This window comes from Narcine bancroftii, chromosome 3 (assembly GCF_036971445.1).
Source record: "Narcine bancroftii isolate sNarBan1 chromosome 3, sNarBan1.hap1, whole genome shotgun sequence".
Classification (NCBI taxonomy): domain Eukaryota; kingdom Metazoa; phylum Chordata; class Chondrichthyes; order Torpediniformes; family Narcinidae; genus Narcine; species Narcine bancroftii.
Genome location: NC_091471.1, coordinates 3,124,660 through 3,268,838, shown reverse-complemented (window position 1 = coordinate 3,268,838; position 144,179 = coordinate 3,124,660). Strand labels below are relative to the sequence as shown.

Genomic DNA, 144,179 nt, shown 5'->3' with positions numbered 1-144,179 from the left:
TCTCCCCTGACTCTGACTGTTCCCCACCCCATCCCTCCTTCTCTACCCCCTCTCCCCTGCCTCTCACTGTTCCCCACCCCATCCCTCCTTCTCCACCCCCCCTCTCCTTCCCCTCTCCCCTGCCTCTCACTGTTCCCCACCCCATCCCTCCTTCTCCACCACTCCTCCTTCCCCTCTCCCCTGACTCTCACTGTTCCCCACCCCCTCTCTCCTTCCCCTCTCCCCTGACTCTCACTGTTCCCCACCCCATCCCTCCTTCTCCAGCCCCTCTCTCCTGCCTCTCACTGTTCCCCACCCCATCCCTCCTTCTCCACCCCCCCTCTCCTTCCCCTCTCCCCTGCCTCTCACTGTTCCCCACCCCATCCCTCCTTCTCCACCCCCTCTCTCCTGCCTCTCACTGTTCCCCACCCCATCCCTCCTTCTCCACCCCCCCTCTCCTTCCCCTCTCCCCTGACTCTCACTGTTCCCCACCCCCTCTCTCCTTCCCCTCTCCCCTGACTCTCACTGTTCCCCACCCCCTCTCTCCTTCCCCTCTCCCCTGACTCTCACTGTTCCCCACCCCATCCCTCCTTCTCCACCCCCTCTCCCCTGCTTCTCACTGTTACCCACCCCATCCCTCCTTCTCCACCCCCCCTCCTTCCCCTCTCCCCTGCCTCTCACTGTTCCCCACCCCCTCTCCTTCCCCTCTCCCCTGCCTCTCACTGTTCCCCACCCCATCCCTCCTTCTCCACCCCCCCTCCTTCCCCTCTCCCCTGACTCTCACTGTTCCCCACCCCATCCCTCCTTCTCTACCCCCTCTCCCCTGAATCTCACTGTTCCCCACTCCATCTCTTCTTCTCCACCCCCTCTGTCCTTCCCCTCTCCCCTGCCTCTCACTGTTCCCCACCCCATCCCTCCTTCTCCACCCCCTCTCCTTCCCCCTCTCCCCTGATTCTCACTGTTCCCTACCCCCTCTCTCCTTCCCCTCTCCCCTGACTCTCACTGTTCCCCACCCCATCCCTCCTTCTCCACCCTCTCTCCCCTGCTTCTCACTGTTCCCCACCCCATCCTTCCTTCTCCACCCCCCCTCCTTCCCCTCTCCCCTGCCTCTCACTGTTCCCCACCCCCTCTCTCCTTCCCCTCTCCCCTGACTCTCATTGTTCCCCACCCCATCCCTCCTTCTCCACCCCCTCTCCCCTGCCTCTCACTGTTCCCCACCCCATCCCTCCTTCTCCACCCCCCCTCTCCTTCCCCTCTCCCCTGCCTCTCACTGTTCCCCACCCCATCCCTCCTTCTCCACCCCCCCTCCTTCCCCTCTCCCCTGACTGTCACTGTTCCCCACCCCCCCTCCTTCCCCTCTCCCCTGCCTCTCACTGTTCCCCACCCCATCTCTCCTTCCCCTCTCCCCTGACTCTCACTGTTCCCCACCCACTCTCTCCTTCCCCTCTCCCCTGACTCTCACTGTTCCCCACCCCCTCTCTCCTTCCCCTCTCCCCTGACTCTCACTGTTCCCCACCCCCTCTCTCCTTCCCCTCTCCCCTGCCTCTCACTGTTCCCCACCCCATCCCTCCTTCTCCACCCCCTCTCTCCTTCCCCTCTCCCCTGACTCCTACTGTTCCCCACCCCCTCTTCTCCTTCCCCTCTCCCCTGACTCTCACTGTTCCCCACCCCCTCTCTCCTTCCCCTCTCCCCTGACTCTCACTGTTCCCCACCCCCTCTCTCCTTCCCCTCTCCCCTGACTCTCACTGTTCCCCACCCCCTCTCTCCTTCCCCTCTCCCCTGACTCTCACTGTTCCCCACCCCCTCTCTCCTTACCCTCTCCCCTGAATCTCACTGTTCCCCACCCCCTCTCTCCTTCCCCTCTCCCCTGACTCTCACTGTTCCCCACCCCCGCTCTCCTTCCCCTCTCCCCTGACTCTCACTGTTCCCCACCCCCTCTCTCCTTCCCCTCTCCCCTGACTCTCACTGTTCCCCACCCCATCCCTCCTTCTCCACCCCCCCTCCTTCCCCTCTCCCCTGACTCACTGTTCCCCAGCCCCTCTCTCCCTCCCATCTCCCCTGACTCTCACTGTTCCCCACCCCAACCCTCCTTCTCCACCCCCTCTCCCCTGCCTCTCACTGTTCCCCACCCCATCCCTCCTTCTCCACCCCACCTCCTTCCCCTCTCCCCTGACTCTCACTGTTCCCCACCCCCTCTCTCCTTCCCCTCTCCCCTGACTCTCACTGTTCCCCACCCCATCCCTCCTTCTCCACCCCCTCTCCCCTGCTTCTCACTGTTCCCCACCCCATCCCTCCTTCTCCACCCCCCCTCCTTCCCCTCTCCCCTGCCTCTCACTGTTCCCCACCCCCCCTCTCCTTCCCCTCTACCCTGCCTCCGACTGTTCCCCACCCCATCCCTCCTTCTCCACCCCCCCTCCTTCCCCTCTCCCCTGACTCTGACTGTTCCCCACCCCATCCCTCCTTCTCTACCCCCTCTCCCCTGACTCTCACTGTTCCCCACTCCATCTCTCCTTCTCCACCCCCTCTGTCCTTCCCCTCTCCCCAGCCTCTCACTGTTCCCCACCCCATCCCTCCTTCTCCACCCCCCCTCTCCTTCCCCTCTCCCCTGCCTCTCACTGTTCCCCACCCCATCCCTCCTTCTCCACCACTCCTCCTTCCCCTCTCCCCTGACTCTCACTGTTCCCCACCCCCTCTCTCCTTCCCCTCTCCCCTGACTCTCACTGTTCCCCACCCCATCCCTCCTTCTCCACCCCCTCTCCCCTGCTTCTCACTGTTCCCCACCCCATCCCTCCTTCTCCACCCCCCCCTCCTCCCCCTCTCCCCTGCCTCTCACTGTTCCCCACCCCATCCCTCCTTCTCCACCCCCTCTCCCCTGCCTCTCACTGTTCCCCACCCCATCCCTCCTTCTCCACCCCCCCTCCTTCCCCTCTCCCCTGACTCTCACTGTTCCCCACCCCCTCTCTCCTTCCCCTCTCCCCTGACTCTCACTGTTCCCCACCCCATCCCTCCTTCTCCACCCCCTCTCCCCTGCTTCTCACTGTTCCCCACCCCATCCCTCCTTCTCCACCCCCCCTCCTTCCCCTCTCCCCTGCCTCTCACTGTTCCCCACCCCCCCTCTCCTTCCCCTCTACCCTGCCTCCGACTGTTCCCCACCCCATCCCTCCTTCTCCACCCCCCCTCCTTCCCCTCTCCCCTGACTCTGACTGTTCCCCACCCCATCCCTCCTTCTCTACCCCCTCTCCCCTGACTCTCACTGTTCCCCACTCCATCTCTCCTTCTCCACCCCCTCTGTCCTTCCCCTCTCCCCAGCCTCTCACTGTTCCCCACCCCATCCCTCCTTCTCCACCCCCCCTCTCCTTCCCCTCTCCCCTGCCTCTCACTGTTCCCCACCCCATCCCTCCTTCTCCACCACTCCTCCTTCCCCTCTCCCCTGACTCTCACTGTTCCCCACCCCCTCTCTCCTTCCCCTCTCCCCTGACTCTCACTGTTCCCCACCCCATCCCTCCTTCTCCACCCCCTCTCCCCTGCTTCTCACTGTTCCCCACCCCATCCCTCCTTCTCCACCCCCCCTCCTCCCCCTCTCCCCTGCCTCTCACTGTTCCCCACCCCATCCCTCCTTCTCCACCCCCGCTCCTTCCCCTCTCCCCTGACTCTCACTGTTCCCCACCCCATCCCTCCTTCTCTACCCCCTCTCCCCTGACACTCACTGTTCCCCACTCCATCTCTCCTTCTCCACCCCCTCTGTCCTTCCCCTCTCCCCTGACTCTCACTGTTCCCCACCCCCTCTCTCCTTCCCCTCTCCCCTGACTCTCACTGTTCCCCACCCCATCCCTCCTTCTCCACCCCCTCTCCCCTGCCTCTCACTGTTCCCCACCCCATCCCTCCTTCTCCACCCCCCCCTCCTTCCCCTCTCCCCTGACTCTCACTGTTCCCCACCCCCTCTCTCCTTCCCCTCTCCCCTGACTCTCACTGTTCCCCACCCCATCCCTCCTTCTCCACCCCCTCTCCCCTGCTTCTCTCTGTTCCCCACCCCATCCCTCCTTCTCCACCCCCCCCTCCTTCCCCTCTCCCCTGCCTCTCACTGTTCCCCACCCCCCCTCTCCTTCCCCTCTCCCCTGCCTCTCACTGTTCCCCACCCCATCCCTCCTTCTCCACCCCCCCTCCTTCCCCTCTCCCCTGACTCTGACTGTTCCCCACCCCATCCCTCCTTCTCTACCCCCTCTCCCCTGCCTCTCACTGTTCCCCACCCCATCCCTCCTTCTCCACCCCCCCTCTCCTTCCCCTCTCCCCTGCCTCTCACTGTTCCCCACCCCACCCCTCCTTCTCCACCACTCCTCCTTCCCCTCTTCCCTGACTCTCACTGTTCCCCACCCCCTCTCTCCTTCCCCTCTCCCCTGACTCTCACTGTTCCCCACCCCATCCCTCCTTCTCCAGCCCCTCTCTCCTGCCTCTCACTGTTCCCCACCCCATCCCTCCTTCTCCACCCCCCCTCTCCTTCCCCTCTCCCCTGCCTCTCACTGTTCCCCACCCCATCCCTCCTTCTCCACCCCCTCTCTCCTGCCTCTCACTGTTCCCCACCCCATCCCTCCTTCTCCACCCCCCCTCTCCTTCCCCTCTCCCCTGACTCTCACTGTTCCCCACCCCCTCTCTCCTTCCCCTCTCCCCTGACTCTCACTGTTCCCCACCCCCTCTCTCCTTCCCCTCTCCCCTGACTCTCACTGTTCCCCACCCCATCCCTCCTTCTCCACCCCCTCTCCCCTGCTTCTCACTGTTCCCCACCCCATCCCTCCTTCTCCACCCCCCCTCCTTCCCCTCTCCCCTGCCTCTCACTGTTCCCCAACCCCCTCTCCTTCCCCTCTCCCCTGCCTCTCACTGTTCCCCACCCCATCCCTCCTTCTCCACCCCCCTCCTTCCCCTCTCCCCTGACTCTCACTGTTCCCCACCCCATCCCTCCTTCTCTACCCCCTCTCCCCTGACTCTCACTGTTCCCCACTCCATCTCTTCTTCTCCACCCCCTCTGTCCTTCCCCTCTCCCCTGCCTCTCACTGTTCCCCACCCCATCCCTCCTTCTCCACCCCCTCTCCTTCCCCCTCTCCCCTGATTCTCACTGTTCCCTACCCCCTCTCTCCTTCCCCTCTCCCCTGACTCTCACTGTTCCCCACCCCATCCCTCGTTCTCCACCCTCTCTCCCCTGCTTCTCACTGTTACCCACCCCATCCTTCCTTCTCCACCCCCCCTCCTTCCCCTCTCCCCTGCCTCTCACTGTTCCCCACCCCCTCTCTCCTTCCCCTCTCCCCTGACTCACACTGTTCCCCACCCCATCCCTCCTTCTCCACCCCCTCTCCCCTGCCTCTCACTGTTCCCCACCCCATCCCTCCTTCTCCACCCCCCCTCTCCTTCCCCTCTCCCCTGCCTCTCACTGTTCCCCACCCCATCCCTCCTTCTCCACCCCCCCTCCTTCCCCTCTCCCCTGACTCTCACTGTTCCCCACCCCCCCCTCCTTCCCCTCTCCCCTGCCTCTCACTGTTCACCACCCCATCTCTCCTTCCCCTCTCCCCTGACTCTCACTGTTCCCCACCCCCTCTCTCCTTCCCCTCTCCCCTGACTCTCACTGTTCCCCACCCCCTCCCTCCTTCCCCTCTCCCCTGACTCTCACTGTTCCCCACCCCCTCTCTCCTTCCCCTCTCCCCTGCCTCTCACTGTTCCCCACCCCATCCCTCCTTCTCCACCCCCTCTCTCCTTCCCCTCTCCCCTGACTCTCACTGTTCCCCACCCCATCCCTCCTTCTCCACCCCCTCTCCCCTGCCTCTCACTGTTCCCCACCCCATCCCTCCTTCTCCACCCCCCCCTCCTTCCCCTCTCCCCTGACTCTCACTGTTCCCCACCCCCTCTCTCCTTCCCCTCTCCCCTGACTCTCACTGTTCCCCACCGCATCCCTCCTTCTCCACCCCCTCTCCCCTGCTTCTCTCTGTTCCCCACCCCATCCCTCCTTCTCCACCCCCCCCTCCTTCCCCTCTCCCCTGCCTCTCACTGTTCCCCACACCCCTCTCCTTCCCCTCTCCCCTGCCTCTCACTGTTCCCCACCCCATCCCTCCTTCTCCACCCCCCCTCCTTCCCCTCTCCCCTGACTCTGACTGTTCCCCACCCCATCCCTCCTTCTCTACCCCCTCTCCCCTGCCTCTCACTGTTCCCCACCCCATCCCTCCTTCTCCACCCCCCCTCTCCTTCCCCTCTCCCCTGCCTCTCACTGTTCCCCACCCCATCCCTCCTTCTCCACCACTCCTCCTTCCCCTCTCCCCTGACTCTCACTGTTCCCCACCCCCTCTCTCCTTCCCCTCTCCCCTGACTCTCACTGTTCCCCACCCCATCCCTCCTTCTCCAGCCCCTCTCTCCTGCCTCTCACTGTTCCCCACCCCATCCCTCCTTCTCCACCCCCCCTCTCCTTCCCCTCTCCCCTGCCTCTCACTGTTCCCCACCCCATCCCTCCTTCTCCACCCCCTCTCTCCTGCCTCTCACTGTTCCCCACCCCATCCCTCCTTCTCCACCCCCCTCTCCTTCCCCTCTCCCCTGACTCTCACTGTTCCCCACCCCCTCTCTCCTTCCCCTCTCCCCTGACTCTCACTGTTCCCCACCCCCTCTCTCCTTCCCCTCTCCCCTGACTCTCACTGTTCCCCACCCCATCCCTCCTTCTCCACCCCCTCTCCCCTGCTTCTCACTGTTCCCCACCCCATCCCTCCTTCTCCACCCCCCCTCCTTCGCCTCTCCCCTGCCTCTCACTGTTCCCCACCCCCCTCTCCTTCCCCTCTCCCCTGCCTCTCACTGTTCCCCACCCCATCCCTCCTTCTCCACCCCCCTCCTTCCCCTCTCCCCTGACTCTCACTGTTCCCCACCCCATCCCTCCTTCTCTACCCCCTCTCCCCTGACTCTCACTGTTCCCCACTCCATCTCTTCTTCTCCACCCCCTCTGTCCTTCCCCTCTCCCCTGCCTCTCACTGTTCCCCACCCCATCCCTCCTTCTCCACCCCCTCTCCTTCCCCCTCTCCCCTGATTCTCACTGTTCCCTACCCCCTCTCTCCTTCCCCTCTCCCCTGACTCTCACTGTTCCCCACCCCATCCCTCGTTCTCCACCCTCTCTCCCCTGCTTCTCACTGTTACCCACCCCATCCTTCCTTCTCCACCCCCCCTCCTTCCCCTCTCCCCTGCCTCTCACTGTTCCCCACCCCCTCTCTCCTTCCCCTCTCCCCTGACTCTCACTGTTCCCCACCCCATCCCTCCTTCTCCACCCCCTCTCCCCTGCCTCTCACTGTTCCCCACCCCATCCCTCCTTCTCCACCCCCCCTCTCCTTCCCCTCTCCCCTGCCTCTCACTGTTCCCCACCCCATCCCTCCTTCTCCACCCCCCCTCCTTCCCCTCTCCCCTGACTCTCACTGTTCCCCACCCCCCCCTCCTTCCCCTCTCCCCTGCCTCTCACTGTTCCCCACCCCATCTCTCCTTCCCCTCTCCCCTGACTCTCACTGTTCCCCACCCCCTCTCTCCTTCCCCTCTCCCCTGACTCTCACTGTTCCCCACCCCCTCCCTCCTTCCCCTCTCCCCTGACTCTCACTGTTCCCCACCCCCTCTCTCCTTCCCCTCTCCCCTGCCTCTCACTGTTCCCCACCCCATCCCTCCTTCTCCACCCCCTCTCTCCTTCCCCTCTCCCCTGACTCCTACTGTTCCCCACCCCCTCTCTCCTTCCCCTCTCCCCTGACTCTCACTGTTCCCCACCCCCTCTCTCCTGACTCTCACTGTTCCCCACCCCCTCTCTCCTTCCCCTCTCCCCTGACTCTCACTGTTCCCCACCCCCTCTCTCCTTCCCCTCTCCCCTGACTCTCACTGTTCCCCACCCCCTCTCTCCTTCCCCTCTCCCCTGACTCTCACTGTTCCCCACCACCTCTCTCCTTCCCCTCTCCCCTGACTCTCACTGTTCCCCACCCCCGCTCTCCTTCCCCTCTCCCCTGACTCTCACTGTTCCCCACCCCCTCTCTCCTTCCCCTCTCCCCTGACTCTCACTGTTCCCCACCCCATCCCTCCTTCTCCACCCCCCCTCCTTCCCCTCTCCCCTGACTCACTGTTCCCCAGCCCCTCTCTCCTTCCCCTCCCCCCTGACTCTCACTGTTCCCCACCCCATCCCTCCTTCTCCACCCCCTCTCCCCTGCCTCTCACTGTTCCCCACCCCATCCCTCCTTCTCCACCCCCCCTCCTTCCCCTCTCCCCTGACTCTCACTGTGCCCCACCCCCTCTCTCCTTCCCCTCTCCCCTGACTCTCACTGTTCCCCACCCCATCCCTCCTTCTCCACCCCCTGTCCCCTGCTTCTCACTGTTCCCCACCCCATCCCTCCTTCTCCACCCCCCCTCCTTCCCCTCTCCCCTGCCTCTCACTGTTCCCCACCCCCCCTCTCCTTCCCCTCTACCCTGCCTCCGACTGTTCCCCACCCCATCCCTCCTTCTCCACCCCCCCTCCTTCCCCTCTCCCCTGACTCTGACTGTTCCCCACCCCATCCCTCCTTCTCTACCCCCTCTCCCCTGACTCTCACTGTTCCCCACTCCATCTCTCCTTCTCCACCCCCTCTGTCCTTCCCCTCTCCCCAGCCTCTCACTGTTCCCCACCCCATCCCTCCTTCTCCACCCCCCCTCTCCTTCCCCTCTCCCCTGCCTCTCACTGTTCCCCACCCCATCCCTCCTTCTCCACCACTCCTCCTTCCCCTCTCCCCTGACTCTCACTGTTCCCCACCCCCTCTCTCCTTCCCCTCTCCCCTGACTCTCACTGTTCCCCACCCCATCCCTCCTTCTCCACCCCCTCTCCCCTGCTTCTCACTGTTCCCCACCCCATCCCTCCTTCTCCACCCCCCCCTCCTCCCCCTCTCCCCTGCCTCTCACTGTTCCCCACCCCATCCCTCCTTCTCAACCCCCTCTCCCCTGCCTCTCACTGTTCCCCACCCCATCCCTCCTTCTCCACCCCCCTCCTTCCCCTCTCCCCTGACTCTCACTGTTCCCCACCCCCTCTCTCCTTCCCCTCTCCCCTGACTCTCACTGTTCCCCACCCCATCCCTCCTTCTCCACCCCCTCTCCCCTGCTTCTCACTGTTCCCCACCCCATCCCTCCTTCTCCACCCCCCCTCCTTCCCCTCTCCCCTGCCTCTCACTGTTCCCCACCCCCCCTCTCCTTCCCCTCTACCCTGCCTCCGACTGTTCCCCACCCCATCCCTCCTTCTCCACCCCCCCTCCTTCCCCTCTCCCCTGACTCTGACTGTTCCCCACCCCATCCCTCCTTCTCTACCCCCCTCTCCCCTGACTCTCACTGTTCCCCACTCCATCTCTCCTTCTCCACCCCCTCTGTCCTTCCCCTCTCCCCAGCCTCTCACTGTTCCCCACCCCATCCCTCCTTCTCCACCCCCCCTCTCCTTCCCCTCTCCCCTGCCTCTCACTGTTCCCCACCCCATCCCTCCTTCTCCACCACTCCTCCTTCCCCTCTCCCCTGACTCTCACTGTTCCCCACCCCCTCTCTCCTTCCCTTCTCCCCTGACTCTCACTGTTCCCCACCCCATCCCTCCTTCTCCACCCCCTCTCCCCTGCTTCTCACTGTTCCCCACCCCATCCCTCCTTCTCCACCCCCCCCTCCTCCCCCTCTCCCCTGCCTCTCACTGTTCCCCACCCCATCCCTCCTTCTCCACCCCCGCTCCTTCCCCTCTCCCCTGACTCTCACTGTTCCCCACCCCATCCCTCCTTCTCTACCCCCTCTCCCCTGACTCTCACTGTTCCCCACTCCATCTCTCCTTCTCCACCCCCTCTGTCCTTCCCCTCTCCCCTGCTTCTCACTGTTCCCCACCCCCATCCCTCCTTCTCCACCCCCCCTCTCCTTCCCCTCTCCCCTGCCTCTCACTGTTCCCCACCCAATCCCTCCTTCTCCACCCCCTCTCCTTCCCCTCTCCCCTGACTCTCACTGTTCCCCACCCCCTCTCTCCTTCCCCTCTCCCCTGACTCTCACTGTTCCCCACCCCATCCCTCCTTCTCCTTCCCCTCTCCCCTGACTCTCACTGTTCCCCACCCCATCCCTCCTTCTCCACCACCTCTCCCCTGCCTCTCACTGTTCCCCACCCCATCCCTCCTTCTCCACCCCCCCTCTCCTTCCCCTCTCCCCTGACTCTCACTGTTCCCCACCCCCTCTCTCCTTCCCCTCTCCCCTGACTCTCACTGTTCCCCACCCCATCCCTCCTTCTCCAACCCCTCTCCCCTGCCGCTCACTGTTCCCCACCCCATCCCTCCTTCTCCACCCCCCTCCTTCCCCTCTCCCCTGACTCTCACTGTTCCCCACCCCCTCTCTCCTTCCCCTCTCCCCTGACTCTCACTGTTCCCCACCCCATCCCTCCTTCTCCACCCCCTCTCCCCTGCTTCTCACTGTTCCCCACCCCATCCCTCCTTCTCCACCCCCCCCTCGTTCCCCTCTCCCCTGCCTCTCACTGTTCCCCACCCCCCTCTCTCCTTCCCCTCTCCCCTGACTCTCACTGTTCCCCACCCTATCCCTCCTTCTCCACCCCCTCTCCCCTGCCTCTCACTGTTCCCCACCCCATCCCTCCTTCTCCACCCCCTCTCCCCTGCCTCTCACTGTTCCCCACCCCATCCCTCCTTCTCCACCCCCCCTCTCCTTCCCCTCTCCCCTGACTCTCACTGTTCCCCACCCCCTCTCTCCTTCCCCTCTCCCCTGACTCTCACTGTTCCCCACCCCATCCCTCCTTCTCCACCCCCTCTCCCCTGCCTCTCACTGTTCCCCACCCCATCCCTCCTTCTCCACCCCCCCTCTCCTTCCCCTCTCCCCTGACTCTCACTGTTCCCCACCCCCTCTCTTCTTCCCCTCTCCCCTGACTCTCACTGTTCCCCACCCCATCCCTCCTTCTCCACCCCCTCTCCCCTGCCTCTCACTGTTCCCCACCCCATCCCTCCTTCTCCACCCCCCCTCTCCTTCCCCTCTCCCCTGACTCTCACTGTTCCCCACCCCCTCTCTCCTTCCCCTCTCCCCTGACTCTCACTGTTCCCCACCCCATCCCTCCTTCTCCACCCCCCCCTCCTTCCCCTCTCCCCTGACTCTCACTGTTCCCCACCCCCTCTCTCCTTCCCCTCTCCCCTGACTCTCACTGTTCCCCACCCCCCCTCTCCTTCCCCTCTCCCCTGCCTCTCACTGTTCCCCACCCCATCCCTCCTTCTCCACCCCCCCTCCTTCCCCTCTCCCCTGACTCTGACTGTTCCCCACCCCATCCCTCCTTCTCTACCCCCTCTCCCCTGACTCTCACTGTTCCCCACTCCATCTCTCCTTCTCCACCCCCTCTGTCCTTCCCCTCTCCCCTGCCTCTCACTGTTCCCCACCCCATCCCTCCTTCTCCACCCCCCCTCTCCTTCCCCTCTCCCCTGCCTCTCACTGTTCCCCACCCCATCCCTCCTTCTCCACCCCCCCTCTCCTTCCCCTCTCCCCTGACTCTCACTGTTCCCCACCCCCTCTCTCCTTCCCCTCTCCCCTGACTCTCACTGTTCCCCACCCCATCCCTCCTTCTCCACCCCCTCTCCCCTGCCTCTCACTGTTCCCCACCCCATCCCTCCTTCTCCACCCCCCCTCTCCTTCCCCTCTCCCCTGACTCTCACTGTTCCCCACCCCCTCTCTTCTTCCCCTCTCCCCTGACTCTCACTGTTCCCCACCCCATCCCTCCTTCTCCACCCCCTCTCCCCTGCCTCTCACTGTTCCCCACCCCATCCCTCCTTCTCCACCCCCCCTCTCCTTCCCCTCTCCCCTGACTCTCACTGTTCCCCACCCCCTCTCTCCTTCCCCTCTCCCCTGACTCTCACTGTTCCCCACCCCATCCCTCCTTCTCCACCCCCCCTCCTTCCCCTCTCCCCTGACTCTCACTGTTCCCCACCCCCTCTCTCCTTCCCCTCTCCCCTGACTCTCACTGTTCCCCACCCCATCCCTCCTTCTCCACCCCCTCTCCCCTGCTTCTCTCTGTTCCCCACCCCATCCCTCCTTCTCCACCCCCCCTCCTTCCCCTCTCTCCTGCCTCTCACTGTTCCCCACCCCCCCTCTCCTTCCCCTCTCCCCTGCCTCTCACTGTTCCCCACCCCATCCCTCCTTCTCCACCCCCCATCCTTCCCCTCTCCCCTGACTCTGACTGTTCCCCACCCCATCCCTCCTTCTCTACCCCCTCTCCCCTGACTCTCACTGTTCCCCACTCCATCTCTCCTTCTCCACCCCCTCTGTCCTTCCCCTCTCCCCTGCCTCTCACTGTTCCCCACCCCATCCCTCCTTCTCCACCCCCCCTCTCCTTCCCCTCTCCCCTGCCTCTCACTGTTCCCCACCCCATCCCTCCTTCTCCACCACTCCTCCTTCCCCTCTCCCCTGACTCTCACTGTTCCCCACCCCCTCTCTCCTTCCCCTCTCCCCTGACTCTCACTGTTCCCCACCCCATCCCTCCTTCTCCAGCCCCTCTCTCCTGCCTCTCACTGTTCCCCACCCCATCCCTCCTTCTCCACCCCCCCTCTCCTTCCCCTCTCCCCTGCTTCTCACTGTTCCCCACCCCATCCCTCCTTCTCCACCCCCTCTCTCCTGCCTCTCACTGTTCCCCACCCCATCCCTCCTTCTCCACCCCCCCTCTCCTTCCCCTCTCCCCTGACTCTCACTGTTCCCCACCCCCTCTCTCCTTCCCCTCTCCCCTGACTCTCACTGTTCCCCACCCCCTCTCTCCTTCCCCTCTCCCCTGACTCTCACTGTTCCCCACCCCATCCCTCCTTCTCCACCCCCTCTCCCCTGCTTCTCACTGTTCCCCACCCCATCCCTCCTTCTCCACCCCCCTCCTTCCCCTCTCCCCTGCCTCTCACTGTTCCCCACCCCCCTCTCCTTCCCCTCTCCCCTGCCTCTCACTGTTCCCCACCCCATCCCTCCTTCTCCACCCCCCCTCCTTCCCCTCTCCCCTGACTCTCACTGTTCCCCACCCCATCCCTCCTTCTCTACCCCCTCTCCCCTGACTCTCACTGTTCCCCACTCCATCTCTTCTTCTCCACCCCCTCTGTCCTTCCCCTCTCCCCTGCCTCTCACTGTTCCCCACCCCATCCCTCCTTCTCCACCCCCTCTCCTTCCCCCTCTCCCCTGATTCTCACTGTTCCCTACCCCCTCTCTCCTTCCCCTCTCCCCTGACTCTCACTGTTCCCCACCCCATCCCTCCTTCTCCACCCTCTCTCCCCTGCTTCTCACTGTTCCCCACCCCATCCTTCCTTCTCCACCCCCCCTCCTTCCCCTCTCCCCTGCCTCTCACTGTTCCCCACCCCCTCTCTCCTTCCCCTCTCCCCTGACTCTCACTGTTCCCCACCCCATCCCTCCTTCTCCACCCCCTCTCCCCTGCCTCTCACTGTTCCCCACCCCATCCCTCCTTCTCCACCCCCCCTCTCCTTCCCCTCTCCCCTGCCTCTCACTGTTCCCCACCCCATCCCTCCTGCTCCACCCCCCCTCCTTCCCCTCTCCCCTGACTCTCACTGTTCCCCACCCCCCCCCTCCTTCCCCTCTCCCCTGCCTCTCACTGTTCCCCACCCCATCTCTCCTTCCCCTCTCCCCTGACTCTCACTGTTCCCCACCCCCTCTCTCCTTCCCCTCTCCCCTGACTCTCACTGTTCCCCACCCCCTCTCTCCTTCCCCTCTCCCCTGACTCTCACTGTTCCCCACCCCCTCTCTCCTTCCCCTCTCCCCTGCCTCTCACTGTTCCCCACCCCATCCCTCCTTCTCCACCCCCTCTCTCCTTCCCCTCTCCCCTGACTCCTACTGTTCCCCACTCCATCTCTCCTTCCCCTCTCCCCTGACTCTCACTGTTCCCCACCCCATCCCTCCTTCTCCACCCCCTCTCCCCTGCCTCTCACTGTTCCCCACCCCATCCCTCCTTCTCCAACCCCCCTCTCCTTCCCCTCTCCCCTGACTCTCACTGTTCCCCACCCCCTCTCTCCTTCCCCTCTCCCCTGACTCTAACTGTTCCCCACCCCCTCTCTCCTTCCCCCCTCCCCTGCCTCTCACTGTTCCCCACCCCATCCCTCCTTCTCCACCCCCTCTCTCCTTCCCCTCTCCCCTGACTCTCACTGTTCCCCACCATCTCTCTCCTTCCCCTCTCCCCTGACTCTCACTGTTCCCCACCCCCTCTCTCCTTCCCCTCTCCCCTGCCTCTCACTATTCCCCACCCCATCCCTCCTTCTCCACCCCCTCTCCCCTGCTTCTCACTGTTCCCCACCCCATCCCTCCTTCTCCACCCCCCCCTCCTTCCCCTCTCCCCTGCCTCTCACTGTTCCCCACCCCCCTCTCTCCTTCCCCTCTCCCCTGACTCTCACTGTTCCCCACCCCATCCCTCCTTCTCCACCCCCTCTCCCCTGCCTCTCACTGTTCCCCACCCCATCCCTCCTTCTCCACCCCCTCTCCCCTGCCTCTCACTGTTCCCCACCCCATCCCTCCTTCTCCACCCCCCCTCTCCTTCCCCTTTCCCCTGACTCTCACTGTTCCCCACCCCCTCTCTCCTTCCCCTCTCCCCTGACTCTCACTGTTCCCCACCCCATCCCTCCTTCTCCACCCCCTCTCCCCTGCCTCTCACTGTTCCCCACCCCATCCCTCCTTCTCCACCCCCCCTCTCCTTCCCCTCTCCCCTGACTCTCACTGTTCCCCACCCCCTCTCTCCTTCCCCTCTCCCCTGACTCTCACTGTTCCCCACCCCATCCCTCCTTCTCCACCCCCTCTCCCCTGCCTCTCACTGTTCCCCACCCCATCCCTCCTTCTCCACCCCCCCTCTCCTTCCCCTCTCCCCTGACTCTCACTGTTCCCCACCCCCTCTCTCCTTCCCCTCTCCCCTGACTCTCACTGTTCCCCACCCCATCCCTCCTTCTCCACCCCCTCTCCCCTGCCTCTCACTGTTCCCCACCCCATCCCTCCTTCTCCACCCCCCCCCTTCCCCTCTCCCCTGACTCTCACTGTTCCCCACCCCCTCTCTCCTTCCCCTCTCCCCTGAATCTCACTGTTCCGCACCCCATCCCTCCTTCTCCACCCCCTCGCCCCTGCTTCTCTCTGTTCCCCACCCCATCCCTCCTTCTCCACCCCCCCCTCCTTCCCCTCTCCCCTGCCTCTCACTGTTCCCAACCCCCCCTCTCCTTCCCCTCTCCCCTGCCTCTCACTGTTCCCCACCCCATCCCTCCTTCTCCACCCCCCCTACTTCCCCTCTCCCCTGACTCTGACTGTTCCCCACCCCATCCCTCCTTCTCTACCCCCTCTCCCCTGACTCTCACTGTTCCCCACTCCATCTCTCCTTCTCCACCCCCTCTGTCCTTCCCCTCTCCCCTGCCTCTCACTGTTCCCCACCCCATCCCTCCTTCTCCACCCCCCCTCTCCTTCCCCTCTCCCCTGCCTCTCACTGTTCCCCACCCCATCCCTCCTTCTCCACCACTCCTCCTTCCCCTCTCCCCTGACTCTCACTGTTCCCCACCCCCTCTCTCCTTCCCCTCTCCCCTGACTCTCACTGTTCCCCACCCCATCCCTCCTTCTCCATCCCCTCTCCCCTGCCTCCCACTGTTCCCCACCCCATCCCTCCTTCTCCACCCCCCCTCTCCTTCCCCTCTCCCCTGCCTCTCACTGTTCCCCACCCCATCCCTCCTTCTCCACCACCCCTCCTTCCCCTCTCCCCTGACTCTCACTGTTCCCCACCCCCTCTCTCCTTCCCCTCTCCCCTGACTCTCACTGTTCCCCACCCCATCCCTCCATCTCCACCCCCTCTCCCCTGCTTCTCACTGTTCCCCACCCCCTCTCTCCTTCCCCTCTCCCCTGACTCTCACTGTTCCCCACCCCCTCTCTCCTTCCCCTCTCCCCTGACTCTCACTGTTCCCCACCCCCTCTCTCCTTCCCCTCTCCCCTGCCTCTCACTGTTCCCCACCCCATCCCTCCTTCTCCACCCCCTCTCTCCTTCCCCTCTCCCCTGACTCCTACTGTTCCCCACTCCATCTCTCCTTCCCCTCTCCCCTGACTCCTACTGTTCCCCACTCTATCTCTCCTTTCCCTCTCCCCTGACTCTTACTGTTCCCCACCCCATCTCTCCTTCTCCATCCCCTCTTTCCTTCCCCTCTCCCCTGCCTCTCACTATTCCCCACCCCATCTCTCCTTCCCCACCCTCTCTCCCCTTCCCCTCTCCTCTGCACCCTCCGTGCGGTTCACGGTTATTTGAGTGGGGGGAGGCTGATGGTTGGGGTGGTGGGGGGTGAGAAGGTCAGGGACAGTGTGAGCTGGGAGCTTTCCCCCATGGGCTCCCGGAGAGGGAAGGGGAGAGGTGACCCCCCCCCCACTGCGGCCACTCCATCCTGGAGAGTGGAGGCAAGAAATGGGGCTGCGGGCAGGATTCACGGCCCAGCCACACGCTATGCTGCATTACTCCAGTGTTTCCTTGTCCCCCACTCCACCCCCCCCCCCTCCAAAGGGCCAGGGGCTTCAGCTGGAGGATCGGCCACAGACGCGGATGATTGTACTCAACAGTGGGAGAGTCTTGGACAAGAGGGAACAACTTCAGGATTGAAGGGTGTCCGTTTAGAACAGGGATACAGTAACCACGCACGAGGCTGCTCAGCCCATTGAGCCCATCCAGATCATGGCACAGCAAGATCCCACAGAGGCCCCCCCGCGGGGTCATTTTCCATTGTTTCTTCACAAATGCGGGTCCCAGACACACACAGAGTGGAAATGTCTGGCTCTCCCACCAAATTCCTGGGGTCTTCACGCCCGCATTGGAACATTGGGTAGACTCCACATGCACTCACCCTCTCACATCCACACACATGTACTATACCCACCACTCGACCCCACCGCCTGTACCCACCACTCCCCTCTATACACAAAACACAGTAGCAGAAACAGGACATTCAGGCCATTGAGTCTGCCCCACTATTCAGCCCCACTGCCCGGCCTTCTCCCCATAACCTCTGACGCTCTGGCTGATCAAGAACCTGTCAATCTCTGCCTTAAATAGGCCCAATGACCCGGCCTCCACAATCACCTGTAGCAACAAATTCCACAGATTCACCACCCTCTGGTTGAAGAAATTCCTCCGTATCTCTGTTCTAAGCGGACACCCTTCATTCCTGAAGTTGTGCCCTCTTGTCCAAGACTCTCCCACCCTGGGAAACAACTTTGCTACATCTACTCTGTCCACACCTTTCAACATTCTAAATGTTTCAATGAGATCCCCCTCATTCTCCTAAATCCCAACGAGTTCAGGCTAAGAGCTGTCAAAGGCTCCTCACATGATAACCCTTTCATTCCCACCCCTTCCCCACTATTATTTTGTTTGGGTACCTGTTGACATTTTGCTCACACCTCGATGAAGGCCTGAAGCCTGCAACGTTGGTTATTTGCTACATAAGGTACACAGTTTGACCTGCTGAGTTCCTCCAGTATTGTGTTTTATTTCACCAATACGTAGCTGGACCAGAGGACCTGAGTTATGGGGAGAGATTGCGCTGTGTTCATATCATGTGGCTAAGGGGGTCCAGATGGAAAATAAGGTGTTGTTTCTCCAGTCTCCAGGTGGCCGTGGGGGGATAGTATACAAGGCCATGGATAGACATGTCAGCTTGGTAGTGTGACCCGGAATTGAAGTGGGAGGTCACAGTAGTTGCGGACTGAGAGGATTCTGGGCGAAATGATCTCCTAATCTGCAACCAGTCTCTCCGATGTAGAAAAGGTCACAAAGGGAGCCCTGGATGCAGTAAATCAGTCCTACAGATGTACAGGTGAAGTGTTCATTCAAGTGAAAAGCCTTTTGGGGCCCAGACTGTGGTGAGGGAGGAGGCAGGGGAACAAGTGTTGCAGGTCCTGCGGGCACAGGGAAGGTTCTGGGGTGGATGGGGAGAGATGAGTGCATGAGGGAATCACAGAAGGAGTGGTCCCTGCGGAAGGCTGAGAGGGGAGGAGAGGGAAAGATGTGTCTGGTGGTAGGATCCTGTAGTGTCAGAAATTCCGGCAGATGATGTGTGGGATGCAGAGGCTGGCAGGGTGGTAGGAGAGGATGAGGGGGATTTTATGTTTATTGCATCTTGTGCAGAGGGGCCAGGGCAGATGAGCAGGGAATGGAAGAGATGTGGGAGAGGGCCAAGTTAATAGAGGTGGAGGGGAAGCCACCTTTGTGGAAGAAGGCAGACATCTCAGAGGCTCTGGGCTGGAAAACCTCATCTTGGGAGCAGATGCGGCAGAGATGGAGAAATTGAGAGAAGGAGATGGAGTTCTTGTATGGGGATGGGGTGTGAAGGACGAGTAGTCCAGGTAGGTGTGGGAATTGGAGGGTTTGTGGTATATGTCGGTGGAGAGCTCGTCTCCTGAGATGGAGACAGACATTTTACCCAAGTATTTTTTCCTAAGGTTATACGTAAATTTCTCCAGGGGAATACAAACATATATTTCTGCTTTCCAATGAGTCATATCGAGATGGGAATCAGATATCCAGGTAATACTTCCTGGCCACCGTCAATGCGAATTAGTGTTTTGACAGCCTCAAATCTGCTATATTTCTCAATAATAAATTGGTTGCAGGTGAATTGGGAGGAACGGGTTTAAATGACCAGAATCAGCTTCTAATGTTGTAAACTCTCATAGTCATGAAACAATATTTATTTGGATATATAAATACTTGTCCTGCATGTGTGTTCCATCTGGTTGTGTGTCTGCGTGTTTTGCACCAAGGACCGGAGAACAGGTTGAATCAGGTGGCAATAAACTTGGCTTTTAATAAAAAAGTTGCCTGCACCCAAGGGTGTGGGTTTCCCAAGGTCTCCCTCCCTCTGAGCGATGACGACCAGCAGACAATGGCCAGTGTTTTCCCAACAGGCCGAGGGTTCCCTGCCTTCTCCCACCATGCGGGACCCTCCGCCAGGAAAGGCGAGACCAGGAGCACGGCCCAAGATCGGGATTGCTGCGTTTCCACGACCATCACTCTCCCCCACGTCTCTCCCCTTTCCCATTTGCGTCAGCCCCCTCTGGATTTCTGGATGGGTTTGCCCCCCACACACACAGAATCTCCTGCCTTAACCCCCCCCCCCCCACCACCCACAAGATCTCCTGCCTTAACCACTTCTCTTGGTGCTCCTTTGCAGATTCTAAAACCCACACACAATCCCTGCTGATTCTGGCAGCAGTACCTGCTTCTCCCCGAGGATCTGACACTGCATTCACGTTCTCCTGCAATTCCTGGTTGGATCAGCTTTCCTGTTGTGTCTGCGTCTCAGGAATGTAGACTCAGTGCAAATCACGTACCATCTCTTGAAATGCCTGTTTTCATTCACTTCCCATGCCACATTCTTTCCACTTCCTTGGTTCGAACTGTAAGCCCTGCATTCAGGTGGAAGGATGTCATTTGATCCATCCAATGAAGACTAGCTCCCTGTGAAAGGCCATCCCTGCAAACCCTTTCCGTGTGATGCGCAGCCCAGGTCGCTCTGTTCCAGCGCCATGGATTAGCGTGTGAGGTGCGTTTGTTGACTCCTTGGAATTCGGATGAATGGGGGTGGGGGCATTTTGAATGCTGAAAGGCCCTGGTGGAGTAGATGTAGCAAAGTTTCTCATATTGGGAGAGTCTAGGACAAGAGGGCACAACTTCAGGATTAAAGGGTGCCCATTTAAACCAGAGATGTGGAGGAATTTCTTCAGCCAGAGAGTGGTGATCCTCTGTAATCTGCTGCCATGGGCAGCTGTGGAGGCCCGGTCGTTGGGTGTATTTAAGGCAGAGATTGGTAGGTTTCCGAATAGACAGGGTGTAACAGTTATGGGGAATGGGGATGAATAGGAGAATGGATATGAATAGGAGAATGGATCAGCTCATGATGGAATGGTGGAGTGGACTCGATGGGCCAAATGGCCACCTTCTACTGCTATATCTTATCATCTACTCCAGACCTGGATCAAGAGTTTCCCCCATCAATGAACGTTCTACACATCACATCCACTCTTTCCCCTTTGGGTTCAATCCCCAATGTTAGAGTGGAGAAAGGTCTTCAACTGCAGGACCAAGTCAGCTTCCTCACCATGAACGTCATCAGATCTGTACAGGAGAAACAGGTCCTTCTGTCCATCATATCTGCACCTATCCATTCCAATCCCAAGGGCCTGCATTTATTCCACATCCCTCCGTTGCTCATTTATCTACTTTCCCAGATGCCTCTGAAATGTTGTTCCTGGATCTGCCTCCATCGCCACCTCTTGCAGCTCATTCCAGCACAATACAGGCCCTTCAGCCCACAATGTTATGCCGGCCAAGATAAACCTACCCCACACCTCAGGCTGTGTGGGATTCCTGATCACATCAAAGGTTTGGATGTGGAGCTTGGGTTTGGACTGAAGTCTGCGTAGCCAGAGGCGAATCAACTCAGAAAGGATCCTCTTTTCCTTCTTTCTCTGAATATAAGAGGCGATGGGCAATTTCTGTTGATCATTCTTTAGCCCCTTTCACACACATCCCACTAAATTGGCCGTTCAGTGTTCCGAGATAAGAATAGGGGTTTGGCTGGGACACTTGCAAGGAGCCATTCCCAAGGTTAGGACTGTTCTACCTTCTACCGGTGCGATTACCTGTTTCACACTTGCCTGATCCCAACGCCGGCGTCTGCAGATGCCAGGGATTGTACTAGGGGTCGAGGCCGTCAATCCCCGGTGGGAGATGACATCATCTGATGGCGGCGTTGAGCAGATTTTGCTTTCACACCAAACACTTGAAAGGCATATTAGCTGTTCATTCCTGGGATCAGGGGTGAGTGTGAAAGGGACCTTTGTCTGCCTTATGATAGACGAAATGGAATTTTGTGTAATATTACGTGTTTTCATCACGTCAGTAAAATATAATTGTGAATACCTTTTAACATCAATCTTTCGAACACCCCGTGGGGTGCTCAGGAATTCTTCCACTCTCCAAATTGTAGCGGGGGGGGGGGGGGGGGGGTAGGTTGCTGCGTCACTCTCCATTGTGACCGACTGAGCATATGCCCCCCCACCCCCCCGGTGTGGCCTAACCAACGTGCTGCATCTCTGCGACAGGCTGCGATGCAGAAGTCTGTCAGGGATATTTCCACAGCACTCAACAAAAATAAACCCGGTACATAATCATCGCTCTACTGTGGAATAGATGACCTTTTTTTTGGCTTAAAAATCATGTTTCTTTTAAGAACCATGTGTCAAGCACCCCCCCCCCCCCCCCACCTAATTTTGGCTCCAACAGCCCGCCCATCCGAGCTGCTGATACCCAACAGTGGACCCTATCCCCAGCCATCCGCCTTCCAGAGCTCCCGACACCCCATCCATATTCCCAACGCCCCGGCCACCTGCCCATCTGGGCTCCCAACCGCAGATCCTTCCCCAACCTACTGCCCATCAGCTCCCAACCGCAGATCCTTCCCCAACCTACCGCCTATGCAATCCCCCGACGTCCCAACTGCCTGACTTACCGCCAGGTCCTAGCCATCTGAGCTCCCGACGCCGGAATGCCACAGAAATCTCACAAGGTCTAAAATTTGAGCCGTGGTAATAGTCAACTGCCCCTCCCCCTTTTTTGGCACAAAAATGTGGTCCAAAAATGCAACCATTGCACGAGTATACACGGTACCAGTAAGGGTGGGGAGAGCAGCCCTGGGTAACCAGGGGATCAAGGGAGGTGTCAAACTCAAAGCACGGGCACTCAAATCATTGAGCGTAGTCGGAAACTGGGAGATTAGGAACACTTTAACAAGCAATAAAGGGAAAGAGATTACACCAGTAAAGCTGCACAAAATATAAAGATGATAAAACTTTTTTGTAGAAAAGGGTAGCTGAAGTGAATGTGGGTCCACAGGAAGATAAGAAAGGGCAGTTAATTCCAGACAGTGTGGAAATGGCCACGGCCTTGAGTATTTTCTGCGAATCTCCACAATGTTGAACATGAGTAAGGTGTCATGGGTGCGATGGGAGGTGAGGACCTTGATACAATCGCCATCGCTAGAGGTAGAGCTGAGCAAACTAGTGGGTCTAGAGGTGGGTAAATCCCTTGGGCCCCATGGACTGAAAGAAATGGCAGAAGTTATAGAAGAGGCAAGTGATTATTTACCCGAATTATCTGAACAAGTCCTGGCAGATCAGAAGGCGACAAATGTCATGGCACTGTTTAAAAAAGGGATGTGGGCAAAAGGCAGGGAACGATAGGGTAGTTAGTTCAACATCTGAAACCAGGAAACTGCCTGAAGCCATATCCGGATAGAGAGGGGAGGGAGGGAAGGGGAGAAAAGACCAATGTGTAAATTTAATGAGATAATGTTTGTGCATATTTTGGTTGATATGGTTCAGTGTGGAAAAATAAAATTAAAAAAAAGCCATATCCGGAGAAATTGTTCCATCAGGCAGACCATAGCGTGGATTCAGGAAGGTCAGGTCATGCTGATAAAATTTACCAGAGTTCTTTGAGGTTAAAGGGCAGAGGATAAAGGAGAACAGATGGGTGCAGTACATTCAGATTTCCATAAGGCGTTGGATAAAAGTCTTATCTATGAGATAAATATGCACGGATAGAGGATTGGTTAACCAATAGAAGGCAGTTAGTTGGGATACAGGGATTTCTCTGGTTGGCAATTGGTGGTGAGCAGAGTGTCGCAAGGGTTGGTGCTGGGCCTGCAACTGTTCACAATAAAACCATTGATCACAGCACAGAAAACAGGCCATTCAGCCCCTCTAGTCTGTGCCGACCATCTTCTCCCTCGTTCCATTGACCTGCTCCCATTCCATAACCCTCCAGACCTCTCCCATCCATGTATCTAACCAATTTATCCTTAAAACACATGATCGAACATGGATTCACCGTATCAGATGGTAGCTTATTCCACGCTCCCTCCACTCTCTGAGTGAAGAACTTCCCCCTAAACCTTTCCCCTTTCAGCTTAGAACTATTACCTCTCGTATTAATCTCCCCCAATCTAAGTGGAAAAAGCCTACTCACATCCACTCTATACCTCTCAAAATCTTGTAAACCTCCAGCAAATCTCCCCTCATTCTTCTTCACTCCAGGGAATAAAGTCCTAAACTGTTTAATGTTTCACTGTAATTCAGTTCCTGAAGTCCGGGCAACATCCTAGTCAATCTTCTCTGCACTCTTTCAATCTTACTGATACCTTTCCTGCAGTTAGGTGACCAGAACTGCACAAAATACTCCAAATAAGGCCTCACCAATGTTTTGAACAACTTCAACATAACATCCCAACTCCAAAACTCAATACTTTGATTTATAAAGGCTAAGATACCAAAAGTTTTCTTTACCACCCTGTCCACATGTGAAGCCACCTTCAGAGAACAATGTATAGGAATTCGCAGCTCTGCTCTTCCACACCCCTCAGTGCCTGACCATTTACTGTCTATGTCCTTTCTTGGTTTGTCCTTCCATTATGCAACACCTCACCCTTGTCTGCATTAAACTCATCTGCCATTTTTTAGTCCATTTTTCCAGATCACTCTGCAAGCTTTGAAAACCTTCCTCACTGTCCACGTCTCCAATCTTAGTGTCATCTGCAAACTTCCTGATCCAATTGACCACATTATCATCCAGATCATAGATACAGACAACAAACAATGGTCCCAGCACCGATCCCTGAAGCACCACCGCTAGTCACAGGCCTCCAGTCTGAGAAGCAACCATCGACTACCACAATGAAGATGGATGATTTGGAAGTGTATAAATGTATCCAAGTCTGCTGATGACGATATATTGATTGGAAAAGTTACATTTTATGTGGAGAGTCTGCAGAGATAATAGATCGGTTAATTGAGTGGGCAAGGGTCTAGCAGGTTGAGCATAATGCTGGTAAATGTGGAAGAAAAAATAGATCACATTACAATTTAAGTGGTGAAAGATTGCGACATTCTGTTGAGCAGGGACTTGTACTTGAATCGTAAAAGGTCGGTTTGCAAGTGTAAAAGGTCAAGGCAAATGAGACATTGGCCTTCCATAGAACATTAAAGCACAGAAACAAGTCTAGCCTGTGCCAAACCATTTTCTTTGCCCGCACTCATTCCACTGCCCTCCAGATCCCTCCCATTCATGTACCTGTCTAAATTCTTCTTAAATGTTAGAATTGAGCCCCCATTCACCACCTCAGCTGGCAGCTCGTTCCACACTCCCATCACTCTATGTGTGAGGAAGTTCCCCCTTAAACGTTTCCCCTTTCACCCTTAACCCACGTCCTCTGGTTTGTATCTCACCCACCCTCAGTGGAAAAAGCCTGTCTACATTTACTCTGTCTGTCCCCTCATAATTTTAAATACCTCGATCAAATCTCCCCTCATTCTTCTACACTGCAGGGAATAAAATCTTAATCTGTTTAACCTGAGGGAGTCACGTGATGGAGTAGTGGCCGGTCGGGAAAACCAGCCCCCTCCAGGAAAATAGAAAAAAAGTCTGGAAAAAGCAAAGCACAAATAAAGTACAAGAAATAGAAGATAAAGATACAGAGAAGAGAAAGAAGATGGCTTCCAAGAAGGAGAAAGCAAGAACAGCTGGAAAAAAAGATGTTAAAAAGTCTCCATGAAAGGAAGAAGGCCTTCTCTGCAGGAAGGAACAGGACGCTGTGGTGACAAGGAGCGCCTCAAGGTCAGTAGCTGCCCTGCAGAGTCGAGACCCTCCAGCCGGCTGGCTCTCGGAGCCAGTGCGCAATCAGAGGAGAAAAAGGACACCGGCGGGAGGGGGGCTCAGCAGAGGAGCCGGCTGTCACAGACTGAGCAGCTGAGAGACGCCCGACACCAGGGCTCTCAGCTGGAGGATAAGGAAGACAGCAGAAGAGGGTGCGATGAAACAGGTGGAAGATCGACAAGAAGACCAACGGCAAAAAGCACAACAGACGAGCAACCCAAGAGGGGAGGTACAGCAAGAAGAGGCCCGACGAAGAGATACAAGCAGCTCATCAGGAAAAACAGAAGAGACACAGACACAAAGAAGAGAAGATGACACAAACACAGATACAGACACAGAAGAAGAGGAAGAAGACGACCAGGATCTTCACAGAGAAATAGAAGGTAAAACTGAGAAATAAAAGGTAAAACTGAAAACAGAATATAAAGTCTTTTCTAAAGAACAAATGAGATCAGTAAAAGAATGGTCGACATTCGAGTTTAACGCAATTAAAAGGAAAATGAAAAGAACAGAAGATAAAATGTAAAGGTTAGAACTGGTAATGACAGAAATAGGGAAAAGAGTAGAGAATGTGGAAGAACGAGAAACGGCTGTAGAAATGGAAGAGGAAAATTGGAAGAAAGTGACAAAAACATTAAAGAGACACAAGAGTTGTTATCTCAGAACATTGATATGTTGGAAAATTATAGTAGGCGAAACAACATCAAAATAGTGGGCCTGAAGGAGGGTGAAGAAGGCACAGATGAAGGAATTTATAAAAGGATGGATCCCGAAGGTCCTGGGAATGACAGAAATCCAGGAAGGAATGGAAATAGAAAGGGCACACTAGCCCCGAAACCACAGGCACATCAAAAACCAAGATCCATCTTAGTAAAATCTTGGAGATACAGGACAAGAGAAAATATACTGGAGCGGACAAGGAATAAAATTAGAGAAGATAAGAAACCATTGGAAAACAAGGGTCAAAAAATATTTTTTTACCCAGACATAAGCTTTGAACTCTTAAAGAGGAAGGAGTTTAATACAGCAAAATCGATCCTATGGAAAAAAGCTGTGCTTAAAATATTTATACCCAGGGAGCAAAACAGACTGTTCTCGGATCCGGAGAATGCGCAAGAATTTGCAGAACGTTTGCAGGACAGGAGAGATGAAGAGATGTAACAAGAATGAAGAACGGTGATAAAGTATATATAAAGTTGTAAAAACAATGTATATGTAAAGAACTAAAGAGGGAAAAGAGAAGGGAAGGAAGGGAGTAAGGGGAAAAAAAAGAGAGCTTTGTTATATGTGTTAAAAAAGTGTTTTCTGGAGAGGGCTGGGTGGAGGGGGAATAATCGTCACTGAAAAATCAGATGACACTGCGAACAAGATCGCAACCCAAATGAAAAGGGGAGTTGTGGTTGCCTGGCAAGGGTTATGGGGCAACTCAGGGGGGGGGGGGACTTTTGGGGTTAAGGAATTAGTGGATGTGGGAACTTTATGTCTTAAATGTGTTGTTGTACATTAAGTGTAATAAGAGAAACTAAGAGATGAAAATGGGAAAGGGGATGGAGGTGGCAAAGAAGTGAAAAAGAGATGAATGCAAGATACAAGATGGCCATGTTGAACTATATGACTATAAACATTAATGGAATACATAATCAAATTAAAAGGAAGAGGCTACCAAATTTATTGAAGAAGGAAAAAAATAGATATAGCATTTGTGCAGGAAAAGCATCTAACTGAAGCGGAACATAACAAACTAGAGAGAGACTGGATAGGACACGTAACGGCAGCATCCTATAATTCAAAAGCTAGAGCTGTAGCCATACTAGTTAATAAAAATGTACCAATCAAAATAGAGGAAATAATAGATCTAGCAGGGAGGTAATGATATACTCAGAATTTTGGAATTTGCTCAATATATACACACCTAACGAAGAGGATCAAAAGTTTATGCAAGGTATTTTTTTTGAAGATTGCGGACACACAAGGAAATATATTGATAGGAAGGGATTTTAACCTTAATTTGGATCCAATGTTAGATAAACTGGACAAAAGACAAGTAAAAAGAACAAAGTAGCCAAATTTATGGTTAAATCAATGCAGGAAATGAAACTTATTGCAAAAAAAAAATCATTGATAGCCTTAGCGATAGCAAAAAAATGTATAATGTCAACTTGGAAAATGGAAGAGAGCCTGAGTATACAGCAATGGAACATGGAAATGAATAAATGTATTGCATTGGAAAAAATAACAATTTAAAAAATAAAGTCACAATGTTTGAACAAATTTGGGAACCGTACATGGAGAGATCATGCCTATGACCTCCATCCCCTAAAATGAGAATGAAAATGATAAAAAGACAAAATGACTAGATTCAGTGGGTAATAAATAGATGATGCATTTTTCTTGTTTATTTTCCTTTATGTGAAAATATTGTTTTATGGTTTTATTGTATTGTATATGTTGACTATTTATGGATATTGGAAGGGGGGAAAAAAGGGGAGAAAAGACCACTGTGTAAATTTAATATGTTTATACATATTTTGGTTGATATGGTTCACAGTGTGAAAAATAAAAAATTATTTAAAAAAACCTGTTTAACCTTTCCCTGTAACTCAGTTACAGGGAAACATCCTAGTAAACCAACAGGGTTTTGTTTGAAATCCCGCGACCGTGAGTCTACACCAAAGATGGCGGCGCCATTGAGGGGCTGCGGACTCTGGGGAAGCGGAGGGACTGGAGCATGGCACTAGAGGACGGGAAGGTTACGCAGTGTCTGAGAGGGAAAAGCGGAGTAGATGACCCACATGGACAGTGACCACGGCGGCGGACCAGTGAGGTGCTCTGCGGCTGAGGGACCAGTGTACGAGGCGGGGCTGCTGGCGACTTGCGGCGAGGAACCTGTGGTCTGCTGGAGACTGCTGTTGGGAGACTCACGCCGGGCTGCAGGCTGCTGGAGACTGGTTCGAATTGGCTGGAGGGGTACCAGGTATCGGAACCGGGATGCAAAGAGCTGCCGAAGATGATGAAGGGTTCCTGACCGTGTTGGAGGTTTGGATCCGGAGTTCGAGTTGCCAGTGGCTTGGACTGGACTCTGTTGTTGCAGTGACTGTGGAAGCGCTGGAGGTGAATCTACAGACATTCGGTGACTCTGGGAGAGGGGGGGAGAGTTCTCTTTTGATCCTCTCTCTCTGACTGTAAGAGGTACTCAGGCAGTTCCTGGCAGTGGCGAATCTGTCTGCCTTGCAGCAGGGAGAAAGAACTGAATCTTGAAATCTTCTCTGCACTCTCTATTTTATTGAGATCTTTCCTGTAATTCAGTGACCAAAACTGCACACTGTCCTCCAAATTTGGCCTCACCAATGTCTGATACAACTTTACCATAACATCCCAACTCCTGTACTCAATACTTGCCCAAGATGCCACAAGCTCTCTTTACAACCCTGTCCCCCTGCGATGCTACTTTCAGGGGATTATGTATGTGTGTGTTCCCAGATCTCTCTGTTCCACCTTTGTTGCTGGAGGGATTGAGTTGAGGAGCAGGGAAATTCTGCTGCAACAGTACAAGGTCCTGGTGAGGCTGCATCTGGAGAACTGGGCGCAGTTCTGGTCTCCTTACACGAGGAAGGATGTCCTGGCTTTGGAGGTGGTGCAGATGAGATGAGGGAGTTAGCCTATGAGGAGAGATCAAGTTGTCTGGGACTGTACTCACTTAGATAAAATCATGTAAGGAAGAGATAAAATTGAGGTAGGGGTGTGTTTCCACTGGTAGGGGGAACTGGAACCAGAGGTTTGGGGTGTAATTTAAGGCCGAAATGAAGAACTATTTTTCCCCAGAGATTAGAGTATTCTTTGCCCAAAGCAGTAGAGGCTGCCTTGTTAAATATATTTAAGACAGAGTTTGCATAGTGGGGAAATTTAAGGGTTATGGGGAACAGGTGAGTAGGTGGGGCTGAGTCCACAGCCAGATCAACTGTGATCCTGTTGAATGGAATAGCAGGCTCAATGGGCCAAACTGCCTCCTCCTGCTCCTGATGTTCTTACAAGATCTCAATGCCCTGAATGATGAAGCCAAGCCTGTCAAATACTTTCACTGCCCTGCCTACCTGTGAATAAATGTACGTGTTTCCCAGGCACCTCTGTTCCACAACGTCCCCCAGAGCCCTGACATTGACTGTGCAAGCCCTGGGTTGGTTTGCAATATACACACCTTCTCGGCCCCTCTTAACTGATGGGGGTGACAAAGATTCCTCTGCAGGACAGACTGAAGGTCCCACACCGGCTCCCTGTGCCACACCAGTGTCTGCGGCTCCATCGGACACCTCAGTGACAGAACACACAGAGTCTGTGGATTTGCATGAATATATATTTGCAGTCTTTTGTTGTGCCTCATTTTGTTCAAATCATCTTTTATCTGGTTGTAAAAACGTGATCTTTTTTAATATATATAAAGACGTGCATTTTATAAAATGTAAAATCAGCTTGTTGGTCTCTGGGAACCAGGTTCTGTCCAATATGGCACCTCTGTGGGCAGAGAGTGAGTCTCTGCTCCCCACCCCACAAACCCCGACTGCTGGGAACCAGGAAAGCAGCAACGTCGGCTGTGGGAAGAGCAGGAGGCGATACGATGCGGTGGTAGGAGGTTCCAGGTGGGAACAGTCAGGGCTTGAAGACATCACCAAGAACAGATGTCCACATGCTTTCCGACCAAGACCGCAAGTGTTCATGTTGGAGGCACCCACTTCCTCTCTCTGTCCAGCTCCCCAACCACAAGGTTGGGGGGGGGTGGGGTGGGGGGGGCCGCGTAGTGTGGAGGCTGCAAATTAGACCCTGGGACTGTCGGCCCAGAGAGAGCTAGCTTTGCTCTAGCTTCTCAGAATCCCGGAAGGTATCCATATGGAGAGCCGAGGCAGGGATGGGGGAGAAGACTGCCAACTCCACACGCTCTCCAAAGGAAGATGCTATGAATCTTCACGCCAGCACAGACTGGATGGTCCGAATGGCCTTGAGGGAGATAGTTGGAGGCGTGCAGCCCGCAGGGATGTGTAAGTGGGTGTGTGGGTCAGGGAACTCTGCTCACCCCGCCACCTCCACCCCCTGACCAGCAGTCCGCCAATGTCTGTCCCAGCTTGTCGGTCCCTCGATTCCAGGCGGAGGTGCCTGCTGCTGTTGAGCTGATGCAACCCTCTCCAGTGCATGCTGACCCCAGGCCTCTCCCAACAGCGGATCCTGCTCACGTGAACACAGAGGCTCGTCCACTGGTCCAAGACGTCGAGCTGCAGGAAGGCCCTCCATCGTCTGACTGATCTTTCCCCAGGAGCCAGGTGGGTGGGAGTACCAGTCAGTATCTGCTTGGGGTGGGGGAAGAGGGAGTGGGGAGCAGGGGGCTGGGGGAGGGCTGGACGGTGTACAAAGGCTACTTGCACCGGAGGTCAGCGGGCTGCAGCTCCCGCCTTGGCTGCCCCCAGGCTCTTGTAGTTGTTGTCAGGATATCTAATCACCAGCTTGGTGCCCTCGAGCTCAATACCCTGCGGAGAGGGGAGGGAGGGAATCAGATATTAAACCACCCACCCTCCCATCCTTCCTCCTCCCATCACCCAGACCATGAGCGCTATGGGTCCTGATCCCCCTCCCCATTCACCACCTCCTACTCTCAGCTGAAGGTCTCCCCTCCCAGAGGTTCTCCATCTCCTTCCCTGCTGCCTGAACTCCAGCCCCACCACTCTCATCCCTGCTGGGCTGGGACAAGGCTCCTCAGACACTCCACTTTCCCAGTCACGCCTTCCAGATCCACGTCTGATCGGAAACCGGACCCCAGGGTCGGGCCAGTGTTGAGACCACCAATGTCCCCTGCCCACAGCACGGCCCGCCTCTGTCACTGCCTCGCTCCCCTGCCACAGGAACCCTCCCCATCTGAATGGTGCCCAAACCATTCTCGCACAGCATCATCCAACCCTGCCATCGTCACCCTCCCATGCACATCTTACGATTTCCCCCTCGCCACCTGCCTTCTCCATCACCTCCTGAAACCTCTCTGTTGCTTTGTCACTGGGTTCTGCAGATCCTTCTGCCCATCTCCTTTCTGCTGGTCCAGTCCCCTCCCTGAGCTAGCCATATGTGCTTGCATTCGGCCCATCTCCATCAGCACCTTTCCTTCCCATGGTTCCTGTAATTGCCCCCTCTTCTGTGTGAAGATGCCCCTCAGGCCCCCTTTAATGGGTGAAGGGGGTGGGGGGGAGGAAGAGGTTAGCGCCACGCTGTTACAGCGCCAGAGACTGGAATTCAAATGCTGTTCTGTAAGGAGTTTGCACGTTCTCCCTGTGTGTGCGTGGGTTTCCCCAGGGGATGGGGGTTTTCCCTCACCCATCAAAACATATTGGGATTGAGTGGCACGGACCTGTGGGCCGGAAGGGCCTGTCACTACTGTAAACCTAAATCTGTACCCTTTTAGATTATCCCAGGCAGCAAAGGTGCTATATAAATGTATGTTGCCACTGTTCAGCCACCCTCTAAGCTTGATAACCTGTGCGCACAATTACTGTTCAAAACAAAAATCTAGACGGGTACAGGAAATTAACAGTGGGTTTAAGGGGAGGGAGGGCAGGGAGTGGAAATGCCAGCAGGATCCTCCGAACTGAGGTCTCAGAGAGCACTGCATCTGCAGGACAAGGAGGGTTCACACTGCCCGGGTGGGAGAGTCTCAGACCAGTGGGGAACAGCCTCAGAAAAAAAGGACGGCCCTTTGGAACAGAGATGAGACTTTTTTTCAGCCAGAGAGCGGCGAATCTGTGGAATCCATTGCCAAGGAGGCCTAGCCATTGCGTGGATTTAAAGGAAAGGTTGATACTTGATCACTGTATGTGCGAGTGTCATGGTCGAATTTTGTGGACCAATTTCAGGGGGTTGACTATTACATGCATACTACTTTTGATTGCAGTACGCATCTGCTTTGTTCCTGGCACTGGGTGGGTGGGCAGGGCGAGAGTCCGTGGTCGGGGCGTTTGGAGCTCGGATGGGCGGGGGCAAAATTAGTGGGGGTGGGGTCAACTTTAACAGGAGACCCTATTTGAAGCCAAAAATAGGGGTCAACTTTTCCATGGTATAGACTATTACATGTGAGCACAATACTGGTACAGCGCCAGCAATCGGGACTGGGAATCAATTGGGCAGCAAGGGCTCATGGGCCAGAAGGGCCTGTTACCGTGCTGGATGTCTAAATTTTACAATTAAAAAATTTAATGTATGGCAGTTATGGGAGGAAGATAGAAGAATGAGGTTGAAAGGAATACCTCAGAAATAATTTGAATGATGGAACAGATTCGATGGGCCGAATGATCTCCTATTCTGTCTCGTGGCCTTATTTATGTCAGCTGCCATTGTCCAGCTGTCCACTGGCTCCCCCTGGTGGCAGGCAGCTCCAACTACACCACAGACCTCCCAATGTCACTATGTCAGCCCTTCCCCTCGCAGCTTTCGCTCAGACCTTGGAGGGAGGGGCAGGTTCCTCTGGCCTGCGCACCGCCATACCTGCAACTCCGCAATGGCCCGCTCAGACCCCTGTTTGGTAGTGAAGTTAATGAAGGCACAAAAGCGATTCTGGAGCATTCTGATGCTGTGGATGGTTCCAACCCTGCAGGCAGAGGACGAGGAAGGTGCTGTCAATAAATGCAGCCAGGGTGGTGGGTGTTCACTGAAGGCTCCATGAAGGGGGCAGGGGAACAGTGTGGTGGACACACAGCCCTTGCCTACAGAGACACCAGCTTCCTATTCCCTCGGTTCCTGTCCCTCAATCCTCCACAGTGGTCCGAGGTAACTGATCCCCAGTTCCGTACAAGGAGCTCCTGCAGGTTTCCAGCCATCTCCCTGTGCAGGGTCCTAACAAACCTTACAATAGTGGCATGCACAGCATTGTGGGCTGAAGGGCCTGTACTGTGCTGTAATGTTCTACATTCTAGTAAAATCATGTGGCCCTTATGACCCATATATTCCTACCCTGTAACCCTCTATTTTCCTTCCATCCATGTGTCTGTCTAAAAGCCTCTGACATATCCCCAAAGATTCAGCCTCCACCACCATCCCCGGTAAGGTGTTCCAGGCCCCCACAACTCTCTGTGTAAAAAAACTTACCCCTGACATCTCCCCTAAACCTCCCTCCCTTCTCTTTGTACACACGTCCTCTGGTGTTTGCTGATCCTGCCCTGGAAAACAGGTGCTGACTGTCCACCCTGTCTATACCTCTCATCATCCTGTAGACCTCTATTAAGTCTCCTCTTATCGTTCTATGTTCCAAATAGAAAAGTACCAGCTCTGGTAACCTTGCCTCACAAGACTTGTTTCCCAACCCAGGTAACATCCTGGTAAATCTCCTTTGCACCCTCTTCACAGCTTCAACATCCTTCCTGTAATGAGGTGACCAGACCTCACCAGACATGTGGTCTCATCACTACACCAACAATCACATGAAAAAGGAACAGAAGTAGGACATTTGGCCCATCAAGTCTGCTTGCAACTCCACACTGAGCTAACCCATTCTCACATCTAGCTTCAAATTCCTGCCTTTTCCCCTTGTCCCTCGATACCCTGACTAATTAGATCCCTTACAATCTCCTCCTTAAACTCCCCAAATGATCGGGCCTTCACAGCTGTAGGTGGCAATGAATTCCACAAATCCACGACCTTCTGGCTAAAGAAATTTCTCCTCATCTCTGTTTTAAATGGGTCCCTTCGAAATCTAAGACGGTGCCCTCTTGTCCTCGATTCACCACAAATCTCTCGACTTGAACTCAATCCCCCAACAAATGAAGTCCAACATCCCACAGGCCTTCTTAACTATCCTATCAAGCTGTGAGAATCTGTTCTGTAACTCTGCACTGTTTCTACTGCCGTACTCCATACGGGTTGACCAGCTGTACCTTGGCATATGTAACAATAGAGAGGAATGGAACTGAACAACTCAGCCCTTTGAATTTCACACCCCCTTGCCCTCCCTCCCCATGTGTGTCCATGTCTTCTTCCTGCCTGGATCTGACGTGGGACCATCGAGAGGGATTTGGGACTGATTACCAGGGCTAGGAACTGGAAGCAACCAAAGGAAAGCTGCAGAAACTCAGCAGGTCAGGTAGTGTCTGTCGAGAGAGATGGTCAGTCAATGCCTCAGGGTCAGGGTCGGGGGGAAAAGTATACCAAGGGGGTAAGCGGGAAGGAAAGGGAGTGGGAGATGAGGTAGAGGTCACAGGGTGCAGACGGGCAGTAGAAAGAGGTAGAAGGAAAGACTGCTGGGAGAGCAGGGGTGGTTGCAGAGAAAATGGAGAGATGGGGACAGTGGAACCAGAGGAAGGGAGGGTTTATCCAAAGGTAGAGTAATTCATGTTGATGAACGGAAAAAGTCACCAACCCCTGATTAACCAAACATCCACTGTCTGTGAGAACTAGAGACCATCGATGAGATTTTGATATTTAAGACAAATTTGGACAGATACATGAATGGAAGAAGTATGGAGGGATATGGCCCAGGAGCACGTCAGTGGGACTAGGCAGAATCAGTACGGACTAGTCTGAAGGGATTGTTGCCATCCTGCAGTGATGCATTGCTCCTGTTACATCTCTCACCCCTCACCAGCAATCCGTGTCCCCTGGTTACCAACTCCCCTACTCTGGGCGTTCACCCGATCTACTTCTCTCCTGATGTTGTCTCCCTCAATAAGATCACCCCTCATCCTCCTGAGCTCCAAGGAATAAAGCCCCGGCCTGTTCAACCTCTCCCTGTAGTTCAGGGCCCAGAGTCCTGGCAACATCCTTGTCAATCTTCTCTACACCCCCTCTAGCTTGATGACATCTTTCCTGCAGCTCGGTGACCAAAACTGAGCACAATGGGGCCTCACTAACATCTTATACAACTGCATGAGCTCCCAACTTCTGATGGATACAGGCCAATGTGGTGAGCCTTTTTGATCACAAATTGATAAACCGATCGGCCATTTGTACATTCACTTAATGACCGAGTGCCAGAACTCCCACCATGGACAATTACAGATTCATAGGCCCACTTCTCTCCAGAACGAGGGTCAACCTTGCTAAGGATGCAGCCTCACCCCCACACCGCCACATCCTGAGCCCCAAGCCTCGCCCCTCACCCCCACATCCTGCGCCCAAGGCCTCACCCCCACACCCTGTGCCCCAGGCCTCGTCCCTCAAATCCTGTGCCCCAGGCCTTGCCTCACTTCCACTCCGTGCCCCAGGCCTCGTCCCTCACCCTCACATCCTGCGTCCCAGGCCTCGCCCCTCACCCTCACATCTTGCGCCCCAGGCTTCGCCCCTCACCCCCACATCCTGTGCCCAAGGCCTCACCCCCACACCCTGTGTCCCAGGCCTCGTCCCTCACCTCCACTCCGTGCCCCAGGCCTTGCCCCTCACATCCTGTGCCCCAGGCCTTGCCCCTCACCCCGCATCCCAGGACTCCCCCCCCCCACCCCCCCACACTCAGGCAGGAAATCCCAAAGGAAGAAGAGCCAGCCTAATGCTGGTCCGCGGGATGGTCACCATTGCTCATAGGGACACTGTTATAACCGCATGTGTTCCTCACAGACCACTGTCCGACACAGGTTCCCAACCCCGCTCCCACACGCCCTGACCAAGCCCGCACACATCCCCGCCCTGTCCCTCCCACAAGGAACTGACTCACGTTTTAAATACTAGGCGTAACGAGTCCTCGGTAACGCGAGAGGTCACATTTCCAATCCAGATCGGATACAGTTTGCTGGTTTAAAAACACAAGATTCCACTGTAAGAAGCAGAAAAAACACAGCACGGCCTCCACATAACAGCAACACTGCACACCATACACACAGGACACGGGATCCACGTAATGCCAATGCTGGTCACTGTATACCCAGCGCATTGACTCTGTGCAACGCCGCACACCATACACACAGGACACGGGCTCCATGTAATGTCAATGCCGGTTGCTGTACACCCAGCGTGTGGACTCTGTGTCACACCACACACTGTACACCCAGTGCATGGGGTCCAGCGAGCAGGTTCCGTGTAAAGCCACACACCGCACTCTCAAGGCGCTGGATCCACATAATACCAGGCACCACACACCTTGAGCGCAGTTACAGTGCAGCCTCACGCACCTCACACTCAGGGTGCTGGCTCCACCCAACACCACATTCCACACCCAGCGCACAGGTTCAGGGCAGTGCCATGCACAGTACACTTAGGGTGCTGGTTCCGCACAAGTCAGTCACCATACACTTAGCGCACAGGGTCCACGTTACTAGCAAAGTCAATGTACACCCAGTACACACGCTCTGCAAACGCCAGCTCCGTGCACCCATCAGAAAGCCCCTCAAAGTAACCCTGGCCAAGGTCTCTGCCTTAACACCAGCAACTCAACGTCACTCCCAAAGCCCTCAGGATCTCCTTGACTCCTGGCCTGTCACGCACCCAGAGTCCTGGCAATTGTTCCTCAATGCACACTGGACATTTTGTCTGTGAAGGAGGCTGTTGAGATGCACATGAACATCACCAGCATACAATGTGCACGGACTAAGGGCCCATTGACTACATGGATTAAAACATGGACTTTGGTGCTGGTGCAATAAATACACCGATCTCTGCAGAAGCAGGGTTTTTACATCGGTGGGAGAGATGTGGGAGGGGATGGGTGCAGAGATTGAGCATGGGGTGCTTACTGAGGAGTCTGTCAAGTCACAGAAATGCTGGAGGAACTCAGCCGGTCTCATAGCGTCCATAGGAAGTAAAGAATTATTATCGATGTTTCAGGCCTGAGCCCTTCTTCAAGGTACAAGCCACAAGCTGGCAGGCTAAAAACATGTTGCTGGAGAAACTCAGCAGGTCAAACAGTGCCCTTCGTACAGCAAAGATAAAGATACAGAACCAACATTTCGGGCTTGAGCCCTTCATTAAGATACGAACAAAATGTAGGCAGATGCCTGAATTGGAGGACATGGGTTAAGGGTCAAAGGGGAAAAGTTTAGGGGGAACTTTTTAAACACAGAAAGTGGTGGGGGTGCGGAACGAGCTGCCAGCTGAGGTGGTGAATGCAGGCTCAGTTTTAACATTTAAGAAGAATTTGGACAGGTACATGGATGGGAGGGGTATGGAGGGCTATGTGCTGGGTGCAGATCAGTGGGACAGCAGGAAAATTGTTCAGCGTGGACTAGAAAGCCCGAAGAGGCCTGTTTCTGTGCTCTAATGTTTGATGGTCCCCTTGCCTACCTATTCACCAACCCCCTGAAGTGCCACTTAATGAAGACAAAGGCTGTGTAGTCAGGGCTTCCAGCTCCCCACCACCTCTCATATATGGAACCACCTCTGCCTTCAAGGCATCGTCTCCACCTTCCCGGCTCCATCTGACCATCATCTTGTCCCTCCTTGGTGACCTATCACTGACTGACCCCGCCCCCCCCCAACACTGCCCATCTTCCTTCTGCTCTCTTGGTGATTTTTTAATTTAAATTTAGACATCCAGCACAGTAACAGGGCCTTTATGCTGCCCAATGACACCCAATTGATCTATTCAAGCATAGAATGAAAGCAGAGGCCCCGGAGACAACCCATGCAGAGACGGAGAGCATACAAACTCCTTACAGAAAGCATGGGATTCGAATCCAGATCTCTGCTGCTGTAAAGACGTTGTGCTACACACTACACTAACCCTGCCATCCCGAAGCAAGGTTTGGACCCAGCACCTCGGCTGTCCACTTCCCTCCCCGGATGCTGCCCGACCCCCGAGCATGCTCCGACATCTGCAATCTCTTCCTGTCTCCAGAATCAATTCCTGTTTGCGGAAGAGAGTTGCAGGTTTTTCCCTCTGACTGGGGATGCTTCTTGCAGGAGCTCTGCTGTCCACCCACATCGGAGAGGTGTGGTTATGTCAACATGACGCACAGAGTGTGGGTTAATGACAAAAGGATCAGAGAGGGGCTGAGAGGTGCACAAGAGTCGCAGGGGAACGCACTTCTCGAACCTGGCAGCCATGCAATGGGCTCCTCGTAAATCGGAGGAACACCACCTTGCGTTCATTCTCAGCCGTTCCTACCTCCAAATTCCATTAACCACCCCCCTACCCCAGTGTCTCTTTCCCTCATCCCTGTTTCCATTCCTCCTGTTCCCCACTCCCTTCCATAGAACATGACAGCACACCCCTCCCAAATTCCTCTTAAATGTTAAAATCGCGCCCACATTTACCACTTCAGTTGGCAGCTCATTCCACACCCCCACCACTCTCTGTGTGAAGTTTCCCCTGGTGTTCCTTTCGCCCTTAATCCATGTCCTCTAGTTTGTATCTCGCCGACCCTCAGTGCAAAAACCCGACCTACATTTACTCTGTCTGTCCCCCTCATAATTTTAAATACCTCAATCAAATCTCCCCTCATTCTTCTACACTCCAGGGAATAAAGTCCTAATCTGTTTAACCTTTCCCTGTAACTCAGTTCCTGAAGTCCGGGCAACATCCCAGTAAATCTTCTCTGCACTCTTTCTATCTTATTGATATCTTTCCTGTAGTTAGGTGACCAAAACTGCACACAATACTTGTGAGGCCAAATCTGGCCTCACCAATGTCTGATACAACTTCACCATAACGTCCCAACTCCTGTACTCAACATTTTATGGAAGCCAATATACCAAAAGCTCTCTTCACAACTTTATCCACCTGTGACGCCACTTTCAGAGAATTATGTATCTGTATTCCCAGATCCCTCTGTTCTACTGCACTCCTCAGTGCCCGACCGTTCACCGTGTACGTCCTTGGTTTGTCCTTCCAAAATGCAACACCTCACCCTTGTCTGCATTAAACTCCATCGGCCATTTTTCAGCCCATTTTTCCAGCTGGTCCAGATTCCTCCGCAAGCTTTGCTGTCCACCACGCTTCCAATCTTAGTGTCATCTTTCTCGGCCCTCTTCCCCCATGAATTTGCGATTCCTCCCCACTCCCATCTGTTACCTGCCAGCCTGTGTTTCTCCCCCTTCCCTTCCACCCTTTTGTTCGAGCACCTGCCTAATTTTTGGCAGCTTGAAGGCCCAGGCCCAAAGCATCACCTGCATTTTCCTTTCCATGGGTGCTGAGTAACCTGCTGAGTTTCTCCAGCACTTATGCAAAGCACCAGGCCCCAGGGTCTGAGAGCCATGATGCAATGACCAGACTCCAAGCTAAGCACTCTGGTGGTCGAGCAGGGTCAGCAAGAGAAAAGGAATGGAAGCACTGGGAGCAGTTTTGGGCTCCTCATTGAAGAAAGGATGTGCTGACGTTCGAGGGGGTTCAGAGGAGGTTCACAAGGATGATTCTGGGAATGAAAGGGTTATCATATGAGGAGCGTTTGACAGCTCTTGGCCTGAACTCAATGAAATTTAGGAGAAAGAGGGGGGATCTCATTGAAGCACCTTGAATGTTAAAAGGCACGGACAGAGTTGATGTAGAAAGGTTGTTTCCCACGGTGGGAGAGTCTAGGACAAGAGGGCACAACTTCAGGATTGAAGGGTGTCCACTTAGAACAGAGATGTGGATAATTTCTTCAGCCTGATGGTGGTAAATCTGTGGAATTTGTTGCCGCAGGTGGTTATGGAAGTCAGGTCATTGGGTGTATTTAAGGCAGAGATTGATAGGTTCTTGATTAGCCAGGGCATCAAAGGCTATGGGGAGAAGCCCGGGCAGTGGGGCTGAGTGGGAAAATGGATCAGCTCATGATTAAATGGTGGGGCAGACTCGATGGGCCGAATAGCTTATTTCTGCTCCTTTGCATTACGGTCGTTTCAAGCTAGAACCCTTCACCAAAAATTTCCAAAGATTTCCCAATCAACAGAAAGAGTTTCTCTCCGCTCTGCTGTCCTGTCAGTTCCCTGCAGGCACCCTGCACCCAGCCTGCTGGTTCATGCACAAGGCCAGCCGTGTTGGCTCTCTCCCTCCCTCTGGTCACTCTCACTCTCCCCCCCGCCCCTAATCCTTGAGAACCCCAGGTTGTTGATGGTGGGGAACCTGTCAAAGGTATAAATGTCTGTGAAAGGATCATTTCCTGATGGGAGATCGTTCATGACAGTCATTTGCAACTGAAGGCACCTCACAGATTCCATTGTGGGGGGAGATAAGTATCGAGGAGTGGTAGGTCAAAGGTGATGGGAAGAAAGCCGGGCAGGAGGGAAATGGATCAGATCATGATTGAATGGCGGGGCAGACTTGATGGGCTGAATAGTCTATTTCTGCTCCCATGTCTTATGGTCATAGAACGTTCTAGCACGTTGAACCAATCTGAGTTTCTTAGAAGGGTTACCAGGAAAGGTCATGGGTGTTGTCCACATGCACTTTGACAAGGTCCCACATGGGAGGTTAGCTAGGTATTCAGAATGAGGTCATAAATTGGATTACACATTGGCTTTATGGGAGAAGCTAGAGAGTGGCAGTTTGAGATTGCTTCTCAGACTGTGCCTTAGGGATTAGGGCTGGGACCATTGTTGTTTGTCGTCTATATCAATGATCTGGATGATAATGTGGTCAATTGGATCAGCAAGTTTGCAGATGACACTAAGATTGGAGGCGATGTGGACAGTGAAGCTCGCAGAGGGATCTGGACCAGCTGGAAAAATGGGCTGAAAAATGGCCGATGGAGTTTAATGCAGACAAGGGTGAGGGGTTGTATTTTGGAAGGACAAACCAAGAAAGGACGTACACGGTGAATGGTCGGGCACGGAAGGGTGCGGTAGAACAGAGGAATCTGGGAATAAAGATACATAATTCCCTGAAAGTGGTGTCACAGATGGACAGAGTTGTGAAGAGAGCTTTTGGAATACTGGCCTTCATAAATCAAAATGTTAACTGTAGGAGCTGAGATGTTAGATTAAATCTGTATACGGTAATGGTGAGGCCAAATTTGGAGTATTGTGTACAGTTTTGGTCATCTAACTACAGGAAAGATATCAATAAGATAGAAAAAATGCAGAGAAGGTTAGAAGGATGCTGGCAGGACTTGAGGAGCTGAGTTACAGGCAAAGGTTAAACAGATTAAGACTTTATTCCCTGCAGCATCAGACTATGAGGGGAGATTTTACAGACAAAATTATGAGGGGGTAAACAGAGTAAATGTAGGTCGGCTTTTTCCACTGAGAGTGGGTGAGATACAAACCAGAGGTCATGGGTTAAGGGTGAAAGGAAAATGTTTAACGAGAGTGTGGAAAGAATTGCCACCGGAAGAGGTGGACACAGGTTGGATCTCAACACTTAAGAGATTAGACAGATACATGGATGGGAGGTGGGGTGGAGGCCTATGGATGATGTGACCAGGCAGAATAATAGTTTGGCACAGACTAGATGGGCTGAAGGGCCTGTTTCTGTGCTATGGCAAGAGGGTAGAACAGGAACAGGCCCTTTGGCACACATGTCTAGACCATACATGCTGCAAACCTGACTAAATCTCCCTCAGTATTTGTGTCCACGCAGAAACGTATTAAATACTATCTGCTTCCACCATTGCTCCTGGCAGCCTGTTCCATGTACCCACCGCTTGCATAGAGCTTGCCCCGCACATCTCCCTAAATTCCTCCCCCTCGCTGAAGACTTTACCCTGCATTAACAAATCTGACTCTCTGCCCCATCAATCCTCTTGCTTATTTTTATTATGAGCTGGGTTAGAGAGACAACCACCCCAGACAGGAACAGCATTCTGTCAGCACGGTGTCCAAGTGGAAGTTTAGCCCCAGCGACCCACCTTGGTGCCATGGCCATTTCCCTGCCCATCTGTGGCTCACCTCACCTGGCTGGGCACTTACCGCGGTTGTTGTGCTGATGTTGATGCCACAGCTTTATTTTTTTGCTGGTTTGAGTGTTTTTTTACATGTACAAAGTCCTTATCATCGCCGTCCACCATGGATGAGCTTGAATTTATAAGACTATTTCGGGGTTTCTGAGCTGAAGTCAGGAGAGAGGAGGTCAGACAGGGGAACAATGCAAAGTGGCTCACACAGTCACCACACAAACCTCGTGGGGAAGTGCCCCCTACCCACCTTCATGCCCAGGACAACCCCCACCCCCCAATCTACGTCATCCTCATCGGACCTTGTGGAGGAAGTGCCCCCTACTCACCTTCATGCTTAGGACAGTTCCCCATCTCTCCCCATCCCCATCAAACCTCGTGGAGACAGTGCCCCAGTCTCACCTTCACGCCCAGGAGTTTCCCAACCTCCCCTGTCCACAACGAACCTCATGGTGAAAGTGTCCCAGACCCACCTTATCCAGGACAACTCCCCAATCTAACCCAAGTCCCCACCAAACCAGGTAGTGGGAAGCTGCATGGACATTCAGCCCAGAACCTGAACCTACACAGCTCGACTCATGCATATGAATTGAGAAGGGGAGTGAGTGGTGGTGAAGATAGAGGTGCGGGCCAGGAAGCCAAGAAAGGGAAGGGAGTGGAATGGCCAGAGGTGACCAACCACTCCCCCATCCGATTACAACAGCAGGAGGTGCAATGCCTGTCCTTTCAGCCCTCACCTTCCCATCATCCACTGCCCTTCCAGGTGCCTGCTCTTCTCCCCAGTCTGGTGAACTGCATTCAGTAATCACACCGTGGTCTGCACGGTTAATAGGGGTCTACAAGATTATGAGAGGCACAGATAGGGTGGACAGCCAGCACCTGTTTCCCAGGGCAAGATTAGCAAACACCAGAGGATATCTGTACCAAGTGAAGGGAGGGAAGTTTAGGGGAGATGTCAGGGATGGTTTTTTTTAAAATTCATTGAGAGTTGTGGGTCCCTGGAATACCTTGCCAGGGGTGATGGTGGAAGCTGGAACATTGAGGGCATTTAAGAGACTCTTAGATAGACACATGGATGGAAGAAAAATAGAAAGTTACAGGGTAGGGAGGATTTAGTATTTTATTTTAGGGAATATATGGGTCGGCATAACATTGGGGGCCGAAGGGACTGTAGTGTTTGATATTTACTCCACGACCAAACTGCCCTCTGCCCTGTGTCCCTTCACCCCTCTGTCCTTCTCCCTCTCTGACCCACTGGCCTGTTATTAACCGGAGGGCCAACACCTCCTCTTCTGCCTTGACAATGCTGCGCATCGTGTTCAATGATGTCAGGCAAGCACAGCAATTCTCCAGCTATCCACATTAATCTCACAGACCCTGTCATTTACTCTGCATGCCTTTGTGATGAGGCACAAACCCCGGAGCACGGTGGGTGGTGGGGGTAATGGTGGAGAGGGGTGAAACCCATGGGGTCACAGGTGACGTGCAAAGTCCACACAGGCAGTGGTGGAGGTCAGGATGGAACTAGAGTCTCTGGCACAGCGTGGATGAGCTGCCCTAATCTCAGTTCTCCAGGATGGGGAGGGGAGCGAGGGAGTGCAGCCACCCTGTCTCACCTGAAGACAATGCATCCAGGGCTTGATCAAAGCTTCCATGTAGTTTCAGGGTCTCTTCACATTGTTGTTGGGTAAAACCTCGCTCCTGTCATCGTGACAAACACAAAAACTGGCTTTCATTTCAAGAGGAATCGAATCTAAGAGCAGGGATGTGATGTTGGAGGCTTAGAAGGCCCTGGTGAGACCTCACGTGGAGAATTGTGAGCAGTTTTGGGCTCCTTGTTTAAGAAAGGATGTGCTGATGTTGGAGAGGGTTCAGAGGAGGTTCACAAGGATGATTCGGGAATGAAAGGGTTATCATATGAGGAGTGTTTGACGGCTCTTGGCCTGAACTCATTGGGATTTGGGAGAATGAAGGGGGATCTCATTAAAATATTTTGAATGTTGAAAAGTGTGGACAGAGGAGATGTAGAAACGTTGTTTCCCACGGTGGGAGATTCTAGGACAAGAGGGAACAACTTCAGGATTGAAGGACAGAAATGTGGAAGAATCTGTAGAATTTGTTTCCACAGGCAGTTGTGGAGGCCGGGTCATTGGGTCAATTTAAGTCAGAGATTGATAGGTTCTAATTAGCCAGGGCATCGAAGGTTATGGGGAGAAGGCCAGGCAGAGGAGCTGAGTGGGGAAATGGATCAGCTCATGATTAAATGGCAGGGCAGACTCGAAGGGCTGAATGGCCTATTTCTACTCCATTAGTCTTAAAAATGTTCACCATTGGAGGTGGATGCTGGGAGCCTTAAATGACCACTGGGAGTGTGTCACAGGCTAAGCATCGGCATTGCACAGAGAGCTAACTGGCCACATCTCTCCAGTGGACCAGGGATTTGTAGGCTGACGGGCCGGTGCAGTACTGAGGGAGTGCACTACTGCTGCCAGTACAGGAATGACTGCCCATTTTACCAAGACCTCAGGCCAAATCCAGCCCTCGGGCACTGAACATCAGAGAAACACTGGCACAGGAGGAGTTGCACGTTGAGAAGGACAAACATTCTGAATGCTGAACCATCAAAGGAACTGCTCCCAGTAACATCCGAGAATCTCATTTGAACAAAACAATATTCAATTATTTTTTTATATAAAGAAATTCTTGTCCTGCATGTGCATTGTTTGTCTGTATGTGTGTTATGTTTGGTTGTGTGTATGAATATTTTGCACCGAGGACCGGAGAACGCTGTTTCGTCGGACGGTGATACTTGTACAATCAGGTGACAATAAAACCAAGGAAGGACATACAGTTGGGCACTGAGGGGTGCGGTGGAATAGAGGGATCTGTGAAAACAAATACACAATACCCTGAAATTGGGTCACAGGTGGACAAGGTTGCAAAGAGAGCTTTTGGGATATTGGGCTTCATAAATCAAAGTATTGAGTACAGGAATTGGGATGTTATGGTAAAGTTTTATAAGACATTGGTGAGGCCAAATTTGGAGGATTGTGTGCAATTTTAGTCACTGAACTACAGGAAAAATATCAATAAGATAGAAAGAGTGCAGAGATTTTTACTGGGATGTTGCCCGGACTTCAGGAACTGAGTTACAGGGAAAGGTTAGGGTTAGATTTTATTCCCTGGAGCGTTGAAGAATGCAGGTGGACTGATACAAAATTATGAGGGGGACAGAGAGATAGAGTAAATGAAAGTAGGGTTTTTCCACTGAGGTTGGGTGAAACCAGTAGGATGAAGGGGAAAAAAATTTAGGGGGAATGTGAGGGGGAAACTTCTTCGCACAGAGAGTGATGGGAGTGTGGAACGAGGTGCCAGCTGAAGTAGGGAATGTGGGCTCATTTTTAATATTTAAGAAGAATTTGAACAGGTACATGGGTGGGTTGGGTATGGAGGGCTATGGACTAAGTGCTGGTCAGTGGGATGAGGCAGATTAATACTCTATGGTTCTATCAGCTCAAGGAGATGCCGATCAAAGTGATTGCTGAGATGATAAACTGACATAGAAGTGACACACCCACCCAAACTCACTGCCTGACACAACACTGTCACACACACACACACACACACACACACACACACACACACACACATCTGTATCGTACATTGAAAATGGGAGCAGAAAGCTATTCAGCCCGTCGAGCCTGTTCCACCATCCAAAACCATCACAGCTGATCATGCATCAACCCGAGTATTAAAGTGGACAAAATGAAGGAGATGACTGTGGACTTCAGGGGGACCAGGAATGATCACCTTCCTCTAAACATCAACAAGTCTGTAGTGGAGAGAGTGGAGCACCAAGTTCCTTGGAGTTCACTCAACAAGTGATTTTTCGTGGACACTCAACATCTCCTCACTTGTCAGGAAGGCCCAGCATTTCTGAGAAGACTGAAGCGGGCAAGGCCACCGGCCACCAATACGTCAACTTTCTATAGGAGCTCTATCGAGAGCGTCCTGCCTGACTGAATCACAGTGCGGTGCGGTTGCTGCAGAGAAATGGATCTATCGGAGGTCAATCCACAGGACCATAAGAGCGGCAGAGAGGATCACTGAGTCTCCCTCCCTCCCCCCACCCCACATCGAAGGATCTACCAGGATCGTTGTCTCAAGAGAACATGCAAAATCATCATGGACCCCTTCCACCCTGCACACAGCAACTTTCAGCTGCTCCCATCGGGGTAAAGATCCAGGAGGATCAGAGCCAGCACCCACCAGGCTGAGGAACAGCTTCTTCCCACGGGCAGTGAGAATGGTGATCGACCAAAGGAACTGCATCTCAGTCCTTAATGGCTTCCTTCCTTCTCCTTAGACTGTGACCCCCTTGTCCTGGACATCAAAAACATTCTTCCCGGACCTAAACTGCCTAGTTATTTTACTTTATTCCCTCTCACACTCATGCCTTGGACCCCATGTATTCCCAGAATTCTGCATCTTCCTTCGTGAAGATAAAACAAATTAGTCTGCCAGTTCCTTGTTTTCCTGTTATGAATTCCCCTGATTCCGACTTCAAGAGACCTACATTTACTTTAACAAGCCATGTACCCATGGGGGCTTTAGCAATCAGTTTTCATGTTCCTGCACCTTTACTCCCTACTGGGGAAGCACCCACCAATACGCACCCTGCCACTCACTGGATGACACCATCAACCTGACAGAACCCACGTAAACACTCACTGTGTAACACACCCTCAACCTTGCACAACCCAGATACACACCACACTCGTGCAGAAGCCAACTAACAGGCCTTCCTGTTGTAACTCACCATCATGAGCTTAGTTTGGACTTGAAGCAACTCAAATTCGGCATCTTTACAGGAACTATCGATTCTCAGCACTGCCTGAAAAGCCTCAATGGCCTCTGCATATTTCTGCATGGGGAAGGAGAGATGAGAGGTCAGGCATAGAACCATAGAACATGATAGCACAGAAACAGACCCATTCGGCCCTTCTAGTCTGTGCCAAACCATTTTTCTGCCCAGTCCCACTGACCTGCTCCCAGTCTATATCCCTCCATACCTCTCCCATCCATGTACCTGTCCAAATTCTTCTTAAATGTTAAAATCGAGCCCGCATTCATCACGTCACCTGGCAGCTCGTTCCATGCCCTTCACCACTCTCTGTGTGAGGAAGTTCCTTCTCATGTTCCCCCTTTCACCCTTAACCCATGTTCTCTGGTTTGTATCTCACCCACCCTCAGTGGAAAAAGCCGACCTACATTTACTCTGTCTCTCCCCCTCATAATTTTAAATACCTCGATCAAATCTCCCCTCATTCTTCTATGCTCCAGGGAATAAAGTCCTAACCTGACATCCGGGCAACATCCTAGTCAATCTTCTCTGCACTCTTTCTATCTTTTTGATATCCTTCCTGGAGTTCGGTGACCAAAACTGCACACAATACTCCTAATTTGGCCTCACCAATGTCCTGTACAATTTTACCACAACATCCCAACTATTGTACTCAATATTTTGATTTAAAAAGGGCAATATACCAAAAGCTCTCTTAACAACCCTGTCCACTTGTGAAGTCACTTTCAGGGAATTATGTATCTGTATTCCCAGATCCCTTTGTTCTACTGCACTCCTCAGAGCCCGACCGTTCACCGTGTATGTCCTTTCTTGGTTTGTCCTTCTATCACACCCTTGCGCAGTTCTGGAAAATCCTGCTCAGTTGAGGGACCACTGGAAAAGATGAAGCAGCTCTGCGTGGTCCTCCCAGAATGATAGCAGACACACGAGTTGAAGGGTTTAAATCTCACCCGGCCAAGATGCTGCCACTCACGGACCAGATCAAGGTCACCCAACCCCAAGGGTTTCCTGTGCTCGAGAAAGGGCACATGTCACCCTTGCCTCTTTGACCTCCACTCGAGCTGCACACGTTTTCACTCAATGTCCTGAGGAATTGAGCGGCTGGTTATAAACACCCAACTCAACATGTTGATAAATACCCTCTCGCCATCACCCTCCTGGGAAGAGAACAAAAATAAAAGAAAACTGCAGATGGTGGAAATGCGGAAAAGGAAATGCTGTCAATGCTCAGTAGGTGGGGCAGCATCTGTGGAGGGAGTTGATGCTTCCTTAGAAGATAGAGATGCCGGAGGGTGGAGGAGATAAGCTTTGGCAAGGTGCTGGAACTGCCAGAGGTGGGGGAGAATGAAGGGATGCCATCACTAAAACACAACCTCCATTATAAACACAAGTGATTTGGAAATGGACACTCCTACCTTCACTCCAGCCAGTGCTCGAGCTTTCCTGAAGTACCCCTTAGGCCAGGAGGGGTTCAGGGTCAGTGTGATATGAGCATCATTCAGCGCTCGGCTGTACTGCTGTAACCTCTCATAGCAATAGGAACGGTTTCCAAACAACCTGCCAAGGAAAACAGACTCAAGCCATTATATTCTTACAGCAAGCACAGGGTCAGACACAGAGTGAAGCTCCCTCCACACCGTCCCATCACACACTCCTCGGGTCAGGTACAGAGTGCAGCTCCCTCCACACCGCCCCATCACGTACAGAGTGAAGCTCCCTCCACACCGCCCCATCACACACTCCCAGGGTCGGACACGGAGTGCAGCTCCCTCCACACCGCCCCATCAGACACTCCCGTGGTCAGACATAGAGTGAAGCTCCCTCCACACTGCCCCGTCACACACTCCCGGGGTCAGGTAGAGTGAAGCTCCCTCCGCATTATCCCACAACACACTACTGGGGTCAATGAACATTACAGCACAGAACTGGCCCCTTCGGCCCCTCTAGTCTGTGTAGAACCATTTTTTTTCCTAGTTCCACTGACCTGCACCCAGTCCATAGCCTTCCATATTTGTCCCATTCATGGACCTGTCCAAATTCTTCTTAAATGTTAAAATTGAGCCTGCATTCACCACTTCCGCTGGCAGCTTGTTCCACACCCCCACCGCTCTCTGTGTGAGGAAGTTTCCCCCTCATGATCCCCTAAACTGTTCCCCTTTCACCCTTAACCCATGTCCTCTGGTTTGTATCTCACCTCCCCTCATAATTTTAAATTCCTCTATTAAATCTCCCCTCGTTCTTATACCTGTAGAAACCCTGAGGATTTTCCTTCACTTTATCTGTCAAAGCAACCTCATGTCTTCTTTTACCCTTCCTGATTTCTTTCTTGCATTTTTTGCACTTCTCATGTACCTCATTTGCTCCATGAATGAACAATCAACCACTACCTTATCTTTTCTTGCACAATTTTTAAAAATGTATTTTGTAATTTAAATAATTTAAATTTATTGTGTCAGTTAATTGGGTGGCATGGTTTATATAAACATTTGCACTGTAATGTTACAGCAAAACAACAAATTTCCTGACATGAATACAACAATAAATTCTGATTCTGAAACACTCGGCAGGTCAGTCAGCATCTGTGGAGAGAGGAACAGTTGGTGGTTTGAATCTCCCATCCCAGCAATGGGTCTTTGCTCCAAAACAATGACAATTTTTTTCTCTCTTCAGATGCTGTCAGAACCTACACCAGTGTGTCGTGCACATTACTTACCACATACTACAACGAGCATTCTCCCAGCCATTGGGAGTTTGCTCCCACTCCGTCACCCCATTTGTCTGGAGGACACACCGCTCCTCTCACCGTCGTGCCTGACTGCAGGCCAGCTTACCCTCACGGTCAGCCAGCGAGACACCCACCACATAGAGGCTTTTACCTGTATTCCTTTGGGTCATATTTAATAGCTTCTGTGAAGTATCGTACTGCATCTTCGTACCGCCCCTCGTTAGCCATCCTGTTGCCCTGTACTGAGGGAAACAATAAACCAGTGAGAGGATGATACAAGCACATTCAGCCCATTGCCCATGCCCCCTTCCCCCCTGAAGTGCCAGTGGATGAAGTAGACAAAGACGATGTGGTCAAACAATAATCATGGCTTTTATTAGCAGAAACTCATGGTACAATAATAAAGTACAATAGACGCATATACAGTTATACCCAAGGGGAGTGTCCTTAACAGTAGAGATAATGCACAGCCAATGTTAGTACAGCAAGGCTCGCCAGAGGGGAGACTGGCAGCTTGGCAGACATTCACCACAGTCTCCCCCCAGCAGATGAAGGGTTAAAATTAAAAGGACAACTGCTAGGAAAGACTGAAGAAAGCGATATATGGATACCATGTTTGGCCTTGAGATACTCTAACAGCCAAAATACGTCAGTATCTGGCAAGCAATGGAAATATAATGAGATGTTTTATGAATATGTCGGCCTATCAGGTTGATTACAAAATCTGGTGCTTCGTCTCAAAACAGGTGGCTCCTTTGCAACCTTGGGAACTGGTACAGGTCCTGGATCTGTAGTGTGGGAAGGACTGACTTCTGGACCCACTCCAGAATCGCCAGCGTGAGGCAGTGGAGCCTCAGCATGGCCATCTGAAAGCTGACTAGGCGTCACAGGCTTGGGAGGTGGGGGGGTGAGTCCAACCTCTCGGGCTCACTCTGAGTAGGAGTGCGAGGGAGGGGCGAACCAGGCGAGGCCAGATCTCTTAGGGGTACAGTGTCAGTACTCCCGTCTGGGAATCTAACACGAGCGTAGTTGGGGTTAGTATGCAATAGCTGAACTAGTTGGACTCAGGGGTCTGTTTTATGCGCCCGAGCATGGCTCTTCGGCAGCACGGTTCCAGGCTCAGATAAATAGGCTGGCCAGTCCATCACAGTTCCTGATTTCCTAGGAAAGGCAAACATACTTTCATGAGGTGTTTGATTTGTTGCAGTACACAATAAAGACCGAATAGAATGTAGTTCCTCAGAGAGTTCCTCCTGCCACCGGGTTACAGGGTAACCATGTGTTTTTAAAGCAAGATTAACAGTCTTCCAGACTGTAGCATTAGCCCTTTCAACCTGCCCATTGCCCTGCGGGTTGTAGCTCGTGGTAAAGCTGGTGGCAATCCCCTTTCATAGCAGCGCTCGCCGCAGTTCAGCGCCCATGAATGCTGAGCCTCTCAGTGTTGTCATTGTATGAATGTAATTGGGAAAACTGAAAATTCTGTCAAGTGACTTAATGACAGACGCTGACGAGGGCAGGGTATCGCAAAGGGAAACCTGGAATATCCGTCAATTGCAGTAAGGAAATATACATTTTTGTTGTTGGAAGGTAACGGCCCTTTAAAATCTAAGCTAATCCTCTCAAAAGGTTGGGTTGCCTTGATGAGACTGGCCTCCGGTGCTTTGAAGTATTGCGGTTTGCATTCTGCGCAAACAGGACAGCTTTTAGTCAGTTTCCTGACTTCTTCCAGAGAGCAAGGAAGGTTGTTAGCCCTTATGGAGTGGAAGAACCTCGTGACTCCTGGGTGGCACAGTCTGCTATGGATCTCTTTAAGCCCCTCCAGCTGAGCACCAGATCGTCACAATGCGTCAGAGGGATCATTTAACCTGCCCGGTCTGTACTGGATCTCATAATTATAAGTTGAGAGTTCTATTCCCCAGCGTGCCATCTTATTGTTCTTGATTTTACTTTTGTGTTTAGTACTGAACATGTAGGCAACAGATTTCTGATCAGTGACCAAGGTAAATTTTCTGCCGGTTAGAAAGTGTCTCCAAGGAACATGGGAACATAGGAAGTAGGAACAGGAGTAGGCCAAAAATGGTCCATCAAGCCTGCTCCTCCATTCAATAAGATCATGGCTGATCTAATTTATGACCTACCTGCCTTCTCCCCATATCCCCTAATTCCTAAGCTCCATTAGCGAACAACTTTAATAATAGCCTGAGCTTCTTTTTCAATGGCAGGATGTTTAAGTTCAGGTCCACGTAACGTGCGGGAGAAGAATGTCACAGGTCTGCCCTTTTGATTAAGGGTTCCTGCCAAGGCACAATCTGAACCATCAGTTTCCACTTGGAATGGGACATCCTCGTCAATGGACGAGAGTGCAGCTTTGGCAATATCAGCTTTAATTCTCTCGAAAGCCTTCAAGGCCATTGGAGAGAGAGGAAAAGATTTAGTGTCAAACAGAGGGCGTGCCTTCGTGGCGTAGTCCCTTACCCATTTGCAGTAGTAGGGAAAGAATCCCATACACCTTTTAAGGCCTTTTGCTGAGTCTGAGGGTGGTAACTTTTTAAGGGGGCCATTCTTTCCGGGTCGGGACGGATTTCGCCCTTGCGGACAATGTAGCCCAGAATGGGTAGCTCTGTCACGCTGAACACACATTTGCCCTCGTTAAATGTAAGGTTGAGTTCTTTAGCAGTTGCTAAAAATTTATTTAAGTTGTTGTCGTGCTCGGCCTGTGTTTTCCCACAGATAGTGACATTATCCAGATAGCGAAACATACCCTGTAACTCGTACGTCCTAACAATCTTATCCATTTCCCTCTGAAACATGGACACACCATTAATGACTCCAAAAGGTACCCTTTTAAACTGGTATAACCCCCCCCCCACCCATCAGCCTCAAAAGCCGTATAGGGCCGTTCCCTTTTCTTAATGGGGATTCGGTGATAAGCTGCTTTGAGGTTGATAGTGGAGTACACTTTGTATTGCACTGTCTGATTAATCATTTCATTGATGCGTGGCAGTGGGTAGGCATCCAGGTTAGTGTAACGGTTGATTGTCTGGCTGTAGTCAATAGCCAGACGTCTCTTCGTGTGATTTTTCACGACTACCACTTGGGCCCACCACGGACTCTTACTAGATTCAATCACTCCCTCTTTAAGCAGTCTCTGGGTCTCCACTTTGATAGTTTTAAACTCACGATCCTCTTTGCTGTAAAAACGGCTCTTAGTGGTAATCAGCTGTAATCGGTGTAAATCACTGAAAAAGGAAGGAGCTTTGATCTTTAACGTGGACAGACCGCAGTAACTAGTCCAGGGGATGGTAAGTGTGGGTAGTGGCCCACTGAAATTTAACACTACACTGTTCATCTGAGATTGAATATCTAACCCCAGTACCACAGGGGCACAGAGCTCCGGCATAATAAAGAACCACACATCAGCCAGACAATGTCCCTGCAAATTTAAAGTAACTTTACACTTGTCCCGTAGTTTTTGTAAGTTCACTACAAGCCATCGATATCTTTCGGTTCGTTGGATATCTCCGCAAATTTTAGGCTCTGGCAACTTTCTTGTGGATGTAGCTGGCAGCACTCCCCGAATCTATTAGGCAATCAAGAGTCTCACCATTCACCTCCCCCTTCATACTTGACCGTTCCAGTCTATAACATCCCCCAAGTTTTACAGTCAATTGAGCTATCACAGGGGATCTCACCTCGCCATCACTTGAAGTCGATTCACCCTGCTCATCTGAAGATTCCCCCTTTTCATAGTTGTCTTCCATTCCTGCAGCTCCAGGATGCATTTTCTTGGTGCTTCTTATTCTTATCTGTGGGAGTACTTTTCGCCTTACATGCTTTAGCGAAGTGGCTGAGTTTCCCATAATAGCTGCAGGTAGCAAATCGAGCCGGGCACTTCTTTCTGGGATGCCAGATCTTATCACAGAAGTAGCATTTTTCAGGAGTTTGCCTTCTTCTTTCGTTCGGGTTTCTAGCACTCCTGGATGTTTCCTCTTCGGTTTCTAGCATTTCACTGGACCGCATGGCACTTCTCAGTGTTTTGGCTGGAGTGACTGCCTGGTCGTAGGTTAATGGCTCCGTCTCTAGCAGCCTCTGTCAGATGTAACTGGAGTCAACCCCGTTGGCTTCAATGCATTGCGGTGTTGTTGCACATTGACTGCCCTGACATCACATTAATTTGCCAGTGAGTCGAGAGCTAGTACACAGGCAGCATCACTTTCCCCGGGTTTCTGGCGTCTAGTCAGCAACTGGTGTCGAACAAGCACCACGTTCCATGGCGCCGCATAGTAAGTAGTCAGACCTTCCCGGGCTATAGCCAGAGTGGTAGCTCCTTGTGTTATGGCAAAAGGGACCTCACCCAGCAGAGAGTTCAGGTGGCCCCACTGTATCGCCTCATCGACCATGTTGTTTCGAGCCATGTAGTAATCGAAACAAGCAATCCAGTGGTTGAAAATTTCTTTGGCCCTCAGGGCAGACTGTTCAATTATCAGCCGCTCTGGCTTGAGGGCTGCATCCATTTCTGTTAATAAAATTGAAGTGCCAGTTGATGAAGTCGACAAAGACGATGTGGTCAAACAATAATCATGGCTTTTATGAACAGAAACTCATGGTACAATAATGAAAGACAATAGGTACATACACAGTTATATCCAAGGGGAGTGTCCTTAACAGTAGAGATAATGCACAGCCAATGTTAGTACAGCAAGGCTCGCCAGAGGGGAGACAGGTACCTTGGCAGACATTCACCACACCCCCCCACATCTAATAATTCCACACCTCTTGTCAAACCCATTTACAATTCTTGGTGTAGCGGTTAGTTCAGCATCAGTGATTAGGACCTGGGTTTGAATCCCACGCTGTCTGTAAGGAGTTTATACCAGGAGTGTAGGTTAATTGGGTGTAAATTTGGTGGCATGGGCTCGTGGGCTGAATGGCCTGTTACTGTACTGTGTGTCTACATTTTATTTCCTCGCAGGTACAGTAAAATCTGTTATCTGGAATACGGCAAAATAAATCACAGATTTTAAAAAGATAAATAATATGGTAGTTTAAATTTGCCGTTAATTCAACGACAAGTAACTTGAAAATTCACTTTTCCGGAATCTACCTATCTCCATTGGTGCCAGATACCAGAAGTTTTTTTTCTTGTATTTTGCCACCCCAATTGTAATGCCAATCTCCACACCCAGGATCATCCTTTCGAGAAATCAGTGACTCTTCACAGGTACCCTGCCACCTCTTCTCCCTGTAAATTGCCCTTCACCTACGCCCGTTTGTCAGGGCGCCTTCCCAGAGTGAGTGATCCTTCATCACACCCCACAAAACCTCACAGGTTATCTCCATCTCAGTGACTCAACTCCCAGTGTGGATTATCTTCACTCCTCGAGTCTTCTACCAGTGATTCAAGATTCTTTCATTGTCATGTAATAGTACATGACATGTAATATTACAAGAAAATGCCTTCTCTCTGCTGTAAGGCAGACAAAGAGTCACCATTAGTGATACGGTACGAGAGAAAGAGAAGCAAAAGAGAGTCCCTTCAGAGTCACCGAGTGTCTGTGGATTCGCCTCCAGTTCTCCCGCAGTCTCTGCAGCTGCACAGACTCCTGTTTGATCCATCGGCCACCCGAGCTCCAGATCCAAACCCCCGACACGGTCAGGAAGCCTTCAGCACCCGAGGCCCCTTCTTGCCCTCAGCTTCCTCTCGAATCCCAGCTCTGATACCTGTTTCCCGTGAGCCAGTCTCCAGCAGCCCATGTGGGTCCCCCCCCCCCCCACCGTGTCGCCAGCAGCCTGCGTGGGTCCCTCAGCTGCTGAGCCCCTCGCTGGACCGCCGCCACGGTCACTATCCTGTAGGGTCGTCTCCTCTTCTCCACGGGGGATGTTCTCCCCATTTCTGGCGCCCATCCGCTGCTCCCCCGGGGTCTGCAACCCCTTGTGACGAGCACAGGCGCTGCCAACTTGGGCGGAAACACCGTCGGCTCCTCTAACAGGTTGTTTAACACCAGTACGGACCCCCTTGCTTTAGGACTGGGCATTGAACCCTTCAGAGCAGCGCTGTATTGCCACTCTCCCGAGTCCACATACGCGGAAGTGCTGCTGTTACAGCAGCTCCGGCAACGCCGCCATCCCCCCCACCCCCCCCCCCCCCCCGGCTCTTCACGAATGGCTCTGGCAACACCCTCACCTTACCTGCCAATTCGAAGATCTTGGCATTCAAAGTGTTCATGTCCACAGAATGCTGACAAAAGGGAAAGCATCAGTGATTACCACATGGGTTAAAAACCAAACAAACTGGTGGGGAGAGGGGAGGAGCATGGGCAGGAGTAATAGGTGGTTAAGGGAGGGAGGGCACACCAGGTAACAGGGGAGGAGCAATAACTCTGTGAATAGAGAGGGACAGGGTGGAGAGCTGGAGGAAAGAAGACAGAGGGATGGGAAAGAGACCCTTTAAACATTTCACCCCTCACCCTTAACCCATGTCCTCCAGTCTCTCCCAAATTCAGTGAAAAAAGCCTCCTTGCATTTACTCCTCTCTCTATATCCCTTATAATTTTGTATAGCTCCTTCAGGTCTCCCACGTTCCAGGGACTAAAGTCCAAAAGCAGTGGTTCGCAAACTACCCCCCTAAACTCACATCCCACTTTAAGCCATCCCTATGCCATCAGTGCTCTGTGATTAGTGAGAGATTGGTTAAGGTGGGATATGGGTGGGAAGGGAAGGTTGAGAATCACTGCTCTGGACCCAGTTGTTACTGAAATATTTTGCTTGAGAAAAATTGTCATTGGCCCATTTCCTTTGGAAATGACGTGTCAATGAGGTACGGTTAAAACAGTGGTTCTCAAACTTTTTCTTTCCACTCACATCCCACCTTAAGCAATCCCTTACTAATCACAGAGTACCTAAGGCAAAGAGAATACTTAAAGTGGGATGAGTTTAGGGGGCAGTTTGGAAACCACTGTCCTAAAGCATCCTATCCTTTCCCTGTAATTCAATGTAACTCAACGTGAAGAGGATGGGGTGGGAGGGTTTAGACAGGGGCTCATGTGTGATCAGTGAACCAGGAAAGGGTGATGTATGAAGCACAGAGACAGAAGACTGGCCGGTACTGGACAGAGGGATGAGTAGCTGTTCACGCTACTGACCCCCACGGCTCCAACAGTGTCATCGAGTTTGCAGACGACACAACAGTCGTCGGCCTCATCAGCAACAACGATGAGTTGCACTACAGAGAAGAGGCGGAAAATCTCGTGAAATGATGAGAGAGGAACACTCTGTGTCTTAACATGGACAAAACGAAGGAGATGATCGTGGACTTCAGGAGGATTAGGAACGAACTCCCTTCCCCCTCCAGTCACATTAATGTGATTTACCAAGATCGTTGTCTCAAAAAAGGGCACAAAAATCCCTTCTACCTTGCATAGAGCATCTTTCAGCTGCTCCCGCCAGGCTGAGGAACAGCTTCTTCCCACTGGCAGTGAGAATGCTGAACGACCAAAGGAACTACTCACATTAACCATCTGAAACTCTCATATTTACAAAACAATATTTATTTTCATAGAGAAAATATTTGTCCTGCATATGTATTGTTTGTCTGTATGTGTGTTAAATTTGGTTGTGTGTCTGTGTGTTTTGCACTGAGGACCGGAGAACACTGTTTTGTCAGGTTGTACTTGTATCGGATGACAATGAATTTGACTTAAATAATGCCCCGGCCTGCTCAACCTGTAGCTCATATCCCAGAGTCCTGGTCACATCCTCGTAAATCTTCCCTGCACTCTCTCCAGCTTCATGTTTTTTTAAACATGGCTCACGTAAAGTTGCAGCAAGCGGTGGAGATGCAGGTTGTACAATGTGCACGACAATGAACTCATTACCATTCTGCCACAACAGGAGTGTGGTTGTGAAGGGGAGGGGTCAGTGTTCCAAGTCACAGGTGAACCACTGAGGACCAGCGGTGGAGGAACACCTCCTTACCTCGAGTTTCTTCTCAGCCTTTTTCTTCTCATTCTCCTTCCTCTCGACTTTGGGTTTTATGTTCATTTTCCGCTTTATCTGATTGGCAGCTTTTGAAACAAAAGAGCTGGACATATCCCATTCGTCCTGTGAAAGGACAAGGCAGTATTAATAATTTATCATTTAATAATTTATAATTACCGCACACTCACAGGCCATTTCGGCCCACGAACCTGTGGCACCCAATTTACACCCAACTAACCTTCAAGGGGCAACATGGTTGGCCCCGGGGGCTCCAGTTTCTCCCCACTGTTCAAAGCGTACCTTAGGTGTAGGTCAATTGGGTGTAAATTGGGTAGCACATACTTGTGGGCCAAAATGTCCTGCCAACGGGTTGACTGTCTAAATTTAAATTTATATATTAAAAAAAGTACGTTTTGAATGGTGGGAGGAAACCAAAGTCCCCGGGGAAACCCACACAGACACAGGGAGAACATACAGACTCATTACAAACAGCAAAAGATTTGAATCCTGGCCCCGATTGCTGGAGCTGTTACAGCGTGGTGCTAACCACTATATCAACCATGCCGCCCCCATCAATCTACCCTTTCTCTCAGAGTCCCAGGCTCCTGCCTAAATGCACACACTGGATAGAAGTGAGGACAACACAGGCAAACCCTTCAGCAAAGCCCTCCCCTGCAGAATGGGAAGCAAAGGCTGATTAGGTCATGGAACCAGATAGTGCAGGGGCAAGAGCGGGAATTAATTAACAGAAGGTGGGGGTGGTGGTCAATGCAGAGAAATGCGTCAGAGGTTAAACCACAGCACCATAAGAGTGACAGAGATGATCAATAGAGTCTCTCCACCACCCCACCCCTCCACCCTCATTGATGTGATCTACCAGGATTGTAGTCCAAAGAGGGCACGCAAAATTATTGAGGACCTCTTCCACCCTGCACACAGCATCTTTCAGCTGCTCCCGTCGGGGAAGAGATCCAGGAGGATCAGAGCCAGCGCCACCAGGCTGAGGAACGGATTCTTCCTACGGGCAGTGAGAATGCTGAACGACCAAAGGAACCGCTCACATTGACCCTCCGAGGCTCACAGTTTTACAAAACAATATTTATTTGTATAGATAATATACTTGTCCTGCATGTGCATTGTTTGTTTGTATGTGCATCAAGTCTGGTTGTATGTCTGCATATTTTGGACTGAGGACCGGAGAACGCTGTTTCATCGGGTTGTATTTGTGCAGTTAGGTGACAATGAACTTGACTTGACTTGAATGATATGGCCATGGGTTGTGAAGGAAGAAAAAACCCCACAGGAGGAGTCAGGATGGTGGAATCAGAGAGATCCAGCACGGTTATAGGTCCTTCCACCCAAGTGAGTGCCACTACCATGTATTTGACCCCAACCCATTTTATATTCTCCACACCTTCCCATTAACAGATGCTATCCCTCACCCACACACTAGGTCAAATTTCAGCGACTAACATGTTAACCTGTGCATCTCTGGGATGTAGAAGGAAACTGAAGCATCCTGGGGGAAAACCACACAGAACAAGGGAGAACTTACAAACTCCACACAGACACTACCAGAGGTCAGGATCGAACCCGGGTCTCTGGCCACTGCGCCATTGAGATTTCAGGCAATTGGCTGAATAAGGTACAAAGAGCTTGGAACCAGGTGACACAGTGGAGTTCAGTGGTCTGGATCTCACTGGGGAAGGAAGCATTGAATGAGTGTGGGATGACCCGATACATCCCAACACCATGCCTTGCTTCACAACTGGCATCCTCCCTGCCAGCAGGGAGCACAACAAGGTTTAACTACCGAATATTGAAAGGGCTGGATGCAGTAGATGAGAGGAAGTTTCCAGTGGTGGGACAGCCTGGGACCAGAGGAGACAACCTCAGAATAAAAGATCAGAGAATAAGGGAGCGCAAAATCTGCGAGGGCCCTTCCATCCTGCACACAGCATCTTTCAGCTGCTCCCGTCAGGGAAGAGATCCAGGAAGATCAGAGCCAGCCCCCCCAGGCTGAGGAACAGCTTCTACCCATGGGCCGTGAGAATGTTGAACGACCAAAGGAACTGCTCACACTGACCCTCCGAAACTCTATTATTATTATTTAACAATATTCATTTTTATAAATGCATAAATTGTACTGTATATAAAGAGTTTGTCTGTATATGTTTGCAAGTTTTTACACAAGACCTGAGAACACTATTTTGTCAGCCAGAGAGCGGTGAACCTGTAGGATTCATTGCTACGGACGTGGAGGTCAAGTCATTGGGTAGATTTAAAGCAGAAGTTGATAGGTTCGTGATCAATGAGGGTGTCAAAGTTCGTGGAGAGAAGACAGGAAAATGGGGTTGAAGCGAAAAATACACCAGCCGTGATTTAAATGTCAGAGCATTGATGGGCCAAATAGCCCTATTCTACTCCTACCATAAAACAATACAGCACACACACAGAGGCCCTTCTCGTCTGCCGTCTGCCTCATCCCACTGACCTGCACCCAGTCCATACCCCTCCACACCTTTTCCATCCATGGACCTGTCCAAATTCTTCTTGGATGTTAAAACTGAGCTCACATTCACCACTTCAGCTGGCAGCTCGTTCCACACCCCCACCACTCTCTGTGTGAAGAAATTCCTCCTAAACCTTTCCACTTTCACCCTTAACCCATGTCTATCCTACATTTACTGTCTATCCCCCTCATCATTTTAAATACCTCAATCAAATCTCCCCTTATTCTCCTACACTCCAGAGAATAAAGTCCTCACCTATTTAACCTTTCCCTGTAACTCAGTTCCTGAAGTCCAGGCAACATCCTAGTCAATCTTCTCTGCACTCTTTCTATCTTATTGATATCGTTCCTGTAGTTCGCTGACCAGAACTGCACACAATCCTCCAGATTGGGCCTCACCAATGTTTTCTGCATCTTGACCATAACATCCCAACTCCTGGATGCAATACTTGATTTACAAAGGCCAAGATGCACCAGATGGAGCCAGGCTGGCCGCAGATGCAGAAGGTCCTTACCTCGGACTGTGATGGCGATTTATCAGCTGTGGCCTCGCTCTCGCCCTCTCTGTCCCTCTTCACTTTGCTGTGTTTAGCAGTCACTTTTCCAGTATGACCATTGCGACTGTTGCCGCTCTGTTTGGTGCACACCAAAGGGCCCTTCTCAGGCGAGGTAGCAGCGTTTTCTCCCTCTTCTTCACGATCCTGCTCACCATCCGTACAACTTTCTTTCCGTGATAACACCTTCTGCGGGCAGCAGAGACCAAACATGAGGGTAACATTTCTTTTAGACTACAAGATACAGGAACAGAAATACGCCATTCAGCCCGTCAAGTCTGGTCTGCCATTCCATCATAAGCTGATCCATTCTCCCATTCAGCCCCACTCCCCATAACCTCTGATACCCCGACAATTCAGATACCCACCAATCTCTACCTTAAATACACTCAACGATCTGGCCTCCACAGCCACTTGTGGTAGCAAATTCCAGAGGTTCACCACTCTCTGGCCAAAGAAGTTCCCTTGAAACTTTGTTTTACATGGGCACCATTCAGTCCTGAAAGTTGTGTCCCCTTGTCCTCGACTCCCCTACCACAGGAAACAACTTTGCCACATCTACTCTAGGGTGGCACGGTTGGTGTAGTGGTTAGCTTGACACCTTTACAGCGCCAGCACTCGGGACCAGGGTTCGAATCCCACGCTGCCTGTAAGGAGTTTTTACGTTCTCCCTGTGTTTGCTTGGGGGTTTACCCCAGGGGCTCCGGGTTCCTCCCAATGTTCAAAACGTAACGGGGGTGTAGGTTAATTGGGTGTAAATTGGACGGCACAGACACGTGGGCCCAAATGGCCGGTTACCATGCTGTATGTTTAAACTTTTTAAAAAAAATTAAATACTATGTCCAGACCTTTCAATATTTGAAATGCTTCTATGATGTCCCCCCCTCATTATTCTGAACTACAAGGAGTACAGTCACAAAAGCTGTCAAACATTCCTCATACAATAATTCCAACATTCCAGAAATCGATCTTGTGAAACTTCTTTAAACCCTCTCCAATTGCCAACAAATTCTTAAATAAAGAGCCCAAAACTGTATCCTGTAAAACTGTGGAGAGATGGTCCCTGTGGAAACACTGGAGACTGCCTGTGAGGCGTGGAACACAACAGCCCAGAAACAGGCCCTTTGGCCCATCTTGACCAGCCTTTCTCAACGGGGGCCATAGCACATTTAAATAAAAGCCTTGTTTTCCTTTGACCTCACACAACATTAACTTTATTTCATCTTTTAGGTAGTCGATAAGAGAGAAGAACCCAAGAAACCAAACCATGACTGGTTCCCAGGAATGGGTTCCTATAAACTTCGAGTAGTCCTAAGGGGGCCATAGGTGAGAAAATAAAAGGTTGAGAATGGCTGGTCTAGACTATTTGTTCTTAAATGTCAAGATGGAGACGGCATTCACCACTTCAGCTGGCAGTTCGTTCCACACTCAGTGGAGCCATAATATTCCCCCTCACGTTCCCTTTAAACATCACTGGAGAAGGGAGCAAGGCGATGCTGTGGCGTACTGAGGTGACAATTATATCCCCGAAATAATCCCATGAGCTCTATTATTTCAACACCCAAGGATTTGGATGACGGGGTAGTAAATTGGGTGAGTAAATATGCAGACGATACAAAAATAGGGAAAGTTGTGGATAGTGAGGAGGGTTTTGATGGACTACAGAAGGATTTGGACTGTTTGGAAAGGTGGGCTGAAAGGTGGCAGATGGTGTTTAATATAGATAAGTGTAAGGTGCTTCATTTTGGGAAGAATAATCAAAACAGGACATACAGTGAAGGGGAGGGGATTGAGGAATGCAAAGGAATAGAGGGATCTTGGAATAATCTTGGATTCCCATGTAGATAGGGTGGTGAAGAAGGCTTTTGGTGTGCTGGCCTTTATAAATCATAGCATAGAATATAGGAGCTGGGAGGTGATGTTGAGACTGTTTAAGGGATTGGTGAGGCCAAGTTTGAAGAATTGTGTGCTGTTCTGCTCTCCAAATTATAGGAAGGATATAAATAAGTTGAGAGGGTGTAGAGAAGGTTTACAAATATGTTGCCTGGATTGCAGTATCTTGAATATACAGAAAGATTGAGTAGACTGGGACTTTATTTGTCGGAGTGTAGAAGGTTGAGAGGGGATTTGATAGAGGTATTTAAAATTTATGAAGGGAATAGACAGAGTAGATGTGAATAGGCTCTTTCTCCTGAGGGTAGGGGAGATTGGAACAAGGCGTCAAAAGTTAAGGGTTGGGGGCAAAACTTTAGGAGTAGTATAAGAGGATGCCTCTTCACTCAGAGAGTGGTGGCTGAGTGGAATGATCTTCCGGAAGAGGTAGTTGCGGCAGGGTCCATTCTGTCATTTAGGAGGAGGTTGGTGAGTACATGGATGTGAGGGTTATGGGCAAGGGAGTGGTAGGTAGAACTAGTGGAGTTTCTTGTAAATCAGTGTGGACTAGAAGGGCTGATATGGCCTGTTTCTATACTATAAATTGTTATATGTTATATGATAACTGAAATAATTGGGCAATTTAGTCAACATCATTACTGCTAGGTTGATCGTGTCGGAGGGCTGGATCCGGAGCTTGGGTTGCCGAAGGATCGAGTAGGAGGTCGTAGAGGCCGTGGGAGCACGGATCCACAGACGCCCAAGTGTCCTTTTGCTTCTCTTTCTCTCTTACTGTGAGGACCGACTCTTTGACTGGCTTACGGCAGGCAGAAGGCACTAGTTCTGTACTACTATGTGGACAATAAAGGAATCTTGAATTCCTGGGATAAGCAAGTTTCTTGTTCAGTAAGTGGAACCTCTGCTTCCTTGGAAAGCAGCGAACTTCAGCAAGTTCTCCATAACAATTTCTAGGGTGCATCAAGGAAAGCATCACAACGTGGGACGGGAGCTGCTCTGCTCGAGATCAGCTGCAGAAGGTGGTGAATGCAGCTCAGAACATTACGGAACTCCCCTCCCCTCCTCAGACTCCATCGACACGGCTGATTCCCCAAGCGCCCAATTTGCTTTGTCCCAGAGTGTTCTGGTCGACTTCTCTCACCTTATCATTAACTTTCTCTTCAATTTTACCCTCGCATTTGTTTTCTTTTTCTAATTTTTGTTGCCGACGTCTCTCTTTCTGCCTCTGTGTGAAAAATTAAAATGTTACCCAGCTTTAACGCAGCCCAGTGTGGGGGATGTGTTCGCATTTACAGAAGGCTTGTCGACATGCTAGGGAATTGTCACAGATGAGCAGCTGAACGCAGCCACCTGGGCAAGGAACAGAAACAGAGGCTGAATTAGGGCAGCTGCCTGCCACTGTGATCAGAAGGAGGCCCTGGGTTCATGCAGTGCCTTCCATAATGTTTGGGACAGAGAAACTTTTTTTCCTTCATTTGCCCCTGTCCTCTACAGTTAACAATTTGTCATCAAACTATTCACGGGATTAACGTGCACATTGAAGTCTTTATGATGTGTACATTTTGGTTTGACCATGTAGAAATTACAGCACTTTTTTTTATACACAGTCCCTCATTTCAGGGCATTCTAATGTTTGGGACATTTGGCTTCACAGGTATTTGTGAGGACTCAGGTATGTTTAATTGCTTCATAGGTGCAGGTAAGAGAGCTAGGTTTGCCTCTAAGCTTTTGATCACCACTGGAGACTGCAGTTGCCATTTTTCAACACGAGGACCAGAGTTGTGTCAATGAAGGTCAAAGAAGCCATTATGAGGCTGAAAAACAAGAATAAAACAGTGAGAGACGTCGCCCAAACCTTTGGATGAGCAAAATCAACAGTTTGGAACATGATTAAGAAGACAGAGCATCCTGGTGAGCTCAGTAATCACAAAGGGACTGGTATTCCAGGGAAGACCTCCACTGCTGAGGACAGAAGAATTCTCATCAGAATGCAGAGAAATACTAAAATGCCTGTCCAGACAGATCAGAAACACTCTCAGGAGGCAGGTGTGTATGCGTCAATAAATACTCTCCGCAGAAGATTTCATGAACTGAAATACAGAGGCTACACTGCTAGATGCAAACCACTAGTTAACCACAGAAACAGGATGGCCAGATTACAGTTTGTATTTAAATGACCCTGCAGAATTCTGGAAAAGGTCTTGTGGACAGATGAGGCCAAGATGAACCTGTATCAGAGTGATGGCAAGAGCAAAGTGAGGAGGCATAAAGGAACTGACCAAGATCCAAAGCATCCCACCTCACCCGTGAAACATGGTGGTGGGGGTGTTCTGGGCTGGGCATGTCTGGCTGCCACAGGTACTGGTGTACTTATCTTCAATAAATGTGTAACTACTGATGGCCGTAGCAAAAAGAATTCTGGGGTGTATAGAAACATCTTATCTGCTCAAGTTCAAGCAAGTGCCTCCAAACTCACTGGATGGTGCTTTATCCTACAGCAAGACACTGATCCCAAACAGACTACAGGTTGTACCTCTAATTCGGTGATGTTGGGACCTGACCATTGCTAGACCACAGAAAATGCTGGTAAACAGAAATGGACCCCTAAGGGAACCCCCTATGTAAACATATCAAAGGTAGAACAAAGTTTAAAACAGGAAATAATACTGTGGGACAGCACGGATAGTGTCGTGTTTAACGTAATGCCTTTACAGCACCAGCGATTGGGATGTTAGTACAAACTCCTTAAAGACAGCGCGAGACCCAAACCCCAGGTCCCGACCACTGATGCTGTAAAGGTTGAATCTGCCGCCGTTAGTACAAACTCCTGCCAGACAGCTCAGGACTCGAATCCCAGTTCCGATCACAGCATTTTCAACCTTTACAGCGCCACCTTTACAGGTTTGAGTCCCGCATTATCCATAAGGAGTTTGTACTACGGCAGATTCAAAACATGCCAGAGCACAGAGGGGTTCAACCTGTTCTAAAGCAACAAAGGAGTTTTTCAAGCCTAAAAACTGGAAAATTCTTGAATGGCCAAAGCAGTCACCCGATCTAAATCCAATTAAGCAAGCCTTTTATATGCTAAAAAGAAAACTTAAGGGGACAAGCCCCTGAAGCAAGCATGAGGTGAAGATGGTGGGAGTAGAGGCCTGGCAGAGCATCACCTGAGAAGATACACAGCACCTGGTGATGTCTGTTAATCACAGACTTCCAGCAGTCATTGTATGCCAGAGATAGGCAACAAATTACTGAACATGACTACTTTAACGTACATACTAATGCCCTGAAATGAGGGGACTATGTATAAAAAGTACTATAATTTCTACATGGTCAAATCAAAATATACACAAATACCCAAGAATAAAATCCGAAATGTGCACTTTATTCACGTGAATTGTTTGATTACAAATTTAAAGTTGTGGAGCATAGGGGGAAATAAAGGAAAAAAAAATTATCTTTGTCCCAAACATTACAGAGGGGACTGTATAGTACTGAGTTTCTACAAACCTCCAGACTTTGGAATTTACAGATGCCTGGCTACCTAGAGCATGGAGCAGGAAACATAGACCCAAGTTGATGCAGCCATTGGGTGCAAGGTCACAGACAGATTTAAACAGAGGTCCCACAGCATTCAGCAGGGATAGAACCACAGAACATTACAGCACAGAAACAGGCCCCTTTGAGCCTTGGGTCATCCTAGATCTCCCTCAGGAACTTATCAGACTGAAATGCAGGTTAATGCTGGTTCCTGGGTGTTGGAACGGATAAAGCTCTGGGCTAATGGCAACTACCATGCAACCCTGGGGGTAACGAAACACCTGGGTTGGGGATTAGACAGAGCCCCAGGTTAACGCAAGGCCCTGTGTCAGGCTTAGGATGTTGGTCAGAGACAGGGGCATAGGGCAAGGAAACAGGCCATTCGGCCTACCATGTTCATGTTGACCAGTGGGTATCCGACCATGTTAATCCTGTCTTCCACCATTTGGTCCAGATCCTTCTGCTCCTGGGTTAATCAAGTGTTGCCTGGACATTTCTCAAATGCCGCCAGGGACGCTGCCTATACCACTCCCTGGGTGAGAAAGATCCCCCTCAGATCCCTTCCACATCTCTGACCCCTTTCCCCGAAACTTCTGTCCTGGGTCAGACATTTTACCTTCTTCTTCAGTCTCCGTTTTTCAGCCTTCTTCTTCGCCTGCTCCTCTTCATTGACCAGCTCCTGAGCAATTCTTTCAGCTTCCTTCAAGACACATCACAAAGCAAAGTGTCCATATTAGAATATACCGACCATGTGTGACCAACACAGCCCAGAGAGAGTCATGCTAGCAGCAAGGCATGGGGAGGGGAGGTGGGGCTGCCACGGGGACCAATGCTGTCCAAGATCAGGCTGGGATCTCACTGATCCAAATCCTCTGCCCCCCCCCCCCCCCCCCCCGCATGGCTGGACTCTCCGCGAGTACCCACCTCGGCTGACCCCCTGCCCGAATTGGCGCCTTTTACATAGTAAGGGTCGGTGACGTGTCGAATCCCGACTGTTGGGATTGTAGGGTCGCACAGGAAGTTTCTCCTCAATCCGCAGAAGGTATCTGGGTATCTCTGGTCGCTGTCGTCGTTGGATTCATCTTCATCGCCGCAGGTGCCATCTTCATCGCTGGAATCTGCAGCAGTAACACACACCGTCAACCAGCGCAGCCACAGAATGTGGCCGGAAACCCCCCTCACCCCAGCGCTGGCCCACACTTCATCTGCTCGGCTGCAGCCTGCCCGGCCAACACACAGGCAGGAGACGGTGGGGCTGCTCCACCATACCAGCACATCGTGGCTGATCTGAAAACAGACCACCTGCAAGACCTGCTTGAGGCCATGCATTCTGGTGAGGGAGGAGTTGTGGGCACAAGTGGGGCATTTCCTGTGGCCACAGGAGGTAAAGATGTAAAATCAACTTTTTGGGTCTGAGCGCTTCGTCACGGTGAAAGCAAAAAGTAGGCAGGTGCCCAAATAATTTGTCTGGGTGAGTACATGGTCATAGAGCTTGCAAGCAGTGAGAGAGGCAATCACAGAACCTCCTTTGAAGAGAGGAGAACATCTTCAGGGTAGAGATCCCTCGAAAAGATTTTGCAGTGGAGCAGTTGAGTGGAATGTTTCACTCCGTGTAATTTGAGGTATATTTTGGCTTATTAATGGTTGGATTACAGTAAAATGCCCATTTCCAGAACTCAATCAACCAGCAAAAAAAAAAAGAGAGGAGTCACGTGATGGAGTAGTGGCCGGACGGTGAACTCCAGCCCTCTCCAGAAAAGTCGGGAAAAACAAGAGAAAATACAAAGGCACAGAAATACAAGTTAAAGAAAAGTGAGTATAAAGGTGGAAAGAAGATGGAGACAAAAGGAGAAAAATCAAAATCAACGGAAAGAAGAGAGGAAGAGAAGACAACGGAGGAAAAAGGTGAAGGCCTTACCTGTCCGAAGAGGCCCGCTGTGGAGAGAAGACCCCACTACCTCAGGTCGGTAGAAAGAGAACTACAACAATGGCTCACAGAGCCGAGTAAAAGTGCGCAACCGCGCATGCGCGACTCCTCGCGCATACAAAAAAACACACCGACGGGAGGGGGGACCAGCTGGGGAGTCGATCTCCACAGCCGGCAACGACAGCTGCAGAACACCTGCAGCAAGAAGAGACCACAGAAGACAATAGAAACAAGAAAGAAGAGGAGGAAAGGGCAGCAAAGAAACAACAGATGGTCAACCTAGAGGAAGAAGAAGAGGAAGAGGAAGAGTACAGGGAAATAGAAGAAGAAAAGATAGGCAAGGTAAAGGAGGTACTTGCTCTTGTTAGAGGATACATGGAGTCATTTAAAGAATGGCAAACACAGGAATTCAATGATTTAAGAAGAAGAATAAACAACACAGAAAAGAAAATAAATAAAATGGATATGACCTTAACAGAAATGGGGAAAAAAATGGACAAGATGGAAGAACGGGCAATAGCAGCAGAAATGGAGGTAGAAGACTTAAAAAAGAAATTGGAGGAATCTAATAAAAAAACTAAAGAGACACAAGAATTACTAGCCCAAAAAATAGATATAATGGAAAATTATAACAGAAGAAATAACATAAAGATAGTGGGCCTCAAGGAAGATGTAGAAGGCAAGAATATGAGGGAGTTTATAAAAGAATGGATCCCTAAGGCCCTAGGATGTCCAGAACTACAGCAAGAAATGGAAATAGAAAGGGCACATAGAGCATTGGCCCCTAAACCACAACCACAACAAAAACCAAGATCTATTGTAGTAAAATTCCTAAGATATACTACAAGAGAAAAGGTACTGGAGAAGACAATGGAAAAAGTAAGAGAGGGCAACAAACCACTGGAGTATAAAGGGCAAAAAATCTTCATTTATCCAGATATAAGCTTTGAACTCCTAAAGAAGAGAAAAGAGTTCAATGCAGCAAAAGCGATTTTATGGAAGAAAGGATATAAATTTACACTGAAGCATCCTGCGGTATTGAAAATATTTATTCCAGGACAACAAAACAGACTATTCTCGGATCCAGAAGAAGCACGAAAATTTGCAGAACAATTACAAAAATAGACTGAGGGATGAAGACGGGTAATGAGAGCAAAAATTATCACGATTGATATGTATGTGGGTAAAGACAAAAATAGACTGAGGGATGAAGACGGGTAAGGAGGGTAAAAATGACCACGATTGATATGTATGCGGGTAAAGAGGTATAAGAGTGAATAGAGACAATGGGCATATGTGAAAGTATCTGTAATTAGAGGAAAACATAGAAAGCATAGACAAGAATTAATAAGGGAAGGTAATGGAATAGAGAGAATAAGGAGGGAACTAAAAGAGTGACCTTTGTGACATATAAAAAACGAAATCTTTTCTGGGGGGGGCTGGGTGGGGGGAAAAGAGCGGTCACTGCAAAATCAGTTGACGCTTGCGAGTGGATTCGCAAATCCAAATGGAGAGGGGAGATGTGGTTGTCCGACAAGGGATAAAGGGCAACTCAGGAGGGGAAGGGGAGATTGGGGATAAAGAAGATAGAAATAGGAGAATAAGGAAAATGTTGGATGTTGTAGGAATGTTGTCTGGTAAAGAGTTGAAAATAAGAAAACAGAAATGGAAAAGGAGGAAAGGTAATGATGGAAAAACGGAAAGAGAAGATAAACAAAATATAAAATGGCTACGCTGAACTATATGACTCTAAATATTAATGGAATACATAACCAAATTAAAAGGAAGAAACTACTAAATTTACTGAAAAAGGAAAAAATAGATATAGCATTTGTCCAAGAAACACATTTAACTGAATTGGAGCACAAGAAATTAAAGAGAGATTGGGTAGGACATGTAACAGCAGCATCGTATAATTCAAAAGCAAGAGGAGTGGCTATATTAATTAGCAAAAATGTGCCATTTAAAATAGAAGAGGAAATAATAGATCCAGCAGGGAGATATGTTATGATAAAATGTCAGATATATTCAGAGCTTTGGAATCTACTTAATATATATTCACCTAACGAAGAAGATCAAAAGTTTATGCAAGATATCTTTTTGAAGGTAGCTAATACGCAAGGGAACATACTAATAGGAGGGGATTTCAATCTGAATTTGGATCCAAATATGGATAAAACGGGGAAAAAAATTAACAGGAAGAACAAAGTAACCAAATTTATAATTAAATCAATGCAAGAAATGAAACTTGTGGACATATGGAGGAAACAAAACCCAAAAGAAAAGGAATACTCATACTACTCGACTAGACATAAAACATACTCAAGGATAGACCTATTCCTGCTATCAGCCCACATACAAGGGAGAGTTAGGAAAACGGAATATAAAGCTAGACTATTATCGGACCACTCACCCCTGTTATTGGCAATAGAGCTAGAAGACATCCCTCCAAGAATGTATAGATGGAGATTAAACCCCATGCTACTTAAAAGACAGGATTTTAGAGAATTTATTGAAAAACAATTAAAAATGTACTTTGAAGTAAATACGGAATCAGTGGAAGATAAGTTTATACTATGGGACGCAATGAAAGCATTCATTAGAGGGCAAATAATAAGTTATGCAACCAAGATGAAGAAGGAATATAATCAGGAAACAGAGCAGTTGGAAAGGGAAATAATAAACATAGAAAAAAAATTAGCAATAAAGGAAGATACAACCAAAAGAAGAGAATTGGCGGATAAAAAAATAAAATATGAAACATTACAAACATATAAGGTGGAGAAGAATATAATGAAGACAAAACAGAAATATTATGAACTAGGGGAAAAAACACACAAAATCCTAGCATGGCAGCTTAAGACAGAGCAAACTAAGAAAATGGTATTGGCAACAAGGAAAAAAGACAAACAAATTACATATAATCCAAAAGAAATTAAGGAAAACTTCAGAGAATTCTATGAACAATTATACCGAACTGAAAACGAAGGGAAAGAAGGGAAAATAGATGAATTTTTGACTAAAATTGAACTACCAAAACTACAAATAGAGGAACAAAATAAATTAACAGAACCATTTGGAACAGTAGAAATACAAGAGATAATAAAAAATTTACCAAATAATAAGACACCAGGAGAGGATGGACTCCCAATAGAATTCTACAAAACATTTAAAGACCTAATAATACCGCCCCTCCTGGATGTAATCAACCAGATTGATGAGACACAAAACTTACCAGATTCATGTAAAACAGCAATAATTACAGTGATACTAAAACAAGGGAAAGATCCACTCTCACCAGCGTCATATAGACCAATATCTTTGCTAAACACAGATTATAAGATAATAGCTAAACTATTAGCAAACAGATTAGCAGAACAGGTACCGAAAATGGTAAATTTAGACCAAACTGGATTTATCAAAAAAAGACGCACAACAGACAATATTTGTAAATTTATTAACTTAATTCATGCAGTAGAAGGAAATAAAGCACCGGCAGTAGCAGTTGCTTTAGACGCAGAGAAGGCCTTCGACAGAGTAGAATGGAATTACTTGTTCAAAGTATTGCAAAAATTCAGTTTACCGGAGAAGTATATTAATTGGATTAAAGCATTATATAAGGGACCGTTAGCGAAAGTGACAGTAAATGGACATGTATCAAAGCAATTTAACTTAAGCAGGTCAACGCGGCAGGGATGCCCACTATCACCATTATTGTTTGCGCTAGCTATAGAACCACTAGCAGAATCGATAAGAAGAGATAATAATATAAAAGGAATAAAAATAAAAGACAGGGAATATAAAATCAGTCTGTTTGCGGATGATGTGATAGTGTACTTAACAGAACCAGAACTATCAATAAAAGAACTATATAAGAAATTGAAGGAATATGGAGAAGTGTCGGGATACAAGATAAACGTAAATAAAAGTGAAGCAATGCCTATGAATAACGCGGATTTCTCAAAATTTAAGGAGGAATCCCCATTCAGATGGCAAACGCAGGCAATAAGATACCTAGGTGTGCAAATAAACAAAAATCTAGGCCAATTATATAAACTCAATTACAATCCACTAATGAAAAAATTACAGGACGATTTAGAGCATTGGAAAGAGCTACCACTAACACTGATAGGAAGGATAAACTGTATTAAAATGAACATTTTTCCAAGGATACTATACTTATTTCAGGCATTGCCAATACAACTGACAGAAAAATTCTTCAAAGAGTTAAAGAAAATAATAAGGAGATTTTTATGGAGAGGGGGGAAACCGAGGATAGCACTAGACAAATTAACAGAATGGTATAAACAAGGAGGCTTACAATTGCCAAACTTCAAAAATTATTATAGAGCCGCACAATTAAGGTACCTATCAGATTTTTATCAAACAAGGGAAAAACCAGACTGGACGAGACTAGAATTAGATAAAATAGGGGAAAAGATACCTGAACACATATTATATAAATGGGACGAAAAATTGGTACAACATAGAACTTCTCCAGTATTACACCATCTCCTCAATATATGGAAGAAGATTCATGTAGAAAGAAATAAAATAAATTACCAAATACCAAAACTAATATTGACGCAAAATAAGCTACTCCCTTTTACAATAGACAACCTTGCCTTTAGAAAATGGGAAAAAAAAGGGATTAAAAGAATAGAAAATTGTTTTTCAGGAAGTAGATTCTTATCCTTTGAACAAATGAGAGATAAGTACAATATAACGGGAGATACAGCGCTGGCATATTACCAACTGAGATCCTACTTGAAAGATAAATTAGGAAGCAACTTGAGTTTACCAGAGGGAAGTAACCTTGAATATGTGATTACAGATACAATGTTAATCAAAAGATTTATAAAAAATATGTATATTAAACTGCAAGAAAAGGAAAATGAGGAAACAAATGGTAAAACTAAACAAAAATGGGAACAAGATTTAAATATAAAGATAAAAAAGGAAACATGGGAGAAGTTATGCTCTGGAACGATGAGAAATACAATAAATACGAGGCTGCGTATGATACAATATAATTGGTTACACAGACTATACATTACACCGCAAAAGTTAAATAAATGGGACCCAACAGTATCTGATAGATGTTTTCGATGTAAAAAAGAAAGGGGAACAACAATTCATGCAATCTGGACATGTGAGAGAGTAGAAAAATTTTGGGATGATCTCAATCAGATATTAAATAAAATAACAGAAAACAATATACCAAAGAATCCAGAGATCTTTCTCCTAAGTAACACAAAAAATAAAGAATTTGGAATTGACTTGGAGGATGCACAAAAAAGATTTGTTAAGATAGCCCTAGCTGTAGCAAAAAAATGTATTATGTCAACCTGGAAATTGGAAGATAATTTGAAAATACAACAATGGTATATAGAAATGAATAAATGTATTCCATTAGAAAAAATAACATATAGTTTAAGAAATAATATTGAAATATTCGAACAAGTATGGGAGCCTTACATTAAATACAATAGCGAAAACCTACCGGGGACAAACATTACCTAAGTTGATGGAAGGAGAAGAGAAGAAAAGAATGGACTCAGTAGAATTTCTGGTGTATTTTTGTTGAATGACAACATTGTCTAACTGAATTAATGCAACCTAGATTGTATAACTAAAATGGATGAGAGGGGGGGGGGGATGGGGGGGTGGCTTGGGAGGAGGGAGGGGGGAGGGAGAAAAAGTCACTGTAAATGTGTGGAAAAGAAAAAGTGTATATCATGGCTATTGTGATTTATGGTGTGAAAAATAAAAAATTTAAAAAAAAAAAAAAAAAAAAAACCAGCAAAAAAAGAGGCAATAAATAAATAAATAGATTCAATTAAATAAGAGTTGGGATAATGGACCCCACGAGGGAGCGCTAAAACTTCATTGGACACACACTAGTTTGCCCTTGCTGAAAGATCAACGCCCAGCAGTGCGAGCGCATCCTTTTTGTTGTTAACACTTGCGTGGAGGTGAGCCGGATTATCAGTGCGAGGAAGGTGTGTCGAGGGCTTGAATGGGGTACTGATGTGGAGGTGAGTTGGGTTGAACCAAGGGCCTGACCGGGACACTGATGTGGAGGTGAGTCGGGTTGAACCAAGGGCCTGACCGGGACACTGATGTGGAGGTGAGTCGGGTTGAACCAAGGGCCTGACCGGGACACTGATGTGGAGGTGAGTCGGGTTGAACCAAGGGCCTGACAGGGACACTGATGTGGAGGTGAGTCGGGTTGAACCAAGGGCCTGACCGGGACACTGATGTGGAGGTGAGTCGGGTTGAACCAAGGGCCTGATCGGGACACTGATGTGGAGGTGAGTCGGGTTGAACCAAGGGCCTGATCGGGACACTGATGTGGAGGTGAGTCGGGTTGAACCAAGGGCCTGACCGGGACACTGGTGTGGAGGTGAGTTGGGTTGAACCAAGAGCCTGACCGGGACACTGGTGTGGAGGTGAGTCGGGTTGAACCAAGGGCTTGACCGGGACACGTGTGGAGGTAAGTCGGGTTGAACCAAGAGCCTGACCGGGACACTGGTGTGGAGGTGAGTCGGGTTGAACCAAGGGCTTGACCGGGGTACTGATGTGGAGGTGAGTCGGGTTGAACCAAGGGCCTGACCGGGACACTGATGTGGAGGTGAGTCGGGTTGAACCAAGGGCCTGACCGGGACACTGATGTGGAGGTGAGTCGGGTTGAACCAAGGGCCTGACCGGGACACTGATGTGGAGGTGAGTCGGGTTGAACCAAGGGCCTGACCGGGACACTGATGTGGAGGTGAGTCGGGTTGAACCAAGGGCCTGATCGGGACACTGATGTGGAGGTGAGTCGGGTTGAACCAAGGGCCTGACCGGGACACTGGTGTGGAGGTGAGTTGGGTTGAACCAAGAGCCTGACCGGGACACTGGTGTGGAGGTGAGTCGGGTTGAACCAAGGGCTTGACCGGGGTACTGATGTGGAGGTGAGTCGGGTTGAACCAAGGGCCTGACCGGGACACGTGTGGAGGTAAGTCGGGTTGAACCAAGAGCCTGACCGGGACACTGATGTGGAGGTGAGTCGGGTTGAACCAAGGGCTTGACCGGGGTACTGATGTGGAGGTGAGTCGGGTTGAACCAAGGGCCTGACCGGGACACGTGTGGAGGTAAGTCGGGTTGAACCAAGAGCCTGACCGGGACACTGATGTGGAGGTGAGTCGGGTTGAACCAAGGGCCTGACCGGGACACTGATGTGGAGGTGAGTCGGGTTGAACCAAGGGCCTGACCGGGACACTGATGTGGAGGTGAGTCGGGTTGAACCAAGGGCCTGACCGGGACACTGATGTGGAGGTGAGTCGGGTTGAACCAAGGGCCTGACCGGGACACTGATGTGGAGGTGAGTCGGGTTGAACCAAGGGCCTGACCGGGACACTGATGTGGAGGTGAGTCGGGTTGAACCAAGGGCCTGACCGGGACACTGATGTGGAGGTGAGTCGGGTTGAACCAAGGGCCTGACCGGGACACTGGTGTGGAGGTGAGTTGGGTTGAACCAAGAGCCTGACCGGGACACTGGTGTGGAGGTGAGTCGGGTTGAACCAAGGGCTTGACCGGGGTACTGATGTGGAGGTGAGTCGGGTTGAACCAAGGGCCTGACCGGGACACGTGTGGAGGTAAGTCGGGTTGAACCAAGAGCCTGACCGGGACACTGATGTGGAGGTGAGTCGGGTTGAACCAAGGGCTTGACCGGGGTACTGATGTGGAGGTGAGTCGGGTTGAACCAAGGGCCTGACCGGGACACGTGTGGAGGTAAGTCGGGTTGAACCAAGAGCCTGACCGGGACACTGATGTGGAGGTGAGTCGGGTTGAACCAAGGGCCTGACCGGGACACTGATGTGGAGGTGAGTCGGGTTGAACCAAGGGCCTGACCGGGACACTGATGTGGAGGTGAGTCGGGTTGAACCAAGGGCCTGACCGGGACACTGATGTGGAGGTGAGTCGGGTTGAACCAAGGGCCTGACCGGGACACTGGTGTGGAGGTGAGTCGGGTTGAACCAAGGGCTTGACCGGGGTACTGATGTGGAGGTGAGTCGGTTTGAACCAAGGGCCTGACCGGGACACGTGTGGAGGTAAGTCGGGTTGAACCAAGGGCCTGAACGGGACACTGGTGTGGAGGTGAGTTGGGTTGAACCAAGGGCCTGACTGGGACACTGATGTAGAGGTGAGTCTGGTTGAACCAAGGAAGGGCCTGACCGGGACACTGATGTGGAGGTGAGTCGGGTTGAACCAAGGGTTTGACCGGGGTACTGATGTGGAGGTGAGTCGGGTTGAACCAAGGGCCTGACCGGGACACTGATGTGGAGGTGAGTCGAGTTGAACCAAGGGCCTGAACGGGACACTGGTGTGGAGGTGAGTTGGGTTGAACCAAGGGCTTGACCGGGGTACTGATGTGGAGGTGAGTCGGGTTGAACCAAGGGCCTGACCGGGACACGTGTGGAGGTAAGTCGGGTTGAACCAAGAGCCTGACCGGGACACTGATGTGGAGGTGAGTCGGGTTGAACCAAGGGCTTGACCGGGGTACTGATGTGGAGGTGAGTCGGGTTGAACCAAGGGCCTGACCGGGACACGTGTGGAGGTAAGTCGGGTTGAACCAAGAGCCTGACCGGGACACTGATGTGGAGGTGAGTCGGGTTGAACCAAGGGCCTGACCGGGACACTGATGTGGAGGTGAGTCGGGTTGAACCAAGGGCCTGACCGGGACACTGATGTGGAGGTGAGTCGGGTTGAACCAAGGGCCTGACCGGGACACTGATGTGGAGGTGAGTCGGGTTGAACCAAGGGCCTGACCGGGACACTGATGTGGAGGTGAGTCGGGTTGAACCAAGGGCCTGACCGGGACACTGATGTGGAGGTGAGTCGGGTTGAACCAAGGGCCTGACCGGGACACTGATGTGGAGGTGAGTCGGGTTGAACCAAGGGCCTGACCGGGACACTGGTGTGGAGGTGAGTTGGGTTGAACCAAGAGCCTGACCGGGACACTGGTGTGGAGGTGAGTCGGGTTGAACCAAGGGCTTGACCGGGGTACTGATGTGGAGGTGAGTCGGGTTGAACCAAGGGCCTGACCGGGACACGTGTGGAGGTAAGTCGGGTTGAACCAAGAGCCTGACCGGGACACTGATGTGGAGGTGAGTCGGGTTGAACCAAGGGCTTGACCGGGGTACTGATGTGGAGGTGAGTCGGGTTGAACCAAGGGCCTGACCGGGACACGTGTGGAGGTAAGTCGGGTTGAACCAAGAGCCTGACCGGGACACTGATGTGGAGGTGAGTCGGGTTGAACCAAGGGCCTGACCGGGACACTGATGTGGAGGTGAGTCGGGTTGAACCAAGGGCCTGACCGGGACACTGATGTGGAGGTGAGTCGGGTTGAACCAAGGGCCTGACCGGGACACTGATGTGGAGGTGAGTCGAGTTGAACCAAGGGCCTGATCGGGACACTGATGTGGAGGTGAGTCGGGTTGAACCAAGGGCCTGACCGGGACACTGGTGTGGAGGTGAGTCGGGTTGAACCAAGGGCTTGACCGGGGTACTGATGTGGAGGTGAGTCGGTTTGAACCAAGGGCCTGACCGGGACACGTGTGGAGGTAAGTCGGGTTGAACCAAGGGCCTGAACGGGACACTGGTGTGGAGGTGAGTTGGGTTGAACCAAGGGCCTGACTGGGACACTGATGTAGAGGTGAGTCTGGTTGAACCAAGGAAGGGCCTGACCGGGACACTGATGTGGAGGTGAGTCGGGTTGAACCAAGGGTTTGACCGGGGTACTGATGTGGAGGTGAGTCGGGTTGAACCAAGGGCCTGACCGGGACACTGATGTGGAGGTGAGTCGAGTTGAACCAAGGGCTTGACCGGGACACTGATGTGGAGGTGAGTCGGGTTGTCAGCGCGAGGAAGGAAATGCGCTGACCTGACGTCTGGTCCACATGACCCCATACCCATCCCTTGTGGTTAACTTGCTCTTCAGTTCTACATTAGAAACGAGGGGTGGACGTGAGCAGCAACATGTTGGAGCAGCCCAGCCACGACTACCAAGCAGCCCACGAGGTCTACTGCAGCCACCCACCTCCAATCACACTGCACACGAGGAGAGCCGCTCAGAAGGTCACAGCAGCCATGCACCTCACACCAAGAGGGCGAGAAACAGTGGGTCAGAGGCGGGGGGGGGGGGGGGGGGGGGAAGATATGGAGACTTACCAAAGACGTGCTGCCGCATCATGGCCGACTCGGGGTCAAAGAGAAACGGGTGAACATTCATAGGATTGTCCTCCAGCACACTGCTGAATAGAGTTTCCTTGCTCTGCAAAAGAGAAACGATTATGGTCACCAATCGCAGCACAGCAAGAGCACGGAGATCGCCTGCCTGACGAAGCTGGCTGCCCCGTATCCTCTCCGTGGCGCATGGACAGCTAGACTACGGCTGCAACCTCCATCCACTGTCAGCTCAGGACCCACCAATGCTGTCACTCCGCAGACAAGAGCAGACAAGTTACACATTTACACAGGACGTAAGAACAGTGCCTGTGTATTACGCTGGGAATTGGTTGAAAGAGGTTCTGGACTGGAGGATGGTGAAAGGGGCAATGCACAAACAAGTGGACACAGTAGAACAGAGGGAGCTGGGAATACAGATGCATAATTCCCTGAAAGCAGTGTCACAGGTGGTTAGGACTGTAGAGAGAGTCTGACATTATTGGCCTTCATAAATCAAAGTATTGAGTGCAGGAGTTGGGAGGTTATGGTGATATGGTGAAGTTGTATCAGTCATTGGTGAGACCAAATTGGGAGCATTGTGTGCAGTTTTGGTCACCTAACTGCAGGAAAGGTATCAATAAGATAGAAAGAGTGCAGAGATTTACTGGGATGTTGCCTGGACTTCAGGAACTGAGTTACAGGGAAAGGTTAAACAGGTTAGGACTTTATTCCCTGGAGTGTAGAAAAATGAGGGGAGATGTGATGGAGGTATTTAAAATTATGAGGGGTTTAGGGTGAAAGGGGAAAGGTTTGGGGGAATGTGAGGGGGAACTTCTCCACAAGAGAGTGGTGAGGGTGTGGAACGAGCTGTCAGCTGAGGTGGTGAATGCGGGCTCAATTCTAACATTTAAGAAGAATTTGGACAGGTCCATGGATGGGAGGGCATGGAGGGCTATGGACAGTGGGACAGACTAGAAGGGCCTGTTTCTGTGCTGTAGTGCGTAAATTCAGTTCATTAAATAATCTGCAACAAAGAGCGAGAATTACTGCAATCCACTGAAACGAGAGCTGAGACTGTTGCTTCTGTGCAAAGCATTGGCCAGATGGCTCTTGGAGTGTTGTGTAGTATTCTGGTCGTCACAACACAGGAAGGATGTGGTCGTGACAGAGAGTGCTGTAGAGACTCACCAGGATGTTGCTTAGGCAGGAGGAGAGTTCCCAGTCATGAGTTTAATGTCACTGAAGTACAAGAGGCCGAGGGGTGACCTTGTGAAGATTTAGGGGAACCCTAGATAGGATAGTTACAAACTTCCTGCCAAGGCAGGAGGGGAGGGGAGGGGAGGGAAGGCTAGGCTAGAAGGGAAAATTTAAAAGGAGATCTGAGGGGTGTATTTGTGGTGGTTGCCTGGAATGAGCCATCAGAGGAGGTGACGGCGACAGATACAATTACTGCGTTTAAATAGATTGGAAAGTCGCAGAGGTCTAATGCAGGCAAGGGGACTAGGAGAAGGACTCATTTTGGTGCTGCAAGTGACCAAATGATAATCAGGTTTGTGAACATCCTCAAGGAAATCTGCCGAGATTGGGTGCCTCCGAACCCTCTGCACGGTACCTGCCCTTTGAAATGGGCCAGCAAGACTCCACGTTCGGGCAAGCAGGATGGAGACAGACCAGCGAGGGGCTCAGTGGTTGAGGGACCCACACAGGCTGCGGGTGACTTGCGGTCGCGGGGAACCCCCAGGGGCCGCTGGAGACTGGCTCATGGGAACCAGGTATCGGAGCCGGGATTCGAGAGGGCAAGAAGGGCCCCCAGAGGGGCCTCGGGGGCTGAAGGCTTCTTGACCTTGTCGGAGGTTTGGATCTGGAGCTTGGGTGGCCGATGGATCAAACAGGAGTCTGTGTGGCTGTGGGAACACTGGAGGAAAATCCACAGACACTCAGTGACTCTGAAGGGACACTTTATTTACTTCCCTTTCTCTCATACTGTAAGGGCTGCCGGACAACACTAATGGTGACAACAGATTGAAGGCAATTTTGTGCAATATTACATGTTCTGAACTATTCACAACAAGAAAGGAATTTTGAATAAACACCTTGAGAAAATGAGGGGAAGCACAAGGGGTGGGAACAAATGGTTTGTCTGGTCCCAACCAGAGACCAAGGCAGACGCACGGTTCCCACTGATGCAACATTTATCTGCTGGCTGGGAGATGTCGGCATCATCGGTGGCTCTGCCACACAGAGTAGTACCATCACATCTTCTCCACATTAGGCACGGTGGACAGTACTGAGCCCCAGCAAACGCAGCATGACACGGCTGTACCCAAGTACTCACTGCTGGGTTGTTGGGCTGGGTATGTTGGTAAATGTTTACTTCATGCTTCAGTGGTAACAGGAAATTATCTTCTGCAAAGCAAATGTTAACATTAAATTTAGACAGTAACAACATGCCCTTTCGGACCACACCACCCATTTCACCTACAACCCCTGGTACGTTTTGAAGGGTGGGAGCCCCCGAGGTAAACCCATGCAGTAAATGCTGGAGGCAACTCAGCCGGTGTTTTCAGCGTCTGTAGGAGATCAAAGATATATTGCTACACATTTCAATTCCCCTTCCCAAACTGAGACCACTCGCAAATTGGAGGAACAACACCTCATCTTCCATCTGAGATGGCACTAATATCGACTTCTCTGGCTTTCGTAAACCACAACCCCCCCCCCCCCCTCACCTTCCCCAACCTCTGTCTCTCTCTCCCATCTCCTTTCGCATAGACATGGTAAATTATCACCCCTCTCCTTATCATATATCCAATTAACACCTTTTGTTGGTCTGGATTCCTCCTCTCCCCCCCCCCCCCCACCCTCCCCACCGCCGCCCCCAACCAGCACTGTCTGAATTCTGAGACTTTCTGAGATTTCCTGCTTCTGGGTCATTCTGCTTATTCCTTGAAGAAGGGCTCAGGCAATATATCTTCATCTTTTATGGACACCGAAAAGTTTGGCTGATTTTTCCCAATCACAACATCTACAGATTTTCAGCCAAAACCCATGCAGACATGGGGAGAATGTACCAACTCCTTATAGAGAGAGCAGGATTCGAACCCCAAGCCCAATTGCTGGCACTGTAACACCACTGTGCTAATTGTGCCACCCCAAAAAGGAAATAAAAATCAGTGCAAGGCTCATTGATGGGGTCCATCTCGCAGAAGTCAGGACTCCCTCCCACCCCCCCCCACCCACTGCCCCATCGGCTGCAGGGGAGATACTGATTTACTGTGTTTCCAGAATCCAATCCAGGTCACAAAGGATCAATCCATCCCCTTGTCTGCATGGAAAACGTTCTGTGGTATATGACCAAATCCACACACAAAGCTGAACACCGAGATCATTATTTTTTTGAACTGCAAATAGTCGGAAACCAGGAAACAGACTGAGAGGCCTTGGTGAACTTGGCTTTGATGTGCATCACTGATCTCTGCACCCGAATGTCCGAATACAAGGAGGCCATTCAACTCCTTGAACAGATTCCATGATTCAGCTTCTGATGGAATCCATCACATTGTTCTAATCACAACCCTTGAAACGACATCCCTCAGTAACCCCCCCCACCCCCCGAACCCAAATCCCAATCCTTCCCCGTGCACTCTCGACAAGAATTCAGGGGAGCCCACCAGTATTGTGTGGAGGGCCCTGAAGTTGGCCCGGAACTCGTACACACAAAAGTGCCATCTTCCCATCAAATACTTTCATCACACCATCTCACTTTTCTAAACTTCAGGAAATACAAACATCAGAAACAAGAGCAGGAGTCCGCCATCCGGCCCATCGAGCCTGCTCGGCCATTCAACGTGATCATGGCTGATCTGATGATCAGCTCATTTCCACAAACCTGTCTTTTGGGGAAAATTATCCATTAATTCCACTAGTATGCAAAAATCAATCCAAGCTGGTCTTAAATATATTTACTAAGATCGCCTCAAATGGTTCAATGGGCAGCAAATTCCAGATTCACCACCTCTGAGAAAAGCAGTTCCTCCTTGTCACTGACCTAAATCTACTCCCCGGGATCTTGAGGCTACATCCCCTAGTTCTCATCTCATCAACCAGTGGAACCAACTTGCCTACCTTTATCGTATCGACGCCTTTCATAATTTTACAGGTTTCTATAAAATCCCCTCTCATTCTTCTGAATTCCAGCGATTATCACAATCCAGCCCTTCTCATGGAAGCACCAAACTCCTAAATATATTGACTTTTTCACACTGTGTCCTTCCCTTCTGTGAGAAGCAGAGGTGCCTTCACAGATTTCACTCGAGACAAAAATTGAGAACAAAGAACATTTATTTTACAACAGTGCAAAGTTGGGTGCTTCCCCTTACCCTGGGAATACACACACATACTGGGGCTCACCCAACTTTTTATACTTTCTATTTCAGTACAGAGGTACCTCCCCCCTTAACATTCTTCTGCCTCCTGGATGAATTTGGCATTAAGTAATTCTGCCTACGTGCAGTTTGTGCCTTTCTGTGTGTAAACTTGTTGACCAGGAAGTGTCATGTCTTCGTTCTTATTCATAAATCTCAACCCCCAGGACTTGCTAAATCTATCTACTTGCTATCCCTATTCTATTATACTTGCTTAACCCTTCCTCACACTCCATTCTTACTCCACCCTTATTCAACCCATCATAATTCATTCCTATTTAGCAATTGCTTAACTTCCCATATTCCATTATCTCTCACACTTCCATTCCCTTCATCCCCATCTTCTAGAGTGCCAAGACTCATTTCCAGAGGTCTAGACAGGGTCCAAGCTGTAATATACAGTTCATCCTTTGGAGAGCATTTTAAAAATATCAACAATGATCCGCACACCGAGGCATGGAAAACGAAACAGCAAGATACACATTACAGATGTGTCATGAATTCAATCACAGGCTGAGTCATGACTCAGTCACCAGAAACATGCAGAAGAGACCTCTGATGAGGATGTGCCTGAGGGTTTCAATTAGAAACAGACAATCATTAACAAATGAGAAAACAAAGATGCTGGAGTGACTTGGCAGGTTACAGCAACATCGGAAACAGGAGCAGGAGTGGCCATGCGGCCCATCGAGCCAGCTCCGTCTTTCAACGAGTCCACAGCTAATCTGGCCACGGGTTCAGCTCTAGTTCTCCGCTCATTCCCAAATACCCCTGCTATTCAAAACACTATTGATGCGAGTCTTAAACAGATTTAATGAAGCAGCCTCTACAGCTTCCTTGGGCAGAGAATTTCACAGCTTCACTGCACTCTGGGAGCAGTTCCTCCTCATCGCTGTCTTAAATCTACTCCCCCAGATCTACTCTCACCTGTCAGTTGAAACAATCTCCTTGGTCAGGTAGCACCCATGGGCATGGGTGGGCAAAATAAACCAGTCAACATTTCATGTCAGAACTCTTTATTAACAATCGAGTTACTAGCACAAGATAGAAAGAGTGCAGAGATTTACTAGGATGTTGCCCAAACTTCAGGAACTGAGTTACAGGGAAGAGTTTAACAGGTGTGATGGAATATTTGGAGATGTTTTTGGAAGATAAATTGGTAAAATTAGAGTAGGTTACATACATACTCACACTTTTAAAACAGATCTTATTTGAAATATTGAAGAATTCATATTCAGGGACTTGACATATGGAGAATGCTATGCACATTTCACGAGTAGGTGCTAATTGAAATAATGTCATGAAATGAATTAGCTATTGTCTTGGAAGAACAATGGATTCAGGTTGTCTGTGTTGGACCTTTTTGCAAGACTTTTGACCTCTGCAAAGTGCTCACTCAGAGGTCATTGAGAGGTTTGTTTCCCTAAAACAACAGATATGAGAAGAGTAATTCCTATTGTTTGCTGGAGAAGGAGGGGGCTTTGCGAGTGAGAAGAGAGAGAAGGGCATGCTGCTGGCAGTTTGAATCTCAGATAGAGAGAGACGGAAGGGAGTCTTTGACTGTGTGGGACACAGAAGGCTGAAACAAGCCAGGAGAAGCTTGTTGGAACTGAAACAATACGTGGAGGTACCAAGGAGAAAGGTAGCTGGGTTGGATTTACTGTTGGGGAATGAGATGGGTCAGGTGACAGAGGTATGTGTGGGGGGAGCACTTCGGCTCCAGTGTCATTAGCTTCAAGGTAATTATGGAAAAGGTTAGGTCTGGGCCCAGAGTTGAGATTTTTGAGTGGGGAAAAGCTAGGTTTGAGGAGATGTGAAAGAATTTACAAGGGGTGAATTGGGAGAATTTGTTTTCTGGGAAGGATGTAATAGAGAAATGGAGGGTCTTTTAAAGGAGAGATTTTAAGAGAACAAAATCTTTATATACCTGTTTGGTTGAAAGGTAAGGTCAAAAGTTTGAGAGAGCCATGGTTCTCAAGGGATATTGGAAACTTGGTTTGAAAAAAGAGGGAGTACTGCAATAAATATAAGAAACAGGGGAAAAAGGAGATGTTTGGGTACTATATTGAATGTAAAAAGAATCTTAAGAAAGATTAGTGAGGGATAGATTGGACCCCTTGTAGATAGGGAGGGTAGGCTGAGTGAGAAGTCAGAGGAGATGGGGGAAATGTTGAATGATTTCTTTGCCTCGGTATTCACTAGGGAAAAAAATATTGTTCCAGTTGAAGGAAAGAAAAATAGTGGGGAAGTCATGAATCATTTAAGGATAACCGAGGAGGTAGTGATGGCAGTGTTAAAAAAGATAAAGGTGGACAAATCTCCGTGTCCGGACAATGTAATCCCAAGGACACTCAGGGATACTAGTGTACAGATAGTGGGGCCATTAACAGAGATATTTAGGATGTCACTGGTCACGGGGGTAGTGCCAGAGGATTGGAGGGTGGCACATGTTCCGCTGCTTAAGAAAGGGTCCAAATGTAAGCCTGGAAATTATAGACCTGTGAGTCTGATGTCTGTGGTGGGTAAGTTGATGGAAAGTGTTCTGAGGGATGGCATTTACAAATATTTGGAAGAACAGGATTGCTAGGGAGTAATCAGCATGGTTTTGTCAGGGGTAGATCATGCTTGACAAACCTTATAGAGTTTTTCAAGGGGATTACAAAAAAGATTGATGAAGGGAAGGCTGTGGATGTTGTCTATTTAGACTTTAGTAAAGCTTTTGACAAAGTTCCCCACAGGAGGTTAGGAAAAAGGGTGGAGGCATTAGGTATAAATGAGGAGGTAGTGAAATGGATTCAGCAATGGTTGGATGGGAGGTGTCAGAGAGTAGTGGTAGAAAATTGTTTGTCCAATTGGAGGCCGGTGACTAGTGGAGTTCCTCAGGGTTCGGTCCTGGGTCCACTATTGTTTGTTATATATATTAACGATCTGGAAGAAGGGGTGGTGAATTGGATAAGTAAGTTTGCAGATGATACAAAGATTGGTGGTATTGTGGACAGTGAGGAAGATTACCGTAGCTTAAAAAGAGATATAGGAAAGCTAGAGGAGTGGGCTAAGAAATGGCTGATGGAATTTAATACAGGTAAGTGGGAAGTGTTGCATTTTGGAAAGGCAAATCTAAATAGGTCATATACATTGAATGGTAGACAACTGAGGAGTGCAGAGCAACAAAGGGATTTAGGAGTTATGGTAAATAGTACCCTCAAGGCTGATACTCAGGTAGATGGTGTGGTGAAGAAGGCATTTGGAATGTTGGGCTTCATAAATCGGAGTTTTGAATTCAAGAGTAGGGAGGTTATGATGAAATTGTACAAAGCATTGGTGAGGCCAAGTTTGGAATACTGTGTGCTGTTTTGGTCACCAAATTATAGGAAGGATATAAACAAAATAGAGAGAGTGCAGAGAAGGTTCATGAGAATGTTGACAGGATGTCAAGGTTTGAGTTACAGAGAAAGGTTGAGCAGCCTGGGGCTTTTTTCTCTGGATCGTAGAAGATTGAGGGGGGCATTTAATGGAGGTGTTCAAGATTTTAAAAGGGACAGAGAGAGTCAACATGGAAAGGCTTTTTCAATTAAGAGTGGGGGATATTCAAACCAGAGGCCATGGTTTGAGATTGAAGGGGGAAAATTATAAGGGGAACATGAGGGAAAATTTTTTCACGCAAAGGGTGGTTGGGATGTGGAATAAGCTTCCGGCGGAGGTGGTTGAAGCAGGGACGTTATTACATTTAAGGAAAGACTGGATAATCACAAGGAGGGGAGAGGATTGGAGGGGTATGGACCAGGTGCTGGTCAGTGGGACTAGGAGGGTGGGGATTTGTTCCGGCATGGACTAGTAGGGCCAAACTGGCCTGTTCTGTGCTGTATATGGTTATAAATTAGAAAAGCTAAAAGAAGGCATGAGGTGGCTATAGCAAGCAGGGTGAAAATAAATCCAAAGGGTTTCTATAAATATGTAAATAGCAAAAGGAAAGTGAGAGATAAAAGTGGTCCAAAAGAAAATGATGCTGAAACAAGCCATGAAAGACCTCAACAATGAAGACGCTGTTTACATCCGGTACCGCACGGATGGCAGTCTCTTCAATCTGAGGCGCCTGCAAGCTCACACCAAGACACAAGGGAAACTTGTCCGTGAACTACTCTTTGCAGACGATGCCGCTTTAGTTGCCCATTCAGAGCCAGCTCTTCAGCGCTTGACGTCCTGTTTTGCGGAAACTGCCAAAATGTTTGGCCTGGAAGTCAGCCTGAAGTAAACTGAGGTCCTCCATCAGCCAGCTCCCCACCATGACTACCAGCCCCCCCCCCCCCCCCCACCCCCGACATCTCCATCGGGCACACAAAACTCAAAACGGTCAACCAGTTTACTTATCTCGGCTGCACCATTTCATCGGATGCAAGGATTGACAACGAGATAGACAACAGACTCACCAAGGCAAATAGCACCTTTGGAAGACTACACAAAAGAATTTGGAAAAACAACCAACTGAAAAACCTCACAAAGATTAACGTATACAGAGCCGTTGTCACACCCACACTCCTGTTCGGCTCCGAATCATGGGTCCTCTACCGGCATCACCTACGGCTCCTAGAACGCTTCCACTAGCGTTGTCTCTGCTCCATCCTCAACATACATTGGAGCGACTTCATCACCAACATCGAAGTACTCTAGATGGCAGAGGCCGACAGCATCGAATCCACGCTGCTGAAGATCCAACTGCGCTGGGTAGGTCACGTCTCCAGAATGGAGGACAATCGCCTTCCCAAGCTCGTGTTATATGGCGAGCTCTCCATTGGCCACCGAGACAGAGGTGCACCAAAGAAGAGGTACAAGGACTGCCTAAAGAAAGCTCTTGGTGCCTGCCACATTGACCACTGCCAGTGGGCTGATATCGCCTCCAACCGTGCATCTTGGCGCCTCACAGTTCGGTGGGCAGCAACCTCCTTGGAAGAAGGCGGCAGAACCCACCTCACTGACAAAAGACAAAGGAGGAAAAACCCAACCCCAACCAACCAATTTTCCCTTGCAACTGTGTCTGCCTGTCCCGCATCGAACTTGTCAGCCACAAACGAGCCTGCAGCTGACGTGGACATTACCCCTCCACAAATCTTCATCCACGAAGTCAAGCCAAACAATAGAGAATCAGAAAGGACAAATGTGTGTGGAGCCAAAAGAGATGGGGGAGGTCTTGAACAATTTCTTTGCCTCAGTATTTACTGAGGAGAAGGATATTGAACTGTGGAGGGTAAAGGAAGCAAAGGGGGTATATATGGAGACTATAGTGTTTAAGAAAGAGGTAGTACTGGAGCTTTTGAAACATATAAAGGTGGATAAGTCTTCAGGTCCTGACAGGATTTTCCCCAGGACCTTGAGAGAAGTTAGTGAGGAAATAGTGGAGGCTCTGGCAGTGATTTTTCATTAGAGACGGGTATCGTGCCGGAGGATTGGCGTGTTGCACATGTGGTTCCTTTGTTTAAAAAGGGTTCGAGGAGCAAGTCTAGCAATTATTGGCCTGTAAGTTTAATGTCTGTGGTAGGTAAATTGATGGAAAGCGTTCTTAGAGATAGTATGTATAAGTATATGGAGGGACAGGGTCTGATCAGGAACACTCAACACGGATTTGAGCGTGTAAGGTCGTGTTTGACTAATCTTGTTGAATTTTTTGAAGAAGTAACTAGGAATGTTGATGAGGCTAGAGAAGTGGATGTTGTATGGACTTCAGTAAGGTCTTCAATAAGGTTCCGCATGGGAGGTTAGTTAGGACGGCTAAGTCCTTGGGTATTAATTTGGAGATAGTCAAATGGATTCAACAGTGGCTGGAAGGAAGGTGCCAGAGAGAAGTAGTAGATAATTGTTTGTCAGGATGGAGGCCAGTGACCAGGGGTGTACCTCAGGGTTCGGTATTGGGACTGTTGCTGTTTGTCATATATATTAATGATTTTGAGGATGGGGCAGTAAATTGGATTAGTAAATATGCAGATGATACTAAAATAGGGGAAACTGTGGATGATGAAGAGGGTTTTCAAAGATTGCAGAGGGATTTAAACTGCTTAGAGGAGTGGGCAGAAAGATGGCAGATGGAGTTTAATGCTGATAAGTGTGAGGTGGTTCATTTTGGAAAGAATAATCGAAGCAAGACATATGTGGTAAATGGGAGGGTGTTGAAGAATGCAGTGGAGCAGAAAGATCTAGGAATAACGGTGGATTGTTCCCTGAAGGTAGGAGCGCATGTGGATAGGGTGGCGAAGAAGGCCTCTAGTATGCTTGCCTATATAAATCAGTGCATAGAATATTAGGAGTTGGGAAGTAATGATGAAACTGTACAAGGCATTGGTGAGGCCAAATTTAGAGTATGGTGTACAGTTCTGGTCACCGATTTATAGGAAGGATATTAACAAGATAGAGAGGGTGCAGAGAAGATTTACAAAAATGTTGCCTGGGTTTCAGCATCTGGAATACAAGGAGAGATTGAGCAAATTAGGTCTTTATTCCTTGGAAGGTAGAAGGCTGAGAGGGGATTTTATAGAGGTGTTTAAGATAATGAGAGGGATAGATAGAGTTGATGTGGAAAGGCTTTTCCCATTGAGAGAAGGAGAGATGGATACAAGAGGTCATGGGTTGAGAATTGACGGACAAAGGTTGAGGAGTAATATGAGGGGGAACTTCTTTACTCAGAGAGTGGTTACTGTGTGGAATGGGCTTCCGGGAAAGGTGGTGGAGGCAGGGTCAATTTTGTCATTTAAGAAAGAGTTGGATAAGTATATGGATGGGAGGGATATGGGCAGGGTGCTGGTAAGTGGGATTAGAGGAGGGTACTTGGATCAGTACGGACTAGAAGGGTCAAATTGGCCTGTTTCTGTGCTGTAATTGTTATATGGTTAACAAGCTCCACAGTGGCGGGTGGCTGGAAGTGCTATTTGTCTGATGTTTCTCTTGGCATAAGTGGAACAGAAAGGAACTTTGTGTTAGCCTGAAAGAAAGAGGTTATCATCTGGAGAACCCTGATGGGGAAAGTTTTATCAGCAAGACATTGAGGTGACTGATGGAAGTAGATCAGTTGTGGAAATCCTGGAACAACACATCTCTCTCTGAAAACCAACAAGAACCTTCCTGAGCAGTAAACATTTACCTTTCAAAGCCTGGTTAACTTTATACATGTTACATAGCCTCCTTGCCCTTCCACTTTTTCTTTGTGTGACTTGGGCTGTCTTTCCTGCTCTGCTTTTTTACATTCCTTGTTGGTACAAGGTCATAACTTGGAGATGCAGAGAGAGGACAGGTAACGGTAAGAACTTCATGCTTAATTAGACACTCTGTGACTTGTGGAACATGAGGGGACACGCGAGTTATGTGAGACAAGGCTCCGAGGGTTTAAAGTGTTGGTGAACACGGCAGGTGGGGTGAGAGTGAAGATCCAACGTGGATGTGTTGCAAATGGTCCCAGCATGGATGCAGTCTCTGAATTTGGTGCCACTGAATCCTCTGGGGTGATGTCAGGCTTCTATTCATGAGCAGAAGAATGGACCTGCCCAGGAGCAAGAGCCCAGAACATTGCTTAGAACCATAGAACATTGAGACACAGAAGCAGGCCCTTCTGCCCTTCTTGTCTGGGTTGAATCATTGTTCTGCCTCATCCCACCAACCTGGACCAAATCCCTATCCCTCCACTCCAACTTTTTTTAAAGTTAAAATTATGCCTGTATTCACCTCTTCAGCTGGCAGCTCGTTCCACACTCCCACCACTCTGTGTGAATACATTCCCCCTAATGTTCCTGATAAGCTTTTCCCTGTTCACCCTTAAAAGACTCTTAGACAGGCACATGGATGAATGGAAAATAAAGGGTAATAAGGTAGAAACGGTTCAGGTTTTTTTTTACTATGTTTATAGCACAATATCGTGGGCTGAAGGGCCTGTTTTGTAATGTTTAACCATGTCCTCTTACCTCAGTGGAAAAAGCCTGCATGCATTTACTCTGTCTATCCCCCTCATAATTCTGTCAACCTCAATCAAATCTCCCTTCATTCTTTTACGCTCCAGGGAATAAAGTCCTAACCTGTGTTACGAGCGCAAAGGACCCCAAAACCCAGCAGCAATAGACATTCACCACGACAAGTAATTAATTAAACAAAAGTTGTTATCTTTAAACATGAAAACAGAATCAAACTTTAACTTATCACTAAATTAACTAACTCAACTTAACCCCCTTCTAATACTAAGAGCACGTGTATGTGATGTGCATGTAAATTTAAGAAAAGTTCTTTGGTTCACGGTTCAATCTCACTTCTTATTCTTCAAGTTCACTGGTTGCAGGGAATTCTTATATCCACGTTGGATCTTCACTCTCACCCCACCTGCCGTGTTCACCAACACTTTAAACCCTCGGAGCCTTGTCTCACATAACTCGCGTGTCCCCTCGTGTTCCACAAGTCACAGAGTGTCTAATTAAGCATGAAGTTCTTACCGTTACCTGTCCTCTCTCTGCATCTCCAAGTTATGACCTTGTACCAACAAGGAATGTAAAAAAGCAGAGCAGGAAAGACAGCCCAAGTCACACAAAGAAAAAGTGGAAGGGCAAGGAGGCTATGAGGAAGTGTACAGCAGGGAGATAGGTCAGCTCGCTGAATGGTGTCGCTCAATGTCAACAAAACCAAGGAGATGATTGTGGACTTCAGGAGGAAGTCAGGGGAACATGACCCAGTCCTCATAGAGGGGTCAGTAATGGAGAGGGTCAAGAACTTCAAATTGCTGGGTGTCAACATCTCTGAAGATCTGTACCTGGGGCTTCTATGTCGATGCAATCACAAAGAAGGCTCGCCAGCAGCTGTATTTTGTAGTGTTTGAGGAGATTCAGTATGTCACTGAAGACTCTTGAAAACGTCTGCAGGTGTACCGTGGAGAGCATTCTGGCTGGTTGTATCAATGCCAAAGCTCAGAACAAGAGAAAATTCCAGAGGATTGTTAATTCGGCCTGTGATATCACAGGCACCAGACTTCATTCCATCAAGGACGTCTACAAGAGGTGGTGTCTTAAGCAGCCTCTATCCTCAAGGACCCCCAGCCCATGCCTTCTTCACTCTGCTACCATTGGAAAAGAGGTACAGGAGCCTGAAGATGAGCACTCAATGGCACAAAGACAGCTGCTTCACCGCTGCCATCAGATTCCTGAATGATCAATGAACCAAAGACACTGCCTTCCTTTGACTTTTCGTGCACTGTTTTTATTTATTGTTGGAAGGTGGTTTATATGAATGTTCCTCAAACAATGAATTTTGTGACTTGTTCATGACTATAAGTTCTGATTCTAATGAGAAGAATATTTTTGATTGCCTCCACAGTAGAAAGCACACAGACCATAAGATGGGAGAGTGTGGAGATAAAACCAAATCTGTTTAAACAAGCTACAATTGACATTCAATCCACGTACATTTTGAAGGGTGGGAGGAAACCAGAGCCCCCGGGGAAAACCCAGACAGACACAGGGGGAACGTACAAACTCCTTACAGACAGTGCAGGATTTGAATTCCGGTCCCAACTGCTGGCAACGCAACAGCGTTGCGCTAACCGTGCCTGTTGACATTGAGCAACAGGAAGGCAGCACGTTGGTCTCCAGGGGCGGGGTGGTGTCGAAAACGGTGATGAATACAGCTCAGAACATCACGCAAATTTCCGTCTCCTCATCTACATCTCCCACTATCTAGGAAAAGCCACCAACACAGTAAAGGACCCATCGCACCCTGGACACACTTCCTCTCATCAGTGGGGAGGTTCAAAAGTGTGAAGCTGTGTGGCAACAGGTTAATTTCTTCCCTGCACCCATCAGGCTCGTGGACAACCCCACAACAGTCCTCTCACACTGCCCCTGGTTTCCCACTGTAACTGTAATTATGCTCACCCTTCTCTTTTGTACGGCTTTACAAATGTTAAGAGAGCTGGGCTGCTGGAGACTGCTCGGGGAAGACCCCTTCTCAGTGTGCCAGGCATAACACACTTGACCTGGAGAGCTCTTCCTGAGAGTGGTGGATACTTGTTGTAGTGCTTGGCTGCAACAGTGTGGAGGCAGGGATATTTTAAGAGACTGAAAGGTACAAGGAACTGAAGAAAAATGAACAGTTGCTCAGAAGGAATATATTCAGCAGTTTTTAGAGTAGGTCAGCACATTTACTGTGGGTTGAAGGGCCTGTGCTGCACTGTAGATTTCTCTGTTCTGTCCTAATCACCTACATATGAGGTCGATTCACCTCCAAACAGGGCCATCATCCTGGCAGACTCACAGTAAACCAGATGATAATGAGTTTATTGTCATATACGTTGTATAATGTATGTATGCACCAAAATTCCTACTCACCTCAGCATGCTGTTGTGCAGAGGGACTTGGGAGGGCTTGTGCATGAATCGCAAAAAGTTAGGTTGCAGGTGCAGCAGGTTATTAAGAAGGCAAATGGAATGTTGGCCTTCATCGCTAGAGGAATTGAATTCAGGAGTAGGGAGGTCATGTTGCAACTGTATAAGGTACTGGTGAGACCGCACCTGGAGTACTGTGTCCAGTTCTGGTCTCCATATTTGAGGAAGGATATATTGGCTTTGGAGACGGTCCAGAGGAGGTTTACTAGGTTGATCCCTGGGATGAAGGGGTTGACTTAGGATGAAAGATTAAATCGTCTAGGATTGTATTCGCTCGAGTTCAGAAGAATGAAACATATAGGATTATGAAGGGTATGGACAGGATAGATGTAGGAAGGTTTTTTGAGCTGGCCGGGTAAACTAAAACGAGAGGACACCGTCTCAAGATTCGGGGGAGTAGATTTAGGACAGAGACGAGGAAAAATAGTTTTTCCCAGAGAGAAGTGAATGTTTGGAATTCTCTAAGCAGGGAAGTGGTTGAGGCTGCTTCATTAAACATATTTAAAATTCGGTTAGATAAATTTTTACATGATAGAGGAATTAGGGGATATGGGGAGAAGGCAGGTAGGTGGAGTTAGGTCATAAATTAGATCAGCCATGATTGTATTGAATGGCGGAGCAGGCTCGATGGGCCATTTTTGGCCTCCTCCTATGTTCCTATAACAGGTACTTCATTAAAAACTACAAAGGTGCACATTACATTAAAAAGAGGTCATAAATACCGAAGATCCACTTTTTTAAAAGATATTACCAAATTAAACATTTTATTCGTTTCCATATCTTCCGGATCTGAATTTCATAGACAAATTTTTTGAATTACAATTTGTATATATAAGTATAATATCTAGCTTATATTATAAAATACTGAATTTTAAAAGAGTTAAAATTTTAAAATTAGGATCAAAACTGAATGGGAGAATGATGTTAATATGTCCATTTCGGAAGAAGACTGGATTTCAGTTTTGGCCCTTATCCATGACTCAGCAGTTTGATTCAATTTAAAGTGGTGCTCAGTGTACATTTTTCTAGTATTAAGCTCGCTCCAATCTACCCAGATATCAACTCACTGTGTGATAAAATGTAAATGATTTGAAGCCTCTTTGATACCTACGTTTTGGTTTTGTCCCACTTTAGCAGAATGTTGGACAGCTGCTTTCAGAACATTTTTGGCCATTTTTAGGATCGATCTAGAACCATGTCTGTTGATTGCAACATTTGGCTTCTTCAGTGATGTAAACACATATTTTACGTTGAACCAAAAACCAGATCTTAGCATTTTCTATCTACTGGCAAGAAGAGGAATACTGCTGAAATGGAAAGAGGACTTTCCACCCACCCAGAGACAATGGTAACTGGATATTACGCCCTTTCAAAGTTTGGAAAAAAAATCAGACAGAATGTTAGGGTCACTTCAATAAGACTTGGGGTCCATTCATAGGTTACTTTCATAATTGGAATGATCAAGTTGCGGGGATGGAGTAAGTAGGAACGTTTTGTCGGATCTCCGCAGGCCATTGCTCGATGCTTCTGTACCTTCTGCCCGAAGGAAGCAGTGAGAAGTTGTGGCTAGGATGATGGGATCCTTGATGATGTTGGCAGCGCCTCACACACATTGATGTCTGCAGTGGATGGATTGTGCCTTTCAATGCCCCAAGGGTTGAACTATCGACAAAATACAATCTAAACTTGAACTCACCACTGGGCTGCCTCCCAAGAACAAATATACTGGTGCTTGGGCCTTTAAATACCAAGGTACACTTCTCCATCTGGGAAATGGAGACATTCCTGCGGCATTGAATCAAACATGTTTGGGTACAGAGTTGCTGCGCTGTTATTTAGACATATGGCACAGTAACAGGCTCTTTCAGCCCACGAGCCCCAGTATGTTTCGAACAGTGAGAGGAAACCGGAGCCCCTGGGAAAACCCACACAGATATGGGGAGAACATTCAAATTTCTTACAGACAGCACAGGATTTGAACCTCGGTCCCGATCGCTGGCACTGCAACGGCATTGTACTAACCGCTACACTAACCATCGCCACCCTTTGTAGAACAGCTTTGCGTCTCCTCCCACTGATGGACGGGAAAGCTGCCCAACACCATGCATTCGCTGGGGATGCAGCTTCCATAAGATATTGGAGCAGAAATCAGCCGTTCAGCCCATCGAGTTTTCCCCATCATTTAATCATGAGTTAATACATTTTTCCACTCAGCCCCACTGCCCGGCCTTCTCCCCAGAGCCTTTGATGCCCTAGCTAATCAAGAACCTATCAATCTCTGCCTTAAATACACCCAATGACCAGGCTTCCACAACTGCCCATGGCAACAAATTCCACAGATTCACCATGCTCTGGCTGAAGAAATTCCTCTGCGTCTCTGTTCTAAGTGGATGCCCTTCAATCCTGAAGTTGTACCCTCTTGTCCTAGACTCGCCCACCGTGGTAAACAACCTTTCTACATCGACTCTGTCCGTGCCTTTCAACATTCGAGATGCTTCAATGAGATTTCCCCCTTTCTCCTAAATTCCATTGAGTGAGTTCTGGCCAAGAACTGTCAAACGCTCCTCATAGGATAACCCTTTCATTGTGAACCTCCTCTGAACCCTCTCCAACATCAGCACATCCTTTCTTCAATGAGAAGACCAAAAATCCACTGAGCTGATGCACAGAGGTGAACCAATGCCCCCGAGAGTGGGTGAGAAACAGAAGGTGCCACACAAGGTGCCTCCCACAGACCTTGGTTGTTGAGAAGAAAACGTTTTATCAACAAATCAAGCATGTTGCACTAACTGGTTGAAACCTGTAAATGAAAAGGAACTCCTTCCAATAGGTCAGGATAATTACGTAAAATATGACGCGACTCACGCCGATTGTTAAATAGCTCGTCCTGAAGGAAAACTGGCCTCATTCAGCATTCTCATTTCAAAGCTGAGAGCACGGTTAGCGAAACGCTATTACAGGACTAGTGACCCGGGTGCCAATCTGTAAGGAGTTTGTATGTTCTCCCTGAATCTGCTTGGGTTTTCCCTAAGGGGTCCAGTTTCCTCCCACCCTCCAAAATGTACAGGGGATGCAGGTTAATTTTGGTGTAATTTGGCGGCACGGGCTTGTGGGTGGAAATTTTGGCTTCTACCTGTTGTAAATAAAATTTTTTAATTGCATGTGCTAGAGGGCATATCTTTAAGGTGGACAGAAGGAGCAGCTTAAAGGACAAAGAGGTGGCAGCCTGTTTTAGGAGTAGTGGTGGAAGCAGGTATGATAGAAGCTTTTTAAGAGGCTTCTAAACAAATATGCAGGAGAAAGAGGGATGCAATCACGGGCAGGCAGCAGACACATTTGTTCTGTGCTGAACCATTTCCACCTAATTGTTAACACCCAGGAACCAGGAGAAAGCCACACGAGTAACAAACTATGAGAGTAGGCAGGCACCTCAACCTGCCTTTAGCCTGGTTACTCACAGGAATCACACGCCTTTCTAAAGCCAGATGTCCCACGGTTAATAATTCTACGTCTGCAACTTTTCTGCACTGGTTGTTGGCCTCCTAATCCTCTCAAACTGCTCATGTCAGGAAGCAAAATGACATCGATACTAAATGTAAACACGAAAGTCTGCATACACCGTGGTTGAAGTTAAAAAACACAATGCTAGAGAAACTCAGCAGGTCGTTGTCTTTTATACAGCAAAGATAAAAATCCCAAAAGCGACGTTTCCGACTCAAGTCCTTCATCAAGGTAAGGGCTCAAGCCCTTTACCGTTGCTGTATAAAACACACTGCTGAGTTTCTCTAGCATTGTGTGTTCACTGACGGAGATACTCAGCGCTCACACACATTCTCATACCAACCATTTTAAGCAAGAAAGCAATTAGTAGATGGAGGCAGGAAACAACTGACAAAATGTCCCTTTATCTCCATTTCCTGGTGCCAAGAATATTGGAGAATAATCTTTATCAACATAACAATTACCTAAATTCAGGTTGGCTCCCTGAAGTTTTAAATATTACTTCACAAATTAGATGAATGCAGCTCTTCTTACAAAAAAAATCCCACTTCTGAGGACCAACTTTGCCAGTGTTCTGTTAAAAACGATCTTCAAGCTTAAAGGTTGGTGAGGTTAACTTTGCTTCAGCTGTGAACAAATCTATTGATACCCAACAATCTCTGGGTAAAGTTTGGCCAGACAGTGTGAAAAAAACCCCTCCGCATGAATTATTTAGTCTAAGAACGGTGAAGCTGGAAGCAGCCCGCTGTTGTTTGAATCAGGCAACGGAATGAGATAGAGAAGAAATGAAACCAAAAGTCAAATATTTCTTGGCAAACTTAAGAGTCTACAGCCAGCGAACAAAGCTTTTAACCCTTAAACACCAGATTGGTTGGTACAAACATACCGGAGAAACTCAGCAGGACACGCAGCATTCGTGAGAAGTGAAAGGTGGTCAATGTTTCGGGCCTGGCCCTTTGTCAGGAGTCAGGTAGACTCTGAAGAGAAAGATGGGGGGTTGAGAGGGTGGGGAAGAGCACAGTGCTCCTCCCCCTTCCACCACCACTCCCCACCTTTTTATTCAGGTGGCTGCATGACTTTCAGCCCTCCTGATGAGCGGGCCTAGGCCCGAAACAGTGACCTTTCACTTCGGAATGGACGATGCGTGACTGCTGGGTTTCTCCAGGTCGTGGCCCACCCTCTACACTGCACAGCTTCTACAGATTTTTCCCCTCAGCCTTCTCTGCCTGGTTCCATTACAATTCTACATCTGATCACATCGACTTGCTCTTTCGAAGAGCGATGAAGCTCTATTAATACTGTTGTATTAAAACGCCTGCAGCGCCCGCACCAACAGCGTGGCTCATCTATGCAGTAAGCGAACCGGCCCCAGCAGTCACCGACAGGAAAGCAACTGAAGGCATCCAGCGGGGTTTTAGATGCGGGGCGAGCCTCACACAGGAAGCCCACGTCACTACTTCCGCCCCACCGGGCACGGGGGTTAACGGGAAAGGACGAGAGGGTTTGAATCACGGGTTTTGGTTTTTGAGTAAAGGAGTTCGCACTGGACTTGGCTTGATTCTTTCACACATTTCTCGCTCAACACAGCCAACCTCCTTTGGTCGTTGTGGCACACCGCCATACGCTACTTTTTCTTGCAGGAATTGTAACTGTGAATATTAATCTATCTTTTGCATTTAAAAACAAAGCTGGAGAAACTCAGCAGGTGAAACAGTGTACTTTATAAAGCAAAGATAAAGATAGGCAATTGCCTCCATTTTGCTCATATCCTGATGAAGAGCTCAAGCCCAAAATGTTGGTGTCATCTTTTTGCCCACACCATGTGGTCTGGGAGAGGGTCCAGCTGCCATCTCCACTACCTACTACAAAAGCTCTTACCTGTACCCGTAGCACATCCTCACTAAAGTCTCTCGAGCCAAAACCTCCAACGCTGAATAGCCTACTTTGCTCCTATGTCTTATGACAGAACATTACAGCACAGTAAAGGCCTTTCAGCCCTCAATGCTGTGCCAACCTTTGTATCCCTACCAAAAAAATACTACACCCTTCCATCTCATGATTTAGAAGCAGGCCATTCGGCCTGTCAAGTCCACCCCGCCATTCCATCATGAGCTGATCCATTCTCCTACTCAGCTCCACTCTCTGGCCTTCACCCTATAACCTTTGATCCCCTGACTATTCGGATACCTATCAATCTCTGCCCTAAATACACCTAACGACGACATATGCAAGACAATTAATGATCAACGTCATTGATCAGTCTCCAATGCCTTTCTCGCTTGGTCCCTGAAGATGAATGGCCTCAGGTCGTCTGACATTAAACTGCCCCTGCACGAGCGTGTACACTCTTTAAACGGGGGCAATTCCTCCATGTGGAGATTTTGCTTTTTTATAATGGAGCCCAAATCACTCACACAGATCCAGAACAAAACCATAGCTGAGCTCACCCCTGCTGGCACTTTCAACATACATCCCATCACTTGGTCAATAGCTCTCAGGGTCTGAAGGACATGGGGATGGGGCACAATAATCCCAAGCTAACACTCCAGTTTAGTCCCGAGTAAGCACATCTTCTGGATGAGGCAATGTCCGTTTGCTCAAGATCCCATGAAATTTATTCTTGCTGCCATCTGGTGCTGCGTGGGAGCTTGCTGTATGCAGGTTCCTACATTTCAAAAATGGCCAACCTCACTTGTTTGATTCTCTGCAGTGCCCTTTTGTGTGTGTTCTGATACGGTAGAAATGCAAAGGCCTTCACTGAGGTATGAGCAAATCAAACCCTGCATGCTAAAGAGGAAGTCGACGGTCAAGGATGAGAGGTGCATGAAAAGACAGGCCCAAGTCAGCACGGTTTCCTTAAAGGAAAATCAGGCCTGACAAACCTACTGCAATTTTTTTTTTTTAAGCGATCACAATTAGGGCATTCAAGGGGTATGTAGAGGATGTTGTGTACTTGGAATTTCGACAAGGTGCCACACATGAGACTGCTCAACTAGATGAGTGTCCATTGTATAACAGGAAGGGTACAGCATTGAATAAAGGGGTTACCGATTACCAGTGGTGTTCCGCAGAGGTCGATATTGGGGGCGTTTGTTTTTACGTTGTGATTTGGATTATGGAATAGGTGGCTTTGTGTCTAAATGTACAGATGATATCTGTAATAAGTGATGGGGAGGTGGTGCTGAGGATACGGAAAGGCTGCAGAGAGACTGGGATAGATGAGGAGAACGGGCAAAGAGGCGGCAGATAAAATACAATGTTGGGAAGTGTAAGGTCATGCACTTTGGTAGAAGAAATAGACGGGCAGACTATGATTTAGATGGGGAGAAAATTCAAAATTCAGAGGTGCAAAGGGACTTGGGAGTCCTTGTGCAGGATTCCCGAAAGGTTGAACTCCAGATTGATCGGTGGTGAAGAAGGCGAATGCCATGTTGGCGTCCATTTCTAGAGGGATAGGGATACAGGAGCAGGGATGTGATGTTAAGACCCAATAAGGCACTGGAGAGAACTCACTTGGAGTGGAGGGTACAGTTTTGGGTGCCTTATTTTTGAAAGGATGTGCTACCGTTGGAGAGGGTTCAGACAAGATTGACTAGAATGATACCAGGAATGAAAGGGTTAGTATTTGAGGAACGATTGTCGGGCCTTGGACTGGACTCGTTGGAGTCCAGAAGGGTGGGCGGGGGGACCTCAGAGAGACATTTTAATTGCTGAAAGACCTGGAAAGAGTAGATGCGGTAAGGATGTTTTCTCTGGTGGCGGATTTGAGGACAAGGGGGCACAACTTCAGGATAAAAGGGCGTCATTTTAAAAACCAGAAATGCGGAAAAAATTTCTATAGCCAGAGGGTCTGTGGAACTTGCATTCAGGGCATCAAGGGATATGGAGAGAAAGCCGGGGAGTGGGGCTGTGTGGGTGGATGGATCAGGTCGTGATTAGAATGGTGGGGCAGACTCGACGGACCTATTTCTACACCTATATCTTGCGAAGTCAACAATGTTGACCCAAATCTTAGTTCATTAACCTTGAGAAAGCTGGGGATGTTTGAAGCCTGTGATAACACAGATAGACTGGAGAACATGAACCAGTCCTCATCTAGGGGCCAGTGGTAGAAAGGGCTAAGGATTTCAAATTCCTGAATGCCAATATCTCTGAAGATCGTTCCAGGAGCCTCCATGTCGCTACAATCACGACGAAGGCTCACCAGCAGTTAGATTTACTGAGTAGTTTGAGGAGATTCGGGATGTCACCAAAGTCTCTTGCAAATTTCTGCAGGTGTAGAGGACATTCTGACTGGTTGCATCACTGTCTGGTACGGAGGAGTCAATGCACAGGGCAGAAACAGACGACAGAGAGCTAGCTGTGAGGTCGGCCAGTACCATCACTGGCATCAGTCTCCACTCTATCAAAGACGTCTACAAGAGGCGGTGTCTTAAGAAAGTAGCCTCTATCCTCAAGGGCCCCCACCACCCAGGCCAGGCCCTCTTCACTCTGCTACCATCAGGACCTCCACCACCTAAAATGACAGAATGAGAAGACGACGAAATGAACGGACTCAGTGGGTAAAAGTAGATGACACAAATTTCTTGTTTATTTTCACTGTGTGACGACATTGTTTAATGGGTTTAATGTATCGTATAGATTGAACGTTGAGTGGGTGGGGAGGGGGGGTGGGAAGGAGGGAGGGGGTAAAAGGGGAGAAAATGACTGTGTATATTCAAGAGGGAAATGTTTGTGTCTATTTTGGTTAATATGGTTCATAGAGTGAAAAATTAAAAAAAAATTAAAAAAAGGGAGGTACAGGAGCCTAAAGACAAACACCCAGCAGAACAGGGACAGATTCTTCCCCTCCGCCATCAGATTTCTGAACGGACAATGAAGCACAGACAATATACCAATATTTGCATCTGTAATTTTGTGGCAAAACAATGAATTTCGTGACAATAAAATCTGATTTTGATGAAAGCAGCATTTGGCCCCTTTCATCAGCTGGGGCACTGAGTCAGGAACTGGGACGCCACGTTACAAACTGTCCAAGATAATGTTAAGACTGCTTCAGGAGCACGTCTGCAACTCAGCTACAGAAAGATCAAACTCAGCAGGTCTAACAGGGCCTTTATGGAGCAAAGGTGAAGATACATCACCAACGTTTCAGACTGGAGCCCTTCATCAAGGGGTGGGGGATGTCTTCAGACATCTCTGATGTTCCCCCACCTCTTGATGAAGGGTCAAGCCCGTTGGTTCTGTATCTTCACCTTTGCTCCATAAAGGCCCTGTTTGACCTCCTGAGTTTCTCCAGCCTTTGTGAGTTTTTTCACTTAACCACGGTGTCAACAGAATCCTGTGTTTTACCACCTGCTATAGAGAGATGTCAGGTGCAGAAAAGATCGATGAGAACATTATTGGGAGGTGTAGCTTGGGACTTTTCCCCTTGGAGTGTAGGATAAAAAAGGATAGGAACATAGGAAGTAGGAATAGGAGGAGGCCAAAAATGGCCCATCGAGCTTGCTCCACCATTCAATAAGATCATGGCTGATCTTCCTTTGGAGGAGACAAAGTAAATAATCACAAACAGAGATAGGGACGGAGAATCTAAAACAAGAGGGCATCGATTTAGGAGAGCGGGGAAGGATTTACAAGGGTCCTGACGGAAAACAGGGAGGGCGGAGAGTTTATGGGGATGAGCTGCCGGAGAAAGTGATAGAGGCAGGGAAAATTGTAATGTTAAGACGACAGCTATCATACATGGATAGGATAGGTAGAGAAACAGGCTGAAGGGCCTTGCTTTTGTGCTATAAAACTATTACTATATTCAGCACGTTTCCTCTTTCTGTTCAGCCACATTTTAATTTTTGCAGTCACATCACTGGTCTAAAATGTTCTACAAAATTCTCATGATGTCTTATTAAATACCTCACAAGATTGAATAAAGTTCTTTCCTTTCTTTGAACATAATTGGAACATATTATCAAATGACTCTTGCACCAATAATTGGCCTCAATTAACTCATGCATTCCATAAAACACAGGGGCAGAAACAGGCCATTCAGCCCATCAAGTCTACCCTGCCATTTCCCCATAGCCTGGCCTTCTCCCCATAACCTTTGTCGCCCTGGCTAATCAAGAACCTACCAATCTCTGCCTTAAATACACCCAATGGCCCGGCCTCCACAACCACCCGTGGCAACAAATTCCACTGATTCACCACCCTCTGGCTGAAGAAATTCCTCAGCATCTCTGTTCTAAGTGGACATCCTTCAATCCTGAAGTTGTGCCCTCTTGTCCTAGACTCTCCCAATGTGGGCAACAACTCTGTCCATACCTTAAAATGTTTCAATGCGATTCCTTCTCTCCCCCCCCCCCCCCCCCCATAGAACATGACAGCACAGTACAGGTCCTTTGGCCCTCGACATTCTGCCAACCCATATATTCCTTTAAAATGTACTAAACACCCCATAACCCTCTATTTTTCTTCCATCTATGTGCCAGTCTAGGAGTCACTTAAAGGCCCCCAATGTTTCAGCCTCCAGCAAGGCACTCCAGCCACCCAGAACGCTGTAAAAAAAAAACTTACTCCTGATGTCTCCCCTAAACTTCCCTCCCCTCACTTTGTACACGTCCTCTGGTGTTTGCTGATCCTGCCCTGGGAAACAAGTACTGATTGCCCACCCTATCTATGCCTCAGAATCTTGTAGACCTTTACTATACTCCAAAGAGAAAAGTCCCAGCTCTGCTCACCTTGCCTCATAAGACACATTTTCCAATCGAGGCAGCATCCTGGTAAATCTCCTCTGCACCCTCTACATAGCCTCCACATCCTTCCTGTAATGAGGTGACCAGAACTGAACACAATATTCTTAAGTGTGGTTTTACCAAAGATTTTTAGAGTTGAACATGACCTCTCTACTCCTGAACTCAATCCCCCTATTAATGAAGTCCAGAATTCCATAGGCCTTCTTAACTATCCTATCAACCTGTGCGGTGACCTTGAGGGATGTATGGATTTGGTCCCTCTGTTCATCCACTCTTAAGTAATTGACCATTAACCCTGTACTCACCTTCTGGTTTGTCCTTCCAAAATGCATCACCTCACATTTATCCCCATTGAACGCCATCTGCCACTTTTCTGCCCAACTCTGCAACCTGTCTATATCTTGTAACCTTCGACAACCTTCAGCTCCATCCTCAACTCCTCCAACCTTTGTGTCATCCGCAAACTTACTGACTCATCCTTCATCTCAGTCTCCTTGTTCTCCTGTCCAGAATCTTTGAGACAAAGTAGCCCCTTGGTGCCCACTTTAACCATCGCTTCATCAATGACCAAGGACATTTTGTTGGCCTCTTCTCAGATCACAGCATGGATCACACTAGAAAATAATTTAGTCAGAAGTGACCAAAGGTTTGGGGGGGCGGAGTGGGGGAAAGCATTCAGCATTCAATGGCTGTTCCTACTCCATCCCTCCATTTATTGTAGAACATTATCTAGTGACCTCTGATCACCTCCTTTGTCAAATTACACTCCTTCAGCAACAAACTAAAAGAAATAAATTGTACTTAAGGATCAACTCAGAATCAGATTTATTGTCACGACATATGACACAAAATTTGCTGTTTTGTGGGAACATTAATATACCTTGCAGGTGCAAAAATTGCTGTCAATCGCATTTCCGCAAATGCACCAATTAAAATTAAATTAAAGTATTTTTAAAAATTGAGACAAACAGCACGGTTACGGGCCATTTTGGTCCATGAGTCCATGCCACCCAATTTACACCCCATTAACCTACAACCCCAGTACGTTTTAAACGAGGAAAACAGAGCCCCCTGGAAAACCCACACAGAGAGAATGTACAAACTCCTTAAAAACAGCATGGGATTTGAATCCCAGGCCTGATCGCTGGCGCTGTAAAGGTGTCGCGCTCACTGCTATGCCAACCGTGCCCCCCCCCCACTAATTAGTGCAAAGGAAGAGAAAGAAAGTGAGGTCTGTGGTTCATTATCCATTCAGAAATCTGATGGCAGAGGGGGAAGAGGCTTTAACGTTGAGCATCATACAGGTATCTCCAGTTCAGAAATTGACCCTCCATCATACCTTGATCAACGTTCAGGCCCAAAACCCTGTATCTTTATCTTTGCTACATAAAATACACAGCGAGTCTTGCCAAGTTTCTCCAGTATTTTTGTTGTGTACTACAATCACAGCGTTCGCAGATTTTAGTGCTTTAACTTGCCCATGCTGACCAAGGTATTCAGCCAAATCCCTCTAACCCAGCAGCTTTGTTGAGCACTTTGGCTCTGTCCGCCGCAATAGCATCGATCTCCCAGTAGCCACCATGCCATTCTTTTGCTGACCTGTCTGCCCATGGTCTCGTGTACTGCCAGCCAAGACCACCCCCAAATTGGAGGAACCGCACCTCACCTTCTGACTGGGTCCCCTCCAACCAGATGGCATCATTAACATTGCCTTCTCTGGCTTTGGTTAAACTCATCCTTTGCTTCATCCCCCCCCCCCCCACCCCCCCAACCCTCCCGCCTTCCCCCAGCTCCGTCTCTCTTTTTGCACAGACATGATAAATTCTCACCTAGTCCCTTATCATATCCAATTAACACCCTTTGTTGTTTCTGAGATTTCCTGCTTCTGGCTTATTCCTTGAAGGGCTCAGGCTCGAAACGAAACGTTGGCAATATATCTTTGTCACCTAGAGATGCTGAAAAGACCAGCTGAGTACTTCCAGCGTTTTGGTGTGTTTACTGCAGTCACAATGTCTGCAGACTTTCGAGTCTCACCCATTCTCAATGGGGGCCAAAGCACATTTAGGTGAACCCATTGTTTTCTTTTCACCTTACGTAGCATTGATTTTTTCTTTTTTAACGCAGTTGGTAGAAGTATGGAAGAAACCAAAATGTGACTGCTTCACAGGGAAGGGGGCCCATAAACTTTGAGCAGAGTCCTGAGGGGGGCTATCACCAAAAATCAGATGAGAATGGGCATCTATACCTTTCCTATCCATGTACCTTCCTCAATAGCCCCTTTTCCACTGGCACCCTGTCCCAGGAATTAACTGGGAATTTACTGGCGTCTGAACGCCGACATCAAATGACGCCACTTCACGCTGGGGATTAACCACCTCTGCCTCTACTCATATCCCCAGCGTTGGCTGATAAAACCAGTAGAAAAGGGACAGCAGAAATTCACCCGTTTCCAGTTGAAGGTTGAACACTCCGATTCGCCGGGGATGAGGGTGTGCAGTGGAAAAGCAATTAGTGTCCCAGTTAAGGGTGGCCCAGTGGAAATGGCAAAAAGGGCTTCCTATCCCGGGACACGGCACAACCAATTAACCGGGATGCCAGAAGAAAAGGGGCTAATGTCTCTCAAACACCAATTATCCCTACTTCCTCTGACAGCTTGTCTCACATACTCACCACCCTCTCTATCCCCCGGGGGATGCTCCCTTACCCACCACCCTCTCTATCCCCCGGCTGATGCTCCCTTACCCCCACCACCCTCTCTATCCCCCGGGGGATGCTTCCTTACCCCCACCATCCTCTCTATCCCCCAGGGATGCCCCCTTACCCACCACCCTCTCTATCCCCCAGGGATGCTCCCTTACCCCCACCACCCTCTCTATCCCCTGGGGGATGCCCCCTTACCCCCACCACCCTCTCTATCCCCCAGGGATGCCCCCTTACCCACCACCCTCTCTATCCCCAGGGGGATGCTTCCTTACCCCCACCATCCTCTCTATTCCCCAGGGATGCCGCCTTACCCACCACTCTCTCTATCCCCCAGGGATGCCCCCTTACCCCCACCACCCTCTCTATCCCCTGGGGGATGCCCCCTTACCCCCACAACCCTCTCTATCCCCCAGGGATGCCCCCTTACCCACCACCCTCTCTATCCCCCGGGGGATGCTCCCTTACCCACCACCCTCTCTATCCCCCAGGGATGCCCCCTTACCCACCACCCTCTCTATCCCCCGGGGGATGCTCCCTTACCCACCACCCTCTCTATCCCCCAGGGATGCCCCCTTACCCACCACCCTCTCTATCCCCCGGGAGATGCTTCCTTACCCCCACCATCCTCTCTACCCCCAGGGATGCCCCCTTACCCACCACCCTCTCTATCCCCCAGGGATGCCCCCTTACCCACCACCCTCTCTATCCCCCAGGGATGCTTCCTTACCCCCACCACCCTCTCTATCCCCTGGGGGATGCCCCCTTACCCCCACCACCCACTCTATCCCCTGGGGGATGCTCCCTTACCCCCACCATCCTCTCTATCCCCCAGGGATGCCCCCTTACCCACCACCCTCTCTATCCCCCAGGGATGCCCCCTTACCCACCACCCTCTCTATCCCCTGGGGGATGCTCCCTTACCCCCACCACCCTCTCTATCCCCCAGGGATGCCCCCTTACCCACCACCCTCTCTATCCCCTGGGGGATTCCCCCTTACCCCCACCACCCTCTCTATCCCCCAGGGGATGCTCCCTTACCCCCACTACCCTCTCTATCCCCCAGGGATGCCCCCTTACCCACTACCCTCTCTATCCCCCGGGGGATGCTTCCTTACCCCCACCACCCTCTCTATCCCCCAGGGATGCCCCTTACCCACCACCCTCTCTATCCCCTGGGGGATGCTCCCTTACCCCCACCACCCTCTCTATCCCCCAGGGATGCCCCCTTACCCACCACCCTCTCTATCCCCTGGGGGATGCCCCCTTACCCCCACCACCCTCTCTATCCCCCGGGGGATGCTTCCTTACCCCCACCATCCTCTCTAACCCCCAGGGATGCCCCCTTACCCACCACCCTCTCTATCCCCCGGGGGATGCTTCCTTACCCCCACCACCATCTCTATCCCCCAGGGATGCCCCCTTACCCACCACCCTCTCTATCCCCCAGGGATGCTCCCTTACCCCCACCACCCTCTCTATCCCCCAGGGATGCCCCCTTACCCACCACCCTCTCTATCCCCTGGGGGATGCCCCCTTACCCCCACCACCCTCTCTATCCCCCAGGGGATGCTCCCTTACCCCCACTACCCTCTCTATCCCCCAGGGATGCCCCCTTACCCACCACCCTCTCTATCCCCCGGGGGATGCTTCCTTACCCACACCACCCTCTCTATCCCCCAGGGATGCCCCCTTACCCACCACCCTCTCTATCCCCCAGGGATGCTCCCTTACCCCCACCACCCTCTCTATCCCCCAGGGATTCCCCCTTACCCACCACCCTCTCTATCCCCTGGGGGATGCCCCCTTACCCCCACCACCCTCTCTATCCCCCAGGGGATGCTCCCTTACCCCCACTACCCTCTCTATCCCCCAGGGATGCCCCCTTACCCACCACCCTCTCTATCCCCCGGGGGATGCTTCCTTACACCCACCACCCTCTCTATCCCCCAGGGATGCCCCCTTACCCACCACCCTCTCTACCCCCCAGGGATGCCCCCTTACCCACCACCCTCTCTATCCCCTGGGGGATGCTCCCTTACCCCCACCACCCTCTCTATCCCCCCAGGGATGCTCCCTTACCCCCACCACCCTCTCTATCCCCCAGGGATGCCCCCTTACCCACCACCCTCTCTATCCCCCAGGGATGCCCCCTTACCCACCACCCTCTCTATCCCCTGGGGGATGCCCCCTTACCCCCACCACCCTCTCTATCCCCCAGGGGATGCTCCCTTACCCCCATTACCCTCTCTATCCCCCAGGGATGCCCCCTTACCCACCACCCTCTCTATCCCCCGGGGGATGCTTCCTTACACCCACCACCCTCTCTATCCCCCAGGGATGCCCCCTTACCCACCACCCACTCTACCCCCCAGGGATGCCCCCTTACCCACCACCCTCTCTATCCCCTGGGGGATGCTCCCTTACCCCCACCACCCTCTCTATCCCCCCAGGGATGCTCCCTTACCCCCACCACCCTCTCTATCCCCCAGGGATGCCCCCTTACCCACCACCCTCTCTATCCCCCAGGGATGCCCCCTTACCCACCACCCTCTCTATCCCCCAGGGATGCTCCCTTACCCCCACCACCCTCTCTATCCCCTGGGGGATGCTCCCTTACCCCCACCACCCTCTCTATCCCCCCAGGGATGCTCCCTTACCCCCACCACCCTCTCTATCCCCCAGGGATGCCCCCTTACCCACCACCCTCTCTATCCCCCAGGGATGCCCCCTTACCCATCACCCTCTCTATCCCCCAGGGATGCTCCCTTACCCCCACCACCCTCTCTATCCCCTGGGGGATGCCCCCTTACCCACCACCCTCTCTATCCCCTGGGGGATGCCCCCTTACCCCCACCACCCTCTCTATCCCCCAGGGGATGCTCCCTTACCCCCGCTACCCTCTCTATCCCCCAGGGATGCCCCCTTACCCACCACCCTCTCTATCCCCCGGGGGATGCTTCCTTACCCCCACCACCCTCTCTATCCCCCAGGGATGCCCCCTTACCCACCACCCTCTCTATCCCCCAGGGATGCCCCCTTACCCACCACCCTCTCTATCCCCCAGGGATGCTCCCTTACCCCCACCACCCTCTCTATCCCCTGGGGGATGCTCCCTTACCCCCACCACCCTCTCTATCCCCCCAGGGATGCTCCCTTACCCCCACCACCCTCTCTATCCCCCAGGGATGCCCCCTTACCCACCACCCTCTCTATCCCCCAGGGATGCCCCCTTACCCACCACCCTCTCTATCCCCCAGGGATGCTCCCTTACCCCCACCACCCTCTCTATCCCCTGGGGGATGCTCCCTTACCCCCACCACCCTCTCTATCCCCCCAGGGATGCTCCCTTATCCCCACCACCCTCTCTATCCCCCAGGGATGCCCCCTTACCCACCACCCTCTCTATCCCCCAGGGATGCCCCCTTACCCACCACCCTCTCTATCCCCCTGGGATGCCCCCTTACCCACCACCCTCTCTATCCCCCAGGGATGCTCCCTTACCCCCATCACCCTCTCTATCCCCTGGGGGATGCTCCCTTACCCCCACCACCCTCTCTATCCCCCCAGGGATGCTCCCTTACCCCCACCACCCTCTCTATCCCCCAGGGATGCCCCCTTACCCACCACCCTCTCTATCCCCCAGGGATGCCCCCTTACCCACCACCCTCTCTATCCCCCAGGGATGCTCCCTTACCCCCACCACCCTCTCTATCCCCCAGGGATGCCCCCTTACCCACCACCCTCTCTATCCCCCAGGGATGCCCCCTTACCCACCACCCTCTCTATCCCCCAGGGATGCCCCCTTACCCACCACCCTCTCTATCCCCCAGGGATGCCCCCTTACCCACCACCCTCTCTATCCCCCAGGGATGCCCCCTTACCCACCACCCTCTCTATCCCCCAGGGATGCTCCCTTACCCCCACCACCCTCTCTATCCCCTGGGGGATGCTCCCTTACCCCCACCACCCTCTCTATCCCCCCAGGGATGCTCCCTTACCCCCACCACCCTCTCTATCCCCCAGGGATGCCCCCTTACCCAACACCCTCTCTATCCCCCAGGGATGCCCCCTTACCCACCACCCTCTCTATCCCCCAGGGATGCTCCCTTACCCCCACCACCCTCTCTATCCCCCAGGGATGCCCCCTTACCCACCACCCTCTATCCCCCAGGGATTCCCCTTTACCCACCACCCTCTCTATCCCCCAGGGATGCCCCCTTACCCACCACCCTCTCTATCCCCCAGGGATGCCCCCTTACCCACCACCCTCTCTATCCCCCAGGGATGCCCCCTTACCCACCACCCTCTCTATCCCCCAGGGATGCTCCCTTACCCCCACCACCCTCTCTATCCCCTGGGGGATGCTCCCTTACCCCCACCACCCTCTCTATCCCCCCAGGGATGCTCCCTTACCCCCACCACCCTCTCTATCCCCCAGGGATGCCCCCTTACCCACCACCCTCTCTATCCCCTGGGGGATGCCCCCTTACCCCCACCACCCTCTCTATCCCCCAGGGGATGCTCCCTTACCCCCACTACCCTCTCTATCCCCCAGGGATGCCCCCTTATCCACCACCCTCTCTATCCCCCGGGGGATGCTTCCTTACCCCCACCACCCTCTCTATCCCCCAGGGATGCCCCCTTACCCACCACCCTCTCTATCCCCCAGGGATGCTCCCTTACCCCCACCACCCTCTCTATCCCCCAGGGATGCCCCCACCCACCACCCTCTCTATCCCCTGGGGGATGCCCCCTTACCCCCACCACCCTCTCTATCCCCCAGGGGATGCTCCCTTACCCCCACTACCCTCTCTATCCCCCAGCGATGCCCCCTTACCCACCACCCTCTCTATCCCCCGGGGGATGCTTCCTTACCCCCACCACCCTCTCTATCCCCCAGGGATGCCCCTTACCCACCACCCTCTCTATCCCCTGGGGGATGCTCCCTTACCCCCACCACCCTCTCTATCCCCCAGGGGATGCTCCCTTACCCCCACTACCCTCTCTATCCCCCAGGGAATGCCCCCTTACCCACCTCCCTCTCTATCCCCCAGGGGATTCCCCCTTACCCACCACCCTCTCTATCCCCTGGGGGATGCCCCCTTACCCCCACCACCCTCTCTATCCCCCGGGGGATGCTTCCTTACCCCCACCATCCTCTCTAACCCCCAGGGATGCCCCCTTAACCACCACCCTCTCTATCCCCCAGGGATGCCCCCTTACCCACTACCCTCTCTATCCCCCAGGGATGCCACCTTACCCCCACCACCCTCTCTATCCCCCAGGGATGCCCCCTTACCCACCACCCTCTCTATCCCCTGGGGGATGCCCCCTTACCCCCACCATCCTCTCTATCCCCCAGGGGATGCCCCCTTACCCACCACCCTCTCTATCCCCTGGGGGATGCCCCCTTACCCCCACCACCCTCTCTATCCCCCGGGGGATTCCCCCTTACCCCCACCATCCTCTCTATCCCCCAGGGATGCCCCTTTACCCACCACCCTCTCTATCCCCCAGGGATGCCCCTTACCCACCACCCTCTCTATCCCCTGGGGGATGCTCCCTTACCCCCACCACCCTCTCTATCCCCCAGGGATGCCCCTTTACCCACCACCCTCTCTATCCCCTGGGGGATGCCCCCTTACCCCCACCACCCTCTCTATCCCCCAGGGGATTCCCCCTTACCCACCACCCTCTCTATCCCCTGGGGGATGCCCCCTTACCCCCACCACCCTCTCTATCCCCCGGGGGATGCTTCCTTACCCCCACCATCCTCTCTAACCCCCAGGGATGCCCCCTTAACCACCACCCTCTCTATCCCCCAGGGATGCCCCCTTACCCACTACCCTCTCTATCCCCCAGGGATGCCACCTTACCCCCACCACCCTCTCTATCCCCCAGGGATGCCCCCTTACCCACCACCCTCTATCCCCTGGGGGATGCTTCCTTACCCCCACCACCCTCTCTATCCCCCAGGGATGCCCCCTTACCCACCACCCTCTCTATCCCCCAGGGATGCTCCCTTACCCCCACCACCCTCTCTATCCCCCAGGGATGCCCCCTTACCCACCACCCTCTCTATCCCCTGGGGGATGCCCCCTTACCCCCACCACCCTCTCTATCCCCCAGGGGATGCTCCCTTACCCCCACTACCCTCTCTATCCCCCAGGGTGCCCCCTTACCCCACCACCCTCTCTATCCCCCCAGGGATGCTCCCTTACCCCCACCACCCTCTCTATCCCCCAGGGATGCCCCCTTACCCACCACCCTCTCTATCCCCTGGGGATGCCACCCTTACCCCCACCACCCTCTCTATCCCCCAGGGGATGCTCCCTTACCCACACCACCCTCTCTATCCCCCAGGGGATGCTCCCTTACCCCCACCACCCTCTCTATCCCCCAGGGATGCTCCCTTACCCCCCACCACCCTCTCTATCCCCCAGGGATTCCCCCCTTACCCACCACCCTCTCTATCCCCTGGGGGATGCCCCCTTACCCCCACCACCCTCTCTATCCCCCAGGGGATGCTCCCTTACCCCCACTACCCTCTCTATCCCCCAGGGATGCCCCCTTACCCACCACCCTCTCTATCCCCCCAGGGATGCTCCCTTACCCCCACCACCCTCTCTATCCCCCAGGGATGCCCCCTTACCCACCACCCTCTCTATCCCCTGGGGGATGCCCCCTTACCCCCACCACCCTCTCTATCCCCCAGGGGATGCTCCCTTACCCCCACCACCCTCTCTATCCCCCAGGGGATGCTCCCTTACCCCCACCACCCTCTCTATCCCCCAGGGATGCTCACTTACCCCCACCACCCTCTCTATCCCCCAGGGATGCCCCCTTACCCACCACCCTCTCTATCCCCCAGGGATGCTCCCTTACCCCCACCACCCTCTCTATCCCCCAGGGATGCCCCCTTACCCACCACCCTCTCTATCCCCTGGGGGATTCCCCCTTACCCCCCACCACCCTCTCTATCCCCCAGGGGATGCTCCCTTACCCCCACCACCCTCTCTATCCCCCCAGGGGATGCTCCCTTACCCCACCACCCTCTCTATCCCCCAGGGGATGCTCCCTTACCCCCACCACCCTCTCTATCCCCCAGGGATGCTCCCTTACCCCCACCACCCTCTCTATCCCCCAGGGGATGCTCCCTTACCCCCACCACCCTCTCTATCCCCCAGAGGATGCCTCCCTTACCCCCACCACCCTCTCTATCCCCCAGGGGATGCTCCCTTACCCCCACCACCCTCTCTATCCCTCGGGATGCCCCCTTATCCACCCCAGGATGCTACTACCCTCCCCCTCAGGGGAGGATCCCTCAACCCCCCCCCCCCACTCCCAGCAATGCTCCCTCGGCCCTCCAAACCTGGGGGACGCTCCCTCCACCACCCCCTGGGATGCTCCTTCCACGACCTACCTACCTCCCTCGTCGCCAGGGACGCTCCCTCACGCCCCCCCCCGGACGCACCCATTCTTCCACCTCCTTTCCCCCTCCCTCGAGACGTTCCCTACCCCCTCCTCGCGGGGGCGCTCCCTATCCCCTTCCCCCCCCCCCCCCCCCCCCGCCCGCCCCGCCTACCGTCCAGCCACCAGGACGGGTGGACGTGGCCGCGCTGCCCGCCCGCTCATGCCGGCCGTCCGCCTGGGTGCTGCGCTCTGGCGTGCCGGCCCTCGGCCCCACTCATCCCCGCCTCGCTGCCGGGCGTGGGCTCAGACTGGCGACAAGCCCTCGGGCCTCCCCACGGCCCCCACCGGAGGCGGAAGTGGCACGTCCTCTGAGCCCGCCCCTCAGCCCGGGGGACCGCGCATGGCAAGTGAGGCGCTGTGCCGAATGGAGGGCGGCGGCGTCCATCTTTGAGCCTGGTTGTTTCCCAGGGCCAGGATCAGCAAAGAGGGGAGGGGAGATGTCAGGGAGAAGTGGTGGGGGCACTGCCTTGCCAGGGGTGGTGGTGGTGGGGGCATTTAAGAGACTCTTAGACAGGCACGTGGATGGCAGGAAAATAGAGGGTTTCAGGGTAGGGAGGGGGTTTTTTAGAACGAATATATGGGTTGGCACAACCTGAAGGGCCAAAGGGACTGTTCTGTGCTGCAGAGTTCTGTGTTCCCTCTTCTCATGAGTGAGTAACGTTGTGGCATCACGTCGAAAGGTGCCGTAAACGCCTGCATGCAGGGCCGTGCCAAACCAGAGGGATCCTTCCCGTGCGTATATTTCAGATGTACGCGAAAATCATTTACAGATCAGTGCAGATCGTCAACATCCCCTCCCTCTCCTCACCAGCCAGTCAGGGGGCACCTCACGGCTGTGTGCACACGCTCCCATCTCCATTCGTGGCTGGAGAGCCATATTTGGATCCAAGGCAATCTGGCAACGTATTGATGACCCCGCTATTGTTGGCCGAATAACAGGAAATGATGAGTCAGAATTTTGGATGAAGACCGAGAACCTGGTCGGATGGGGGCCAGAACAACGTCAGCAAGACCAAGGAGCTTATCAATGGTGGAGGGGGAGGCAGTTGTTCCTGAAGCCTGTGGAGTGAGTCTTGTGGCAGCCAGACCTCTTTCCTGATGGCAGCAGCGAGAACAGAGCGTGTGCTGGGTGGTGAGAATCCTTGATGATCGCTGTTGCTCTCCGACGGCAGCGTCCCCTGTAGATGTTCTCAATGGCGGGAGGGGGAGGTGTTGGCTGTGCCCACTACCTTTACGCTCAGAGGTATTTTTGGGGTGGGAAGGCTGAGGGACCTCTCACCTGTCCGCGTTGACGGGACAGGGATGGAGAGGGTTAACACCAGGCGCCTGAGAATCTATGTCTCAGAAGACCTTGAGCCAGCACATCAAAACATCCATGAACATTGCACACACCATTCTCTCTGAGAAGTCTGAGGAGATTTGACATGTTCTCAAATAGTCTGACAAACTCCTGCCAGTATCCTGTAGAAAGTATGCTGGCTAGTTCCAATATGGCTGCTTTGCGAATTCCAGTGCCCAGGAACGCAGAAGGCAAAGTTCAGATTAATTGTCAGAGTACATTCATTAAATCACAGACAGCCCTGCGATTCTTTATCCTGTGGGCGCGGAGAATTTTAATATGTGTGTGTAGTGCAAAATAAACGATGCTCAAGAAAATATACATTATATAAAAGAGAAAAATGAAAGCAAAGAAAGAAATGCAAACAAACTGACTGCAAATTCAGAAAAGAAATATTGAATTTTAACTAATATACAGAGTGAGAGTCCTGAAACGAGTCCCTGATTGAGTTTGTCATTGAGGAGTCTGATGGTGGAGGGGGAGCAACTGTTCCTGAACCTGCTGGAGTGAGTTTTGTGGCCCCTACACCTCTTTCCTGATGGCAGCAATGAGAACAGAGCATGTGCTGGGTGGTGAGGGTCCTTGATATTCGCTGCTGTTCTCCATTCCCTGTAGATATTCTCGATGGTGGGGAGGGTTTTGCCTGTGATACCTTTTGGAGGGCTTTAGACTCAGAGGTATTGGTGTCCACATTACAGATTGTGATGCAGCCGGACAGCACACTTTCCACCACACCTCTGTAGAAATTTTTGAGTCTCCAGTGATCCTCTCTGCCGCTCTTATGGTCCTGTGGATTGACCTCCAATCCATTTCTCTGCAGCAACCATACCCCACTATGATGCAGCCAGCCAGGAAGCTCTCGATAGAGCTTCTGTAGAAGGCTGACATAACGGTAGCCGGTAGCCTTGCCTGCATCATTCATCTCAGGAATTGCAAGTCGCTATTGCACCTACCTGACAAGTGAGGAGATGTTGAGTGTCTACAATAGGTCACTAGTTAAGTGAACTCCGTGGAACTTGGTGCTCTCCACTCTCTCTACCACAGAGTTGTTGATGTGTAGTGGAGGGTGGCCGTTCCTGGTCCTCCTGAAGTTCATGATCATCTTCTTCGTCCTGTCCATGTAGAGACTCAGGTTGTTCCTCTCGCACCATTTCCCCGAGATTTTTCACTATAGCACGACTCGACAATGTTATTACTTGTACAATCAAATGTCAATAATCTTGACTTGAATTGATCGTCTAGAGACGGTGGATGGTCACAGTCTTGTCACATAGGGTAATGGAGTCTAATCTTAGTGGCACCGGATTGAGGTGAGAGGGGAAAGGTTTAAAGGGGGTCTACGAGGAGACTTTATCACACAGAGGCCGGTGGGTGTGTGGAATGAGACCCCACAGGAAGCGGTAGAGGGGAGGGAGAATGGTCACATTTGAGATGGGTAAATGGTTTCGAGGGATGTGGGCCAAACTCAGGCAAATGGAACTGGGCTTGGGTAGAACATCCGGTCGGCATGGATGTGTGGGGCCGAAGGGCCTGTTCCTGACTGGCAAAACACTATGACATCATTCCAAAGTCTTATTTTTCAGTCGCCAGATCCTGATTCACTTCAGGTTTCAGATGTATGGCCAGAGAACCTACATGACATCACATACAACCCGAGATTCTTTCTCCTGTGGGCCAGGCAGAATTATTGGTCGTGCAAAAATGAACTGTACAGTAAAGTGCACAAGTAAGAGCCCTTGAGTGAGTCCCTGATAGAGTTTTTGTTGAGGAGTCTGATGGTGAAGGGGGAGCAGCTGTTCCTGAACCCAGCAGCTATACCTCCCCAGGAGTCACATTTCCAGCATATTAGGACAGAGAGTGAGAGTAAATCCAAAAGGAGCAGTGGTGATAGAGGGAAAATGAGATAGAGAGTGAGAAAGACAGGGACAGAGAGGAATAGAGAGAGAGAAGGGGGAGGGAGAGAGAATTAGTATGGATATGGTAGCCAAGGCAGGGAAATGCTCCTCTTGAAGATTGTGGTTGTTAGGGAAGCCAGCAGTAGCTGTAACAACTTCATCTGCGAGAGGTGCATCCAGCTGCAGCTCCTGACAAGTTGGGTTAAGGACTTGGAGCTGGAGCTGGATGAACTCTGGATCATTCGGGAGGCAGAGGGTGTGTTAGACATGAGTTCCAGGGACACTATCACATCTAGGAGGCAGGAGTGGGAAAGGGAACAGGCAGGCAGTAGAGGGCACCCCTGTGGCCATTCCCCTCAATAACAAGTATACCATTTTGGATACTGTTGAATGGGACAACCCACTAGCGACAAGACACAGCGATCAGGTCTCTGGCATGGAGTCCAGTACTGGGGTTAAGAAGGGAAGAGAAGAGGTGAGCTGTAGTGATAGGGGATTCCATAATTAAGGGGACAGATAAGAGGATCTGTGGAAGAGATCGAGTATCGCAGATGGTAAATTGCCTCCCTGGAGCCAGGGTCCGAGATATCTCAGATCGAGTTCATGGCATTCTCAGGAGGGAGGGTGAGCTGCCAGATGTCGTGGTCCATGTCGAGACCAGTGATGTGGGAAGGAAGGGTGAGGGGATCCTGCAGGGAGAGTTCAGGGAGTTTGGGACTAGGTTGAAGGACAGGACCCTCCAGGATAGTGATCTCAGGTTTGCTGGTGAGGTTAAAAATAGAAGGATGATGCAGCTCAATACATGGCTAATGACCTGGTGCTGGAGGGAGGACTTCAGGTTTCTGGATCATTGGGCTCTTCCAGGGAAGGTGGGACCATTTCCGACGGGACAGTCTGCATCTGAACTAGAAGGGGACTAATATCCTTGCGGGAATGTTTGCTGGTGCTGCTCCTGTGGGTTAAGATTTATGGGGGGGGGGGGGGTGGGAGGGGGGGGAGGGGAACCAGAGAGCCAGAACAGAGAAAAGAGTGAGAATCACATGTACCATTAGAAGTCAACAGGTTGTATGTGGTGGAAGTGTTCTCAGGGGCATCTATTTCAATGCAAGGAGTATCGTAGGAAAGGCAGATGTGCTTAGAGCATAAATTGGCACGTGGAATTATGACATTGTGGCTATCGGTGAATCTTGGTTGCAGGAGGGGCACACAAATGGCATTGTCGTTTCCTCTCTCCCTACCCTCCCCTCCCCACTCTGGTGCACCATCATTCACTCAAGAGACAATGGTGGAGAAATCAATAGGTTTTAATTCACGAGAGCTCAAGAATAACCCTTCTGTTCGACTGTCCTGCAATGAGGTGCAAGGGGCTGTGGAACAGTCACCTTTATACAGGGGCCTGTGGGGAGGGGTCACAGGTACAACCGGCCAATAGTGTGCCTGACCAGATAATAATACATTACAATGGTTTACCACATTCACCTTTTGTTTTTATAAAGAGTGAAGTGGAACTTACAAAGTTTATAAATTACGATTCAAAAATCATGTTCAGTCTATCAGGTGGTCTGGTTGTTCACTGGGGTCCGTCGTAGAACTGCTTGCAGCTGTGGTGCAGCAGTGGAGTCCTGGATGGTCTCAGGCGCCTGTTCATATTCATCAGTGTTGTGCTGGTGGGTGGGGGCCGTGCCTGATCTATCCTCCCTCAGGGCAGAGGCAGGTAACCAGGGGTCAGGTGCATCGTGTGTGTTCAACGGTGAGGAGGGTGTGGGTTGATCAGCAGCTGTCTCCAGGGCCCCTGAGGGAGCCGGGTCCCTGATAGAAACTCATCCTCGTGTCCTTCTGGATATGCCATGTAGGCATATTGGGGGGTTGGCATGGAGGAGGTGGACCCTTTTGACCAATGGGTCAGACTTATGGTTCCTCACGTGCCTCCAGAGCAGGACGGGCCCCAGGGACGTCAGCCATGCAGGTAGTGTGGTCCCTGTCGCAGATTTCCCGGGGAAGGAAAACCATAGGTTCATGTGGTGTTGCATTAGTGGCGGTGCACAGCAGGGACCTGGTAGAGTGGAGGGAGGGGGAAACGTCATGACAATGAGAAGAGAGAAAGAAGAGAGAATTTGGGCCTACCTCATCATCGAAGCAGGCCACTGAGGTTTGACCTGGATCCACCGGTGAGGCCCCATCCTCCGGCGTCTTCTCTTCGGTTCACCGCAAAGATGGCGCCGCTGGTAAGTCCAAAAAAATCGCAAATTTTAAAGGGTCATCACTCACAGTGTCTTCACTTCAGAGCAAGAGGGGGGACATGTCTAATGTGGAGGAAGATTCAGAACAGTTTGCAGTGCAGAAGAAGGAACAAGCTCAGAAGAAACAAGATTTAAAGGCAAGAAAAAGACTTTTGATAAGAGAATGGATAAAATTGATAAACTTTTTAAAAAAAATTTTTAAAATAATTTTTTATTTTTTACACCATAAATCACATGAACCATGATACACATTTTTTCCTTTTCACACATATACAATGTCATTTTCTCCCCCCCCCTCCTCCCCTCCCACCCTCCCCACCTCCCCCCTCCCGTCCATTTAAGGTATAAAATCTAGGATACATTAAACCAGTCAGACAATGTTGTCATTCAATAAAAATACACCAGAAATTCCACTGAGTCCATTCTTTTCATTTCCTTTTCCTTCGTTAACTTAGGTAGTGATTGTCCCCGGTAGGTTTTCGCTATTGTTTATATAGCCTAGTGTCTTCTGCCTCCCCGTATTTGTTCGAATATTTCAATATTATTTCTTAAACTATATGTTATTTTTTCTAATGGAATACATTTATTCATTTCTATATACCATTGTTGTATTTTCAAATTATCTTCCAATTTCCAGGTTGACATAATACATTTTTTTGCTACTTCTAGAGCTATCTTAACAAATCTTTTTTGTGCATCCTCCAAATCAATTCCAAATTCTTTGTTTTTTATGTTACTTAGGAGAAAGATCTCTGGATTCTTTGGTATATTGTTTTCTGTAATTTTATTTAATATCTGATTGAGATCTTCCCAAAATTTTTCTACTTTTTCACATGTCCAGATTGCATGAATTGTTGTTCCCATTTCTTTTTTACATCGAAAACATCTATCAGATACTGTTGGGTCCCATTTATTTAACTTTTGAGGTGTAATGTATAGCCTGTGTATCCAGTTATATTGTATCATACGTAACCTCGTATTTATTGTATTTCTCATCGTTCCAGAACATAATTTCTCCCATGTTTCCTTTTTTATCTTTATATTTAAATCTTGTTCCCATTTTTGTTTAGTTTTACCATTTGTTTCCTCATTCTCCTTTTCTTGCAGTTTAATATACATATTTGTTATAATTTTTTTGATTATCATTGTATCTGTAATCACATATTCAAAGTTACTTCCCTCTGGCAAACTCAAACTGATTCCTAATTTATCCTTCAAGTAGGATCTCAATTGGTAATATGCCAGTGCTGTATCTTGAGTTATATTGTATTTATCTTTCATTTGTTCAAAGGATAATAATCTATTTCCTGAAAAACAAATTTCTATTCTTTTAATACCTTTTTTCTCCCATTCTCTAAAGGAAAGGTTATCTATTGTAAAAGGGAGTAACTTGTTTTGCGTTAATATTAGTTTTGGTAATTGATAATTTGTTTTATTTCTTTCTACATGAATCTTCTTCCAAATATTGAGTAGATGATGTAATACTGGAGAACTTCTATATTGTACCAATTTTTCAACCTCACTGACAAAATGCAAAGGAGGAAAAACCCAACACCCAACCCCAACCAACCAATTTTCCCCTGCAGCCGCTGCAACCGTGTCTGCCTGTCCCGCATCGGACTTGTCAGCCACAAACGAGCCTGCAGCTGACGTGGACTTTTACCCCCTCCATAAATCTTCTTCGCCAAAGAAGAATCTAATTCTAATCTAGTCCAATCTGGCTTTTCCCTTGTTTGATAAAAATCTGATAGGTATTTTAATTGTGCGGCTCTATAATAATTTTTAAAGTTTGGCAGTTGTAAGCCTCCTTGTTTATACCATTCTGTTAATTTATCTAGTGCTATCCTCGGTTTCCCCCCTTTCCATAAAAATTTCCTTATTATTTTCTTTAACTCCTTGAAGAATTTCTCTGTCAGTTGTATTGGCAATGCCTGAAATAGGTATAATATCGTTGGAAAAATGTTCATTTTAATACAGTTTATCCTTCCTATTAGTGTTAATGGTAAATCTTTCCAATGCTCTAAATCATCCTGTAATTTTTTCATTAGTGGATAATAATTGAGTTTATATAGTTGGCCGAGATTTTTGTTTATTTGTACACCTAGGTATCTTATTGCTTGCATTTGCCATCTAAATGGTGATTCTTTGTTAAATTTTGAGAAATCCACATCATTCATAGGCATTGCTTCACTTTTATTTAGGTTGATCTTGTAACCCGACACTTCTCCATATTCCTTCAATTTCTTATATAATTCTTTTATTGATAGTTCTAGTTCTGTTAAGTATACTATAACATCATCCGCAAATAAACTGATTTTATATTCCTTGTCTTTTATTTTTATCCCTTTTATATTATTTTCTGTTCTTATCAATTCTGCTAGTGGTTCTATAGCTAACGCAAACAATAAAGGTGATAGTGGGCATCCCTGTCGTGTTGACCTGCTTAAGTTAAATTGCTTTGATACATGTCCATTTACTGTCACTTTCGCTAATGGTCCCTTATATAATGCTTTAATCCAATTAATATACTTCTCCAGTAAACTGAATTTTTGCAATACTTTGAACAAATAATTCCATTCTACTCTGTCAAAGGCCTTCTCTGCGTCTAAAGCAACTGCTACTGTTGGTCCTTTATTCCCTTCTACTGCATGAATTAAGTTAATAAATTTACAAATATTGTCTGTTGTGCATCTTTTTTGATAAATCCAGTTTGGTCTAGATTTACCATTTTCGGTACATACTCTGCTAATCTGTTTGCTAATAATTTAGCTATTATCTTATAATCTGTGTTAAGTAAAGATATTGGTCTATATGACGCTGGTGTGAGTGGATCTTTCCCTTGCTTTAGTATTACTGTAATTATTGCTGTTTTACATGAGTCTGGTAAGCTTTGCGTTTTATCAATCTGGTTGATTACTTCCAGGAGGGGCGGAATTAATAAGTCTTTAAATGTTTAATAGAATTCTATTGGGTATCCATCCTCTCCTGGTGTCTTATTATTTGGTAATTTTTTTATTATCTCTTGTATTTCTACTATTCCAAATGGCTCTGTTAATTTATTTTGTTCCTCTATTTGTAGTTTTGGTAGTTCAATTTTAGTTAGAAATTCATCTATTTTCCCTTCTTTCCCTTCGTTTTCAGTTCGGTATAATTGTTCATAGAATTCTCTAATGTTTTCCTTAATTTCTTTTGGATTATATGTAATTTGTTTGTCTTTTTTCCTTGATGCCAATACCATTTTCTTAGCTTGTTCTGTCTTAAGCTGCCATGCTAGGATTTTGTGCGTTTTTTACCTAGTTCATAATATTTCTGTTTTGTCTTCATTATGTTCTTCTCCACCTTATATGTTTGTAGTGTTTCATAGTTTATTTTTTTATCTGCCAATTCTCTTCTTTTAGTTGTATCTTCCTTCATTACTAATTCTTTTTCTATGTTTACTATTTCCCTTTCCAACTGCTCTGTTTCCTGATTATAGTCCTCCTTCATCTTGGTTACATAACTTATTATTTGCCCTCTAATGAATGCTTTCATTGCATCCCATAGTATAAACTTATCTTCCACTGATTCCGTATTTATTTCAAAATACATTTTTATTTGTTTTTCAATAAATTCTCTAAAATCCTGCCTTTTAAGTAACATGGGGTTTAATCTCCATCTATACATTCTTGGAGGGATGTCCTCTAACTTTACTGTCAATATTAAGGGTGAATGGTCCGATAATATTCTAGCTTTATATTCTGTTTTTCTTACTCTATCTTGCATACGAGCTGATAACAAAAATAGGTCTATTCTTGAGTATGTTTTATGTCTAACCGAGTAATATGAATATTCCTTTTCCTTTGGGTGTTGTTTCCTCCATATATCCAAAAGTTGCATTTCTTCCATCGATTTAATTGTAAATTTGGTTACTTTGTTCTTTCTGTTAATGTTTTTCCCAGTTTTGTCCATAAATGAATCCAAATTCAGGTTGAAATCCCCTCCTATTAATATGTTCCCTTGCGTATCTGCTATCTTCAAAAAGATATCTTACATAAACTTTTGATCTTCTTCTTTAGGTGAATATACATTGAGTAGATTCCAAAACTCCGAATATATCTGACATTTTATCATTACATATCTCCCTGCTGGATCTATTATTTCCTCTTCTATTTTAAATGGCACATTTTTGCTAATTAATATAGCTACTCCTCTTGCTTTTGAATTATACGATGCTGCTGTTACGTGTCCTACCCAATCTCTCTTTAATTTCTTATGCTCCAATTCAGTTAAATGTGTTTCTTGCACAAATGCTATATCAATTTTTTCTTTTTTCAGTAAATTTAGCAGTTTCTTCCTTTTAATTTGGTTATGTATTCCATTAATATTTAAAGTCATATAGTTCAACGTAGCCATTTTATACTTTGTTTATCTTCCCTTTCCGTTTCTCCATCATTACCTCTCCTTCTTATCCATTTCTGTTTTCTTGTTTTGAACCCTTTATAAGACAACATTCCTAAAACATCAAACATTTTCCTTATTCTCCTATTTAAAACCTCTTTAGCCCCAATCCCCCCTTCCCCACCTGAGTTGTCCTTTATCCCTTGTCGGACAACCACATCTCCCCTCTCCATTTGGATTTGCGAATTCACTCGCAAGCATCAGCTGATTTTGCAGCGACCGTAACACCCCCCCACCCAGCACCCCCCAGAAAAGATTTCACTTTTCATATGTGACAAAGGTCACTCTTTTAATTCCCTCCTTATTCCCTCTATTCCTTTTTCTTCCCTTATTAATTCTTGTCTATACTATCTATATTTTCCTCTAAATACGGATACATTCATGTATGCACATTATACATATACACACATATACCTCTTTACTCACATACATATAAATCGTGGTCATTTTTACTCTTATTACATGTCTTCATCTCTCTGTTTGTTTTGTAGTTCTGCAAATTTCCTTGCTTCCTCTGGATCCGAGAATAGTTTTTTGCCATAAGATCATTTTCGATGTTTTGAACTCCTTCCTCTTCTTCAGGAGTTCAAAACTTATGTCTTTTTAGTTCGCAGTCTTTTGTACTCTCGTTACACGTCTTCATCTCTCAGTCTATTTTGTAATTGTTCTGCAAATTTTCGTGCTTCCTCTGGATCTGAGAATAGTCTGTTTTGCTGTCCTGGAATAAATATTTTCAATACCGCTGGATGCTTTAGTATAAATTTATACCCTTTCTTCCATAAAATCGCCTTTGCTGTATTGAACTCCTTTCTCTTCTTCAGGAGTTCAAAACTTATATCTGGATAAATGAAGATTTTTTGCCCTTTGTACTCCAGTGGCTTGTTGCCCTCTCTTACTTTTTCCATTGTCTTCTCCAGTACCTTTTCTCTTGTAGTATATCTTAGGAATTTTACTAAAACAGATCTTGGCTTTTGTTGTGATTGTGGTTTAAAGGCCAATGCTCTCTGTGCCCTTTCTATTTCCATTTCTTGCTGTAGTTCTGGACATCCTAGGAATCCAATCTTTTATAAACCCTCTCATATTCTTGCCTTCTTCATCTTCCTTAAGGCCCACTATCTTTATGTTATTTCTTCTGTTATAATTTTCCATTATATCTATTTTCTGAGCTAACAGTTCTTGTGTCTCTTTAACTTTTTTATTAGATTCCTCTAATTTCTTTTTTAAGTCCTCTACCTCCATTTCTACTGTTGCTTCCCGCTCTTCCATCTTGTCCATTCTCTTTCCCATTTCTGTTAAGGTCATATCTATTTTATTCATTTTCTCTTCTGTGTTGTTTATTCTTCTTCTTAAATCATTGAATTCCTGTGTTTGCCATTCTTTAATTGACTCCATGTATCCTCTAACAAGAGCAAGTATATCCTTTACCTTGCCTTTCCCTTTATCTATTTCACTGTATTCTTTCTCTTCTTCTTCCTCTGGGTTGGCCATCTGTTGTTTCTTTGATGCACTTTCCTCCTCTTCTTTCTTGTTTCCATTGTCTTCTGTGGTCTCTTCTTGCTGCAGGTGTTCTGCAGGTGTCGTTGCCGGCTGTGGAGATCGACTCCCCAGCTGGTCCCCCCTCCCGTCGGTGTGTTTTTTTTCATGCGCGGTTGCGCACTTTTACTCGGCTCAGCGAGCTATTTTTGTAGTCCACTTTCTATCGACCTGAGGGAGCGGGCTTCTCTCTCCACCACGGGCCTCTTCGAACAGGTAAGGCCTTTTCCTTCATCTTCCGTTGTCTTCTCTTCCTCTCTTCTTACCGTTGGTTTCGACTTTTCTTTTTTCGTCGCCATTTTCTTTCCACCTTTATATTCACTTTACTTTGATTTTTATTTTTGTGCCTTTGTGTTTTGCTTTGTTTTTTCTGACTTTTCTGGAGAGGGCTGGAGTTCACCGTCCGGCCACTACTCCATCACGTGACTCCTGTCAAAATTGATAAACTTTCTGAGACTCTGGAAAGCAATTTAAAGCTTTTAACTGTAGAATTAAAGCAGGTTAGAACTGATATGCTGTATTGATAAATAATGTCTCACAAAGAGTTGATAAACTGGAAGAAAACATTCAAGATGTGCATGAAGAGGTGCAATGTGTTGAAGACAGAACAAACGTTAATGAAGACTCTGCAACTGCTTTGGTTTCTAGGAGAAGATTGACACCCTGGAAAATTATCGAAGAAATAATCTTAAAATAGTGGGGAGGCCAGAAGGTCAAGAAGTCATACGTTTTTTTCAAGAGTGGAGAGGAACATTTTGAAGAGAAAATTTTGATCGAGAGAGCTCACAGAGATCTTAGGCCAAAACCGAGTCCTAATCAGAGACCTTGCTCTATTCTGATCAGATTTTTGAATTGCCAAGATAGGGAGAAGGTTTGGGCAATGAGCAGAGCTAAAGAATATGGACCTTTGAACTATGAGGGGGATAAGATTTTTTAAAATCCAGATTTGAGTCAGGGTCTTTTGAAGAAGGCTTTATAAAGGTTATTGATTTGTTCTTCGTTATCCAGCTACTTTGAAAATATTTTTGCCAGATCAAAACAATGTGTTTTTACAAATCATGTTCGGGCTGAAGATTATGTGAAGGATCTGCCTGGAACCCAACTAATAAGGGTTGACGATCCAAAATGGGTCACTGATGTATAGAGGGGGTGTATTCCCTCTTTCTTCTTCTTATTTTCTTCTTTTATTGATGGATGAAAAGAACGGTATTGGGAAGTATTGTTGTTAAACAGGAAAGGCTTTTTTTACCCCGGGGGGGTCTGTTGACTTCTGACGACTACATGTATTTCCGAGGGTGGTAATGTTAGTATTTCTAGCATTTTGGTGGTGGGGGGGTGGGGGGTTACTTTACTTTTTTCTTCATTTTTTTTATAATATTATTTTCTAATATGTTTATTTTGAATAATTTTGATGTTTTTGGATCGCAGATGTTGACACTTCGGACCAAGGTATTGTGTGGGAGTTCTTCCTGGATCAGAGTGCTTGATAGTTAAACTCACCTGGGATGCGTCCATCGGCAGCTTAAACAGGAAAATGGCCGACCCAGCTACTCCTGTGACGTCAGCGCTTGTGGTCTTGGTGTGAAGGGCCTGCCGTGGGGAGAGAGGGGTTGCTGCTGCGGGGCCCAGGGTGGGGAGTGGGGGTGAGAGGTTGCTGCCATGAGGGCAAGGGTGGAGCCACAATCGAGGGGGGAGTGAGGTCGCTGCCATGGGGAGAGAGGTCGATATCATGGTGGGGTGGGGGAGGTTCCAGGATCAACGGGACAGGAGTCACTGCCACGGGGGAAAGGTGAGGGGTCACTGCCATGGGGTGGGGGGGGAGAAGAGAGGTGTCAGGGGGGGCGAATGATGGCTGGTGGGGGAGACTTACTGGTAGTTCCCCTGAATGCGTGACGCATCACGTACGGTGTCATCGTGGGGGAGGGATCCCCCTTAAATCGCCAGGTTGACGATTTAATGGGTCGATCCCCTGCAGTTTAAAAGGTGCTGGAAGCACCATTGGCCCAGTAATCGCACCCGGGTCCAAGGAGGGAGACCCAGGGGCTGCAGCTTAAAAGGGCCTAATGGTTGTCAGAGTTGATAGCACATCTGTCTCTAGAAAAAAAATTAGGTGTTCTACAACTGCAATGGATTTTAACCTTCTTTCTCTTTGGAGTTTGTTTCTCAATTATTTTCAAAATTTGTAATTATTTTTGTTTTTTTCTTGACCCCATTGTTATTCATATTATCTGCAGCGGGCTCCTTAACTTGGCCAGCAGCCCTCATAGAGAGGGGCGAGATTCTTAGTTTGGCAATATTTGGTTTTTCTCTTTTTTCTGTTTTAATAACATGGGTTCGTATGTACCTTGTTTACTTTTTTTCTTGCAAATTTTATTTACTAATCACAATAAGTCATATAATAAAAATACAGGTAAATATATAATATTTTACCCCACATAATCCCCCACCCACCACTCCCAATCCCCCTCTAAACTACCCCAAAAGAAAGAAAAAGAATACAAGAGGAGATCAACGTACATAACAACCTTCAACTATTGCTATGGTTTGGTGCAACCCCAACTATCGTGGGAAAAAGACTATTTTATACGTTATCTTTTCCAGTGGAATACAAGACCTCATTTCCAAATGCCATTGTTGAATACTCAAATCAGTCTAATTTTTCCAAGTAATTGCCCAACATTTTCTAGCCACAGCTAATCCCAATCTCAAAAAAGCAATTTGAGACTTATCTAATTTTAATTCCAAACTCAATTTCTTAATATAGCCCAATAGAAATACCATAGGATCAAACAAAATTTTAAATTTAAATAAAGCTTCTAAAAGTTCCTTAATTCTATTCCAAAAAGATTTAATTGTTTCACATAAACAAGTAGAATGCAAGAAAGAGCCAACTTGTTTATGGCACCTAAAACATAAATCAGAAGAAATAAACATATTTCCTTAACTTAACTGATGAATAAAGTTGTAATGAACCAATCTATACCTGACATTAACAATTTTAATCATACTGTCCTCACATAAAGACGTCAAATGATCTTGGGAAATAGATATGGACAAATCTTTTTCCCATTTTAACTTAGATTTATGAATATCCAGCTTAAGCATTTTATTCTGTAATAAAGTGTACATCTCAGATATAAATCCTTTCTTTCCACCTTCAATAAGTAAACTTTCAAATTTAGACCACCTGGGCGTAATGTGTGCCCAAAATTATCCAACAATAAGGCTCTAACTTGATAATAAGTAAATAAAGCATTCGAAGAAATTTCATATTTCTCTGTCATTCTTTGGAATTACCGTAAATATGCATGTATAATGCAAAAAGTTTTGTACCAAAATTAAAGCTCAAAGTAGGGGGTCGTATTATACACACATATTTATAGCAGCGCAAATCGGGCGGGTGAGAGGGGAGAGAGACGGCAACACGAATCGGGCGGGCAAGGGGGAAGAGAGACATCAGTGCGATGTCGGGCAGGCGAGGGGGGAGAGAGACGGCAGCGCAAATTGGGCAGACTAGGAGGGGTCATAATATACATGGGGGTAAAATTTTTCTCCTTTTTTCCCTTCAAAAATGGGGGGGGGGTTGCATTATACTCAAAATGCATTATACATGCATATTTACGGTAAATAAAATACCCAGCCTCAAAACAATCTAATTTCTTTCTGTTCCCATAATTTCAAAGGATGATTATTTAATGTAAAAGAAAAAATCTTATTTTGAAATAAAGGAGTTTTAGCCGAGATTTTACCTTCCATTAAATGTTTTAAAGCTGAGAATTCCATTTATAAATAAAATGATCCATCCTCTTTTCAGCAATCTGAGATAGTTCAATATCAGCCCAAACCAAAGGTTTATCCACTTCAAACATCCTGTTAATATATCTCAACTGTGCCGATTGAGAATGAGGAATTTGCAGCCCTCCTAAAACACATTTCCAAGTCAATTTCTGCAACGACATTTTACCTTTCCACAAAAATTTCCTTACCAAAGCATTCAAATCTTTGAAAAATATTTGGGGAATCCTACAAGGAATAGACTGAAAAAGATATTGGATACGGGGAAAGACATTCATTTTCACACAATTAACATGTCCTATTAATGCTACTGGTATATCTTTCCACTGATTTAAATCATATTTAATTTTAGGCACAAAGGTAAATAATTCAATTCATATAAGTGATTATAATTACTATATATTATAATACCTAAATATATAATTCGATCAGACCATTACATTTCTCAATATGTTTACTCCACATCAGCCAGAGGCATGATTTCACTTTTATCCCAATTAATTTTATATCCCGATAATTCACCCTACTGCTCCAATCTATCGTGCAGATTCTCCAAAGATTGCATAGGTCGTGTTAAATATGTCAAAACATCGTCCGCAAATCAATTTATTTTAAATTCATCCACTTTCACCCTAACACCCTGAATATTATCATCTTGTCTAATCAACTGTGCCAAAGTTTCAATGACCAATGCAAATAGAGCTGGTGACAAAAGGCAGCCCTGTCTTGTCGATCTAGATAATACAAATGAAGAAGATACCTGTCCATTTGTCACAACTCTGGCCGGAGGGTTTCTATATAAAGCCTTAATCCAGCTAATAAAAAGAGGCCTGAATTTAAACTTTTCCAACACTTTAAATAAAAAACTCCATTCCGCTCTGTCAAAAGACTTTTCTGCATCAAGAGCAATTACCATGGATTGGCCGGATTTCTCCCGAGAAATATTAATTAAAGAAATCAACTTCACAAAATTATCTGCTAAATACCGATTTTTTAATAAAACCCGCATGATCTACATGAATCAAATCTGGTAAATATTTAGCTAATCTATTAACCAGAACCTTGGAAACAATTTTATAATTAACCTTGTTTACTGTTATTTGATATTTGTAACTTGATATTAATTTACATTATCATTATTATCATATGTACCTATATAATTTGTGTCTGTTAAAATCAAGAAGAAGGAGAGATCTTGTTGCAACTCTACATATCTCTGGTGAGACCACAATTGGAGTATTGTGTTCATTTCTGGTCACCTCATTACAGGAAGGATGTAGAAGCTATGGAGAGGGGGCAGAGGAGATTTACCAGGATGTTGCCTGGATTGGGAAAGAAGTCTTATGAGGCAAGGTTAGACTTTTCTCTTTGGAGCATACAAGGATGAGAGGAGACTTGATAGAGGTCTACAAGATTATGAGACGCAGTACCTGTTTCCCAGGACAGGAACAGCAAACACCAGAGGACATCTGTACAAAGTGAAGGGAGGAAAGTTTAGGGGAGATGTCAGGGGTAAGTTTTTTTTTACCCAGAGAGTTGTGGGAGCCTGGTATCCCTTGCCAGACGTGGTGATGCAGGCTGAAACAATAGGGGCATTGAAGAGACTCTTAGACACACAGATGGAAGAAAAATAGAGGGTTACAGGGTAGGGATTGTTCATGTATTTTTTTGGTGGGAATATCTAGGTTGGCACAACATGAGGACCAAAGAACCTGCACTGTACTGTTCTATGTTTTAAAACTGTACCCCATACTCCAAATGAGGCCTCAATGGTGCCCTGATAAAGCCTCAACATCACATCCCTGCTTTTATATCCTATCCCTCCAGATATAAATGCCAGCATTTCATTTGTCTTCTTCACCACCAACTCAACCTTTCGGGTATCCAGCATGAGAACTCCCAAGTATCTTTGCTCCTCCAAATTTAAAATTTTCTCCCCATCCAAACAATAGTCTGCCTTTTTATTCATTCCACCAAAGTGCGTGGCTGTACTTTACTGTGCACAATATCTACAAATTGGAATTGTTTCAGGAAGAGCTGAAATTAGCACTGGAATGTGAATGGAGAGTGAGGAATGCGGAGACGTGGGCAGATTCTGAATCCAACAGTTTGCAAAGTGCATGATAATCGGACACAGAAACATGCTAGTGTCAGGGGTGTGCCGGGGTTCATACAAAGAATGTTATTTATCTTGCTTCACTGATCGTTGAGCCAGCGTGTTGGTTTTGTCTGATAAACTCAACAGATGGCTTGGTTGTGCAATGGGTAAACACCATAGTCTCGATGTGCAGCCATTGTCTGGTTCTGCTGGATGACGCAGGACGTCCCCTGCCCTCTCTTCCTGCTGGTTCCCACTCCACCCCTCTCTCGGAGCTCACATTGTGATGTGGACCACAGATCTCAACTATTTAGCGCTGAAACTCTTGCTCCCAAAGAGGCCTCAGGTGCTGAAGGCCTCTTGATTTTGACAGAGGTTTGGATCTGGACCTTGGGTTTCCAATGGATCAAACAAGGGTCTGTGCAGCTGCGGAGGCTGCGAGAATGCTGGAGGCAAATCCTCAAAGACCCCCACCACCCAGGCCATGCCCTCTTCTATCTACCATCAGGGAAAAGGTACAGGAGCCTAAAGATGAGCACACAGCGGCACAGGGACAGCTTCTTCCCCACTGCCATCAAATTCCGGAATAATCCATGAACCAAAGACATTGTCTCACTTAAACTTTTCGTGCCCTATTTTTATTATTGTCGTAAGGTGGTTTACATGAACGTTTACACTGCAACGCTGCCGCAAAACAACAAATTTCGTGACTCATTCATGACAATAAATTCTGATTCTGAATCCACGGACACTCAGTGTCTCCGATAGGACTCACTTTTGCTTCTCTTTCTCTCACACTGTAAGGGGCGACACTAATAGCGACTCTTTGTCTGCCTTAAGACAGACAGAAGGCAATTTTGTGTAATATTATATGTTCTGTGTTATTACATGACAACAAAGGAGTCTTGAATTTGTCCATCATCCTCAGAAATTTGGTGTCGTTCTCCATGAACTGTGCATTGATGTGTTGGTGTTCGCTCCAGCTGACAGATGAACCCCTAGTGCAGACTGCAGACTGGCCAGGATGATGCCAGCGCCCCACTTCTCCTCTGCCTTTCCGGAACAATAAGATTCAGATTTCAGATTTATTGTCAGAGTACATACATGACATCACATACAACCCTGAGATTCCTTTTCTTTTCTTTAAAATTTTTTTTTGAGTTTAACATATAAATCCTACATACAAAGTTGTCTAATAGTATAAACAGGTCATATCATATGCATATCTTTTTTTTTTAATTTTTAATTTTTCACACCATAAATCACATTAGCCATGATATACACTATTTCTTTTTCACACATATCCTCCCAAGCCACCCCCCCACCCCCCCCCCCCTCATCCATTTTAGGTATACAATCTAGGTTGCATTAAGCCAGTCAGACAATGTTGTCATTCAACAAAAATACACCAGAAATTCTACTGAGTCCATTCTTTTCTTTCCTTCTCCTTCCATCAACTTAGGTAATGTTTGTCCCCGGTAGGTTTTCGCTATTGTATTTAATGTAAGGCTCCTATACTTGTTCAAATATTTCAATATTATTTCTTAACCTATATGTTATTTTTTTCTAATGGAATACATTTATTCATTTAAATTTAGTAGTTTCTTCCTTTTAATTTGGTTATGTATTCCATTAATATTTAAAGTCATATAGTTCAGCGTAGCCCTTTTATATTTTGTTTATCTTCTCTTTCCGTTTTTCCATCATTACCTTTCCTCCTTTTCCATTTCTGTTTTCTTATTTTCAACTCTTTATAAGACAACATTCCTACAACATCCAACATTTTCCTTATTCTCCTATTTCTATCTTATTTATCCCCAATCTCCCCTTCCCCTCCTGAGTTGTCCTTTATCCCTTGTCAGACAACCACATCTCCCCTCTCCATTTGATATCATATGCATATCACGTTAAATATAATTGTAAATCAAAAACCTATCCATAATTATTTATTTAACAATATTGCTCTAAAACATCAAATTCTATAATGAGATTCATTTCCTGTGGAAAGACAGATTTACCACTAATTGGCAGTGCAAAAAACTGTAATCAATGTACACATGTAAACAAACTGATTGTGCAATACAGAGAGAATTTTAAAAATCAATAAAGTCCACAAGTCAGAGTCCTGAAATGAGTCCCTGATTGAGTTTGACGTTGAAGTCTGATGGAGTCTGGAGGGGGAGCAGCTGTTTCTGAACCTGGGGGTGTGAGTCTTGTGCCACTGATACCTCTTTCCTGATGGCAGCAGGGAGAACAGAGCGTGTGCTGGGTGGTGTGGATTCTTGATGATTGTTGCTACTCTCCAACAGCAGCGCTTCCTGTAGATGTGCTCAATAGTGGGGAGGGTTTTGTCTGTGATGTCCTGGGCTGTGTCCATTACCTTTTGGAGGGCTTTATGCTCAGGGATATTGGTGTCCCCATACCAGACTGTGATGTAGCAGGTCAGCACATTATCCACCACACCTTTGTAGAAATTTGCCAGGGTTTCTGGTGTCATATCAAACCTTTTCAAACTCCTGAGGATGTAGAGGCACTGACAGGCTTTCTTCACAATGTTATTAGTGCGTTGGGTCCAGGAAAATTCCTCTGAGATAGTGACTCCCAAGAACTTAAATTTGCTCACCTCTGATCCCCCAATAATGACTGGATCGTACATCTTTGGCTTTCCCTTCCTGAAATCAACCATCAGCTCCTTAGTTTTGGTGACGTTGAGTGTGAGGTTGTCGTTGGTGGACCATTCAGCCAAGTTTTCAATCTCCCTCCTGTACACTGACTCATCCCCTGTCCTTTATACAACCCCCTACTGTGGTATCGTCGGCAAATTTGTAGATGGTGTTGTGTGTATTGTTGTTCCAATTTCTTGTTTACAACGGAAGCATCTGTCCAAAAGTGTTGGATTCCATTCTTTTAACTTCTGAGTTGTAACGTATAGTCTATGGAGCCAATTGTATCTTGCAAAACCGAGTATTTATTATATTAATCATGGTACCTGCACATAGTTCCTTCCATGTTTCATTCTTTATTCGTATATTTTTCCAACCTTGTTTGGATTTATATATTGCTTCATCATTTTCTTTGTATTGCAATTTGCTGTACATGTTTGTAATAAATTTTTATTATCTCAGTGTCTGTAATTAAGTATTCATAGCAGCTACTCTCAGGTAATCTTAGACTCGTTCCCAACTTTTCTTTTAAACACGTTCTCAATTGATAGTATGAAAATATTGTACCGTGTGATATTCCATATTTATCTTTTAACTGTTTAAATGTCAATAAATTATTTCTCAAAAAGCAGTCTTTTATTCTTTTAATTCCTTCTCTTACCCATTCCTTAAAAAAAATAGATTATCTATTATAAAAGGTTTAATGGGTTTTGCATTAATAACATTTTTGGTTTTTGATAATTTATCATCTTTCACTCCAGATATATTCTCTTCCATGTTTTAGTATATGATGTAGCATTGGTAGATGGTTATGTTGCACCAGTTTCTCATCCCATTTATAGAGTAAATGTTCAGGGTCCTTTTCTCCTAATTTATATAACTCTATCTTGAGCCAAGCTGGTTTTTCTCCCATCTGATAAAATTCTGACAGGTAACTTAACTGTAATAGTTTTTGAAATTTGGTAGCTGCAGTCCTCCTGGTTTATACACCCATGTTAATTTTTCCAAAGCTACTCTTGCTTTTTCACCCTTCCATAAAAACTTTCTTATTAATTTGCTCAATTTTAAAAAAATCCCGTCAAGGGAATCGGTAGCATTGGGAACAAATATTGTATCCATGGAAATACATTAATCTTGATGCATTTTACTCTCCCTATTAGAGTTAGTGGTAGTTCTTTCCATTTCTGTAAGTCTTCTTGTATGTTAACGGTTGGTAATTTAATTTATACAAATGATTTAAGTTATTATCTCTCCAGTATGGTCTGTGATTGCCATTTGAAAGGGGATTCCCATTTACATTCTGTATAGTCAACTTTGTTCATTGGCATCACTTCACTTTTATCAATATTAACCTTGTATCCTGATATCACCCCATATTCTTTCAATTTTGTATATAACCTTTTTATTGATTTAGCTGGGTCCATTAAGTATACTATAATATCATCCACAAATAGGCTAATTTTAAATTCTTCCTCTTTTATTTTTATTCCCCTTGTCGTAGGTTCTTTTCTTATCAGCTCTGCCAATGGTTCTATAGCCAAAGCAAACAGGGAAGGTGATAATGGGCATCCCTGCCTTGTTGACCTACTCAATTTAAAGTGGTCTGAAACATATCCATTTGTTATCACTTTTGCAGTGCTCTAAACCAATTAATAAATTTTTCTGGTAATTTGATTTTCTATACTACTTTAAAAAGATAACTCCATTCCACCCTATCAAAGGTTTTCTCTGCATCAAGAGCTACTGCCAAAGACGTTTGTGCCGTGTGGATCAAATTAATAAATTTGCAGACGTTATCTGCTGCTCTTCTATTTTTAACAAATCCTGTCTGATCTAGTGTCACTAATTTAGTTGCACAATCTTTAATCTATTCGCTAGTAATTTTGCTATTAATTTATAGTCCGTATTTAGTAGAGATATTGGTCTATATGAAGCCCTTGACAGTGAATCTTTTCCTGTTTTTGGAATTACTGTGATTATTGCCATTTTACATGAGTCAGGCAAATTCTGGGTCTCTTCCACTTGTTTCATTACCTTGAAGAGGGGTGGAATTAAAAGATTATTGAATACCTTATAAAACTCTGTAGGGAATCCATCTTTGCCAGGTGTTTTATCAGTTGGTAATGTCATTAGTGTATCCTGTATTTCTGTAATTGTCAGGGGCTTTCATAATCTATTTTGATCTTCCAATTGTAATTGAGGTAATTCAATGTTTGACAAAAATTCATCTATTTTGTCATTCTTCCCTAGGTTTTTGGTTTGATATAATTGCTTATACTTTAAAAAAATTTTCATTAATCTCTAATGGATGAAATGAGATCCCTTCATCCTCCTTCTTTGTTGCTATAATAGTTCTTGTTGCTTGTCCTGTTTATAGTTGCCGAGCCAAATTTTGTGGGTTTTCTCTCTTAATTCATATCTTTGTTTTGTTTTCATAATATTTTTCTCCACTTGGTATGTTTGCAAAGTATCATATTTTAATGTTTTCTCTGCCAATTCACTCTTTTTCTCTATATCTTCCCTTCTCATTAAATCTTTCTCTGTAGTTATGATTTCTTTTTCCAACTGCTCTAATTCCCGATCATATTCTTTTTAAATCTTGGTCGTATAAATAATTATTTGTCCCCTAATAAAGGCTTTCAATGCGTCCCATAATATAAATTTGTCTGTTACAGAATCTGCATTTGTCTTGAAATATATCTTGATTTGTTGCTCTATGTATTCCAGAAAGTCTTGCCTTTTTAACAATATGGGGTTTAGCCTCCATCTAAATGTTTTCGGCCACTGAGACAGAGGTGCACCAAAGAAGAGGTACAATGACTGTTTAAAGAAATCTCTTGGTGGCCGAACAATGAGATAGACAACAGACTCACCAAGGCAAATAGCGCCTTTGGAAGACTACACAAAAGAGTCCGGAAAAACAACCACCTGAAGAAACACACAAAGATCAGCGTGTACAGAGCCGTTGTCATACCCACACTCCTGTTCGGCTCCGAATCACGGGTCCTCTACCGGCATCACCTACGGCTCCTAGAACGCTTCCATCAGCGCTGTCTCCGCTCCATCCTCAACATTCATTGGAGTGACTTCATCACCAACATCGAAGTACTCAAGCTGGCAGAGTCTGCAAGCATCGAATCCATGCTGCTGAAGACCCAACTGCGCTGGGTGGGTTACATCTCCAGAATGGAGGACCATCGCCTTCCCAAGATTGTGTTATATGGCGAGCTCTCCACTCGCCACTGAGACAGAGGTGCACCAAAGAAGAGGTACAAGGACTGTTTAAAGAAATCTCTTGGTGCCTGCCACATTGACCACCGCCAGTGGGCTGATATCGCCTCCAACTTAGCATCTTAGCGCCTCACAGTTCGGCGGGCAGCAACCTCCTTTGAAGAAGACTGCAGAGCCCACCTCACTGACAAAAGACAAAGGAGGAAAAACCCAACACCCAACCCCAACCCACCAATTTCCCCTTGCAACCGCTGCAACCGTGCCTGCCTGTCCCGCATCGGACTTGTCAGTCATCAACGAGCCTGCAGCAGATGTGGACATACCCCTCCATAAATCTTCGTCCGTGAAGCCAAGCCAAAGAAGAAGAAGAAAGAAAATGTATTCGGCAGAATATCCTCTAAAGCATTTGTCAATTACAAGGATGAATGGTCTGATAAAAGTCTTGCATTATATTCGGTCTTTTGAACTCTCACTTGAATCTGTTCCAACAACAAGAACATATCAATTCTAGAATAGGTTTTATGCCTGTTTGAATAATATGAATAATCTTTCTTTTGGATGTTGTTTTCTCCATATATCAATTATTTTCATATCATGCATCGAATTTAATGTGAATTTGGCTGCTTTATTTTTTTGTAATAGTCTTCCCAGTTTTATCTATCAATGGGTCAAGGTTAAAATTAAAGTCTCCCTCTAGTAAGATGTGTCCCTGTGTCTCTGCTATTTAAAAAAAAATGTCCTGCATAAATTCCTGGTCATCTTCATTAGGTGCATAAATATTCAACAAGTTCCAAGATTCTGAATAAATCTAGCTCATCATTATCAACCTGCTGGGTCTGTTCTTACTTTCTTTATCTTAATGGATAAATTCTCATCAACTAATATAGCAACTCCCCTGGCTTTGAATTGTATGATGATGCTACGTGACCTACCCAGTCTCTATTCAGTCTGAGATATTCTGACTCTGTTAAGTGTGTTTCTTGTATGAATGCTATGTCTATTTTTTTCCTTTTTAAGTAGCATCAATAATTAATGTCTCTTGATTTGAGTGTGAATTCCATTAATATTAATTGTCATATATATCAATGTATTCATCCTATCGATCCATTTTCACTTCTATTCCACCTCTTCAACCACCATCTCTCTTCTTCCAAAATCACACTTTAGATAGTTGTTATTCTTTACTTATACACAATGACACAATTAGTAAAAAAAAACCCAAAAACAATAAAAAGATTAAAGAATAATAATGAAAAAACAACATTTAATGAGTTTCCCTTTGCTACCTCGCAAGACAACTACAACTCTCTTTTCTATGTGGGTTGTGAAGTATACCACAAATGTCAACAGATTCCACAGTGGACAGATCCTCGCCCCTCCCCAGCCCTCCCCTCCATAGAAATCATTATATATTATTCTTAAAAATATAACAAAGCATTTTTTCTTTTTTTTTAAACATCTATAATCTGACTATTAACATTCAAACATATTTATATGGTAGGTTATTGATTAGCCAGGGCATCAAGCTGGGCAGTGGGGCTGAGTGGGGAAATGGATCAGCTCATGATTAAATGGTAGGCTAGAATCAATGGGTTGTATACCCTATTTCTGCTCCAACGTCTTATTTACAATTCACTGTTGCACAGCTCCCATCTCTTCTTTGCCTACTCCCGTATTTACTTTCTTATTGAACTTCTCTCTGCCTCTTTCCAGTGGTCTCTCCCTCTCTTGCTCTCCACTTCTCCCACATTCTGCGCGATACTTTCACCTCTTGACCCCTCATTAGCTTCTTTCCTCCTTCATCACCCCTTTTTACTTTAGACGATAAGGTGTCTCGACCCGAAAAGTTGACTGGCCATTTCCCCCTTTAGAAGCTGTCTGACCTGCAGAGCCCCTCCCTCCCCCCAGCAGCCGAATGCTTGATCGCTAAGTATTTCTCTGATTCCTGAGCTTCCTTGACATAGAAACGTAGAAACATAGAAGATAGGAGCAGGAGTAGGTCATTCGACCCTTCGAGCCTGCTCCGCCATTCAATGAGATCCTGGCTGATCTTAAAGTTCAGTACCCCGTCCCCGCCTTCTCTCCGTAACCTTTAATACCATTATACTGAAGAAATAGATCTAATTCCCTCTTAAATATATTTAATGAACCTGACTCTACTGCCCTCTGTGGCAATGAATTCCATAGATTCACCACCCTCTGGGTCAAGAAATTCCTCCTCATCTCGGTCCTAAATGGTTTGCCTATTATCCTCAAACCATGGCCCCAGGTTCTGGATTTTCCCATCCTTGGAAACATCCCATCTGCATCCATTCTGTCCAGTCCTGCCAGAATTTTATATGACTCTATGAGATCCCCTCTCAATCTTCTAAACTCCAGCGAGTACAATCCCAATTTGCGCAATCTTTCCTCATAAGTCATTCCTGCCATTCCAGGTATCAGCCTGGTGAATCGCCTCTGCACTCCCTCCATTGCAAGAACATCCTTCCTTAGATCAGGTAACCAAAACTGCACACAATACACCAGGTGGGGTCTCACCAAGGCCCTGTACAGCTGCAGTAAGGTATCCTTGTTCCTATACTCAAACCCTCTTGATATGAAGGCCAACATACCATTTTCCTTTTTAACCGCCTGCTGTACCTGCATGCTCACCTTCAGAGACTGGTGTACAAGTACCCCTAGGTCTCTCTGAACTTCCCCATCTCTTAATCTATTGCCATTCAAATAGTAATCTGCCCTCCGGTTTGTATTACCAAAGTGGATAACCTCACATTTATCTATATTGTAGTGCATTTGCCATGGATCTGCCCAGTCCCTCAATTTATCCAAATCACACTGGAGCTTCCTGACCCCCTCTTCCATGCACACAACGCCTCCTAGCTTAGTGTCATCTGCAAATTTGGAGATATTACATCCAATCCCTTCATCCAGATCATTAATGTAAATTGTGAACAGCTGGGGTCCCAGTACAGATCCCTGTGGCACCCCACTGGTCACCGCCTGCCACTCAGAAAACGAGCCATTTATCCCAACTCTCTGTCTTCTACCTGCCAGCCAGTTCTCAATCCACATCAATACTTTTCCCCCAATCCCACGAGCCTTGATTTTGGAAGCCAGTCGTTTATGCGGGACCTTATCGAAGGCCTTTTGGAAGTCCAGGTACACCACATCCACTGGCTCTCCCCCATCTATTTTACCTGTCACCATCTCAAAGAATTCCAATAGATTTGTCAAGCACGATTTACCTTTTGTAAATCCATGTTGACTCCATCCGATCCCTTCTCTGCTAGTCATATGCTCCGCTATTACATCCTTAATAATGGATTCCATCATTTTGCCCACTACTGATGTAAGGCTCACCGGCCTATAATTCCCCGCTTTTTCTCTACCCCCCTTTTTAAATAGTGGGGTAACATTAGCTACCCTCCAATCCATGGGTACTGACCCTGAGTCTATCGAGTTCTGGAAAATAATTCTTAAAGCATCTGCTATCTGAATGGCCACTTCCTTAAGTACCCTAGGATGTAGATTATCAGGCCCTTGGGATTTATCTGCCTTCAATCCCATCAATTTCCCCAAGACCATGTCCTTAGAGATACTGATTTCTTTCAGTTCCTCCCTTGAATTAGTCTCTATGTTTCCCAACATCCTTGGGAGGTTATTTGTATCCTCTCTTGTAAAAACAGAACTAAAGTAAGAATTTAATTGGTCTGCCATTTCCTTATTCCCCATTATATATTCCCCTGATTCTGACTGCAAGGGACCTACTCTGGATTTCACCAATCTTTTCCTCTTGACATATTTATAAAAGCTTTTGCAGTCGGTTTTTATATTTGCCGCAAGCTTACTTTCTTAATTTATTTTTGCTCTCTTGATTAATCCCTTTGTCCTCCTTTGGTGCATCTTGAACTGCTCCCAGTCTTCGGTTGTGGTACTTTTTTTGGCCAATTGATATGCTCTCTCTTTGGACCTAATGCTGTCTCTAATTTCCCTTGTTATCCACAGTTGAGTCACCTTTTTTGGTTTATTTTTTAGCCAAACCGGTATAAACGATTTTTGCAATTTCTCCATTAGATCTGTGAAAGCTTTCCATTGTCTATCCACAGTCGACTCCCCCATAAACACCACCCAATCAATCTTACTCAACTCCCGTCTCATACCATCATAATTCCCTTTATTTAAATTCAGGACCTTAGTCTCGGTTTTAATTTCATCACTCTCCATGTCGAGTGAGAATTCGATCATATTGTGATCGCTCCTACCCAAAAGGCCTTGCACAACAAGATTGTTGATTAGCCCCTTATCATTGCATAATACCCAATCTAAAATGGCCTGCTCCCGAGTTGGTTCCTCGGCATATTGGTCTAGATAACCGTCCCGTAAACATTCAAGGAATTCCTCCTCCTCAGTATTTTTACGAATTTGACTAGTCCAATCTATATGCAAATTAAAGTCTCCCATGATGACGGCTGTTCCCTTATTGCACGCTTTTCTAATTTCTCTTTTAATGCCTTCCCTCACCTCTACACTACTATTTGGAGGCCTATATACCACCCCCACTAACGTTTTCCGCCCCTTGCTATTCCTCAGTTCTACCCATATAGATTCCGCATCTTCCGAGTTGATATCCTTTCTGTCAATCGTGTCGGTCCCTTCTCTCACCATCAATACTACCCCACCCCCTTTTCTTTCTTGCCGATCCCTCCTAAATATCGTATAGCCCGAGATGTTAAGTTCCCATGCTTGCCCACCCTGCAGCCATGTTTCTGTAGTCCCAATCAAATCATATTTGTTTATCTCAATTTCCACAGCTAATTCATCTACCTTGTTCCGAATGCTTCTTGCATTAAGATATAAAGCCTTCAGATTTGCTTTTTTCACCCTCCTTGCTCTTTCTGATTTTTTACTTTCGCTGCCTAACCTAACTTTTCCTGTTTTATCTTTTCTGTCCTTTGCCACCCCCCTGCCAAATTAGTTTAAACCGCACCCGACGGCTGTACCTAACCTAGCTGCCAATATATTGACCCCTTTTGGGTTTAGGTGTAACCCATCCTTCTTGTAGAGGTCATGCCTTCCCTAAAAGAGATCCCAATGATCCAAGAAGCCAAAACCCTGTCCTTTACACCAGCCCCTCAGCCACACATTCATTTTTCTTAACCTTCCATTTTTGTCCTCAGTTGCACTTGGCACAGGTAGCAAACCAGAGATCACCACCCTGGCTGTCCTATTTCTTAGTTTCTGTCCTAGCTCTCTGTAATCCTTTTTCAGTACTTCCTCCTTTTTATCGATGTCATTGGTACCCACATGTACCAAGACATCAGGCTGTTCGCCTTCCCCTTTTAGAATACCCTGGACCCGATTTGAGATATCCCGCACCCTTGCACCAGGGAGGCAGCACACCATGCGGGCATACCTATCTGGCTCACAGAATCTCCTGTCTGTATTTCTGACAATGGAGTCCACAATGACCACTGCATTCCTCTTTACCTTTTGGTCCACCGTGCCAGGCTCAGTGCCAGCGACCTGGTCACTGCTGCCAGCTTCTGTCAGGTCATCTCCCTCAACAGCATCCAACACAATATACCTGTTGCTGAGAGGGGTAGTTACAGGTGTGCTCTCCATTTTCCTGGTATTTTTCTTCCCTCCCCTGACAGTTACCCACTTACCTGACACATCTGGTCTTGGGGTAACTATGTCCCTGAAAGTTGAATCTATCAACTCCTCACTCTCCCTTACCAGCCGTAGGTCCTCAAGTTGCAGCTCCAGTTCCCCAACTCGGTCCTTAAGGAACTGAATATTCATTTAATTTACATTTCTCTCTTCTGTCTACTTAGCTTTCTTTTTGAGTAAAGTTTACAATTCAGTCTGGCCCACAGGGAAAAGAATCTCAGGGTTGTATGTGATATTATTTAAAATTAGACATACATCACAGTAACAGGGCCATTTGGCCCAATTACACTCAATTGACCTACATCCCCAATATGGTTTGAAGGCTCCAGGGAAAACCCACGTAGACACAGAAGAACGTACAGACAGTGCACGATTCAGATCTCAACCTGATCGGTGATGCTGTAACAGGGTTGCACTAACAATTGTTAGGTCTGCTTTGTTCATGAATGAGTGAGTCAGACACCAGACTGAGTCGAAATCAAGGTTCTTTGTTCTTTATTGCCGGATTGTAACACTTGCAACTAACAGTGTTAGTTGGAGAAGGCGCATTCTCCCGATATCAGCAAGTGGTGTTTTTTTATACCTCAGGATACGTACTTAGTAAATTATCATACCATGACATTGTCCAATGAATAAACTGTTGCTACCCTTCTCTGTTAGTCTGCTACACATCATTCTTGTTAGTGCAAAGCTTATCTTGAGTGTACAAGGTCACATCTGCATTCTGTTACTCCTTAGTACTGGGTGACTCCTTCTCCGGTCCCATCTCATGATGTTTTTACCTTACACCGTGCCTCTCAAAACATGACCCTAGGAAATGCCGGTGATCAAGTATATATTCTGATAATATATCTGACCTTTCAACTTTCGGAAGTGGAAGCTGTGGAGAGGGTGCGGAGAAGATTTACCAGGATTGGAAAATAAGCCTGATGAGACAAGGTTAGCAGAGCTGGGACTTTTTTTTTGGACTATAGAAGGATGAGAGGAGACTTAATAGAGGTCTTCAGGATTATGAGAGGTATAGATAGGGTGGACAGTCAGCACCTGTTTCCCAGGGCAAGATCAGCAAACACCAGTGGACAAATATACAAAGTGAAGGGAGAGAAGTTTAGGGGAGACACACCAGGGGTGTTTTTTTTTAAAGAGAGAGTTGTGGGTGCTTGGAATGCCTTGCTAGGGATGGTGATGGAAGCTGGAACAATAGGGGCATTTAAGAGACTCTTCGGCAGTCACATGGTTCAAAGAAAATTGAGGGTTACGAAGTCAGGAGGGTTTAGTAATATTTTTGGTAGGAATAGATAGGTTGGCACATTGATGGGTGAAGGGCCTGAACTGTGCTGTAGTGTTCCATGTTTAAAATCTGTCCCTCCTCCTCCTGGGGTTTTTGTTTAAGACATACAGTATGGTAATGGGCCCTGTCCGCCCATGAGCCAGTGGGCCCTGATTACAGCCAATTAACCTCCACCACTGCTACGTTTTGAAGGGTGGGAGGAAACTGGAGCCCCTGGAGAAAACCCATGCAGACACTGGGAGAACGTGCAAACTCCTTACAGACAGCGCGGGATTTGAACACGGAACACCAGCATTGTAATGGCGTCATGCTAACCATTAAGCTAAATGTTCCATAAGTCGACTATAGAGGTGATAATGAATTGGAAATAAATAGCACCACCGTCTGCAATGATGAAGGGTGAGCATTTAATTTGGGCAGGAAGAAATGACAGCAGAGGCAGTGAATCTGAAATGCAAAGGGAAAATGCCAGAAACGCAAGAGATTCCAGATACTGGAATCTGAAGCAGAAAACAAACTGCCGGAGTAGGGGTGGCCAAACAGGCCAACTGCGGCTCAATGTCCATTTCTAAGTGACTGGTTAGAACACAAATGTCAAACTCTGCCCCGCAGGCCAAATTTGGCCCGTCATATAATTATATTTGGCCCGCAAGATCATATAAAAAATGTATCAGAGGTGGCCCGCTGGCCGCCGCGCCAGTATAGCGCATGCACAGTAACCGCTGTGTCCCAGGGTGAGAGAGAGAGAGAACAATCCTGGTCCTTGAAAAGTAGTGGTGGGTGGTTTTATAAACACGCTGTCGTGTCCCCCCGCCCCCCCCACCGCAGCGCGGCCTGGCCAGTGTCAGGGGAAGCCAAGGCTGCTTCCCAGCGCCCGGAACCCCAGTGTCACAGCGTTTCTTGGAGCTGCAGATGGAGTCGGGACGCCGGAGGGAAGATTGGGGCTCCCTGCCGGGCGCCTTCCCACCGGACCAGCGGCGGGTGCCCGGAGTACACGTGGAGAGCGAGGCTGGTCGGGCAGGTAGGGTGGAACCCTCCGCCAATCTCGGGAGTGGCGTAGGCTGGATTTGGATTAGCCGCGCTCACCTGCTC

General features: G+C 48.6%; 1 protein-coding gene across 4 annotated transcripts; it reads right to left on the bottom strand.

Moving 5' to 3' along the window:
* Nucleotides 1-29,021: 29,021 nt before the first annotated feature.
* LOC138756935 (tetratricopeptide repeat protein 31-like) lies at nt 29,022-113,196 on the bottom strand. Of its 4 annotated transcripts, none has more exons than XM_069923394.1 (17): nt 113,008-113,196; nt 79,979-80,049; nt 77,647-77,749; nt 66,429-66,622; nt 66,121-66,204; nt 63,106-63,189; nt 60,036-60,263; nt 57,006-57,131; nt 55,221-55,269; nt 49,183-49,273; nt 47,722-47,863; nt 46,262-46,366; nt 43,059-43,143; nt 41,459-41,597; nt 35,355-35,429; nt 32,201-32,303; nt 29,022-30,201 (listed from the first exon to the last, which is right to left on the bottom strand). In XM_069923394.1, the coding sequence occupies exons 3-17, from the start codon at nt 77,705-77,707 to the stop codon at nt 30,106-30,108; spliced, it is 1,662 nt and encodes a 553-aa protein (XP_069779495.1). In that variant the 5' UTR covers nt 77,708-77,749; nt 79,979-80,049; nt 113,008-113,196; the 3' UTR covers nt 29,022-30,105. The 4 variants fall into 4 exon arrangements, with proteins under 4 accessions (XP_069779495.1, XP_069779494.1, XP_069779492.1 ...); XM_069923393.1 differs by lacking the exon at nt 113,008-113,196 and adding an exon at nt 96,854-96,937 and having other exon boundaries at nt 60,036-60,260; XM_069923391.1 differs by lacking the exon at nt 113,008-113,196 and adding an exon at nt 96,854-96,936.
* Between the last annotated feature and the right edge of the window lie 30,983 nt (nt 113,197-144,179).

Bases quoted from the DNA above. Each gene is read 5' to 3' on its own strand.
- LOC138756935 (XM_069923391.1), bottom strand. From the start codon at position 96,881: ATGCTGCGTGTCCTGCTGAGTTTCTCCG. The intron at 80,050-96,853 runs GTATGTTTGTAC...TTTGCTTTGCAG, and splicing joins TGTCCTGCTGAGTTTCTCCG to AAGATAATTTCCTGTTACCA. The intron at 43,144-46,261 runs GTGAGTTACAAC...TCACGATGACAG, and splicing joins TCCAAACTAAGCTCATGATG to GAGCGAGGTTTTACCCAACA.